Below are 130944 nucleotides of genomic sequence, written 5' to 3'. Positions count from 1 at the left end.
GAGGTGGGATGAGGTTAGTAGGTAGCTGGGGGTGCGGCTTGGGGTGGGAGGAAGGGATGGGTGAGAGGAAGAACCGGTTAGGGAGGCAGAGACAGGTTGGACTGGTTTTGGGATGCAGTGGGTGGGGGGGAAGAGCTGGGCTGGTTGTGTGGTGCAGTGGGGGGAGGGGATGAACTGGGCTGGTTTAGGGATGCAGTAGGGGAAGGGGAGATTTTGAAACTGGTGAAGTCCACATTGATACCATATGGCTGCAGGGAACCCGAAGCGTCAGCTTTTGTGCTCCTGAGATGCTGCTTGGCCTGCTGTGTTCATCCAGCCTCACATTTTATTATCAAAAGAAAGAAGAAATTGGTATAGCTTAACTCGTACAGAATAGTACATTACCAACTACTACTAATTAACTGTTCCAACCTAGTAACATCCCATCCACATCCCGCTTGACAAAATTCAGAAAACAGATTGTCTCACTTTTAACGCCCGTAGAAGACAAGGAACCCCAGGTTTTAGCTGTAACCGAGAGAGAGAAAGATAGCTTCCACTTCTTTGAGACCCCAGCAGCAACTGCTGAAAGCTAAAACTAAAAGTCCTGGTTCAGTAGGAGCTTGACAAAACCCATTCAGGCTGCTGCTATTATTTCAACTTTTGAAAGAATCCCAAGGCCTCACAAGCTATTTACATGACTGGTTTTCAATAGACATCTCTGCACGTCTGCCTTAAAACCTCTCTTCAAAGAAACCAAGGACAAAATGTGCCTCTTAAAGCCACAGGATCTTCACATGTTCAAGTCTCAGGAAGGAACTTACACTCACGAATAAAACCAAAAAATACCGCACAGGCTGGAAACCTGAAACAAAACAGAGTGAATGTTCAGTAGGTCTGGCAGTGTCTGTGGAGAGAGAAATGGAGTTAACACCTCAACAGTCACATGCAACACAGAACATGAAACGTTTCCACAGAACCTGCTGAGATTCTCCAGCATTCTCTTGGAATGTCGCACTCATGGCTGCTTGACGCTGATTGTTGTTGTCACTGAGGCATCTGTCTTAGCCCTAGGCTCCTGTCTACAGTCAGGTAGAAAATTGGCATTATGTAAATGTTACTGACGCAGTAATTCAGTGAGTCAGGCTAATGATCAAATGATGTAGGCTCAAATCCTATTGTGGTAGCTGATGGATTTTTGTGTTCTATCTTTTTATAAAGATATCTAGTTTCAGTAATTGTGACAGTGAAACTATTTTATATAAAAGCCCAGATAACAAAGTGTGGAGCTGGATGAACACGGCAGGCCAAGCAGCATTTCAGGAGCACAAAAGCTGACGTTTCGGGCCTAGACCCTTCATCAGAGAGGGGGATGGGGAGAGGGTTCTGAAATAAATAGGGAGAGAGGGGGAGGCAGGCCGAACCCTGCTCGTACCTCAACCTGCACCTCCATTTCCCACCTACTAACCTCATCCCGCCTCCTTGACCTGTCCATCCTCCCCAGACTGACCTATCCCCTCCACACCTCCCCAACTATACTCTCCTCTCCACCTATCTTCTCCTCTATCCATCTTCGATCTGCCTCCCCCTCTCTCCCTATTTATTTCAGAACCCTCTCCCCATCCCCCTCTCTGATGAAGGGTCTGGGCCCGAAACGTCAGCTTTTGTGCTGCTGAGATGCTGCTTGGCCGGCTGTGTTCATCCAGCTCCACACTTTGTTATCTTGCATCTGCAGTTCCCATTTTCTCTTCTATAAAAGCCCATCTGGTTCACAATGTCCATTAGGGAAGAAAATCTTCCATCCTTATCTGGTCCAGCCGAAATGTGACTCCAGACCCATAGCAACACGGCTGACTCTAAAATAGTTGAGCAAACCATTCAAATCAAGGGCAATTATGGATGGGCAACAAAGTGTAGTCGAGACAGAGAAGTCTCAGGTTGTTAACAGTGAGAGATTCAGCAATGGTAATGAGGTTGACTGTCATGGTTTGATCGTTAGGTTCTTCTCTTACTGGAGATAGTCTTTGCCTGACAGTTGTATGTTATGAATGTTAATGTTGTTCAGGTCTTGCTACATTTGTGCCTCAGTATCTGAGGAGTTGTGAATGGTACTGAACATTGGGCAATTAATTAGCAAACATCCCACTTCTGACCTTGTGATGGATGGAAGGTCTTTGATGAAGCAGAAGAAATGGTTGTGTCACAGACAGTACCCTAAGGAACTCCTGCAGAGATGTCCTGGGAATGTGGTGATTGCACATCAATAATAATGGCTGTCTTCATTTGTGCTAGGTGTAACTTCAGCCAGAAAAGAGTTTTCCTTGTCCCATTGAGTCCAATTTACAAAGCTCCTTGATACAATAGTCAATCCAATTAAGACTCGGTTCACAGCAGTCAGCCTGACTTTCCCTCTAAAATTCAGCTCTTTTGTTCATATTTGGACCAAGCTGTAATGAAATCAGGAGCTGAGTGACCCTGGTGGAACATGGACTGAGCATCAGTGAACAGGTTAGTGTTGAATAAGTGTGGCTTGATAACTGTTGACAACACCTTCGCTTGTCATTGAGAGTAGATTGGTGGAGTAGTAATTGGCAAGGTTGGATTTGTCCCACTTTTTGTGCACAGATCACTACTGGACAATTTTCTCTATGTCTGGGTGGATGCCTCCATAGTAGTTGTACCAGAAGAGATTGGACAGGGCCATTGCAAGTTCAGGATCACAGCTCTTTCAGCTTATTCCTAAAATACTGTCATGGTCCATTAGCTTTACAGTCTCCAATGTCTGCAGGGTGTTGTTTTCTGATACCACATGGAGTGAATTGAACTGACTAAGGACAGACATCTGTGATGCTGGGAGCCTCTAGAGGAGGCTGAAATTCATTGCGCTTCCAGCTGCAGATTGTGGCAAATGCTTCAGACTTATGTTTTGTACTGATGCATTGGGGTCCCCCATCACTGAAGGTGGGGATATTTGTGGAACATGTTCCTCTTCTCAATTGATTAATTGTCCAGCATCATTCATGGCTGGATGTGATAATGCTGCAGAGCTGACTCAAAGGTCATGGGATCACTTAGCTGCTTATGCAATTGGGCTTGCACGTTATCCTGTGTTGTCACTTCATCAGATTGACATCCCATTCTAAGGTGCTACTCCTGGCATGAACTCCTGCACTCTTCATTGGACAAGAACTGATCCTCAATCTTGATGGTATTGGTGCTGTGGGGGTTATGCCAGGTGATGAGGTTACAATAGTGGTTGAATACAATTATGTTGCTGATGGCCCACACAGCATCATGGATACCCAGCATTCATTGTTTTTTCAAAATCTATTCCATTTAGAACATTTGTTTGGTACACAATACAATGGAAAATACCCCCAATATGTAGATGGCACTCTGGATCCACAGAAGAGTGTGCGGTGATCACTCCTGCCTATACTGCTACGGGCAAATGTGAGAAACTTTGCTTCGTAGCTTGACTCTTCACTTCTAAATTTCCTCCAAGCCCTTTCCATTCTACATGAAAATGTTTACAGTGTAACAGTTGAGGTCTGCTTCCCACTTCAGCATATGAATTTCACTAGAATTCCTACAGTGTAGAAGCGGGCCATCCAGCCCCTCAAGTCCACACTGACTCTCCAAACAGTACCCCACCTAGATGCAACCCACCTACCCCAACCCTATCCCTGTAACCCTGCATTTCCCATGGCTAACCCACCTAGCCTGCACATCCCTGGATACTATGGGTAATTCAGCATGCACATCTTTGAACTGTGGGAGGAAACCAGAGCACCCAGAGGAAACCCATGCAGACACACCCAAGGGTGGAATCAAACCTAGGACGCTAGCACTGTGCAGCAACAGTGTTAAGCATTGAGCTATCATGCCACTGTAGGGATGAACCTTGGTGACACTTTTATTGATTGACTGGAGAAGTGGTAAAGTCCTCTGTACTAGTAATCCAAATACCTCAGGGTAATGCTCTCGGTCTGTAGGTTCAAATCCCATCAAGGGAATGAAATTTAAATTCGATGAAAGTGTGAAGCAAAAAGTTACAATGACTTGTGTTAACACTGTTGATTGCTAAAATCCCATCTGGTTCACTCATGTCCTTTAAGGAAGGAAATCTTGCTCTAAATGTGAATCTAGAAGAGTGTAATTGATTCTTTGTTGCCTTTGGCCAATTAGAGATATGCAATAAATGCTGGCCGAGCTGGTGACAATTGCATCCTGCAAACAAATTTTTAATAACCCTCATAATTTTAATCATTATTAGTTTTTCACTGAGGACAACAATCCCAGTTTTACCTTTTTCTCCACACAAATCCTTCATGCCTGGTATTATTTAGCTAAGTTTGTATCTAGAACACAGAACATAGAACATAGAACACTACAGCGTAGTACAGGCCCTTTGGCCCTGGATGTTGCGCCGACCTGTGAAACCATCTCTTCAAAGCAAGTTGATATCCATGACAAGCTTGTCTGACAATCTTTACACAGGCATCTGATCGTAACTTGAATGTTTGTTGTTCAATCTTTATTTAAATGAGTTCCATACTCACTAATCAACCAAGCCATTGATCTTACTCATTCCCGCATTGAGTGTGATCAACAGGCTGATATCTGTCCTTACTCTCCCATTCCCTTGAGATGGATATCTGTGGTTCTGTAGGTCAAAATGTGAGTCCTGCCTAATTCTTCAAACTGCCGTCGAGTGTATTCCCCCGTTCCCTGCAGCCAATTTCTTCAGTTTAAGAAAGGGAGAGAGGTAGAATGGAAGAGAGAAGAAGGGGAGAAGGCATGATAAAACAAAAAGGAATGGAATGCAAACAAAAAGAGTGTTTCAGAAAGCTGACAAGAGATAGAAGAGCTAATAGAAGGGAGGAAACGTGATGAAAATGTGAAGAAAGATGGAGAAAGATGAGAAAGAGAGTAGTGGACAGTGAATGGGGTAGGATAGAAGGCAGACAGGAGCAAAGCAAGTTGAAGAGGCAAAAGAATTGGGTAAGTTGCTGTGTATTAAAATAATATTGGCTCCTACTTTTTTTTAAATGCAATTAATCACTCTTGTATCCTCCCTTTCCCTTCTCTCCTCTTCTCTTTTCACATCCCTCCTTCTCTCCATCCTGTTCAATCTTCTCCTCCACCTCTCTTTTCGTTCCTCTTTTCTTCTTTCTGGTTCATTTCCAGCCCTTTCCCTCTCCCTCTGAGACCCTACCTTCCTTCCTTTGCTTTTCACCAATGATTTCTTGTGAAAAAGCGTTGAGATGTATTTTGTTATTTGAGACTGTGGATTCTAAAGTAGAGATAAATTGGATTTGGTTTTCAGTTCTATGAAGGTGATGTTTTGAGGGAACTAATTAATTTTCAGTAGTGGGTCAAAGCAGCATTTCCAAGAAATCATGCGACTTAAGCTAAAAGATCAGAATATCTAGCCGGAGAGATATTTTGCTGAAATTCAGCTGTTACGACAAAACACCAAGATAGGCCTGAGCTGGAAGCAGGTTCAGTTCAGAAGAAAAGATTCATCCCAACAAGTGTGCTGTTTAGCAGTCAAAACGTAGATAAAGGAGTTTGAACAAACCTTTATTTTGTTTGAGTTCAATGAGAGAAATCAGCCATTCAGCCTGTGTCTGTGTGACGTGGGGATTGCTGTAATGGAGGGTGGTGAATATGCAGAAACTGACTGAAAGGATGAACACAGCAGGCCAAGCAGCATCTCAGGAGCACAAAAGCTGACGTCTCGGGCCCGGACCCTTCATCAGAGAGGGGGATGGGGAGAGGGTTCTGAAATAAATAGGGAGAGAGGGGGAGGCGGACCGAAGATGGACAGAGGAGAAGATAGGTGGAGAGGAGCGTATAGGTGGGGAGGTGGGGAGGGGATAGGTCAGTCCGGGGAGGATGGACAGGTCAAGGAGGCGGGGTGAGGTTAGTAGGTGGGAAACTCGTCCTCACCCTCAACAACTTCTCTTTTGATTCCTCTCACTTCCTACAGACAAAGGGGGTGGCCATGGGTACCTGCAGGGGCCCAAGCTATGCCTGCCTCTTTGTAGGTTATGTGGAACAGTCCCTCTTCCACACCTACACTGGCCCCAAACCCCACCTCTTCCTCCGTTACATTGATGACTATATTGGCGCCGCCTCTTGCTCCCAAGAGGTGCTCGAACAGTTCATCCACTTCACCAACACCTTCCACCCCAACCTCAAGTTCACCTGGGCCATCTCCAACACATCCCTCACCTTCCTGGACCTCTCTGTCTCCATCTCAGGCAATCAGCTAAAAACTGATGTCTATTTCAAGGCCACCGACTCCCACAGCCACCTAGAATACACCTCCTCCAACCCACCCTCCTGCAAAAATTCCATCCCCTATTCCCAATTCCTTCGCCTCTGTCGCATGTGCTCCCAGGATGAGGCATTCCACTCCTGCACATCCCAGACGTCCGCGTTCTTCAAGGACCGCAACTTGCCTCCCGCAGTGGTCAAGAACGCCCTTGACCATGTCTCCCGCATTTCACGCATCCCCCACACCCCACCCACGCAATAACCGCCCTAAGAGAATCCCCCCTATCCTCACATACAACCCCACCAACCTCTGGATACAACGCATCATCCTCCGACACTTCCGCCATCTACAATCCGACCCCACCACCCAAGACATTTTTCCCACCCTACCCTTGTCTGCCTTCCGGAGAGACCACTCTCTCCGTGACTCCCTTGTCCGCTCCACACTCCCCTCCAACCCCACCACACCCGGCACCTTCCCCTGCAACCGCAGGAAGTGCTACACTTGCCCCCACACCTCCGCCCTCACCCCCATCCCAGGCCCCAAGATGACATTCCATATTAAGCAGATGTTCACCTGCACATCTGTCAATGTGGTATACTGTATCCGTTGTACCGGGTGTGGCTTCCTCTACATTGCGGAAACCAAGTAGAGGCTTGGGGACCGCTTTGCAGAACACCTCCGCTCAGTTCGCAATAAACAATTGCACCTCCCAGTTGCGAACCATTTTAATTCCCCCTCCCATTCCTCAGACGACATGTCCATCATGGGCCTCCTGCAGTGCCACAATGATGCCACCCGAAGGTTGCAGGAACAGCAACTCATATTCCGCTTGGGAACCCTGCAGTCCAATGGTATCAATGTGGGCTTCACAAGCTTCAAAATCTCCCCTTCCCCCACTGCATCCCAAAACCAGCCCAGCTCGCCCCGCTCCCTCACCTGTTCTTCCTCTCACCTATCCCCTCTGCCCACCTTAAGCCGCACCTCCATTTCCCACCTACGAACCTCATCCCGCCTCCTTGACCTCCCCGGACTGACCTATCCCCTCCCTACCTCCCCACCTATACTCTCCTCTCCACCTAGCTTCTCCTCTATCCATCTTCGGTCCACCTCCCCCTCTCTCCCTATTTATTCCAGAACCCTCTCCCCATCCCCATCTCTGATGAAGGGTCTAGGCCCGAAACGTCAGCTTTTGTGCTCCTGAGATGCTGCTGGGCCTGCTGTGTTCATCCAGCTTCACACTTTGTTACCTTGGATTCTCCAGCATCTGCAGTTCCCATTATCACTGACTGAAAGGAAATGCTTGCATCCTCATCAGTTAACTATGACATGTTAGGGTGAAGACACTGCTAATCTGTTTTAAATGGGTACACTCACCATAACAGAGTGCAGCATTGGTTCAAAACTACTCATTCTTAAGAAGAGGCTGAGGAGCTAGGACCTATATTCTAGAACATAAGAGCAGAATTAGACCATTTGGCCCAACACACTCTGCTCTGCTATTTGCTCCTGGCTGAAATATTTCTCAACCCCATTCTCTTGCCTCCTCCCCACAATCTTTGATCCGCTTACTAATCATGAACGTATCTAAGTTTGTCTTAAATACAGTCATTGACTTGGCCTCCACAGTCTTCTGTGGCAATGTGCTCCATAGGTTCACCACCTTCTGGCTGAAGAAATTCCTCCACATTTCAGTTCTAAAGAGTCATCCCTTCACTCCAAGGTTGTGCCCTCAAGTTTTAGTCTCTCCAACCACTGAACATATTTTCTCCATGTCCACTGTATCCTGACCTCTCAGTATTCTGTAAGTTTCAATCAGATCCCACCTCATCCTTCAAAACTCCACTGAATAAAGAGATCTCAACTTCTCCTCATATGACAAGCCCTTCATTCCTAGAATCATTCTTGTACACCTCCTTCAAGGCCAACTATCCTTAGATACAGGGCCCAAAACTGCTCACAATATTCCAAATACGATCTGACCAGAGCCTTAAATAGCCTCAGCTGTCCATCATGCTCTTATATTTTAGCCCTCGTGAAATAAATGCTAACACTGAATGTGCCTTCCTAACTGCCAACTGAACATCCATGATAAACTTAAGAGAATCCTGAACGAGGACTCGGAAGTCCCGTTATGCACAGATTTCTGAAACTTTCCCCATTTTAGAAAATAGTCTGCGCCTTTATTCCTCCAACCAAAATGCACAACGTCACACTTTCTCATATTGTATTCCATCTGCCACTGCTTTGCCCACTCTCCTAATTTGGCCAAGTCCTTCTGCAGTCTCCCTGCCTCCTCAACACTACCTGTCTCTCCTGTCTTTGTCTCATTTGTAAGAAAACGCCTCAGTTCCTTTTTCCGGATCATCAATGTTTAACGTGAAGAATTGTGGTTCCGACACTGACCACTGCGGAAATCCACTAGTCTCCAACTGCCATCTCTAAACATATCCTTTTATCCCCACTCTCTGCCTTCTGCCAATCAGCCAATCCTCTATCCATGCCAGTACTTTGTTTCTAATGGGCTCTTATCTTAAATGGCAGCCTCCTTAGTGGTACCTTGTGAAAGGCCTTCTGGAAATCCAAATAGATCACATCCATTGCTCTCTTTTCTTGAGCCTCTTCTGAGTTTAGCAGAATTAGACATGACGTAGAAAGTTTTTTTCCCTGGACTGTTTAGTCCAGGACCAGGGGACACAGATTCAGCATTGAAGGCTGGAGTTTAAGTCCCATTAATCCAGTGGTATGTAATAATATCTCTGAAAATATCCTAAAAAGACACCATTTAAAATGAACATAAGGACGAACCACTTCAAGCAGAGGATGGTATTTTGAATTTTCTAACTCAGACAGCTATGGAAGCTCACTCAATAAGTGGGTTCAAAGCAAAAATTGACAGATTTCTAATTACTGATGACACCAAGGAATGTGAGGATAGAGCATGAATATTGTTTTGAAGGAAATAATCAGCCATGATCTAGAATGGCACAACAGGCTTGAGCAGTTGAATAGCATTTGCCTACTCCCATATTTTTAAATGTCTGGTAAATACCTTAATGGGATTAGCTGCTTACATGCTTGCTGACATCACTGATGCATGCCACTTGGTTTCAGATTAAAGTAAGAAATGGGAAACTCAGAACAGGCACTGTAGGATATTTGTGAGCTGCTTTCTTTTGGCAGAGATAACAAGGTGTAGAGCTGGATGAACACAGCAGGCCAGGCAGCATCAGAGGAGCAGAAAGGCTGACATTTCGGCCCTAGACCCTTCTTCAGAAATGGGTGAGGGGAAGGGGATTCTGAAATAAATCGGGAGACAGGGGTAGGTGGATAGAAGATGCACAGAGGAGAAGATAGCTGGATGGGAGACAGACAGGTCAAAGAGGCGGGGATGGATCAGTAAAGGTGAGTGTAGGTTGGGAGGTAGGGAGGAGATAGATCAGTCCAGGGAGGATGGACAGGTCAAGGGGGCAGGGTGAAGTTAGTAGGTAGGAGATGGGGGTGGGACTTGAGGTGGGAGGATAGGATAGGTAGGAGGAAGGACAGGTCAGGGAGGCGGGGATGAGCTGGGCTGGTTTTGGAATGCGGTTGCAGGAGGGGAGATTTTGAAGCTTGTGAAGTCCACATTGATACCATTGGGCTGCAGGGTTCCCAAGCAGAATATGAGCTGCTGTTCCTGCAACCTTCGGGTAGCATCATTGTGGCCCTGCAGGTGGCCCAGGATGGACATGTCATCTAAGGAATGGGAAGGGGATTTGAAATGGTTCGTGACTGGGAGGTGCAGTTGTTTAGTGCGAACTGGGTGTAGGTGTTCTGCAAAGCAGTTCTCAAGGCTCCACTTGGTTTCCCCAATGAAGAGGAGGCCACAACGGGAACAGCGGATACAGTTTACCATATTAGCAGATGTGCAGGTGAACATCTGCTTGATTTGCAAAGTCTTCTTGGGGCCAGGGATGGGGTTGAGTGGGGAGGTGTAGGGGCAGATGTAGCACTTACTGCATTTACAGGGGAAGGTGCTGGGTGAGATGGGGCTGGAGGGGAGTGTGGAACAGACAAGCGAGTTGCAGAGAGAGTGGCCCCTCTGGAAAGCAGATAAGGGTGGGGAGGGAAAAATGTCCTTGGTGGTGGGGTCAGATTGCAGATGGTGGAAGTGTCAGTGGATGATGCGTTGGATCCAGAGGTTGGTGTGGTGGTATGTGAAGATGAGGGGAATTCTGTTTTGGTTGTTATTGGGGAAAGGGGGTGTGAGGGATAAGTTGTGGGAAATGCGAGAGACCCGGTTGAGGGCGTTCTCGACCACTGAGGTGGGAAGTTGCTGTCCTTGAAAAACAAGGACGTCTGAGATGTATGGGAGTGGAATGTCTCATCCTGGGACAAATGCGACTGAGGCAAAGGAATTGGGAATAGGGGATGGAATTTTTGCAAGAAGGTGGGTGGGAGGAGCTGTATTCTAGGTAGCTGTGGGAGTCGGTGGGCTTGAAATGGATATCAGTTTCTAGGTGGTTGCCAGAGATGGAGATAGAGAGGTCCAGGCAGGAGAGAGAGGTGTTAGAGATGGTCCAGGTGAACTTAAGGTTGAGGTGGAAGGTGTTGGTGAAGTGGATGAACTGTTTGAGCTCCTCGTGCGAGCACGAGGTGTTGCCGATATAGTCATCAATGTAATGGAGGAAGAGGTGGGGTTTAGGGCTAGTGTAGGTCTGGAAAAGGGATTGTTCCATGTAATCTACAAAGGGGCAGGCTTTCTTTGCCACTGAATGCAAAATCCAGCCTGGTGTGTGCGATAATTTTTGACTTCCTGTGATAAGTATTTTTTCTCTTCTATCCATTTTTCCATTATAGATTCCTAAGTTTCCTATCCTCTGTCTTAGGGTCTGTTAATTGTTTTGTCAATCCTTGCTTGAGCCTGAGCTTGATCCTCAATGCGTATTACGCATTGCATATTCATACATTTTCTGCTTCATCCCACTCTTCATCTCATCATCAATCATGGAATGGTGTATGTGTCAGCACTAAAATTCCATCAACCATTCAGTGGAGGGACACTGAAGCAGGTGGATGACCAGAGGGATTTTTCTGGGGAAGAATAAAGAAGTTGAAATACAAAATTCTCTGAAAATTGAAAGCATCCAGCTCATGTAACGATTAAAGTACGAGCATTTTCCAAGGAGGAGCACTGCAGATAGATCCAAATAATTGTATCAGTTAACAATCTTTTGCCAGTGCATCATAAGTCAGTTGTGAAAGTTACCAGGGTTTGGTTAACGGTCCAAAAAAGACAAGGGCCCAATGGGTAAAGGCTCAAATCCCCTCCCCCACGTGAGATCCTCTCGCAACCGTGCATGTTGTGGTGTGACGACACGTGATTGACAGCGTACCAGCCATTCAGGAAGTAGGAACTGACGGTAGTAGCTAATCAGGAGGTGGTGGGCGGGGTTGAAAGCAGTTCATCAGGTTTGGTCGTCTGCCCGCGGCGGTTAGCAGGCGGCAGCGGATTCGGCTGTGGCGGCGGCGGCGACGGCAGCAGCAGGGGGTGGGAGATTAAACAAAAGGACAGGATGACCCGTGAGTAGCGGTGAGAGAGATACGGTGCCCGCCTCTCTCTTTTCCGTCTCCATGAAACGACGGGTTCGGAGCTGAATTGTCGACCGGCGAGGTTTAAGGAGGGAGGGGTTGCGAGCGTTGCCTTTCTGAGGCCTAGGCCCCGATCGACGGGTTCGCCCTTGGAGCGAGAGGCACGGGGTGGTGGGCGGTGAGGGCTGATAGGCCCCTGGTTTGCCACTCCTCACCCTTTTCTGTTTGCTTTTCGTTGTCTGAGAGCGGCCTGCTCCTGAGTACAGGCACCTGGACCTGGCCCCTCCTCTCTCCCTGCCACGTCCGCACTCCGGGAATTTTCGTCGGCTCAAAATAAATCGGCAGGCAGCCGTTAAAGGGTAGGGGGCGGGATGACCCTCCTGCAGCTTGAGGGAAATGGAACCGCAGCTCCCTAGTAACAGACGGAGGATCGGCCTCGGCCCTGACTCTTGAGTGAAAGCACCGAAAGTAGCGAAAGTGAGGAGGTATGGTAGCTCAGTGGCTAGATCTGCTGCCTCACAGCCCTAGAGACCCGGGGTAATGTGAACTGCAGATGCTGGAGAATCCAAGATAATAAAAGTGTGGAACTGGATGAACACAGAGCCCAGCAGCATTTTAGGAGCACAATAGCTGACTTTTCGGCCATAGAGGCCCCTAGGCCCGAAACGTCAGCTTTTGTGCTTCTAAGATGCTGCTTGGCCTGCTGTGTTCATCCAGTTCCACACTTGGTTACCCACGGACCCGGGCTTGTTTGTAGCCTCGGGCGACTGTCTGCACATTATCCCCGTGACACTGTGGGTTTCCTCCCACAATACAAAAATGTGCAGGTTAAGTGGATTTGCCGTGCTAAATTGCCCATAGTGTCCAGTTGGTATGCAGGCTAGGTGGGTTGGCCATGTGAAATACAGGGTTACAGGGATATTGTAGGAGGTGATATGTTGTTTAGAGGGTTGGTGTGGACTTGGGTTGAATGGCCTCCTTCTACATGTAGCAGTTGTGGTGTGAGCAAGAGGAGGCTATTCAGTCCCTTTAAACTGTTCCATCCTTCACTAGAATCTCAGAACACACGTAATTAGAGTGGGCCCTTTGACCCTACTTTGCTGTTCAATTAGGTAGTCAGATTGTTGATGTCGGCTGTGCCTTCCCATTTGTCTCAATGTTTTTTATGTTCAAATATCTGTTAAGATCTTTGTGTACAGGATTTGGTGTTTTAAATTCGCTTGTATGAAAACCTGACTGTCTCAAGCTGCTGTTGATAATTCCTCATTACATGAGGAAAATAGTTGGCTTTTTTTGGGTCGAGTGCTGCATTGACTGTGCTGGCTTGTTATTGGCTTTGCAGTCTGCCTTCTGGGCTCAGTGACTTGAGCCACCCGGTCTGGCTCAGCCACATCCAAACTGTCTGATGATTAGGTCCAAAAATCAAGAGTGGGTTTACTGACGACTGGTTTTGAGATACCTGTTCAGTGACTGAAAGTTCGCAGCCCTTTGGGAAGAGATTCTCCCATTTGAAATTCTTCAGCTCTCTTTGTCTGTTGCCCCATACACTATGCTAACCTTGTCTGATACAAATCTCTTGTGGCTTGTAAAGCCATTGCAACATTGAGCTAATTTCTCTCAAAAAAGCCATTCTTGTCTGGTTGGAGTTGGTAAATGGGTTTGGGGGGATCGGCAGAAGAATACTTTCTGAATTTCTTTTTTGCTTGCCTGGCTGTCAGTTGATGATTTCCCCCATAAGTTGAGGAATTTCTGTCCAAAACAATTATCAGTTAAACTCCTTGATTTAACACATGCACTGTGAAAAGTATTGTTTTGCTTGCTAACAAGACAAATCATACCTTGCATAAGTGCATTATGGTAATAGAAAAAAACATACTAGTGGTATAGCTACAGAGAAAGATCAGCTCAAAAATGTGAAAGGTCTGTTTGTAAGTCAGATAAGTGGGGAAGATTCAGTTCTTAAAGCTGTTGGTAAGTTTGTTCAAACTTTTGTATCTTCTGCCCAATGGAAGAGGATCGATGAGAGTCTAACTGGTGGGAGGGGTCTTTGATTATGTTGGCTACTTTCTCTTCCAGTTTTATGGGGTTCTTGTCATACTTCTGTATCTACTGTTTAACCCATTAAGCCTGTTGTGTTCTTGGTTTGTTATTTTTTTCTTTCATGAAATCTAGGTGCTGCTGGTTATGTGAGCACTTATTGCCCATAACCTTGAAGAGGCTGGTAGGCCAGCCATTGAATTACAATAGTTTGTTTGGTGCACCATAGCATTGTGGGGAAGTCCTTACAAGATTTTGACCTAGTGATATTTAAGAGGTAGTAATGTTCCAAGATTGGATAGTATTGCTTGGAGGGAATTTGTAGTTCATGGTGGTATCCTTTCAGATGTTGAAGGAAAATTCTTAGATAGTTATATTGCATCTTGTAGATGGTACACACTACAGCAACTTGCCTAAATGGTGGTTGGATTGAATGTGGAAAATGGGTGGAATTCCATCAAGAAGATTGCTTTTTGTTTTGGATGGTTTCAAGCTTGGTTTATCAGAGATGTAGAAATTGGAGAATATTCCATCACACTCCTGATGTGGGTCTTGTAGATTGTGGACAGACTTTGAAGAGTTGGGAGGTGTTACTGGAAACCTTCCAGAATCTATCCTGTTTTTGTAGTCAAAATGTATATGGCTGGTTTCACTCCAGTGATAGTATCTGTGGATGTTGATAAGAGCTGATTCAGCAAACGGTAATGCAAGTGACCGTCCAGCTGTAGTTGATCTCATTGAGAACTGTCATTTCTTTGTATTTAAGTGGTACACCTGTAATTTGGCACTTATCAGCTGAAGTCTAATGGTTGCCCACATCATGTTGCTTGTTATATGAACTGCTACAGTTAGAGGCGGGGGTGATGAGTTTTGAGACCGAGGCTTGAACTGGTGTAATTTAGAGTTTAGACAATTGATTTTCAGGATCAATCCGTTAGGCTGTTGGAGGATGCTTGTAAATTGTAGTTAAAATTTAACCAAATTGGGCACCATTGTTCACTCTGTATGAAAGGGCTGCAGCTGAAGCTTTGCCCTACATGAATGTTTTGAGCCTGTGACTTTTGATTGGTAATGTTATACAAATAGTTGCATCTCCCAGTCTGCATCTATACAACTCAAATATCTCCAGTTAGAGATTACAGGAGGCAGAGCCAATTTTTCACTTGAGCCCACATGAATTTCTCATTTCAGATAGTCACGCGGTTCAACTGAGTTTTGGAAAGGGATATTCTAATGTAGCACAAATAACTGTTCTTGGAACTTACCATTCAATGTTAATATTTTGCTTTGCAGTTTCATTTTAGAATGAATTGTTCACTTCTCTTTGACAGAAGCAAAACTGCAATATAGTTTTTTCAGTCTAAAAGCTTTTAGAAATTGTTTAGTACTGGACCATTATTCAATATCTGATCACTGACACGGCATTTTGAAAGCAATAAAATAATACTTCAGTATAAACATTTAAAATGAAAGCAACTGGTTGACGTGGAAGCATTTCTATATCTACTAGTATGTAGTTCTGTTTGTGGCCTCCTTTCAGTTTTTCAACTTATTATTCAGACATGGAATAACAAGCAATATGAACTTCGGGGTGTCTGTACTAGATTCCATTTTCCTCAACCTTTGTAAGCGATTTGCTTTTAAAGAAATAGACTTTGGGGAGGGTACTTGTTAATTTTTTTTTGTACTGACCCAAACTTTCAATCTTCTAAAAATCTGTCATTGGTCACGTCATGCATACTATCACTTCATGTCATCTTAGAATTCTTGGTTTCACCTTGAACATAATTGTAACAATTGGTGTTTTTCCTTTTGGGGTAAGTGAGTGACAATGATATACAATCCACATGCTGTTTAGTGCCCTTTGCCATGATGAACTAAGACCTCCAAAGACCTTCCTTCTGCAGTAGATTGGATTTTTATAGGAGACTAGAATAATTTTAATGCTGCCTACTCTGGTAAACGTCTGACAAAACAGGTGTGCTAAAACTTAATTGGAACTTGTTTTGAAACTTAATCTGATTTTTTTCAATGTTTTTGTAAATTTTATCATCATCCAATGGGACTGGCTGAGCACTTTCTTCTACTGGCTACAAATCTCCAATGTGTTTTAAAATGTGATTTAATTTGCTTTGTTCTGAAACCTTCCATTTTCTTCCGTGTATTCCATGGGTTTAGATTTACTGGTTATCTATCTTACAATGTGAAAAAACACTCCTGTGAATGCACTATCCTTGTAAGTTCACAAGGATCTGAACTCAGTGACCATTGGCATTTTTGTTGCTGTTTCTGATTTGAGTAATAAATACTAAAACTTGTTAAATTGTCCTTAAGAGTGAGTGACTGAAACTGAAGTTCCTTACTCTGTCAATTGCATTACATCCGCTTGTCTCTTGGCAATAAGTATGGGAGCATGTTTCCTAACAGTGCCTAATGCTCCTTTTTGAAGTTGAGTAAGAGCAGTTTTTAAAAAGCCTCAGGTTGAATTAAATTCTTTGATTACACTTGAGGTCCAAGAGTCAGGTCTTTCCTCCCAATCAAAAAGCTGCATGTATTTTGTTAGTGTTGCAAGCCATCCAAGTATCTACCTAACCTGTGAATATGCCCAAACTGTATGGGCATAACTTCCAATTTTTAAGTTTGCTGTTTTCTTTTAATTGGACTTGAAAATCTCTTGCTTATTAGAACACGTTGAAGGATTTGCCTGCAATCTGAGTAGCTTTTCAGTTTCATTCGGACCTGTCTACTGTTAAAAATGCACAGGAGGAAATGCCAAGTGGCCCTTTTTTAGAAGTTATTAAAAAGACTTAAATTGCAATAAAGACAATTGAGTTTGTTGCAATGGCAGAAAATGTCTAGCAAATGATATTGAATGTCTGCAGTTTAAACCAATGAGTAATTTGTGAAAAATCCATGATTTATAAGCAGAAGGAGTGGAATGCAGAGTAGTCTTTCAAAGAACCTTTACGGACATAATGGGTGTAATGACCTAATTCTGTGTTGGAATACTATGAATAGCTACACCTTTGACAGGAGAAAGGTGTCATGATGGTAACCTGGGGAGGCAAAATGAAGTTGGTAACCAAAAGAACTGCGGATGCTGTAAATCAGAAACAAACAGATTGCTGGAAAAGCTTGGCAGGTCTGGCAGCATCTGTGGAGACGAATCAGTTAATGTTTCACATCGAAAGACCCTTGCTCAGAACTCAAGGCACTGAAGAAGGATCAGTTGACCTGAAACATTAACTGATTTCTCTCCACAGATGCTGCCAGATTTGCTGAGCTTTTCCAGCCACTTGCTGTTTTCTAACTGAGGCAAGTACAAGGTGCAGATCAGAGCTCCATTTAACTTGTAAGATCTGATCTGTCTGACAGACCACTTGCAGAATAGAGAACTGCCAATGATTATCTGGTGGCAGTAACTTATTAACATTACAGCACTCTAGCTCTGGGAGTTGTGGGCTAGATTTTGGAGTTAGCAAAAACTGCAGGTGCTGGAGGAACAGGAAAGAGCAGAGAAACAGGAAACTTGACATTTTGGGTCAGGACTCTCCTTCAGAAATTTCTTAAGGGTCCTGACCTGAAACATCAGCTTTCCTGCTCCTCGTGGGCCAGGTTTTCCTGGTTTTTCTTTTTGAAAACTGGAATGCTACATTCAAGACCATTATGCTTAAGTCTGTCTGAGAAATGCAGAGCCATAATTCTGTTCTGACAGTTGTTATATAGTGCAGAACTGTTAAAAAAGCAAACTGCAACACTGTTTTGAAGCACCCAGCTGTCACTTTATGAAATTTATAGCTCCCTACAGCCACTTGTGTAACAGTTGTCAGAGTAAGTATATTTTGAGTGAGTGGGGCAGTGGTAGTATCCTGGCTTCTGAGCCAGGAAGCTCAAAACCCATCTGTTCCAGAGACATACAATAACATCTCATCAAGTTGTTTGGAAATTTCTACAGTAGAAAGATAATCCTCTGAATCAGAAGACCTGCTCCAGATGTACTGTAACACATTTTGAAAGTGTTGATTTTTTAAAAAAATTGTCTAAGTTTAATGTGTGTGTTGTAGGGCGCTTTAAGAGTAGGTGCTAGCTAGGTTGGAGATAGAATTTTGTGGAAACAAGCAAGGTCCAAGGAGGCCAGATGAGTGAATGTTTAGGGGAACTCTGGATGAACAGAAAAGCTCATCTGGTGAGGATGGATCTGTGATTTGATTAGGTCAGGCATGGGGTGGGAGTTTGGATTGGGTCTGCTGGTTGAGCCTAGTGGGACAGGGTCGGGCCCGGCAGCACCAATGCTTGGACCAGAGGCTGCGGCTATGGGATCTATCTAATAGTTACTTGGTTTTAAGACTACCTTTTCCTGAGTGTTTTGCTTAATTTCATTGTAAAAATTTGAATGCAGATTTTGAGAATTTGTCTAACAGAAAATTCCTTGAGTCTGCTACAGTGGGAATTCTGCAGGGTGCTTATTTTGTTTTTAATTCTACATTGAGTGAATTAGTAATTATTTTTCTGTGCAAGATGACAAATTGTCTCAACCATTAATTCCTGTAAATTTAGGAATGCCTTGCTCAAATTAATTGGAGGTAAGCAGCATCTAGACATCTGCATGTTTTCCTGTTTCCAATACAAACCTCAAGTGTAATAATTCCACTAAACAGTGGATGGTGTGGTAGATAACCTGTCTAGGGATTATCTCAATGAATTTATGGTTATGCCTTTCTACTAAGTGACTTAAATCTCCAATGGAAGAGTGAGGAAAAAGGCTGAGATCAATTTTCTTAACCTTTCTCTCTGGAAACTTGTGTATTTTTGACTGGGTCACAACCTTAATTCATGATTTATAGAAGCTTACACTTTTTAAATAGGGTATTGTGATGCAGAAGGCCTGATCAAACTGAGGGAGTCACCGTTGACTTTTTCTCTTCCCAGGTGGTAATCAACGAGAACTTGCTCGTCAGAAAAATGCAAAAAAATCAAATGAGCAAAGTAAACGGAAAAGAAAGGATGATGGTTTATCTGCTGCAGCCAGAAAGCAGAGGTAAACCAAACAGTGTCAACCATAAAACAGCCAACAGATAATCTGGAACCAAAATATTGCAATTTGCTGAGCAAGTCAAGTATATGTATTTTTGTCAAAAACTTTGTTTTAGTGGGGCGTTGGGTAGAGACACAAACAATGGGCATTATTAAAAATATATATAATGGGCTAGTTCGCATCTGGTTAACATTGGAACTCTGTATCCTCTCCAAACTAGATGTAGGTGGGGCTGAATATAATTTGGTGAAATAGGAAAAGCTTGTTGATTACTGTAACAAAAAAATTCATGCATTTGGTAACTTATAAAAACTTACACTTCTGAAAAACTGACAGTCTGTACTACATTGTATTTTTTTAATTCATGGGATGTAGGCATTGCTGGCTGGGCCAGCATTTATTGCCCATCCCTAGCTGCCCTTGAAAAGGTGGTGGTGGGTTGCTGCCTCGAACCATTGCAGTCAATTCATCTGCTGTAGTTAGACCCACAATGTCATTTAAGGAGGGATTTTGATCCAGTGTCAACTGAAGAAATGATATTTCCAAGTCAAGATTGTGTGGGCTGGAGGAGAACTTGGAAAGGGATGCTCTTCCCAAGTTTCTGCTGCCTTCATCCTTCTAAATTGAAGTGATTATGGATTTGGAAAGTGCTATATAAGGAGCTGTGTAAAGAACTATTTATGGCTTATTTCAACTGTGACATCCCTAGACCAGACCCCAAAGGGATCCCACTTTTGCACCAGCATTAATTTCTCTATATGGAGAGTCTAAATTTATGACCATTATCTTTTGTGAGTCATGTATTCTAGGGTGGATATACAAGATAAAACAAAATATTATCCAGGAATACATTCAAATCAAATATTGGAAATGTGATGGTGTACAATTTGTATTCTTGCAGGGATGCTGAAATAATGCAGCAGAAACAAAGAGCAAACACAAATTCTGCAGGAGCTAATGCAGGAACTTCAAATTAACGCCCACACCCATGGTACGCTACCTAACTATGCTGGATGGGTACATCTAATGAGCAACGCGGCTTTGTCTTCAAATATTGAACATATTTAAAACATTGGGTTCTGATACTTCAGAAAATTGCATTGCTGTACCTTTCTGTAGATTATGCCATGTTTAATGCAAAGGAACGTGTCTTGCTTGTAGAATTGGTACTGATGCAGTATTAGACCTTGTGCTGTAAAGGTGCACTTTTTTGCATGAGCATAATACGAGAGGTATTTCCAGTTTAAGCAGAAAGTATGCTTGCATTTGGATTTGTGACCAGCCTTGTATTTTTGTATCAACGCTAACCCTTTAAATTCTGTTTTAATAAAGACAGCATTTAAGTTGACCAAGCTGGATTTAGCTGCTTGTCTTTAAATTGTCACTAAAGCTTCGCCATTCTTAAAACATTTTTATTTTATGTCCATGATCCACAGATGAAAGGAAACCAGTCAGTTCTTGCACACTTAATTAGGCTTGACATGTTTTATGAAAGTAATTTCTACAGAAGTAATTTTATTTAAAAAAAAAACTTAAATACTTCAGTTTTTGTGGGGATTTGCCACTGCCTTTCAGTTAGACAGTAATTCTGTTTTATATGCTTCTCGTACAAATTAAATCTTAACTTTGCCCTGACATAGGGCTGACGTTAAATCTATAGTTAAGGATGTTGCAGTAAATATCTTCCTTGAAGAGTTTAAGACACTTTAATGGCAGTTACCACTTTATGGATCATAGTTCTGCCTATGGTGCTATAAAATCAAAAATAACTAGGTTGTTATTTTGATTGATCAGGCTGACTGGGTTGTTGCCTGGTTGAGATGTGGACCAAACAAGTTAGACAAGCTTGAGGAAATGTCAATTCTTCAGACCAGAAGACCCAATGTCAAATTGATTAACTTAGTCACATTGAGACAGTGGGTCATGGAAACAAGCTAATAATGCCACTATTGGGGAGTCGGTCACACATGAAATCTATGGGGTGAGCTAATTCCAATATATCATTGAAGGGAAAATGTTGAAATAACTTCTGAATATTTCAAGCTCGGAGAAGCAATAGCATTTTTGCTGGATGGATGGACTGGGGACAGAATGGCTATCTCTAGTATGTAATCTTATCAATTTTGCACCAGTCATTGATTTCTTTGCTTTAAAATTAAAGCACTTAAGCAATACATGTGTGTGTATAGTCAAAGAAATCCTTTGCAGGCTAACCTTTTAGTTCTAAGTGTCCAAATGTGAAGTTTGAAGCTGAAGGGCCATTCCCTGTTCAATTTCACTGCTTGATCATTATAAATGAATGGCTGTTATACTATACATATTGTCAGTATCTCCAGTTTAGTACAGTATCATGTGATCCAGTTCTGTATGATTTTGTCCATACAGTTTTCTGAATATTGGCTTGTGGTAATAACATCTAAATTTCTCAATGGCAGGAAATTTGTGATATTTTCTTTATGGGCACATCATCACGTTTTGAGATCCTGCATGGTCAATGTCTCAATTGCTTCGATGCTAATGCTTTTCTTGCTTAACAGTGTAAAGTAAGTACCATAAGTAGGATTGGTTGAATTGTTGGAATACCTCAAATCAGAACTATACAGTGGGTCACCCTGCTCAGCAAAAGGCCTGATAGTGAAGAATGCATCTTTGTCAGAGAACTTTTGGATTTTTTTGGGGATGAGGTGGTGATCAAACAGCACCTGTTAAGTGTCAGCCCAAGAATTTCAGTTGGTGCTCTCTTTCTTGCAGTCCTCATAGTGACCTGACACACTATTGTTCACTTCCAAGGCTGTATTTGAAAATCTATGTTGCTTTATTTTCACAGTACTTCCCTGCCTGTTGCCATTTTACCCTGGTATTAAAAATGTGTTCAACTGAATTATTGATATCATCACTAAATTATGAAAATTAGGATCTTGCAGCAATATTCAGGATCTCAATTTTTGCAGCACAAACATCAGGCATTCTTGTTCTGGGCAGGGATCCGAAGAGCAGATCTGGATATTACTCAGAGCAACCTAGGAAAGTCCTTTTGCACCCAGACTTGCAATATTGGCAATCATCTGCAGGATGCCTGAAACTTGCTGGTGAACAAGTAGTGTGGGTCAGACCTTCTGCAAAACCAATGAATCGCAGTTAATACAAGTGTTCTTTTCTTCTATGGCTCATAAAATGTTTAAACTCTGTGCTTTTCTTAAAAAGAAAAAAAAATATCATTGAAACTGCTAACATTTTGAATGAGCAGCTGTCAAATATTTTGGGTGGATAATTCTTCTAGGATGGTCATTCTGTTAATACACAATTTCCAAAGATGGCAAAGATTTATACTGGAGCCAAAGAGTTAATGCTCTTCTCCATTGTATAACTGCCATCATACCAAAATAGAGTGCCACCACTCCTATTTTCCTGTGTTGTACAACTGTACTCCACCAGTTGATTCAGTTGCACATTTAATAAGTGGGGGCTTGCTCGCAGGAAAGCAACCTGTTTCAAGGTGCAACAATTTGAAATTCGAGCCCAGTAAGTTTGTGCATTTCCCCAGCATCTACCCTGAAATCTATATTTCTCGTGAGCAACTTTTTTACTTTTGCTTTATTCCAAGTTTTTACTAATCCCTCCTAATGTCTGCTCTGTCTGGATGCTGACTGTTTAACCCTTCTGTGAAGTATCTTGTGCCCTTATTTTTAAAATGTGAATAAATGCAAGTTGTTTCTTATGAACCTCCCTTTTGTTAATCTGTCATGCTCTGAATTGCTATCTCACAGCACTAAACTGTAAATTCACAACCGGCAGAGCTATCTAGCTGAGCAATTCTCTCTTAAATTTCAGAATTTGCATTGGTGACACCATAAGACCATTGATCATTGATGTGTTTTTCACCTCCATTTTCCTGCCTTCTCTCTGTATCCCTTGATCCCCTTACTAATCCAAGAACCTACCTGTCTTAAATATATTCAATGACTTGGCCTCTACAACCTTCTGTGGCAACTAGTTCCACGAATTAGCCACTCACTAGCTGAAGAAATTCCTCATCTCAGTTCTTGAGGGTTGTCCATTCATTCTGAGGCTGTGCCATCAGGTCGAAGTCTTTCCTAGTGGAAACAACATCTTCATATCCACTCCATCCAGTTCTCTGTATTCTTCTATAAAGTTCAATGAAATCCCCTTGCTCATCCTTCTATACTTTGAGTACAAACCTAAAGTTCTCAACTGATCTTCATCTGATAAGCCTTTCACCCTGGGATCATTCTTGTAAACCTCTTCCACAACACCTGTTCTTACAGGGCCCAAAACTGTCAATATTCCAAATGTAGTCTGACCTGAGCCTTGTATGGTCTGGGCAGCACATCTGTTGTATTCTAGTCTTGAAATGAATGTCAATATTGCATTTGCTTTTCCAACTGAACCTGATTGTTAACCTTAAGATTGCAAACTGTGACTCCAAATCATTTTTGGCTTCGGATTTCCAAAGCCTTTCACTGCTGGAAAATTAGACTATTCCTGTTCTTTCTCCCAAAGTGCGTAACCTCATGCTTTCCAGTGTTGTACTTCATCTACCACTTTTTTGCCCATTTGCTTAGCATGCCCAAGTCCTTCTACAGCCTCTCAGCTTCCTCAACACCACCTGTCCCTCAACCTGTCTGTCCTCTGCACACTTAGCCACAGTACCCTCCATTGCCTTGTCCAGATAGTCATTGTATAACACAAATAATTTATAGCCCCAACACTGATGCCTGTGGAACTCCACTAATCGCCAATGGCCATCATACCAAAACAGAATGCCACCCCTCCCATTTTCCTGTGTTGTACAACTGTACTTCATTGTGCAGTATTTTCTACTCCATTTTACTTTTAATGTTTCTGCATTAAAGTCGACCTATACTTTTTTACTTGGATGTTAAATTAACTAAAACTCAACAGGTTAATTCCAATCTGATGAATTGTCACTTTGAAACATGTCACCCTTCTGCGATAGGGTTAACCCTATCGCAGGTGTGCCTCATACTGATTCAGAACTTTTGAGGGTTTTGTGGTTAGTAACACTCAAGCACATTCACTGTTCTTGGTGGATTTGGAAGTTGATACCAAATGGTTGTTGAACTGTTGGAGTGCATCTTTTAGGCAGTGATAGCTGTATGCATCAACTACAGTGAATGGGGTGCCCATCCACCAAGGTATTTTGCCTTGGATGGTGTTGAGTTGCTTAATTATTGGAGCTACACTTCTTTCAGACAAAGTATACTACTACACTCATACATTTTGTTGGGCAGATGTTGGTTAGTTCGGTCCCAGTCTCTGACCTGCTGTTGTGCTATTTGTTTATATAGCTGATGTTATCCAATTTTCTGGCTGATGGTAACTCCTAGGATGTTGGTGCCTGGAGATTGTGGTAATGTTGAGCTGCAAGGATAAATATTTGTCATTTTATATTTAAAATTTGGGATATAGCATGTTTGTTGACCATGATCTGCTTGTTGGCATTTATTTCACATCATTGACATTGGAGATTTTTGATAAAAGGAAGAGCTTGAAAAGCTGCATTTAGCTGCTTGGATCATACTTAAGCAGTAGCTGCTTTGGTCCTGACCTTTGTAGGAATTCCTACGTTCATACTGTCTGTTTAACTTGCCGCTGCTTTTGCCTTCAAGTTCTCCAGGAAGTGATATCAATGATTGACAATAAAGGTGATAGTCTATGTAATTTTAAAAAATAGTGTAAGTATCATTAAATTGTTGATAAATTAAAATGGAAAGTGATTGGTACTTGAGTTTTCTTAATTTTAATGCAAGAAATGGAATGGTGCATTCTTTCTTTATATGGACTTGTAACAAAATACACACTAAAAAGTTTAAGCAAAAGTTTTGCACAGCCCACTCTTGAGTGGGGACATTGCTAGCAGTAGCAGGTAGTTGTTGAGCAATTAGCATTATGATCCTGTCTGGGTGGTTTTAGAGTTGAGAAATTTTGAATTACGGCCCTTCTTTTTGCCTTTGAAAGTCAGATGAAAGTGTGATCATGACTGTCTGATTTTCTTTTCCTGTTTTAATATTCTTGATTTTCATGCCCACTACAAAAATACCATTGGTGCAACTTGCAGCAAAGACTATTTGGACTAATCAATTACGGCAGCAGCATGTTTCTCTCACGTGCTTCTACTTTGATTCAAAGGGAAGACAGGCATTAAGTATATAAAGCCTATTGAATATAAATTAATTGAGTTTTCATGTTTATAGAAAATGGAGTGTCAGTTTTTGTATAAAAATAACTTTAGGAAGCTCTTTTGGCATGATTTTGTGCTGGCTTTTCTGCCTGACAGAACTTGAAACCAAGCAGAGGCCAATCAGTTTCAGCAGTGAGGAAAATACTGATCAGTTTCAATGTGAGTTACTTGTGCTACTTCTCCACAGGAAACAATAATCTTTAGAGAACAATGCAAGTTGGTGACTGGAATGCAGCAGTGCTTTAGAGTCTAAAAAGGCTGGTCACAGCAGATAGATGTTACTTCATCATAGAAATAAGAGCCAATGTTTCAAAACATAAGTAAAAGGCAACACTGCAAAAAGACTCAGCAGGTCTGACAGCACTTGTGGAAAGAACAAGTTTTGAGTGCAACAGCATGATTTTAAAATGAAAGAATGGTGGGGAAAGCTGATATGTGGCACAGAACAGCTGGCTAGTAGTAGTTTAGAATGCATTTTTAATCAAGAACTCCCAAATGGCCAGGTTTCTAGGGAAGGACAAAAGAAATGCTTCTGAAACTTGCAAGATGTGGAATTGATATCAATGACTAGGAAGAAATTTCTATCAATTGGTCACAATGACAACGACCCATCAAGCTGCATTGTTTTCAGTTGCGATGTCTTAATATTGAGGTAGCAGAAGAAAATTAGGTAAATTTTGCACTCGAGCACACTGCCTCATGGGACCTGCCCTCATGCCCAAATATCTGAGAATATAGGAACAGGTGTAGGATGTTCAGTTCCCTTGAGCCTGTTGTGCAAAGCTGAGGGGCAAAAATTGGATTATTTAGTAACATGATACCAATGGTGAAAACCTGTGTCTCTGAGCATACAACATCATTGAATTAAGAGATATTGATAGGCCTGTAGATAATTTGTCTTACCAGCCTTTTCCTGTAATCTTTGTTTCCTCATTTTTTTTCTTTTCAGAACTTCCTGTAGCCCTGGTTCATTCTTATTAACCGTATCAGTTATAGACTCATTATACTATCTTATTTTCATACAGCATAGAAACAGACCCTTCGGTCCAACCAGTCCATGTTGAACATAACCACAAACTCAACTAGTTCCACCTGCCTGCTCCTGGCCCATATCCCTCCACACATTTCCAGTGTCTGTTAAACATTGTAATTGTACCTACATCCACCACTTCCATAGGAAGTTCATTCCACATGTGAACCATCCTCTGTACAAAAAAATTCCCTCTTGTTGAATTCTTTTCATCGTGTTCTGATTTTAATTTCCCAATCTTTATCTTGAGTATACTTCCATTGTACTGGACTTATTTGATCCCATTAAACATAGCCCAATCCTCTAGTTTCATCTGGCAGTTATTGTAATTTATTTGGTATTGGCCTGTTCTCAAATCACAGCGTAGCCCTCATTATATATTTTCACTTGAGCTTGCACTTCATCTTCAGCATGTGTAAGCTTTAAACAACAATATCTGATCAGATTTATCTGTAGTTTTCTGCCTCTGCACATCGTTAGGTGCAGGTATACTGATGCAGTACGGCTGAGTGTAAGGAGGGTTAGTTTTGTGAGGGAGGGCCTGTGGTGACTGGAAAAAGATTTGGGAGGAGGTAGGGTTGAAGCTGTGGGTCTAAAAGTAGTTATGTGGTGTATTCACTGGCTGTGAATTTAAGTGATATGATGGGGGTGGAACAAGGAGTGAGTCCGTCATTCATTTTCATTATATCATTATCCACATCTATCAACAAAGAAAATCTTAACATCATTAAAGTTTTTGAAGATTTGTAGCTTGGGTTACGGATGAGTTTGTAGCCTTGCTTGCCAAACTGTTTGATTGCGGTGTATGTAGCAAGACATTCTGACTTTTCTCACTCCACGCAGACAACAAGGGACACTAATTCGACTGGGACAACACAATGATAATTGCACAAGCCAAACAGAAAGGTTAAATATTTGCAACCAAACTCAGTGAGCATGTCTACAACTTCAAAATCTAACATGCTTTAACACTTGTTAAGGTGATATCACCTTAATTAAAAACTGACAGTTTACATAGTTTGGTGAGGTACAATGGTGGGTGGCACGATGGCTCAGTGTTCGGCACTGCAGCCTCACTGCACCAGGGACCTGGGTTTGATTCCCGCCTCAGCCGACTGTGGAGTTTGCCCATTCTCCCTGTGTCTGCGTGGTTTTCCTCCAGGTGCTCCAGTTTCCTCCCACAGTCCAAAGATGTGCGGGTTAGGTGGATTGGCCATGCTAAATTCCCTGTAGTCTTCAGGGGTGTGTGGGTTATAAGGGGATGTGTCTGGGTGGGATGCTTCAAGGGCTGGTGTGGACTTGTTGGGCTGAAGGGCCTGTTTCCACACTAAAGGGAATCGAATCTAATGTAATGCTTTGATTTGTCTTGTTGCAAATTTTAAGTAATTGTGCTTGGGAGCACAATTTGATATTCTTTAACTGACAAATTAATTCAGTTTGCTCTCAAGTAGGCAGATATTTCTCAAGTGTACCTTTTCAAAGCACCAAACTGTAACATGTGACAATTTTCCCAGTGTTAGAGATGCTTGCATGATGTCATCATGAGTCCCAGAAGATATGTATGTGCAGGGGGTCGGGGGGGCGGTGGTGTGGTGACTGCTGAAATGATATAATTGTGAAAAACAATATTGTTTTATGGGGCAGACTAAATAGCAGTGGGATAAGAAGCAATGTGCCAATCTATTGTCAAAACATGGTCTTTTTTTTTGTGGAGTTGACCATGTTAGCAAGTAATGCATAAAATGTATGTGAACTCCCTCCACCACAGTACTGGATCATCCAAATTGTTGTGTTTTTCTTTATAGATTATAGAATCACTACAGCGTGGAAACAGGCCCTTCAGCCCAACAAGTCCACACTGAACCTCCGAGCATCCCACTGGACTTGTCCTATCTCTCTGCTCTGAAAGAACTATCCAGTGACTTTTTCTGATCTTTTTCTTTTGACTCTGCAGATGTTTTTCCTTTACGTCATACATTCCAATCCCCTTTAAAACTTACTGTGAGCCAACTGCCATTCGTTTAAGGAAGGAATCTAACTACAACTATGCAATATCAAAGTTCAAAGCTACTTTATGCCCCTTTTACTGATCAAATTCATCTCTAGTTATTACCGTTCAAGGAACTGGAAACACTCTGCAACAACTCCACCATGTCACATATGAATTTCACCCTCCTCCTCTCTTCGTTTTTCTCCCTCCTCCTCCCCCCCCCCCCCAAAAAAAAATCAATCTTCAGTTCTGACAAAAGTCACTGAACTCCATGTTAAATATGTTTGCTCTCTGCAGGCACTATTGGACCTGCTCTGTTTCCCAGCACACTTTTTAAAAATTTTTCCAGCATCCACAGTTCTATGTTTACTTTAGTCATAGAGTTGTACAGCACAGAAACAGATCCCTCAGTCCAACTTGTCCACGCTGACCAGATATTGTAAACTAATCTTGTCCCATTTGCCAGCATTTGGCTTATATCCCTCTAAATCCTTCCTATTCATATCCCCTTCCAGATGCCTTTTAAATGCTGTAATTGTACCAGCCTCCATCACTTCCTGTGGCAGCTGGTTCCATACACGCACCATCCTCTGCACGAAGCTGTTGAATGAATCTTCCGCTTCTTACCTTAAACCAGTGTAATCTCTCTTTGGACTGCCCCCTCCCAGCCCTGGGAAAATATCTATTTATCCTATCCATACCCCTCATGATTTTATAAGCCTCTATAAGGCCACCCCTCAGCCTCCAATGCTCCAGGGAAAATAGCCCCGATTTATTCAGTCTCTCCATATAGCTCAAACCCTCCAATCCTGACAAGATTCTTAAATCTTTTCTGAACCCTTTCAAGTTCCACTATCTTTCCTAAAGCAGGGAGACCAGAATTGTCTGTGTTAGGTACAGCTGTGACATGTCCCAGCTCCTATACTCAATGCACTGACCAGTAAAGGCAAGCATACTATACGCCACCTTTGTTTTGCTGTCTACAGGTGACTCTCCTTTCAGGGAACTATGAGCTTGCAGTCCAAGGTGTCTCTGTTCAGCAGTTCAGCAACACTCCCAAGGGCCTTACCATTGAGCGTATGAGTCCTGCCCTGATGTGACTTTCCAAAGTGGAGCACCTCATGTTTGTGCATTAAACTGCATCTGCCACCCCTCAACCTCATGATCAGATGGGCCAATGTGCTGTTGTACTGTGAGGTAGCCTTCTTTGCTATTCTCTACAGCTCCAATTTTAGTGTCATCTGCAAACTTACTGTCTCCTATGTTCACATCTAAATCATTTTTATAAAATGATAAAAAGCAGTGGACACAGCACTGATTCTTGTGGCACACTTCTAGGTCGCAGGTCTCCAGTCTGAAAAACTTCCACCACCACCACCCTCTGTCTTCTACCTTTTCAGCTGGTTCTGTACCCAAGTGGCTAGTTCTTCCTGTATTCCGTGTGACCTAACCTTGCTAACAATCTGTCACGTGGAACCTTGTCGAATGCCTTACTAAAGCCCATATAGATCAGATCCTTTATTATTTAATTTGCTGCCACATCTCTTGCAGGTTGTCCCACCTTGAAGCTCTCCCCTGCCCTCTGACAGGATTTCCATTTGAATCTTTATTGTTCATCTTCATTACTTTTGTTTTCTCTCCTTTTTGACAAGATAATTGCCAAGACTCACTCTCATAACCACATTTATTCCTCAGTGACTGCCTGTAGTTCAGACTAGCCCCATGTGGATTCCAACTGAATTTTCATTCTCTTGTTTCAAATCTCACTTTTGGCACTGCACCATGCTCGTGCTATATCAAAGCTGTCTGCCATCCGGCTCCACTCTCTTCAGCTCGTTTGGTGTTTTAACAAGAAATATTTTCTCTTCCTTTTTAAGGTATTAAGTTATATAAGCTAGAATCTTCCTCTTCTTTCCCTGACTCCACCACTTGCTGGATATTTATCATCTTCATCCTAGGTACTTTAGCCTTCAGGACACAGTGGCATGTTAACAATTTCAGAGTGTGAACACCACCTCCCTCCTGTTTATTCCCTTCCCTCATACACACAGGTCCTGCTGTTAGTGCAAGCAATCGATTTTCAACACTTATATACTTTGTGAGTACCCCATTTAGCTGTTACCACTCTTGGCTTAGTGTCAATGATCTTTGTTTACCAATCCCTTTTTTTGTCTTTGTCAGGACACCACACTCTTCCTGTCAACCTCATCTCATCAGCATAAATTCAACCCTTCCCAGCTATCTTCACTTCAAATGAGGGGCTTTAAGATTCAACAATAACTGTTTTGCCTCTATAGGCGCTGCCAGACCTGTTGTTTCTCCAGATCTCTCTTTTCTCTGTGCTTGCTTTGATGTACTTTTTAAATCTAATGTGAACTTAGCATACTGAATAATGTTGCACCCTCAAAATGTAAAAGACAATCAAGTACGCAAACTAATTATCTCAGATGTATTCTTTCTTTTGTTTGAGGTTTGTTGGACATGTTCAAGGATTAATGATGCCTGTGAAAAACCAATTGGAAGCAAATAATTTTTCTCACGTAACTTGCTATGGTGTGAAACAGTTGAATGTCAGTGACTGTTGATTTATTAAAGTATATCAGTGATAAGTACAAAAGGTGTGCAGTATTGTTGTAGACTATCTCTCACTATACTTTAAAATTATGCATTCACATTAGAGCAAAAAGAATTGCTTCCACAACTGCACCACCCAGTTGCGAACCATTTCCACTCCCCCTCCCATTCCTCAGACATGTCCATCATGGGCCTTCCGCAGTGCCACAATGATGCCACCCAAAGATTGCAGGAACAGCAACTCGTTCTGATTGGGAACCCTGCAGCCCAATGGTATCAATGTGGACTTCACCAGCTTCAAAATCTCCCCTCCACCCCCACATCCCAAAACCAACCCAGCCTGTCCCCGCCTCCCTAACCTGTTCTTCCTCTCACGCATCCCTTCCTCCCGCCCCAAGCCGCACCTCCATTTCCTACCTACTAACCTCATCCCACCACCTCGACCTGTCCGTCTTCCCTGGACTGACCTATCCCCTCCCTACCTCCTCACCTATACTCTCCTCTCCACCTATCTTCTTTTCTGTCTTCGGTCCACCTCACCTCTTCTTTCTCCCCCCCCCCCCCCCCCCCCCCTATTTATTCCAAAACCCTCTCCCCATCCCCCTCTCTGAAGAAAGGTCTAGGCCTGAAACGTCAGCTTTTGTGCTCCTGAGATGCTGCTTGGCCTGCTGTGTTCATCCAGCCTCACGCTTTATCTATTCCTAGTGGACCTCAGTCTGACATGAACTCAAAATTTGAAAGGCATACTGTGTCCCCATTCTTGAATAACATTTTCAGCTGTCAAGATGTACAGGTTGTTTTGCAGTTCTCAAAATAATGCTAAAACTAGAGGAGCCAAAAGCTCACTTTTATTTCATTGCAGTTTTTTTCTATTCGCTTATTTGAAACAAATCATCTTTCCACTTCTTAGCAGTCTTTTGAAGACACTCCAAACATCTGAATTCTCCATTTTCTGCCTATTGAGTTTAAACCCTCTGATCTCTTCTTCAGTTATATGCAACATCATGGTCATCATTAGGTACTTAATTTGAGAATTTTTTTTAGTTATGCAAATCCCACCATCTCCTGTGGCATGATTTGATTTGGGGTCTTTAGAGTAATAATCTCAATAGGCCATCACATTACCTCGAAATAACAATATAGAATTTTTTTAAAATCAACCTGTCCAGAGATGTTATGTCTCCAGAGCAGGTAGGACCCAAATCTGGCCTCCTAGCTCAGGTAGGGACACAACCCCTTCACCCCAAAATCTGTTGTATGGCTTACAACAACTGTGAAAACTCAACTATAGACTGACAACTTCTTTTCACAATTTTGTATATGGTAATTTTTTTAAAACGCTTAAGCTAGAAATTCTCCAAAAGGAGAAGTGCAGCTAGCCAGAGACACAGATGTTGGCCAGGGAACAGGGATGGTGTGTTGAAGTGGCAGGCAACAGGTAGTTTAGGGTCTCTTTTTGTGAGCAGAACATAGATGTTTTCTGAAGCAGTCACCCGGTCAATGCTTCATTTTCCCCAATCTAGAGGAGACCACATTGTGAGCAGCAACTGCAGCAGACTAGATTCTGAGAAGTGTTGTTTCACCTGAAAGGTACGTTTGGGCACTTGGATACCGGGGAGGGAGGAGGTAAAGGGGCAGGTGTACTTTCACCGGTTACAGAAAAAGGTGCTGTAGGTCTGTGGGGAATTTTGGGCGTGAGGGAAGTGTGGACCAGGGTGTCCCAGAGGGAACGGTCCCTGCGGAAGGCAGGTGAGGGGAATGTGTGTCTGGTGGTGGCATCTCGCTGGAGGTGGTGGAAATGACATCTGATCCACGCTGCTCACAAGAAAGACCTTGAACTGCCTGTTGCCTGCCACTTTAATGCACCACCCTGTTCCCTGGCCAACATCTGTGTCTCTGGCATGCTGCAATGTTCCGGTGAAAGTCCAGTGCAAGTTGGAGGAACAACACCTCACTTTCTGCTAGGGGACCCTGCAACCCTCCAGATTCAATATTTTTAGGGCCAGAACTCGCCCATGTCCCAGCCCCCTACCTCCCACACCAGGCCTTGTTACCATGTAGCCTGCCATTACACACTGACTGCTATTAGTCACTAATAGTCCCCATTAACAACTATTCACCCTCTCGGCCTGATCGTTAGCAACTCTTTGTCCAACTGCTCTTCTGTCTTTAGGCTCTATCCTATCATTTACTCCCGACCCCATCTTCCCCCACCCTTTTTTTTCTGCATGTAGACTGATGTTCTCCCAGCCGCTATCAATTCTGAGGAAGTCACTGGACCCAAAACGTTAACTCTGTTTTCTCCTTCACAGATGCTGCCAGACCGGCTGAGCCTTTCCTAAACTTTGTTTTTGTTTAAGTGAGAATCTAATATCGATAAACTTATTGCAGAATTCATAACAAACAAACAGGGATAGTGCAAATTGAAATAAATAGATATAAGCTCATAACCATTATGGAAGTATGGTTGCAAAGAGATCAGAATTGGGAAATTCACATTCATGAATTTTTAATCTTTTGGAAAGACACGAGGAATGGAAAAGGTGGTGGAAAGGCACTGTTAATAAGATGCAGTGATGACAGTTGTGGGAGATGATCAAGGCTCAGCTGATGTCAAGTCCGTTTGCGTGGAGGTATATAATATCAGGGAAAGATAACTCTAGTAGAAGTAAGTGTATAGACCTCCAAACAGTAGCCACACTAGGCAAGGGTATAAATCAACAAGTAATAGGACCACATGAATAGAATAGAGAAGGAATGGATGACTTTATACTACATCCTGATTGACCCATCCAATTAGAAAGAGTAGCTCTACGAACAAATTCATAAAGTGCATTAGGGATGCTTTTAGGGCAATATGTCAGGGAACCAACTAGGGAACTAGCTGCCCTGAATCTAATAATAGGTAATTAGAGTAGGTTTAATAAATAATTGAGTAAAAGATCATATATGAAGTAATGCTTATAACATGATACACCACGAATTTTGTGTTCAGTTTGAGAAACAGGTTGGAGATGACTGTTAAATTTAAAAAATAAAGGGAATTACAATAAAATGAGGATAGAGTTAGTCCAAGTAGACTGGGCAGATTAGCAGGAAAGACAGCACAGCACTGGCAGATATTTAAGTAGGTAATTCATGACTCTCCACAAAAAATCATTCCACGAAAGATTCTAACAGAGGGATAAACCAACCGTGGCTAACCAGGGAAGTTAAGGAGAATATAAAATTGAATAAAAAAGCATAGCAGGAGGCAAAAGTCATTGATAGCCTGGAAGTCTGGGATGAATTGAGAACTAAAAAGATGATAAAAAGAGAGAAAATAAAGAGGTTAAAGTAGTGACAAATGCAAGAACTGACATTAGGATCCTTAAATAGGAAGAGGTTAAAGTTCCTTGGAAAATGAACCTAGGGAGACTGTTATGGGAACAAGGAAATGGCAGAGGAGTTAAGTAGATATTTTGCATGTCTTTAGTGATACTTCAAACATCTGATTAATACTAAAGAAAACAGGGGAGGAAATCAGTTCCATCACTAAAGTACTAGTATTAGAAAAGCTAATGGGACTGAAGGCAGATAAGCTCCCTGGCTACAATGATTTGCATCCTGGGATCCTAAAATTAGTCGCTAGAAATTTTGGGTACATCAGCTGTAATCTTCCAACATCCTTGGTTCTAGAGATGTACTTGAGGATTGGAAAACTGCCAATGTGATACTCCTTTTCAAAAAGCGAGGGAAAAAAACAACATAACTATAGATTGGTTGGAAAAATGTTGCAATCTATTATTTTTAAAAGTTATAGCAGCATATTTGGAAAATCAGAATTTAACCAAACAACACGGCTTCATGAAAGGAAAACCATGTCTGGTGAGGCGTCCTTGGAAAAACTGTAATAAATTAGATTGGTTAGAGGGAAATCATGTATTGCATTTGAACTTCCAGAAGACATTCCACATGGCATCTCAAAACTTTAAATCATACTGTCTATTGTATTGGAGGTAGTATATTGGTGTGAATAGAGCTTTGGCTAATGGGAGGGAAACAAGCAGAGACAGCTGTTTTTTTTGGGATTGGCAACCTGTGCCCAGTGAGATTCCACAGAAAAATATATTATGGGGAAAAGACAAGTTACAAGGGTGGATACAAACATTTTGCAGAGGTATTGTTCGGTTGAACGGGCAAGAGTTGGCAAATGGTGTATAATGTGGGGAAGTGTGAAATTGTTCATTTTGGAAGGGAAAGCAGGAGTAATATTTAAATGAGGATAAACTGCAGACATCTGCAACACAGGGACTTGTACACAAAGCCACCTCACAGGTATAGCAGGTAAGCAAGAAAGCTGTATAAGATGCTGGTAAGACCATATTCAGAGTACTGTGAGCAATTTCAGTCCCCTTGTTTAAAGGATAGATGTCATTTCATTGGAGGCAGTTAAGAGAATATTCACTAGGATAATCTGTGGTATGGAGGGATTTTCATGAAACAATTCCTCCTAACTTCTCATATTTATGAACAGACCTGGGTTGGACAAACTGTCTTGTTGCAGTTTCTTTTGGTTGTGATAGCTCTTCAGTTCCAGCAGATGGAACCAATGGCAATTTTAAAATCAGCGAGTTTGCAGTTTGCAAATAGATGAAACAGAAAATAAACACAAAAGCTCTGGAGACAAAATGATTCCTGTCCACAGAAAACACTAGTTTAAAACGTGCAGGTCACTGGAGTAATGCAACTCACTCCAAGTTCCTAGTAATGAAAGTCCTTTCTCAGATATGTGCACTTTACTACTGGAGCAATGAGGTGCACTGCTCAGGCAGGGCTCTTTTAGGTCGACTTGACAGTAAGTGAAAGGGTAGTCCTCACCATAACTAAACAGTTTAATTCCTCATTCTTTAATTCGCTATGTTGGGAACAGTCATGGGATCTAAAGCATTAAGAACAAAGAAAAAATATAGCACAGGATCAGGCCCTTTGGCCCTCCAAGCCTGCACCGATATGCTGCATGTCACAACTAAAACCCCTAACACTTCCTGGGACCTTATTCCTTGATTCCCATCATATTCATCAAGACGTACTTTAAAGTCACTATAGTATCTGTTTTCACTACCTACCCCAGCAGCAAGTTCCAGGCACCCACTACCCTTTGTGTTTAAAAAAAAACTTGCCTTTTACATCACCTTTGAACCTTGGCCCTTGGTAATTGACTCTTGCACCCTGGGAAAAAGCTTTGACTGTCCACGCCCATCATAATCTTGTAGGCCTCTATCAGGTTACTCCTCAATCCCTGTTGTTCCATTAAGAACAACTTAAAGTTTCTCCAACCTCTCCTCATAGCTAATGCTCTCCATACCAGGCATCATCCTGATAAGTCTTTTCTGTACCCTCTCCAAAGCCACCACATCCTTCTGGTAGTGTGGTGACCAGAATTGAACACAATATTCTAAATGCAACCTAACTAAGCTTTGTAAAGCTGCAACATTACCTGCCAATTTTAAACTCAATGCCCCAGCTGATGAAGGCAAGCATGCAGTGTGCCTTGATGACCTTCTCCATCTACATGGCCACTTCCAGTGGCCTGTGTACCCATACACCCAGATCCCTCTGCCTACTGGTACCGTTAAGGGTTCTGCCATTTACTGTATAATTTTCCATGTGAATTAGACCTTCCAAAGGCATTACCTCACATTTTTCCAGATTAAACTTCACCTGTCATCTCCCTGCCCAAGTAGCCAACTATTCTAGATCCAGCTATAATCCTTTGATGGTCCTTATCACCATCTGCAATTCTGCTAACATTTGTCATCAGCAAACTTATTAAGCAGACAAGTTGCATTTTCCTCAATTATTTTACATATTTCAAAACAGCAAAAGTCCCAACACTGATCGTTGAGGAACACCACTAGTCACAGCCCTCCAATTGAGAAAAATCACCCTTCCACTGCTAACCTGTCTTTTAGGACTGAGCCAAGTGTTTTTTCCTTTTTAAAAATCCATCTTGCAACCTCAGCTCTGACCCAGTGCAACTTTACTTTCTATAAGCCTGCCATGAGGGATCTTATCAAAGGCCTTACTGATGTCCATGTAGACAGCATCCACTGCCCTAGCCTTATCGATCATCTTTGACACTTACTCAAAAAAAACACCCAAGTTAGTGAGACAAGACTTCACCTTCACAAAACCATGTTGCCTCTCACTAATTTCCAAGTGGGAGTAAATCCTGTCTTGAAGAATCCTCTCCAATAATTTCTCTATGACTGATGTAAGGCTCACTGGCCTGTAATTAGCTAGATTATCCCTGTCACCCTTCTGAAAAGAACAGCATTGGCTATTCTCCAATCCTCTGGCACCTCCCCTGTAGCCAGTGACGATACAAAGATTTCCAAGGCACCAGCAATTTCCTCCCTTGCCTTTTTCAGTAACAAGGATCTGTGAACTCTGATCTTTTCTTCAGATGCTGCCAGATCTGCTGGGCTTTTCCAGCAACTTCTAGTTTAATTCTTTGTAGTTTTCCCAAGTCTGCAGCAGTGTACACTAACTAGGTTGATCTTGTTTTTTTTTTAACAAAAACAAATCTCTTGGATTTAGTCAAGAATGATAGATACTTGGGATATAGTTAGAGAGAACAGCAACCTGGGATGAAGCCAAGCAGTAATCCCATGCAGGGAGATAGAGAAATGTGAAATCAGTAAATTCAGGAGAAAAAAAATGACTTACTTGTGGGGATTTAAAAAGATGCTTAAGAAGGAAGTTTAAGAAAGAAGTTCAAAACAAAAAAAGCCACCAACTCAGGTTTACTGTAATCCATTTTATTTCAGTTTCTAACCCAAAAGCTTTTACTGAATAGATAGGTCATTTCAGAAAAAAGTAAACTCCTTCATTTTACAAAACTAGTTTATTTTTTTTTACATTGCTTGCACATTTTTGAAGTGTCGTTTTCATATCAAGGTAAAATCTATCAAAATAGAATAGATAACGTTTCTCAGCTCGAATATATACATTTCAACCGATATACCTCAATGTACAGTATTAGCCATTTAGTGGCCATTAAACAGACACTCTCAAATGAGAGTAACATTTCACTAAAGGAAAAGTGGTAGCGTTGTGAGCAGACACAATCCCATGAATTATCAGTGTCTTTAATAGGAGGTCAGCAAAAGATGACAACCAAGGATTTCTAGTTCTATGTTTTGCAGCAGCTATTCAGTGCTTTTTTCCCATCTGCTGCTATTAGCTTTGTCACCGGTTGAACACTGTCCCTGATTTTTGCATTCTTCTTGGCTTCTCTGCATAAAAGACAGACATGAACAAATCATGTTGGTGTGCACTGTACAGACATATCAGGTTTACCCCAATGATTTACATTTCAGTTGTTGAGATTAATTAGTGCTGAACATCATTTTGACACCTGTGCTGGGTATGACTTGTTGTATAACACATGCAGGGGTCCATTGTGGTTTTGTTCTTGCTGGCTGGAGATAGCTGAAGTGTGAAAACCTATCCTTGTTTTGGCAACAAGACCAGGATTCAAATTTGAGTTGCTACAGCCAGGTCGACAGTGTGCAACAATGGCAGAACTTCTTGCTTCTGTCCGAGAGGAAGCACCTAGCCTCACTGTGTGAGAGAACCATCTGCAACTCCTCAGGGAGCCCCGTTAAATCCCTCAGGAAAATGAGGAAGAACCAACAACCTGAAATCAGTTTTAACATCCTTCATTTTCTCCATCCTAATCTATCAACTCACCCACTGATGTCAGCATATCCAATTCCATTTCCAGTTGCTAGCCAGTGAGTGCAGACGTTGCACAAGACTTAGCTATGAATGTCACTGATCAACATACCTCACTCTCAAATAGTAGCTGCAAGAGCAAGGCACCGCAAGACCAAGGAGGATTAGTATAAGTGGATCTGTATCCCAATGACACTTGCTCAATGCATACCTTAATAACCCTTACCAGGGTAAATTTGACAATTCCATTATTTTCTGGACATTTTCCACCCCTCCAGGAAATTGTGAGTACATGTCTCATTGCAGGAATACCATCCCAGAGGGCTTCTCATAGCCCCAAAAGCACTAATTTAAATCAAAACAGTGAACTCTCCCATTATCAACACCTACATTCCTCCTCATCAACCAAGATCAGGTTATCTGCTGTCAATTCCATTGCTAACACACTTCCCACAAACTGTATGCCTAACAGTGAATGCATCTCAGAAGTGATGCAGGAGTAAATTACTGCAAATGCTGGAATCTGTACTGAGTTTTAAAAAAAGCTGGAAAAATCAGTGGGTCAGGCAGTATCGGTGAAGAGTCATCTAGACTCAATGTTAGCTTGCTCTCTGTCCCCACAGATGCTGCTTGACCCACTGATTTCCAGCATTTTTTGTTTGGAAGTAATGCAGATGAGTTGCGAAACACTTCAAGTAGTCCAGAGACAGTGATAAGGAATGATCTGTAAAGAAAATTCTTCCACTTTCAATAAGTTGCTTGTGTTGTTACCCAAATAATTGCAGCAGTTAGAATAAACTCATTCTGCTTATTTTAATGCCTTAGACCTGTACCGTTAGAAGTGAACTTACCTGGCTAAATGCAGAACAGCCTCCACCACATTGGTCCCATCTTTAGCACTGGTTTCACAAAACAATGCATTGTAAGTCTAGGAAAAGACAGGATTGTTACAGCACAGGAAAAACTAAATCAGTTCATTGAGTCCATTTCTAGTCATCACAAAAGCAATTCAGCCAGACCAACTCATCTGCCTTCCTCCTCCCCCCCCCCCCCCCCCCCACCGCCATAACCCAGCCATTAAGCCAATTTTCTTTTGTAAACCATAACTGAATCACCATTAGATAAAACGTTGTTTCACACTGAGTTGTTAGCATCCAGTGGGTTCGCAAGTCACCGTCATTTCTTTTGCCAGTCACTTTAGATCTGTCCCCTCTGGTTTATGATGCTTCTGCCCACCAAGCAAGCACCAATTCCTGTTACTTAGTTAGACTCACTGCTTATTACCTGATGTGTGGTTTCTATCCCGTTGTTTGTCTCCCGTTTATGTGTGTATTAAGATATGCCTTAAACATTGATAATGTGCCTGCTTCCACAGGCAGTGCATTCCAGGCACCCACTGCCCCTTCCCCCTCTTACAGCTGACTTTTCCATCCTGGAAAAGGAAGTGTCTGCCTATCTAGATTCTGAATACCTCTATCAAATTTTCTTCCATTCCTGAGGAGAACAGTCCCAAAATGTTTTGGAGTAAATTTGTAGTTCGGTTGGTTGGTTTGCCGAGCTGGCTTGTTTCACAGTTTCTTGTGCCTGTCCCAGGATTTTGGTGTTGTCCTAGTCGAAGTGGTGGTTCTCCTTGTCCATGTGGATTGAGATGAATGAGTATTGTTAGTGTCTTTTTGTAACACTGTCCCAGCTTCTTCAATTTGTCCTTGTAACTAAAGGACCTCACCTATGTATCCTATTTCAAATAATTTCCTGTGCCCCCTCAGAAGCCTTGCCATGTTTCCTAAAGATGTGGCACCTGGAACTGGCCAGGTTAACAGATTTATTCATACACAGGTTAGTCTACAATCTACATCACAACCACTACGAAAAGGTTCACTCAATGTGAAACCAGACTGCTGGACTAAGTGTTCTCAAAAGCAGCCATATGATCATTCTAATAACAATTAAAAATGAATTACTTGAACATCGTTTACCTGAAAGAGTTCTATATTAGTGTCAGTTCATTTGGAAAAAGTTTTATATAAAATTTCATTTCTAGTTTGTGTTAACGACAATATATATTTATAAACATGATAAATCTCACCATTGCTAGTTTCTCTCCATGGGCAGTCAGCACAGTGCCATGCTGTGAAGGAGACATTTCATTCCTCAAATCTGTTTTATTCCCAATTAAGATAATTGGCGTTGGGAAGTCAGTAGAACTCTGAAAAATATATTATGTATTCATCATAAGGATATTACTGAACTGGTTTTGCATGCCCATATATAATGAAATCTGCACATTTGAGGAACCAACACGAGCTGTCTTTTTTGGTACTTTTTATTTTCAGAGTGTTTTTAGGTCAATATGGAGTTCTTTACAAAAAAAACAGCAGAGACACTATTCTATCTGAGATGGAGTTGTGTCTATTGCACAGATAGAACAATTCGCTCACTGCTATAGATGCAGCAAGGAAAGAAAGCAGCTCCCTATTTCACCAAAACAGAACTCACTGCTCCCTCTTGTTCACCTGCATTGTCATATTGGGGGTCATAAAAACACATTTGAAGGCTCTCTATAATTTGCAGGGTCTAAAGATTTCGGAGTGTCTCTTTCAAATTATTCATTATCAAATCAAGAAGTATCTGCTTATACAGGTTTTACCACATAGAAGATTGGAGTTCCTGATATTGTTAAGTCATAGATTTGTTTAAAGGAACAGATTGTAAATTGTTTTGTTGCACTGGTGACAATAGTATCATGTATCACCATCCTGGTTCAGGCAGGGAGTACGATGCTCAACACAACATGAGGGGGACAATAAGTTTCATCTGGTATCCATTTGATCTTCAGGACATTCTAAAAGTACCTCATCTTACATATTACTTCTGTTACGTAGATAAACTTAGCAACCAAGTTATAGAATGCAAGATGCCACTGACAGAAAATTTGATGAAAGTTAACTTTCTAGCCTTGGTGCAAGATATCTTGCCCAAGTAATAATGTTAAGAATTCAGGATTGATTTCAGATTTGAGCATGCAATCTAATCAGCATTTCAGCCAATACCCCACCTGCCCTCTCAGGCGAGCATAAAAGAACCTGAGAATCATTAGAATGAGCACATTGCATTAGCAGCACCAGCAAATAGCTGTAGTTCGGCAAACATTTTCTCTTCAGTTGTTTAATCAATACCCATTCAAAACCACTCTAATCTGCTTCCACTGCACCATCAGAATTCTAATCACTTGCTGCACAAAAAGGTTTTTTAAGTTGCCTTTAGTTCTCTCTCCAGGTCTCAGGAGCTACGTCTGCTGGTTTTGAACTGCGGGGGACATTGCAGTGTAGGTTGATTCTGCCCTCACTGGACATCTGAGAACACTGTCTAACACTGAAGAGCAAGCAAGTACTGACCTACTTGCACGACTGGCTATCCAGGCAAACTGCACTGTGCTTGATATCATCCAATTCGAACTCAACTAGTTTCAAACAGAACAGTGTGACCCTGGAAGCTTTCTCCATTAGTGGAAGACCTTTAACACAGCAACAGAACACTAGTGTAGCGTAAAAATAGATTCATCCTTTGACCCATCTGTAGCTTTTGCACATCTGTACATCATTGCATTCAATATCTCACTTACTGTGCAGCTGGGTGGGACTTATCCCTAATCCCATTCAGCTAGACAAAAGCAATCCTTGCTCCTCCAATCTATCTAGCCACGTAACTAAAGACCCCTAAGCATGTAAATCTACTCCACACACTCCCCAAAGCCTTCACATCCTTCCTGAAGTGTCAGAGAATTGGATCAATCCTCCAATTATAGCTCAGTTAATGATCACCTTGATGTCCTTGCTCATGTTTGAATATTCTATTTATAGAACCCAGGAATGAAATTCACTTCTTTTAAAAATCTCCTGCTCAACTTGCCCGGCTCTCCAACAACTTATGCACACATTCTCCAGATCTCTGTTCAATCATGTTTATAACATCACCCCCTCTACAAAATACATTACGCTGCATTTCTCTGCACAGTTTCATCAGTCTACATCCCCTTGAAAGTGATCACTATCCTTCTGTCAGTTCACTAGTTACAATTTCAATGTCACCTGCAAATTTTACATTGTGAATGTGCACACAAGGCCAAGTTGCTGTTATATTAAAGGAAACAGTAAGTCATGTACCAACCCCTGCAGAACCCACCTTCCCAAAATGCAAGCTTGGTCACTTCTGTTCTTCAGCCAAGTTCAGTCCCAAGCAGCCAGGTCCTTTTATTCACCAAGGCTTAAAGCCGCTGGCAACCTCATTATGGGATTTCTCAAAACACTTTTTCAGAAGACCATGTAAACATTAGCCATATTACTTCACTAATCCTTTCAAAAACTACTCCAGCAAGGTAACTCCTTTAACAGGCCCAGGCTGGCTTTTTCTTGTTTTATCTGCCATTGTCCAGCTGACTGCTAATTTGTTCTCCAAAAGGTTTCCTCCAAAGTAAATTGATTAGCTTGTAGTTGCTGGGTTATTTCTTATGCCCTTGCTTAAAAAGGATTCTCCACTCCTCTGGCAACAACGTGCCATGTCAGGCAGATTGGCAAGTCATAACCAGCACCTCTACAGTTTCCATCCTTCAGCGTGGGTCTATTCTTGGTAGTTGATCAAGATCTACACACCTCCAGCCTTTCTAAAGGTCCTACTCATCAAATCTTAGCCCATCCAGCATGCCAACTATATCCCATCCCCATCTTCACTGGTGACTTGGGTAATATCTTATTGTTCGTAAAGACAGATACAAAGTATCCATTTAGCACGGCTACAACACCCCTGCTTCCAAGGAACCTTTTTAGTTCCGAGTCAGATTCGTTACTCCTCTTATTGTTACTATTCATACATCTCAAAAATTAAAATTCTGTTTTGCATTGGCATTAATCTCACAGCACAATTTGAAGTATCCTGGACAATATCAATTTCTCAAACCTATTTGACGATTGTGCTGTTTGTCTGATCTTGCAGTGTGAATCATTTAAAAAGAAATTTATTTTCAAAAATTAGTTTACAAAGTACTTTAGGATAGCCTGAAGATCTGAAAAGTACGATAAAAACAAGACTCTCCTTTAAAATGTCCAAATATTGGATTTTTCTTATGTCAATTGCTGTTAAAGTGTCAGGAATTCCAGGTGAAGGAGGATATCATGGAAGAGAAGTCAGTTTTCATTCTTGAGAATAGTTTAGGAAACCCTGGTTACTGTCACTAAACACATCAGTTTGATTCATCATTACCTGTATTGCATTGTTTGGGCAACTCTACCCTGTGGTGCGTGTTTATACTCTGTTTTATATCTTTATATACATCACACAGCTATGCGGTTACCTACACTGTAGTAGAGTTCATAATTATAGTTCTATGGAAACCACACATTTGGCACAATATTAGGCACCCATTCTAATCTGCTGGTCATACCTGCTCTTCTCCTCTGAATAGGAAGATAATCTCAGGAAAGTGAACATTTTAGAAGAATTGGAAATTATAGAGAGTTAGAGGACAAACAAAACTTCAGTCAGACAAGAGCATTAATAATAGTTATGGATGATTGGTCAAAATCAAGGTAAGGGTAACGTGGAAAAATGCACTTGCAGAGTTCGTTGGCGATTGTTTCTAAGAGCTATATGTTGTAGAACCTACCCAGGAACAGGCTGTTTTAGATCAAGTAATGATGTAGGATTAATAAGAGATCAGAGAGAGAAGGATATTATTGGGGCACGGGGTGATTTAGTTTGATGGAGTATAAGACAGGTACCCAGGGTCCTCGACTTAAGGTAAATTACAGAAGTTTGAACAAAGCATTGTTTAAACTGGGCTAGGAAAAACAGACCAAGTTGAAAGTCAGTGAAGGATCAGTGGTGGATATTTAAGCAGATATTAGCTCAGGAAAAGAAGTTCTGGTCAAAAAGGGATGATACAGTGAGAAGGACCATGAATCATCTGAAAAGTTAGTCAAGAAGACCATCCAATCAAAAACTAAGGCATACCAAAAGACAAAAACTCATGGTAGGTCAAAGGCTATTGAAATCTACAAAAGACAAAGAAACAACCATTGGGCAGTACAGACTTGAGCCGAAAAGGCCTCTTCTGCAGCACTGTATGATTCAAACTCCCAAATTCTCTTGAGCTTTTTGGAGGCATACAAGATAGAAGCTAAATTGAATGTGGAATCCTTGGAGATCAGAGGATGAAAATGGGGAAAAAAAGAAACAGTAGATAATTTAAGCCAATATTTTGCTTCATTCTTCAGTGGAAGACACTGTAAAAATCCCAAAGACTTCAGATTGTTAAGAAACTAAAGGGAGGAAATGTAACAGTATCTATCAATTAGGGCAGAGTATTTGACAAATAAAAAGGGGCTGAAGGCAAAGATCACCAGAGCTTGATGTCCTGTATATTAAAAAGGTTTTAAAAGTGATTGCAAAGATAGCAGAGGCACTGGTTGTAACATTCTAGGAGGGTTCCAAAGATTGCAAAATCACTAATATGATGCCTCTGTTCAAGAAGGACACTAAGCAGGAAATTATAAGCTAGTTAGCCTCGCATCTGTCATTGGGAAAATGACAACATCCATTAAGATTGATATAGTAGGACAGTTAGAAAAGCTAATGCAATCATAGTCAATGTAATCTAGTGAAAGGGAGATCAGGTTTAACTAATTTGCTATAGTTGATAAAAGACGACCATTAGATGTAATGCATTTTAATTTCCAAAAGATACTCAATTGAGGTATCACAAAAGACTATTACACAAAACACGAGCTCACAGTATTAGGGGTAATGGATTAGCACAGATTTAGGATTGCTTAACACACAGAAGGCACAGTTTGGAGTAATGGGCTTTCTTGGAAATACATAACTAGTGGAACGTCACAAGGATCAGTTCTTGAGCCTCAAGTATTTACAAACTGACAATAACATGGAGACTGAGGTAGAATATCATGTATCCAAATTTGCTAACATGGAAAAAAACATAGGTATGGGGACATTTTACAATGAGGGACACAAGGAATCTGTAAAGGGGTTATGGACAGGTTGAGTGAATGGCAAAAAAAAACTCACATATGGAGTTTAATGTAGGAAAGTGGGAGGTCACGCAATTTGATAGGGAGAATCAAACCTGGGACAGATCAGCCAAGATCCTGTTGAGCAGCAGGACAGGCTTCAGGATCAAAATGGCCTTCTACTGCTATTTCTGATGGAACTACAAACAGATAATGTAATCCAAGAGGGAGCTTCATCACAACAGTGGCTTAAGTGAAGGATCACAAACTTGAAAACACCTACTGACAATACCAGCTTAAATGGAAAACAAACAGCAAGGCGGAGAAATTTTGTTCAGTCAACGACAGGTGTACCTTAATTTCGTCAATCCATTCTCGGACATTCAGAAAACTATTCTCTGAAGTCACATCGTACAATAATAACACGCCATGTGCTTTTCGGAAATAGGATTTGGCAATACTGCGAAACCTGACAGAAAAGAAAGAAAAATGCAGTGGTCACCACTGAGCATTGGAACTACATGGATATGGATTCATATTGTAGAGAGTCAAAACAGATTCATCCATATTGTCCACCTACAGCAAACAGCATTGTTGCAGATATGCACATTTTAAAAAATTGCTAAATTAAAGAGGTAGTGACAAAAAAGGTAAAATATGGAACAAGGTTATTATGACCTGCTCTCAAGTCTGCCTGACAACAAACTTGGTTGTAAGGGTTAGAAGGCTTCATTTACTGGGAGCAATTTGTGTGCAAATTTCTCACCAAAGCAAAAAAATCTTTGACCAAAAGTTAAGCTTCCCCCATAGAAAGATCACCCTTAAACACGAAAGGGTGAATTTTCATCTTCACCACAGCAGGAACTTGCTATCACCCAATCGTTTCTGATAAATTCACTTATTCATTTTATTGGAACGAAATAGACCAGGCTCTGTTGAAAACTGGGATTGGTACAGTTCTAGCCTGATCTGCAGCCTCCAGTTGGGCATCTTATAATAGTTGAGATTTGTGACACAGTGTACACAAAAGAAAAGCCATTGGATTTCTCACTTTAAAACAGTCACCTTTACCTCTCCTGCCCAGCAGTGTCCCAAATCTGTAACGTGGCACTTTCACCATCAACCAACAACTTCTTCATTTGAAAATCAACTCCTAGAGACAAACAGATTATATTGATAAACAGCTGCCAATGCTAAAAAAAAAAGAAACAAATTGCTGGCAAATCTCAGCACATCTGACACCATCTGTGGATAGGAAACAGAGTTAACAGAGACCAGTGACCCCTATTCAAAACATTTCTTTCAAAAATTCTAATCTGAATGTTGAAAATGAAAAGTTTACTAAAAACAAAGTTAGATGAGACCACTAACATGGTCCATATAATTGGGCAAATTATTTTTGTAAAGAGGGACATAGCAGCGTAGCAGGCATTTCAACCTGAAGAGATTGCTCAGTCATTTACATGATCATGGTTGATCGCACACTTCTACGCCTTTTATCCAGACTACCCCCATAATATATTTGTCAATTTTAATCAAAATCAAAGATTGAGCTTTGATAGCCCTTTGAAACAGAATTCCAAAAATTTACCTCTCAGTTTAATGTATTTTCCTAATCTTGGTCCCAAATGGCACTGCTTTTGTTTAAAAAAAAGGGTAAAGGCAGTTAGCCTAGAACCAGAGGGCACCCTATCTATCTCCAAGTGTTATTTTGTTGCGTTCAACGAGATCATTTCATTCTTTGAAACTCAGAATACAGGCCCAGTTTGCTCAATCTCTTCACAGAACAATCCCAGCATTCCGGGAACTCCTTTGGTTAACATTGGTTGCATTCCATCCAGGTGGAGGAGTATTAATTCTTAAGTGGGAATCATCAGCCAGCCAGGTTACTATCAAAACAGTGGTGAGGATACTTCAGTGACTTTAGTGGCTTTGATACAATGGACTGGTTTGCTACAGCAAAACACGAAGAGTTGTGGGACTGGAATCAGATATAGATCAGGAAAGGACAGAAGGTTTCCTTTCCTAAAGTATTTACGTTTTTCATGACAAGGAGAGACGGTTACTTTTTTCTATTACTTCTGAAAAAATATGAACACATATTCTCAAATCTGTATTGTGATTTGAACACGTGTCCTGCTGCATTCCTAGCGATGCTATTCGACTAAACTGCCCCAAAAGTTTAAAAAAACGTGACTGACAGTTGCCAGTTTTGCAATCATCCTGTGACTGTGCTTAGAGTCAACAGAGAATCAGACCCTTCAGCCCAACTCATCCATGCTGATCTGGTTTCCTAAACTTAACTAGTCTCATTCGTCAAGGTGTAGAGCTGGATGAACATAGCAGGCCAAGCAGCATCTTAGGAACAGGAAAGCTGACATTTCAGGCCTAGACCTTTCATCAGATGGGTCTAGGCCTGAAACGTTAGCTTTCATGCTCAGCCTGCTGTGTTCATCCAGCTCTACACCTTGTTATCTCTGATTCTCCAGCATCTGCAGTTCCTACAATTTCATTTGTCCGTGTTTGGCCCATATCCCTCTCTGCCATTCCTATCCAAATGTCTCTTGAAATATTGTAGCTATACTCCCCTCTACCACATCCTCTAAAATTTCCCCCCCTTAATATTTCCAAATCTCAATCCATTCTGGAATAAAATCTAAAACAACATTAGTTTGGTTTAGGTGAACCCCGCAGACACCAATAACAGTAAACTCCTGGGCTAACAACTTCTGGCTCCTGCCGTTGGGGGAGAAAGGATCCCAAAACGTGGCAATTCCATTTGCTGAACAGCAAAGTAGAACTATTGTAAGGGTCTAGACCAAGTCAAATTACATTTTATATTAAACACATGCTTATTAAAAAAATATACAATTAGCAGAATATAACATATTAGATAGGAAGGATAAATGTCCCAACTTTAATCTCAAATTCCTGATTGCCTAAAACCAGGGTTGGTAAAGATGAAAACCACTGAGATATGGAACAATCTGGGGTAATTTATCTTGTAAATATTTCTATCCCAGCAGAGGGGAACAAATCATTCTCCTTTCTGAGAATGACATTACCAGGTAGAGCTCCTGGAACAGCTGAGGTATATTGGTGCTACAATAATGGGGCCGTGTGTCCCTACATCACTTCCTTCATTTTCCTAGTCTTCACTAGGCCCACAGGAAGTTGGAAAACATGCAGAAGGATCCAAACGCAGATGGCCACCTGAACAAGAGGCTGCACTTGTACTGCAGCTCAGTGGTTAACACTACTGCTTCACAGCGCCAGGGACCCAGGTTCAGTTCCACCTTTGGGCAATTGTGTGTGTGAAGTTTGCACACACTCCGTGTCTGCACGGGTTTCCTCCCACAGTCCAAAAATGTGCTGGTTAAATTGTTTAGCCATGGGAAATGCAGGTTACAGGAATGGGGCAGGGATGTGGATAGGTTATTCTTCGGAGGGTTGGTGCGGACTCGATGGGCCAAAGGACCTGCTTTGGCACCGTAGGGATTTTATGACTTCAGCGAAATAAACCCATTACAAAGGCTCGAGCCTGACGTTACCAATGGGTTCAGACATTTTGGGGCAGATTTTCCTTTAAAGGTGTGCTCTATCACTTGTGCTCTGCTTTGTGAAGAGGTTTGAGAGAGTTAATGAAACTAAGAAAACATTATTTAACCCTTTCCTATGTTCACAATAAAGCTAAAAAAGGATCGAATGGTGCATTAGGCTCATCTGACTTTAAAAAAACCAAGATCAAAAAAAACTGTAGAAAGTTTTTGGAAACCATTAAAACATAACTGGTTAGGAGACAAGTGGAGTTGGGATGAGGTGGGGACGCTCGTGGTGGCAGCAAGTCAAGAATGAATGAAGGGAGAATGGAGAGAACAGAATAAACAGGTAACGGCTAGAATACATCAATTATTCCCTGTCTGAAGATAGATACAGTAATCTGTTAACTCCTATTCTATGGAATTGTACTGGCAAATTTGAAATTCACAGAAGTTACTAAGATGTATAAATGGATGAATTTCTTGTATTCAGGAGAGTTTTTATTCTAGCTAGTCAACAGTGCAATTTTTCCCTGCACATGCTTAAATGATCAAAAATCTGTACTCAAGACCCCTGTGATCGATTATTAGAAGGAGCCATGCCCCCGTAGTTTATGAACATATTGAAGGCAAGTCAACTTCAAAAATTATTATTTTAAAGTCAGGCAGTTGCAAAAGATAAATATCTTACCTAACGTAGTAGGAATATGCCCTTTGAACTCATTCATACACAGACGTAATAAAAAACTGGATTTTCCTGAACCAGCATCCCCAGCAAGGACAAGTCTGTACAGTGGGCCGTCTGGTTTGGCGTTCTCTACTGCATTACCTGTGTTCTGAAAATACAAACAACACATTTATTGCTAAATGCAAATCAAACCTAGATTCTTTAAACTTCAAAAAAGGAAATTTAGAAGTGCTAGATCAGAATAAGTAACAATAATTGGAATTCAGCAAAAATGGAATTCTATCGCCGTTGAATTGCCTTTTTAAAAAAGCAAGTGAAAATTTTAAATGCGATCAGTAGGTCAGAGATTGGGTAGGGCATCCAACACAATGAGCTGCTGGTCTCAGTTAATTTCTACCATTGGTCGTGGTCCCTCGAATCAGTGTAGGAGATGAAATATGGATGTGCTGTGATACAAGTGGACAGTAGCGGGAGGATCTGCTCAGGACATTTTACAGCAAACTCAAAAAACGTTGAGCCATACATCAGAGATAATGGCAACTGCAGATGCTGGAGAATCTAAGATAACAAAGTGTGGAGCGGGATGAACACAGCAGGCCAAGCAGCATCTTCGGAGCACAAAAGCGGACGTTTCGGGCCTAGACCCTTCATCAGAGAGGGTCTAGGCCCAAAGCGTCAGCTTTTGTGCGCCGGAGATGCTGCTTGGCCTGCTGTGTTCATCTAGCTCCACACTTTGTTATCTTGACTCATACATCATGCACCTTATATTTGGATGTTCCAAGGAATTCCCAAAGTTTATCAGTCTGGAAATGAATAATTGATTCTGAATTCTCTCCTCCCCGGAATGGTGAGCGGGGGAGAGGGGTAAACAGGGGTCATAATCAGATCATTTGGCCCAAGAGAGACACTTACCCCTTTCCTGACACCTCATCAAATTATGTCCTGGGTAATAAGGTTCACTTGGGCTCTCAATCCAGCCTCGATTAAGGCATTTTATCAATGGCCACTTAAATCGATTTGCAATTTACAGTCACTTGCATTTATGAAAATAATGAAGTGTGTATAAGTCACCACATTCCATTATTCATTTTTATAATTTCTGTAGACAAAGTCAGTCTTCTGTTTCCTCCACAGCCCCTGGGTTTCTGCAGTGGCTATGGGATGCCACTGCCAAAGAGTGGATTGCTGTAGCCAACAGGAGAGCCACTGCATCACCGCCATAGCAAGGAGAGACACACCTGACCAACCCATGTCACTGATACTGAAGCCGCCCTCTCACCTAAGGGGCTCCACGTGGAACCTCTCTTTTCCCCTCTCAACCGGTCAGTTGTTAAATTTCAATTTTTCTCCTCCCTCCGTCACATGGTTCTGACTGGGTTGGGGGTTGAATTGGAATATATTGTGATGCTCAAGATATCAGCATAGTGTGTAGGGAAGGGCTGGATGAAGGGGCTTATCTCAGTCATCACTAGGGAGTTACCTTGGAGGTGAATGCTGGCAGACGTCTCCTGGAAGAGGCTATAGAACTGGAACGACTGACAGGCCGTGATGGTTTCCAGGTTCCGGGCAATCCATCCACCTCAGATTTAAACTCTGGCATCTAATAGAAATGCAACCAGATAAATATCCAACTGTTCTGGTCCAAAACTATACCAAGCAGAGAGATCATTACAAACATCAAGAGCACAACAGAAGAAATATATTCACTTCTTAACAAGATCACATTTCCTTTGGCCACTAATACATGAATCCCAATGTTTTTTGTAATGGCTTCTTGTCCCAGAGAGTGTTTTCTTAAGCCTAGCTCAAGATGTTCAGTATCTTGTCTAACAATTACACCTCTAATTTGCTAAAAACAGCAAGTGAACGGTAGCAAACAAACTTTGGACAGTGATCTAGATAAGGTGATAAGGATGGTGATCAAATGCTTCGTCAAAGTGATTTATGTTCTAAGGAGCATCTTAAAAGATGAGAGATGGAGAGTCAGAGATGAATGTCTATCCAATGTCTAGATCCAATGTCTAGATCAATTATCTTCATTAGCTGAAGGTACACATTAGATGATGTTGGAACACTGAAAATTGCACATTTAGAAACAGATTGAAATTGAAGCAAAGACATGGCTCTGGAAGAGGTAGAGAGACAGGGATGGGCAAAGCCACGGACAGATTCAAACAAAAACAGGATTTTAGACTCAGTGGTGGACTAGTCACTAGCAAGCACGGGGAGTAAGAAATGATCAGGACTCGGGGAACATGGAGTTACAGGTAGCCGGCTATGGGATAGGTTTAGCTTTACAGCAGGTTGACTGAGACAGGAGTGGCCATGGAATGATTGTGGAAATGAAGAGAATGGAGGCAGTTTAGTGATTGAGGGGTTGAGCAGCTCAGCTTGAGGTCCCAAGTTGTGAGCGATATGGTTCGAGAGCGATAAGGAACACGTATGTGGCACACATCAAAACTAACGGCTTTGATCTTCAAATATTTAATTAGGAACAAAGACCGAAACCCAATTGTAGAGTTAGAGTTACATTTTTTAAAAAAAATCAATACATCTTAAAATTGAATTTGTTAATCCTGGATGCCCCTCACCATTTGCCCAAAAACAATAAAGATCTCATTATAGGAAGAGCCACAAATGCAAAATGATCACAAACTTGCCTAGGCTGTAAGAGCACCCTACTTTGATTGTGTGCAGACCAGTTTGCCTGGATAATATTGCATTATTGAATCAAGGATTTGGGGCTGCTAGATTTTAACCTCAACTGTTACATGTTTTACAGAAATGTTGAAGTTCATACTCAGGAGGAGTTACCTGGAAATGTGGAAGCAGGTAGATGATCGAGTAACATTTAAGTCAAAATCACCCAGATTTGTTGGTTATGAAGTGTTGGTGCTATATGTACCTTCAAAAACAAAAGGGACCACGTGCTGCATGTATTCCATGTTGCAACTCTGCCTGGTAGTCTGCAACTCGCTCACGCAAAAATCAATTGATTTGCTCTCGTGTTTGCCTCAACCTACATGTTCTACTGTTTAGAAATAATTTAAAACGCCAGAATTAATCAGTCTCAGAAATCAACTAAAAACTGGACCATTAGCATTAACACGACTATTTTATGACAAACCTAAATTTACAAAATCAAACAGATTCCAAAAATACAGCTTATCGATATACAGCAACTCGAGTAGAAAAATGCGAAGCTGTTGTATCTACGTTGTGACTAGTGACGGATTTTTTGCAACTGGTTGTCATTGAGAGAAAAGTTTAAACAGCTTTTGTATGAAACCTCTGAGCGAATGCTGAATTGTTCATTTCCTGGAGTGAGGCATTTCACTATCTAGTTAAACATTACCTCCCCTCCCTTCAGCAGAATTTCTTTTGATCCTATAATTGCTGAAGTAAAAGCTCATAATAACGGAGACAGAGCTGATGTGACCTTGGTGAACAATGGGGTGAAGAGCATATTCTTGAGTTAAAGGATTAAAAAATAAAACAGGAAGCACTGAAAAAAATGTCAGCTAAAGGAATGAACACAAGGGCAAACGAGGTGCAGAAAGAAATGAAAGACGACTGATTGGGTTTTAAAAAGCAGCAAGAAACAAATAAGAAAACAAAAGTTAACATTTAAAACGTTCATTCACTATAACATCATGATCTCCCTGTACAGTGAGTCATATGAGAAATGATATTTTCAAAAGATAATGACATATCAAAAAACTGTCAGTTAAACTTATGATAATTCAACAGGCTTCGTTTTTAATCATAAATTGCTGAGCAACTCAGATTTTTGTTAAATTTAGCAGATCCTTGTAATACAACTTAGCCACATGTATTAAAATCTCTTTGTTAATCAGTAACATCCACTGTTACTCCACCAAGGTGACCATGCTAGCTGTGAAAATTAAATCCAAGACCCACAAACCTTTGGACAGGACAGAATAGCACACTTATGGTCAGAAAGCATGGTAAATATGACAGACAGTAGTGGGAAAGAGCAAAGGATTGAAAAGAAAAAAAATTCCCCGTGGAATCCATTGTAGAAAGGGAAGACAATGCAACACTGGAGAATTTTAGCTTAGTTTGAAGGTTCAAATGATAATTGGAAAAAAAAAACTCACTCTTGAAACTAATTGTCTTTTGAAAACTACAGAATTAGCCCTGTTTGGGGGTGAACACTCCAGAATGCCTGTAACTCAAAAACCCTTCTGCATATTTCAGCTTACCTCAGAATCTGATGCCACGTACGAGTAACTGTAGTGCATCGTTTCATGAGAATCATTGCTTCCATCACTGTTGTAATCATCTGAGGAATAATCCACTATGTCCTGAGCTGTGGAGACACCGCTGTCCAGGTATCGGTCTGCCCAGTTTGCCACCTCAGAAATCCTGTGTCTGGAGTCATCACTATTTAAGATCATGGATTCTTCATTGCCGTTCAAAACACTGCACGCAGAATTACATACAATATACAGCACAGAAACAAACCTTTAGAATCAACTAGTCTGTGCTGGTTTTGATAATTGATCCCATTTAAAGTTTACCTCTAACATTTTATCATATTTCTAAATCCCTTTCTCACATCCTCTATTTTCTCTTTAATTGGATCTCTTCAAAATCTACCCCGTCCAAACAATCTGCTAATTTATAGACCTCAAATCAGGTCACCTTGAAGTCTTTTTTTTAAAATAAAGAGGGGAAAACCCCTGTTGAATCTCTCAATGGCTGTAATCTCAGTTTTGGTACCATTGCTGTGCTTTGTGTCTCCTCCTCCCCCATCCCCCGAAGAATCTACATCCATTTTTCATTATGAAGTCAAAACCTGTGCCAGATACTACAAGAGTTCAATACACATCAAATACAGATTCACTAATTTTGAATTCTACCCACCTAGAAACAAACCCAGTGCTGTGTTTGCACTTTTAATTCTATTTGATAGAGTGCAGATTAGTACGGGCCACATCGGTGTCAACAATTTCATTATCACTTGCAACAGGTTAGAAAAGAAACAGTTCTTAGAATTGGGAATTCTGATAAATCAGAAAATGGTCCTTTGACTATGACCAGGACAGAGTTCAACACAGATAAAAGGGGTTGAAACCTTTTTTCATTGACTGGATGTAAATAAGCTTGGGTATTACCAAATCAAAATGTTTGGAAAGAGGGTACAGGAATGCAATAAATGAAAGCCTAATAGTGAGGACCAATCTCACACAGGTGTCCATTTATAGGCCTCACCTCTGGCCCTCTGCTTCACAACAGCTCAACTAGTTCCTATATATACACACACACACACACACACACGGCTTCCTCTCTTTCTCTCCAATAAATTTATTTACACAGTCTAGCTTCTGTTTCTGTCAGCCCCCATACAAATATGTATCATGCCCAAGTGGGAGTTCTGTATCTTAAAACCTGACCCAGGGTGAAAAGGGCAGAACACAGGTCTGACAGCACATTCTGAACCCACGTCTTTTTTGGCAGGGGCAGGGGTGGGGGGGGGCGGGGAGTGCTGACAACCCCACAATGTATATTCACCATTAACCTTATTTCCACTGCAAACTGGCCTGACTTTGTACAGCTTTACACCACATAAGCTATTCGTAAATTTGCTGTTTGTCCACCCGGCTTTTGTTTTCCTCTCTCGCCTTGTTAGGATGGCTTTTTGCATGAGTTAACATGAATCAAGAACCAGAACATGCATTATTCACTGCTTATTTCACGTGACTACCAGCAACTGGAAACGCCAGTTAGAACATTATTTTATCTTGTACTCTTGGTTTGCTTCTCCTTCATTCCTCCAGAACAGCTAGTGCACACATTACGAAAGGTCAACATGCAGGTAACAGCCTGAAGACTAATGGGATACTGATGAGACAAACTGAGACACAACATCTCTAACTTACGTTTATACAGGGATTCTGGTTGGACTGTATGTTGAATACTGCATGCAGTTTTGGTCTTCTTAAAAAGGACGGCAATGCTTTGAGGCGAATCAGAGAATCCCTACAAAGTGCAAGCAGGCCATTCTGCCCATACCCATCCCCTTATCCAGTCACCTGTGACCCTGCATTTCTACATTCATCGATGCAATGGGTGATTTTCACCCTAACCTGCACATCTTTGGAGAAGGTTTTCTACATTGATACCTAGAATGCGTGAATGCTCTGAGGGTAATTTGGACAGACTGACGGTTTGGAATGACATTGCCAGCCAAATATGTCTCCAACATTTTCATTAGTTTCATATTTTCAACAGTTCAGCGTATCTTTACTGAAATAATAGCGACAGTAATTGCCATACCTGTTATAACCAGTGTCAGCTACTCCATTTTGTAGTTCTGATTTCACTCCTCTCTCCAGAACAGATCCATTTACAGAGTACTACAATTTTAAAAAAAAGCCAACCCTTTAGGAATTTTTTTTCCTGAAACACCAAACAATTAGTAAGAGCAGATGCCAATATTTGGCTAACAATAATAACAGTAATCAGTCATTCATCACAGCCTTTAGGGATCTTTTGTTTTACACATGGGAGATGGACATTGTTGGACGACCAGTCCGTTCCCAGTGCCCTCGAGGTGGTGTTGTGGTGCCTTCTTTAACTGTTGTAGTCCATTTGCTATGGGTAGACCCATAAGGCCATAAGGGAAGGAATTCCATGATTTTGACCCAGTGACACAGTAGAAAAAAAAAGTGTGATATGTTTCCAATTCAGATGGGGAATGGTTTGAAAGGGAACTTAAGTGGAGGTGTTCCTATGTATCTGCTGCTCTTGTCCTTTTAGATGGTGGTGGTAGTGGGTTTGAAAATGTGCTGTTTAAAAGGAGCCTTGATGCATTTCTACAGCATATCCTGCAGGTAGTACACACTGCTCAGCATCGGCGAGGGAGGGAGTGGAAGTGGCACCAAACTGGTTGGTTTGTTTTGGATGTTGTCAAACTTCGAGTGTTGTTGGAGCTGCACCCATCCAGGCAAGTGGGGAGTGTTCCATCACACACCTGACTTGTGCCTTGTAGATGGTGGCCAGGCTTTGAGGAATCAGGTGAGTTACTCACTCACTACAGGATTCCTGGCTGAGAGAGAAGATGCTAAATGTGCAAACAAGTCACTGCATCTGCATCACACTGGTTCAAAACAAACTAATGAATGATTTGACAAAAAAAAAGTTTTATTTATTTCTGCTTTGCATCTACAGTAACCTCTTTACCCTGCGACACTGCCAGAATGAACTGTTGCTGATAAGTTATTTTGTTTGAACAAAACTCTGATTCTTCAGTGATTTCAATTATCAGGTATTACTGCTAGGAAACAAATCAATTTTGTAGTCAAGTTTCGTTTTTAAAAACCATACCTTATTTTTATTGGAGCTGTGATTCCTTTCTAAAGCAGTTCTTAGTCCGTTATTACTATCATAAAGAGCTTTGTTGGCCTCTCTAAAAATAGAGAAGGGAAGGTTAACAACAGACCATTGAAAACTCCGATTTCTCTAATCTATTCAAAAAACAAGTTGTTTTAGACATAGACAATAACAACATGCATTTATCTCAGTTATGAATAAAGGGCTTAGTTAATTGATTCTCTCTCCAGACACTACTTGACCACTTGAGTATTTAAAATTTTTATTATGCGTTTCATCAGTATCTTTGGGATTTTTACAACGTCAAAGCATTTCACAGAAGAACAATCAAACAAAACTAGACAGCAACCATAGAGATATATTGGAAAAGATGACTACAATCTTGGACCAAGTGGGTGATTCAATTGAATGCCTTAGCGAGGGGATAAAACAAAATGGTGACAGAAAACAGGAACAGGATTAGGCCATTTGGCCCTTCAAGCATGCTCCGCCTATCCAGGTGATTATGGCTGATCGTCCAGCTCAGTTCCCTGTTCTGGTTTTTTCCCCATAGCCTTTGATCTTTCAGTCTTAAGGCATCCAATGCTTTCGTGAAAACATTCAATGTTCTAGCCTCAACTGTTTTCTGTAACAGAGAATGCCACAGACTGTCCGCTCTTGGGGTGAAGTAATTTGTCCTCATCTCAGTCCTAAGTGGTCCATCCTAAATTCCTAGGCTGCAACCCCTAGTTCAGAACTCCCCTAGTCTGCAGAAATATCTTTCCTTTGTTTACCCTGTCTAGAATTTAGACTAGAAATTTATTGTTCCATGTACTTTTAAGTGAAAAAATATTACAAGTCAGCCCACCACAGCACCAACACTGACATAATAATTTTACTTTTTTTTGAAAAAAAGGCAAGTAAGACAAAACTCACAGCTCCTGGGCTTGGGAAAGCCAATTAAAAGGAACACTAGAATACCCTGAAGATGCAGCCAGGGCGAGACCGTCATGCCAGGCTGCTGGAATAATGAGGAGAACCTTGATGTCTTTCTAATCTAAACCAATCCAATATCTCTGCGTAGTGGAGTTCTGCCAACCCAGAAATTAGTCTGGTAAACCTCCACTGCACTCCTTTCAGAGACGTTTAAGGAGGGAATTCAGGAACATGGATTTGGCAGCTAAATGCAGAGGAACACTGAATACTGGCATTTTGTCAGAATATTCAAAACAACCTGCGATTGTACTTTGGCAGTCTCATTTCTGATTTTTTTTCTTCTTCTTCCTAAAGTAAAATCTAAAGTGGCGAATTACCCAGAGACTTATTTTTTTAAAAAAAAGCAAAGTGAGTTGTATGGCAGGGTATTGACTCCTACACACCATCAGGCAGCCATCTCCACATGGAATAGCTGTGCAGTGTCATTTGTGCCAGCACGGAGTGATTGACATGAATTAGCTGTCACGCAGTCAGATTGTGAGGTTTAAAAAAAAACAGAAAAAGGGCAAAGTACACAATAGCTCAAAGGAGAAACATTCCATTTTATCTGAAAAAAACATTTTAGATAAATATTTAACAGTCTCAGTATACATTTCTAGGCTGAAAACAATTTTAAATCCTTCAAATAAAATAGAACCTACTGAAGCATCTGCATCTGATTTGTGGAAATTTCATTCTCTTCAGTTAGTTTTTTGATTGTTTCCTTTGCCCTGTTGAGACAGAATTGTTAAAACAAAGCTCAAATGGAGTCTTTCCCCTGCAACAATAGAACTCAGTGATATTGTGCATATCCCCCCTTCTGTTTTAGGTTAGGCTGTTGCCTGACATTAAGATGCAGGACACACACACACGCACACCATCCTAGTTAAAATTTCAGGAAGTACTGGACTCCCAAGTTTTAGATTACTGTTCTCAACTAGGCACTAACTAAATGATCTAGTTTAACCTTTGTCAGGAATCACATCTATGGTTTTCAATGCATTTTAACAGCACTGAGCTATTGACATGATTCCTGCATGACAGAAGAACTCATTACACTGGTGCATGACTCAGACAACAACCTTTTTCAAAAACTCAATTATCCAAAACAAGGCTTTGCTAAGGACTGCTACCAGTTACAAGATCTGTGGGAGCATTTTATAATGACATTCAAGACTGATGTTTTCAGAAGATAGATAAATACAACATTAAAAAATCATGTTCTTGCAGTTACATCGAGAGTTCAATGCAGTAAAAATTCCTTGGATTAGGAGTTGAAACAAAGTGATACTGAAGTAAACAAGGCAGCATTGGGACTTGTAACCATTAGTTTGGTCTTAAATGAACATCTTAAGAAGTAGGGGAGAGATAGAGGGAAAGGAAAAATCCAGAATTGCAGACATAGACAGTCAAAGACTGAATCAGTTGCCCAGTGGAATGATGAAAACTGGGGACACATACCATGCTGTTAGGAGACTCACAACAAGATGACTTGGTCACAGTATTGGAAGTGAAGGTAGTCAGGATTTCACAAAAGAGCAGGATTGTGCGTGTTCAGGCTTGGATACGAGCAGTAGTGTTTTCAGTAAATGCATGATTATATAGGACAGTAAAGTGCTAATGATGACACGAGGTCAAGCTCTCTGAATCAGGCAGAACAACACATTGGACCAAACCTCCTGAGTTTGGTTTGTGTCTCGTGCTGCCCAAGAAAGCAGGAAGACAGATGCTCTGCTTTATTCAAAAGGAGGTCAGTTGGATTTTGGCTTTCTTCTCGACAGAGGGTTCCACAGGACGATATCCTGCCCACCTAGATCAAGAGGCACCTGCTCGTGGCAATGGAGGATATTGCTGCTGCTCGCATAGTAACCCCCAGAACTATGGTAGGTGTTATTGGCAAATTGGGAGCAAGCAGGGAGTCTTGTGGGACAGGAAGGCCGTTAGGGTTGCAAACAAGGACATGGGGAATTCAGTCCCACCCCGTGCCCCATATCAGTGTAAAACGATCGTGTACAAATTACTGCAGGTTGAGGGTTGGCCTCCTTTGCCCCACAGACAGCCCACATAGGCTCCTCCTTGTGTTCTCCCTGTTATGTTTCCTACATAGAGCAGAGATTCCCAGGCAGGATGATTAGTGGTCCTCTATGTTTGTTCATTGCCCAAACAGGGGTCCTTAGTAAAGACAGGGTGGTCATACGGGTGTGGAGGCAGGACGATGACACCCCAACATAATCCCCCAGGCCTCCTTCCACGCTTCATACAGGCTTAAAAGACTCCCTCTGTTGCAATGTGAACCTCAATATTTGTTTAGTTGAAGGAAAGATTTCTCATTTACCGTTCCTGATCAAGCAGACGATCAGCAAGCTCATTTTTACATTTGTCCAGTCCAGCTTCAAGGATGGAGATCTCCGTCTGGCTCTGAAGTAGGGAACTTCTCAGATACTCATTCTCCTGCAATAAACAGTTACAAAATGCAACACAATTCTCAAAGCACCAAATAACACAGTAGCCACTCTTGAAAATTACAGATTCCAGTCCCACGTCATCCACCGGAGCACATGGACCCTGAAACGTCAGCCCTGAGTGAGAACTGTATTGTTTAGAATGGCATCTTTCAGCTGCCATGTTAAAACATCACTCCCAGGTGGAGAGAAGAATTACACCAAAGATGGGGAAAGCAATATCTACCCTTCAATAAAATGTCACTAAACAGATCATTCAATCATAGCTACATCACTGCTTGTGGGAGCATGGCAAAGTGATTGATGCATTTCCTACATTACTACATTCACAGTTCAAAACACTGTTGCTGTAATGCATTTTGCAACATATGAAAGGCACTACATACAATGGTGACAGTCTCAGTGTAGAATGGTATTGATGATGTTTAAACGATGGAGGATTTGAACTCAAGAGCAGAAGTGTCTATCACAGTGATTATGTATAATGTTTAAATCTGCCTCACCATTAATTTTAGCAAAGAAATTCTAATACTCTACTGTTTTTGTTTGTCCAGATTTAGGATTTATCCAATGAAATCACAGCATTTACTTCACAGGAATACTCTAAAATTTCAAACAGGGTAAAAGTAGGTAGAGTGCAAGTTGGTGCCCGTTATTGGGGTAGATTGATTAAAAGATTAGAAAATTTCATGGCACTGATTATACACTATTTGGCCAATTGTGCTGCCTCAACTTTTTACCCCCCCAGCTTAATCTTACTTTCCAGTATTTCGTTTGCGAGCACTTAGATCAAATACTTTATAAACAGCTTTAGGAGGCCAGAAGGTGGTGTTGACTACCCTGTATTGGAAGGTTTAATGATGAAGTTCCATTCATAGAGTCAAGTTATGAAGATTTTTTGCAGAGGTTGGATATAAACTAACACACACAAATTGTTATAGCAGGGGGTGGTTTGGGGTTTAAATGGTTTGCATAACAAAAGAAATCTCCAAATGGTAACGAGAAATAACTACATTGCTCCACAGAAATTGTTCTGAGAATCATACAATTTCGAACAGGACTGCCAACCCATTAGGTCTGCAACAACCAAAAAACCAACAAACCAAGCCATCAAATATCTACAATAAACCCACTCTCCAGCACCCTTGACTTCAATGACATTGCAGGTGATCATGCATATATTTTAAAAGGTTGAGACATTTCCTGCCTCAATTAATCTTCCAGGAAATGCATTCCAGATCTTCAACACCATCTCATGGTAGTGGGGACATCAAAGTTGCCATGTTCCCACAAACAGAGATGTACCTATGATTCAATGATCTATTTAATGACAGTTTATTGAGGGATAGACAGACTTAGATATTGGTTTTCCCCTTCTTTGGTGCAACTCTTCTCTCTTCATCTGGGAGAGAAGACAGGACAATTATTTTAACATGGCACCTGGTCCCCTTGTTACTGAACTTTAAGCTAAGGGGAACATCCATTTCCTATCCACCTTGGCTCTACCTCACAATATCATACAGAATGCTCTTGTGGTTCACTAGCAGATCCTGGAGGCCTAGGCACAAGTCCTTCCTACTCCAGAAGTATGTAATAACATCACTGAACAGGCTGATTCAAAAATATCTGCACCTCAATCAGTTCCCCTTAACCTTCCCTGCTCCAAAAAAAAAACAAACCCCCTTATCCAACCTCTCTTCATAGCTATTTTGATCCATCTCATGCCACATCCTGGTGAATCTCCACTGTACTCCTTCCAGTAGAGTCACATCTTTAATACATGTCCATAAATCAATGTGTATGTTAATACATATTTATCTGAATAGTGATGTTCTGTGGTCCAATGAAATTGCCTTGTTACAGCACTTCGGGCTGAAGGAGCATCATTGGATGTACAATTTATGACAGATCGCCACATCTCACTTGGGCAGATTTAGTTGATTCCAGAAGTTCAAAACGTTTTGCCACTGTATTACATCTTTGGCTCTGAAAGCGTCTTAAACAGAGACCTCTTATTTTGGTTAAAATCAGAGAGAATGCTTTTTGGGCGTTGAGGAACATAATTCAAGCTTTGAGCCTAGGAACTGGCTATTTATCTGCATTGTCTTGAAGACTGAAAAGTTGCACTGAAATTATGCTTTTGATCTGGAGACAAAGCTGACATTTAAGTCACTGAATTGTACAGCGCAGTACGAAGCTCATCATGCTCGAGTTGGCATTTTGAAAAAGCTATCCAATTAATTCCACTCAATGATATTGTTCCCTTAACCATGTAAATCTTTCCTTGGAGTCTAAATCCAATTCCCTTTGAATGTTACTAATGAATCTACTTCTCTCAACCTTTCAGGTGGTGTATTCAAGATCATAACTTGAAAGCAAGAAAAAAAATCCCATCTCCCCTCTGATAGTCACCAAATGTAACAAATTTGAAAGTAACTCCTACATTCAGCCTCAGTGCTAGTGCCATGCAGGGATATGCCAATTTTATTTTGGATTATCAGTTTATTCTGGCTCATTGCCAGCTGCAAGCCCTGTGCATTTGTTCCAGTAAATATTGGTTTTAATCTTTTAACAGTGTGAAACAGCTCCTTCAGGGACCATGACAACAGGCTGACCTGAAAACACACTTACACATTCTTGCACCAAGGTCCTTCAGAAGCAAAGAATTTTAGAAATCTAAAAAGGGTCGCCAAGACAACAAAGCTGCAATGCAGGCGCAGCAAGGAGTGAATAGTGTCTGTTTTCCACCTTCTGGGGAGAAGAAAAGCCACATGTACGCAAGAAATCATTGTTTGGATTTTATTAGCTTTAAAAATAAAGTGGTAATGGTCGCAACACGTGCACACACATACCTGGGTTAATTCATCCAACTGCTCTCTCAATGCAGAGATGTCCCCTTTGGAATTGGAATTCCACAGCTCTTCATTAAGCTGGAGAAACATGGAAACAATAGACTTTAGCGCCTAGGTAATGCTGCCGAGCAGAAGTCTTCATGTTTACACAATTAGCTGCAGAACATTTAAAAATGTAAATGTTGATTTGATGTACTGTGTCAAGTATCTCCACTGTGTGCACTCTTCCATTTGGACATTCCAGAGGTCACAAGTCAAAAACCAAATGGCCATTGTGGCCAACATTCCTGTGCTGGCTCCTAGAGGGAAACTAATCAATACAATTTCCCTGCTCTCCTCATTGCCCTGCAATTTTCTCCCCCTTCACATTTATATACAATTCCCTTTTGATAGTCGCTATTGAATCTGCTCCCACCTTTCCAAGCATTACATTCCACATGACAACACAATTGCATTTAAAAGTAATTCTTAGCTCACTCTGGCTTTTTAAGCAAATTATTCCACATTCACATTCTCTGGTTACCAAGTCCTCCAGCAGTCGAATGGGTTCTCATTACTTACCACTCCAAACTTCAACAGTCTTCCTTTGTAGTCTTAAGATGTGCTTTTGAGAGTTTATGCACTGCTGTATTGGCAGTGTGGAGGCAGCTCTAAAATACTCTGACTTCCTGATGTGCATATTTTATAACACAAGTGCAGTATTTGTTGGATGATTTAGTAATTTTGAAACAGACCAGACCAGACTCAGTGCATTCTGAGATATGCAATTTTCAGTCTTGTTTTAGAAGTGTGAATGAAAGTGAGATTTTGTTTTCCATTTTTAAAGCAGTTGCTTTGCAGTAAAATAAACTACCTGTCCTTAGGAATAAATCAGACTAATCTGTAACCTGACAATATTCTTTGGAACAGGACAGATTTAAGTACCTTTTTCATTCGGTCAATGACTGCCTGTAGATCCGTTACTTCACTTTCATGTCGTTTCTGTATTTCTGCCACTTTTGCCTCGAGTTTCGCCTGCTCCTGTAATGGATGAAACTTGAACACTGAGCTTTTGTTTGTCACTGAAAAGCAATCTTTGTTATCAAAATAAAAAAAAGACCTGTTTTCAGCACACTGCACTAGTCCGAGTCAATTCAACAGAACAACTTATTAAGCTTACAGAAGCAACGCAACAGTGTCTGCAAAGTGATGTAGCAGAACCCTCAAAAGATTCTTCTCTCTAGGTCTTCCCATCTCCTAAACAATTATTTTTGTTAGGAAAGAAGCATTTTTCCTCAGATTTAAAATGGAATAATTGGCTTCTTGGAATCTAACTTGGCCCATAAAGGGCTAGTAATCAACTTCTCATTTCATTTAGTTTCACCCATTGCTTTGTAACCAACAGTAATTTATCTTAACTCAGTTTCTCTCTGCACTGGCGGTCTCGAGTGTTCCAACACTTACACGTTAAATGTCAGATTGCCAGCATTCACAAAAATAAATGTCCTACTTTGAAGCTCTGCTCTTCTTCCAGACTATTTTAATTTTTTTTTGCTTCTCACCTGGTTTTTCACTCGCTTAAAAAAGTTTCCTCTCGACTTCAGTCCTGATGCAATAAGTTTGATTTCTGGCTGCCGCAGGGGTTAGAATTGGAAGGGAGGAGTGAAAGAAAGCCTCCCCAGCTCCTGTGACAGCTCACTGGGTCTGTCCCTGATTCTTTTACTCTTGCTCCCTTCCAATGTCCTGTCATTTTTCTTTTGTAGAATCAGGGGCATTGCAAAGTTACCTGCTGCATCTGAAATCTGAGCAGACTTGTTATGAGAATAATTGAAGGCAATTAGTCAATGGACTGGAATTTTCCAGGTCCCCAAGGTTACTGCAGGCACTCTAGTAGTCAGCTGCCCAAGTACAAGAGCAACTACAAGTTACACGATAGACAGTCTTTTCCCATTCACCCGCAACTAGATTTATGTATTAAAATTAAGCGATTGTCAGGGGAAATAATGCTAATTTTTCTTCAAAGTACAGAGTCTGCAATGTACATGCGGCATAAGATTCAGCAAGGATAGTTCACGTTCAGCCCGTCAATCTGTGCTGGACACCACATTGGACCATACAACATTGGACCACCACAGACTCTCACCCCGGTAAAAGCCTTCTCACTTCCTTCCATTTTTAACCTGCGATTGCTACAAGGCAACACGAGGTGGACTTATTGGTAGAACAGTAAATGAATTGCTTTCTCAAGTTTTTCAACCCATCACTGAGAAATGTGCAGGGATAAACAAACTTCAACGCCAAATTATCTAACACATGGTGGGGCGGGGGGGGGAAACGACTCGTCTCCACGGTCCAACTGACAAAAGCCAGAGAAAAGATCTGGATTGACAGTGGGAGGAGAGTGTTGACTTGGTCTTCCATTTCCAATCACTAGCAAAGAACATGGCCAACACCTTGAAAGAGCAGTGGACAGGATTAATGGACCTAATGACCTCTTGTTCAAAAAGAGATATTTCAGACAATAATAATATTCAGAGTGTTCTTGGTCAGGGAGTTAGATAATATATTAAAAGTGTAAAAGACAACTCTAAACCACCTTTGATCATCAGAACTCGAATTGTAAGAGAGGTGAGACAGCCCTGTGGGGATGCGACAAACTCCGTTTATCCTCAGAGGCTGTGTTAGTTGGTGAAGCTTTTAAAGGAAGCTGGTACCTCCATTCTAACAAGATTCCAAATGATTCAACTCAGATTGGCCTGCAAAGCGTAGCCAACAGTTGGAGAGAGGGACGGCAATGAATCCAGGAGGTACTGCCTGTGAACCAGGAGAAGCAGAGGTCTTCCTTCCTGGCCTAGCATGGAACCCAGTAACAAAACCCAACATCCACTCCTCTGCCCAACCACCATAATCCTCAGACTCTTGATCTCTTCCCCCAATGCCCCTCCAAATCCTGCCCGGTGATCTGTCTCGTCCCCCAAAAGTATACTCACCCCATCCACGAGAAATCTCTGCTTCTTTGAGACGTCCTTCATTAGAATCCCTACAGCGTGGAAGCAGGCCATTCGGCCCATCACTGTCCTTCCCAAGAGCTTCCCCACCACTCACCCATCCTATCCCTGTAACCCTGCATTTCCTATGGCTAATCCATCTAGCCTGCCTATCCCTGGACACTATGGCCAACCCACCTAACCTGCACATCTTTGGACTGTGGGGAGGAAATCAGAGCACCCAGAGGAAACCCACACAGTCATGGGGAGAACGTGTAAACTCAGACGGTGGAATTGAACCTGGATCCCTGGCGCTGTGAGGTAACAGTGCTAACCACTGAGCCACTGTGCTGCCACTTCAGCTGAAGGTTTTGCCACTCAAACATATCTTCATTCAACCTGGCACACCCAGATAGAAAACCCAACCAAAAAAAAATGTGCTGGTTAACAAGCACAGGACCTTCTGGAAAAGGTGCGTTTCCATGTTTTATGTTTATGGGATCAGGATCGGGATAGGAACAACCCTCCACAAACCCCACCCAAGACAGGCAGCCCTATAAATATCATGATCTTTGATTCAATTTCAACAGCATCACAAATACAGGAAAACGTCCCAAATTATGACTCTATCAGGGTATAGTACCTTACTTATTAAAAAGCAATTAATGACAATGGTATTGGGGAAAAAAGGCAAGATCAAAAAGGATACAGTCAAAAAAGTAGGGTCATCAGATCAGACATGATCTCGTTGAGTGGCAGGACAGACTTGACGGGCCAGATGGCCTACTTCCGTTCCTAGGGGTATGTTGTATGGTTGTAAGCAGTATCAGAATCTCTCATGGTCAAGCAGCCCAATGGTGCTCATTGTAAAAATTCTGTAGCAGTTACATCACCTACTGTTCAATGATTGTGAAGCCATGGATCATTGGAGACAAAGAATGATCATTCTAAATCATGCCACACTGTTTACTTGGAGCAATTCTCCTCTTGGCCCCAAGGGTTAAAAGGGGATTTCTTCTTTTAAAATTGTAGTTCAGGGAATATTTACGCAACAACATTCTTGCATATTTTCTGCTTGGAGATTTTGAAGAATGCAGAGCAAAGGATTAATAATTACACCACCACAATGGCTCAGAATTCACATTAACGCCAACACACAGATCTCACCTCCCATCGGATTTTCTGCTCAAGTTTCATTGCCTGTTGTTGCACATCATCTTCCATTTCAGCCAATCGTGCGTCAGCCATTGCCTCCGTCCTGCCAGAGATGATCAGGCAGTTTTAAAGTAAAACATTCACTGGCGCGTTAGCATGAATTGTTCTGCCAGAGACATTATAGAAGGGATGGTATTAAGCTAGGGAGGGGTCAAACAATATTTAGCAGGATGCTCCCGGGAATGGAGAGTTTGGGTTCGAATGCTGTGTCTTTTTCTCCGCCTACCAGAGTGTAGGAGGTTGAGGGGTAACCTCATAGCGGTTTATAAAATCATGACGGGTATAGATAACATGAATGAGAACTATTTGGAGGAATACAGGCCAAGTTTAATTTGAGATTGCGGTTGGCATAGAATAGTTGGACTGGACTGAAAGGTCTGCTTCCATGCTGTATGACTCTAAGTAGCATTTTTAAAAAAGAAGAGGGACCAACATGCTTTGGAGAGTTACATCAGGGTAATAATTAGGTCACATATTAAGGTTAACTCTTAACCAGGGAAACTGACCAACTTATTATCCAGTGCACTCTAAGGGATTTTCATCATTCCCTTGTACCGTTGCAGGTTTTTAGGGCGAAGTGACTTTATATTGATTAGCTCTTTTAAGTTTCAACATAAGATTAAATCTGGAATATAGGCGATGGCAGCCAAGGAAGGTCTCTCCACTCACTGCAGGTGCCATAGCATTATGCACAGATCTTCCACACTCTAGAAGCTCAAGTATGAATGTATTTGAGACGTTATGTGCACTCACGTGGAGGATTGGGATGCACCACATGCTGCTCTAGGTAATATCCTTCGAGCTGGGCTGGTTTTGGGATGCAGTGGCGGGACGGCATGAGCTGGGCTGGTTTGGGGATGCTGTGGGGGAAGGGGAGATTTTGAAGCTGGTGAAGTCCACATTGATACCATTGGGCTGCAGGGTTCTCAAGCAGAATATGAGTTGCTGTTCCTGCAACCTTCGGGTGGCATCATTGTGGCACTGCAGGAGGCCCATGATGGACATGACGTCTGAGGAACAGGAGGGGGAGTTGAAATGGTTTGCGACTGGGAGGTGCAGTTGTTTGTTGTGAACCGAGCGGAGGTGTTCTGCAAAGCAGTCCCCAAGCCTCTGCTTGGTTTCCCCAATGTAGGGGAAGCCACACCGGGTGCAACGGATACAATATACCACATTGGCAGATGTGCAGGTGAACATCTGCTTGATATGGAAGGTCATCTTGGGGCCTGGGATGAGGGGGAGGGAGGTGGTGTGGGGGCAAGTGTAGCACTTCCTGTGGTTGCAGGGAAAGGTGCCGGGTGTGGTGGGGTTGAAGGGGAATGTGGAGCGGACAAGGGAGTCACAGAGAGAGTGGTCTCTCTGGAAGGCAGAGAAGGGTGGGGATGGAAAAATAGCTTGGGTGGTGGGGTCGGATTGTAGATGGCGGAAGAGCCGGAGGATGATACGTTGTATCCGGAGGTTGGTGGGGTGGTATGTGAGAATGAGGGGGATCCTTTGGGGGCAGTTGTGGCAGGGGCGGGGGTGAGGGATGTGCAGCCCAGCTCGTCCCCTCCCCACACTGCATCCCAAAACCAGCCCAGCCTGTCTCTGCTTCCCTAACCTGTTCTTCCTCTCACCCATCCCTTCCCCCCACCTCAAGCCGCACCTCCATTTCCTACCTACCACCTCATCCCGCCTCCTTGACCTGTCCGTCTTCCCTGGACTGACCTATCCCCTCCCTACCTCCTCACCTATACTCTCTTCTCCACCTATCTTGTTTTCTCACCATCTTCGGTCCGCCTCCCCCTCTCTCCCTATTTATTCCAGTTTCCTCTCCCTATCCCCCTCTCTAATGAAGGGTCTAGGCCCGAAACATCAGCTTTTGTGCTCCTGAGGTGCTGCTTGGCCTGCTGTGTTCATCCAGCTTCACACTTTGTTATCTTGGATTCTCCAGCATCTGCAGTTTCCATTATCACTGATACAAATCTTCGCAAGAACCTGGTTTCCTCCTTGTTATAATAGAAAAAAGAGAATCATGAACAATGCCGCACTATGCCTGGTTAGCAATCTCTCTAACCAAGCCAGGGAATCTGTTCCCTCAATGGTTTCTCACACATGGCTCATAACAAACTGAGTTTGTCGCCTCATTATCAAGTTAGCAAGCTGACTTTGGCCTACTCCTCATTCACCAGAACTACCAATCAAATTTAGCCAATGCAACCTTAAAATCGGAGAACCCAGAGCCCATCACCCACTTTCACTTCACACAAGTCTACACAAGCATCACAGAATCCATTTTGCTTTTTGGATGAGTGGGAGGGGGTACAGTTACCAAGGGTGGGGACTCTGTGGCACAACAATCCAGATTCCTTTCTTACATATGGTGTTCACCTGCTCGTAGGAGGCCAGGAAAATAATTCAAGCTCTACCTTTGCTGGGCTTTGTCATGTACTGCTCATGGGTCTGTTTGAAGACTGAACTGTGCAAATTCTGATGAAATAATATTCAACCTCCAATTTCCACCACAGAATCTCAATTTCCACATTTCCATTGATCTGGTGGTTGGCCCTTTCTGCAGGGAATATTACTGGGAAAGACTGTGCCATTAAAAGAGCCTTGCCTGTCAAATTTATTTTTGGAACCTTTCCCAATCCCGAGGGAGCAAAGCTTTGGGGGAATAAAGCTGATGGAAGTTATTTTTCCAAGGATGACAAAAGAGACTGCAAAGGGCTAGATAGAGCTGGACATAGTAGTGGCAGATGAAATATATAATGTGGAGAAATCTGAAATTATCCAGATTGGCCGGAAAAACGGGAAAAAGGAAATATCTTGAAAAGATCAGCAAAATGCCAGTCTTCAGCAGGATTTGGTTGCCCCTTGCACAACAGCCAAAGTCAGAATGAATGTACACCAAGCAATTTTGAAGGTAAATGGTATGTTGGCTTTCATTGCAAAGAGGTCAGTCCAGAGTGAGTAGGTGCTCTGTTATTTCATAGGGCTTTAATAAGCACACCAGCTACACTATTTACAGTTTGTCTCCTTAAACCAAGGGAGCTATATTTGGCATAGCTGAGGTACCGAAGGTTCACTGGATTAATTCATGGAATTGAAAAAAAAAGGTCTTGTGAAGAGAAACTGAAAAAAGAAAGGGCTTACATTCTTAGGTGATTAACCAAGGTGGGAGATGGTCTTGTTCAACTGCATTACATTCTAAGAGGGCTTGACTTGGTTGAGGCAGAGAGGATATTTCCCTGGGCTGGCAAGTCTAGAATTAGGGGTCACAGCCTCAAGATAAAGAATCGACAATGGAGGACAACTAAAACAGAGTGTCCAAAAACCTAAGCAAATTAAGGATTGAGAAGATGTGAGGACAGAGCAGGGGTTGGTGGAGAAGAAGCAGGTTAATCTATTAAAATACAACCAGAAGCTCAAGAGGTTGCATGGGCTACTGCTGCTCTTAATTGTTATACTTTCTGAACTCCTTTGAACTCAAAAAATGGTTGGTTACACAACAGAATTGTGAAGAGGTGATTCATACATTATTCTTCTGACAATCATCATCCCAAAAACAGGCTTCTGAAAGTACATCATTTCATATTAAGCTGATTACATACAAAACTTGTATTTCAAATGTAAGCAAACAAAATTACACCTGCACATTTGCAGTCTATTACTAAGAGGGTGCAAAGAACATCACATCAAGTTATCACTTGACGTTTTTAGTCAGTTGGATGTGTGTCGGTTTGAGTTTTTCTTACAAGTTCCACATGGTATCATGAGCTATATAGACTCTAGCTGCTCTCTCAGCTAGAAGGCTTTTCTTATTAAAGAACAATCATAGTCAATTATTTTGACACAGCACTCTTATTTCAAGAAGTTTAGAATATACTATGTCTTGGAGAAAACTAAAACCATACACTAGATTCAATAAGCAGTGGCTTTGAAAAAAGTTGCAATGATTTTGTCCCTGCTAAAAAGACAAAATTTCTTATCTTCCATTCATGGATTAATACAGCAATAAGTTATAATGAAAGTTCAGTTCTGTGCTGTGCTAATCTTCCAGCAGGAAAACTAAGTGGATCCTGCCCTGAACAAATGGAAGGAAAATTACATTTTTGGCTTCCCAATTGTTCTCTTTCCAAAAAGTGTACAAAGACAGTATTGTGATTTAGATTTTACATTAAAGGAACAACTGGGATACTACATAAACTGGGATGTGGTGAAACTATGGTCTATGGTCCAATGTGGTCACACTATACCCGAGCAACAGAATCTAAATTGCTCTTACATTTTTCACTCGTCGTTTTGTCCAATTTTAATTCTGTAGTTCCAAGAGATTTTGAACGAATCATCTTGGCTCACCACCATCTTCAATTGCAATTAGGGATGGACAAATGGTTGGCTTTGCCAATGCCATCCCATCTCATCTCAATGAATTCTTGATGCTGTTAGCTCTTTGGTTGAATTTTAGTTTGTTCTATCAGGATCTAATCATATCAACTGTCAGTGTACACATTAAGCAAATTCATTCAGTTCAATTTTACAAGGCTAAAGGTTTAGCAAAACTGCCACTTTGCTGGCACATAAATCTTAAAAATCAAGACACCAATAGCTGAAATGCTGAGTGCATTAATTTACATTTTACATCTCTACCAAAGGCCCATGAACACACTGACCTGTGTATGCTAGTTCTCCACTATTTAACTTTGCTTAGTCAAATTTAGGATTGTATTCCTATGATTTTTTCAGATGTGAAACATGGGAATAATAATGTAGTTATAAAACCTTCATAAATTTTGTCCAAGTCTAGACTGTACATCCATAAACAGTCCCCTGCAAATCCAGCCTCACATTTAAACTAACAATTGTATTTTTTTTAAAAAAGGGAAGGTGGTGTTTGGGGCTGGGAGTTTGATTAGGTTATGGCTGCTGAGTGAAAATGTGCTTCAATAATCACTGAAGTACCCTGTTGTAAATTAATGAAGGATTAATTAGCAATTGCAGCCTCTGTGCTGAAATGACTCAACGGCACTAGAATGAGTATTATTCACATACAGATACATCAGTGGTTATAGGCAATAGATTAAATATAGCTGTAAGGCCCTTTACCATTGAGAAGAGAAGGCTCTGGTGTAATGGTAAAGTAAGTGGACTAACAATCCAAAAGCTCAGCCCAATTCTCTGGCGGTCATAGGTTCAAATCCCACCCACCCAACACCCTTCAAGAATTAGAAATATGGAATTTAAAAAACCTAGTCTCAATAAATTCTAACTGTAACACTACTATTGTTTGTTAAAAACCCATCTGGTCCCCTTACAGAAGGAAATCTTCCATCCTTAAACAAGCTGGTCTATACGACTCTGGAGTCACACAAAGACATGACTGACTCTCTACTGTTCTCCAAGACAGCCTAACAAGCCATTCAAAGGCAATTAAGGGCAGGCAATAGATTAGGAGCATGCATTAGATACTAGCCTCCTGAGGAGGCCCTCACCTCAATAGAAAAAAGTTAAACTTCCCTGATTCATGTGACACCCTCCAGTATTCTACACTCCTCCATTCTTTCTGCCTGATTCCAAGCCAACTGGAGATCAGTTTAGAAAGCGAGGGCCTTTTTGCACTTTCTGACTCCCTTCAAACAGACCAGATCAGGCTGCTACACACAGAGGATGACGGTGCTCTTGTGGACTGCCCTGCAGTGTTTCCTTACAAAACCACGACAAATGCACAGCATTGTTGAAATTGTCTCAAATTGCATTATAATGATGGATTGGCCAAGCATAAAAACAACTCAAAGGACTCAAAAAGGGTGCTGTTTTGGACTGATAAGACTCTAGGTAGAATAGAGGTTCATATTTATCACTATTGGGTAACGCTGCACTTTCCTAAATAAAAACAATTGTTATGGAAAGAGATACAATCTGGTTGCCAGGTTATCAGCAAGATAGGAGAGGGTTCAGAATTTTTTTTTAAAATCCAGACATCACCATGAATGAAGGGTGAGAGAGATATAAAAATTGACTGGGACCTTTTTCAGTGGAATGTAGGAAGTTGAGGGGGTGACCTTGCTGAGGTTTATAAAACCATGAGCAGCATAGATAAAGTGAAGGGGGGGGGGGGAGGAATTCAAAACTAGGGGGCATATTTTTAAAGAGTGAGAGGAGAAAGATTTTAAAAGAAATAGGAGAAGAAACTTTTTTTAATAAATAAAAACAGAGTGGCTCGTGTGGAATGAACTGCCTGAAGAAGCGGTGGATGCAGGCACAGTTACAACATTTAAAAGGCATTTGGATAAATTCATGAATTAGAAATGTTTGGAGGGGTAATGGGCCAAATGCAGACAGATGGGAGTAATTTAGTTTGGGAACACAGTCAACGTGGTCTAAAGGGTCTATTTCCATGCTGTATGGACGTACGTGTCAAGTGAAACCAAATAGTTGCTCATACCCTTCAATATTCCAAAGCTCCGACACGTTTCAGAAAATGGCACACGGTTTCAGGCAATTATTCCAAGAATTTTTTGACCGGACACGGGCCACAGCAGCGCCCCCTTCCCCCCTTACCTCCTGAGTGTCTGTTCCAGTTTCCCCGTCTCCATGTCCTGGACCTTACCGTCCTTGATAAGCTCCTGGATCAGTTTCTCATACTGCACGTTTAAACCATAGTCCGAGAATGCACGGATTTGCTGGTAGAAGTCGAACAATTTCTCCCGGCTGTTGCGAGGGGGAGAAGAAACGACGTTAATAACTGCCGGAATCAGAATGAAGCCTGGACACCCAACCCCTTTAAGATTGATAATCACTCAGCGTGTATTTAATAGAGCTGAACACCTGTACCATCAATACTAACAAACAGAGTTTCAAGTTCCTGAACTGCCGGACAAAAGGTCCGGATGGCTACAGCCTGCGTTACACGGTTATGGGTCTAAGGCAGGCAGAGACTAGGAGAGGGAACAGCTCAGCACCTTTATTGAAGTGCCAAGTCCCAGTTCACGGCGGGAGCTCCTACTAGACCGAGTGTAATCGGCAGGGGAGAGGATCACTCTGAAACCAGCCCAGCTACTCTCCGCTCAGTCTAAGGTGTGTGTGTGTGCGCGCGTGTACTCCCACACCCTTAACTGACAGCTTATTGCAGAGAGAGAGAGAGAGAGAGAGGTGAGAGCTGCAGCCAGTTTCACCCTCTCCGTAGCTTTACCAGCTGTGCAGAGGAGTGACTGGGTTCACTTTAGGGGCGAATTATTGCCGAAGTTGCACCGCACTAGAAGGTCATCCGAGTACACGTTTCCCTGTCTTTTTCATAAAAGCTTCCAGTCTTATTTTAAACCTAGTTTCTCAGGCTTCTACTCATTAACAAAGGATGACGTGTTTGAAATATCCACAACATCTTTACGTCTACTTTTTGCCCACATTTTTTAATCAACCTATTCGGAGATGGTATCCCACACCTCTGGAACAGGTGGGACTTGAACCTGTGCCTCCTGGGCCGGAGGCAGGGGCAGTACCACTACCCAGGAAGAGCTGTTTGGCCAAAGCTGTTGTAATTGGATCCAACAAAAATGGTCTCTCACTGCCCCCCCTCTCAAGAATCTGAACCACTCCCTAAACAAATGTCCAATGGAGATTAATTAAGTTTAAAACCTGCCCCAACAGAGAAACCAAACAGCTGTAATGATTATGCTTTAATCTTACCGAAATGTCTTATTAACTAGTTAATTCTGAAAAGGAAGAGGCCATTTGGTCCTTCCTAGTTCTGGTATCTGATGAGACTGTTGCTGATCTGTATCTTATCTTGATAAACATACTTTAACTCCAGTATCTTTTTATAATCTTGGCTATTTAAAAAAAAACTACCCATCTCTGATTTAAAAGATTAATTGAGCTAGCTACTTGTTTTTTTAAAGATTAAATTCCCTACAGTGTGGAAACAGGCCCTTTGACCCAACAAGTCCACACTGCCCTTTGAAGCATCCCACACACCCCTGAACACTACAGGCAATTTAGCATGGCCAATCCACCTAGCCTGCACATCTTTGGACTGTGGGAGGAAACCGGAGCACCCGGAGGATACCCACGCAGACACGGGGAGAATGTGCAAACTCTGCACAGACAGCCACCCAAGGCTGGAATCGAACCCAGGCCTCTGGCGCTGTGAGGTTGCAGATTCTGCTGTGTGGTGTTTTCTCACCTCACTCCTGAATTACCTTGTGCTAATTAAAAGTTCTTCCCTTGTCTTACACACCACACTCCAGTAGAAAAAACAGTTCCTATCCATTCCCATTAATTCCTTAAAACATCAATTAACTCACCCCTTACCCTTCTATTTTCTAAGAATTACAACCCTTGTTTGGGTAATCTCTCTTTATAATCTAACTCTTCACTTCTTGATAACGTTTTGGTGAACTGTACTGCACTCTAAAGATGATTATAGTTCTTTTCATTGAGTAATATCCAAAACTCTACACAAGACATTAGGTGTGGTTTAACCAAGAGTTTTATTACAGCTGCAAGAAAATTTCCCCACTTCAGATAATAGCTTCATAGTTTGAAAAGGATGACTATTCCATGAGCTTCCTGATGATTTCCTGCAGTGTCTGGTAGGTGAACATCTTTGCATTCCAACTCCAAAGCCATCCAGACTTGGATTAATGAAACCAAACATAGTAGTGACTCAGAGCAATTTGCCATGCACTGTGACCATCCTGGATTTGCCAATAACCATCTCTGCTCTGTGAGCAAAGATGATCATAGTGTAAAGATCAGACCTAACCTGCATGTCTTTGGACTGTGGGAAGAAACTGGAGCATCACTGGAAACCCACACAGACACAGGGAGAATGTGCAAATTCCACACAGACAGTCACCTAACACTTGAACCTGGAGCTGTGAGACAGCCAAACATGATGCCACCATGCTGCCCAAAACCCCCTCAAAATTTCAGGGTTTTGTTGCTTTATCAAATCTTCTTACAAACTTCTCCACTGTGGGAAGAACATTGCAGCTTCTCCAGTTTCTCGATGTATCATCCCTGGTAACAGTCTCAAACTGTTTTGCCTCCTCCAGATCTCTCAAACCCTTCTGCTATATGATGGCTAGAACTGATCACAATACTCCAGTCATTTTAAGGTTTATCTTAACTTATTGCGTACTTTTTTCCCCCACTACTAATAATGCCAAAGATTCACTGTGCTTTTTTAAACCAACTTCTCTACCTGTGCTGCAACTGATAAAGATGTTTGTATGTAGTTCCCTGGGTCTACATACCTCTCTGTTTTTGCACGACCTTTTAAAATTGTATCATTCAGCTAGTATTGTCTTGACACATACTTGCTGCCAAATGCATATCTTTGCATCAGTTTTTATCAGCCACGAGTCCATCTGCTTGCTCCCGAATTCTCTTATTGTCCTCCCTGCTGTTTACTACAATTCAATGTTCTCTGGATGGGATCGATGTAACCTCCCTCCTGAATCAAATGGTAATTACTTTTAATCCTATAGTCTCCACTAGCCTCATCTGTGTCCAGTACTCAAAATATGTAGAGCACTTGGCCCAGATCCCTTTGCAACTTCCCCCTCAATCCATTCTCTCTGCCCATAAAACAAGCTCTGCCTTGCCTTCTCTGATAGTATTTTTAAAGGTGTTAACTTTCAAATGCAGTTTTCACCTATTGTGGCTGGTATTATTATTGGTAGGGGACACCTTCCATGGGAGGTCAAAGGCTGACTTTTTGCTCAAGCACATAATTTACCCATCCCAGTCTGAATAATTGTTTGGTGGCATATTTTCTCCTTTGCAAAGCTTTTGATATGCAAAATACATCGCAAATGTTTAAGGTTTCACTCTCATGGACATGTTTCTACATCACAGTTTAATGTCACCTTGAATGCCTGATTTAGCAATTGTCTTGCATTTCTACTTGTCACTAAGCCCCATGTGTCATGTTGTTCTGTTGTATTGTTTTTCTCCCCCTAGTCTGTACAGACAAGTAGAGACAAGAGCCTACTTTAGTCATTACTTCTTTCATTAGGTGGGGCTCACAGACTCCTCATAACAAAAGCTTGTGTTAATTGTAAACACTCCTAGGATATTTTCTTAGCCCATAAGGGCCACACGGTAGCTCAGTAGTTAGCGCTGCTGCCTCAACACCAGAAACCTGGGTTTGATCCCACCCTTGGGGGAACAGTCTGTGTGGAGTTTGCACGGTCACCTGGGTTTCCTCCGGGTGCTACGGTTTCCTCCCACAGTCCAAAAGATGTGCTGGTTAGGTGGATTGGCTATGCTAAACTGCTCAGTATCCAGGGATGAGCAGGCTAGGTGGGTTAGCAATGGGAAATGTAGGTTTACAGAGATGGGATGGTTCTGGATGGGATACTCTTTGGACTGGACTCAAATGGCCAAATAGAGTCATAGAGATGTACAGCACAAACACAGACTGTCCAGGCCAACCAGATATCCTAAATTAATCCAGTCCCATTTAGCCCAAAGCCCTCCTATTCATACACCCATCCAAATGCCTTTTAAATGTTGTAATTGTACCAGTCTCCACCATTTCCTCTGGAAGCTCATTCCATACACACACCACCCTCTGCATAAAAAAGTGTCCCCTTAAGTCCTTTTCAAATCTTTTCCCTCGCATCTTCAACCTATGCCCGCTAGTTTTCAACTCCCCCCACCCTGGGAAAAGACCTTAGCCATTCACCCTATCTATGGCCTCTTAATTTTTTAAACCTGTATAAGGTCACGCCTCAGCCTCCAATGCTCCAGGGAAAATAGCCCCAGCATATTCAACCTCTCTGTACAGCTCAAACCCTGCACCCTGGCAACTTCCTTAAATCTATTCTGAACCCTTTCAAGTTTAACAACATTCTTCCCATGGCAGGGAGACAAGAACTGAATGCAGTATCCCAAAACTGGCCTGATCAATGTCCTGTACAGTTGCAATATGACATCCCAACTCCTATACTCAATGCACTGACCAATGAATGCAAGCACACCCAACACCTCCTTAACTTCTGTCTACCTACTCCACTTTCAAGGAACCAGCAACCTGCACTCTAAGGCCTCATTTTGGCCTGCTCCCACCCTATATGAAATGAGTGGGAGACTCATTGAGCATACATCCTAGTTTTAAACTGGCATATGCTGGGAGATAGAAACATCTGTAACAATGATGTTAGTAAAACTAAAGTTGCAGCAAGTGTTACACAAATCATCTTCCCTACTGGTTGCAATTGGTGAACACATTGCAAACAGTATGTATTTAATTTCTTTCTCTAGCCAGTTTAAAAAAAATACATTTAACAGCCAGCTGGCTTTTCAAAAGATTTGGGAAGTAAACCATTTCTCTATTCAGTCCTTTTAAAAAAATCAAAAGCATACCAAACATGCTGTGGGTGAAATCTAAGGTATTTGCTCTACAATCAGTCAGGCACATTCATGCATTCAGAAAATTGTTCTAGTCTTTCACTTTTGTCCCTTTAAAGGCTGTTGTAACTCTCTCACTTCCTGAATAGTGCAAGTTTGTAGCCAGGGAATTCCTAGTATCATATCTGGCATCCAGATAAATTCCTGCAGTTTCATTGAAATTGAAAGAATGGCAGACTCCCGGTTTTGATTACTGCCATTAAGTTAACATGGTCACTGATTTAAATTAGATAAAAGATTAGTGCTTAAACAATTTGAAACAAATGTGAACAATTAAAACACCTCCACATTTTAGATTTTCTAAAGCAAAATGCCACTGGGAGAGAGAATACCTCATTATAAGATAAATGGAACAAACATTAGTCTGCATTTACAGGATTGATACAAATAATGGCAGCCACTCCAGTCATCACAACTAACCTACACTGAATTTCAAAAGAAAACCTTCTGGATGTGAGTTTGCTCGCTGAGCTGGCAGGTTCATTTTCAGACATTTTGTCACCATTCTAGGTAACATCATCAGTGAGCCTCCAACAAAGCACTGGTGTTATGTCCCGCTTTCTATTTATCTGTTTAGGTTTCCTTGGGTTGGTGATGTCATTTCCTGCGTTGGTGATGTCATTTCCTGTTCTTTTTCTCAGGGGATGGTAGATTGGCTCCAAATCAATGTGTTTGTTGATGGAATTCCAGTTAGAATTCCATGCTTCTAGGAATTCTCATGCATGTCTCTGTTTGGTTTGTCCTAGGATGGATGTGTTGTCCCAATCAAAGTGGTGTCCTTCCACATCTGTATGTAAGGATACTAGTGATAGTGGGTCATGTCTTTTTGTGGCTAGTTGATGTTCATGTATCCTGGTGGCTAGCTTTCTGCCAGTTTGTCCAATGTAGTATTTGTCACAGTTCTTGCAAGGTATTTTGTAGATGACGTTCGTTTTATTTGTTGTCTGTATAGGGTCTTTTAAGTTTATTAGCTTCCTACATAGTCTACCTCCTGACTAATTCTAATGGGTTTTCCTCCATCATCTTACTGTAATGTACCAAATGTTAATCACCCAGGTTGCCACCCAGGTTGACAGGGCTGTTAAGAAGGCATACAGTGTTTTAGCTTTTATTAATAGAGGGATCGAGTTCCAGAACCAAGAGGTTATGGTGAAGCTGTACAAAACTCTGGTGCGGCCGCACTTGGAGTATTGTGTACAGTTCTGGTCACCGCATTATAAGAAGGCTGTGGAAGCTTTGGAAAGGGTGCAGAGGAGATTTACTAGGATGTTGCCTGGTATGGAGGGAAGGTCTTACGAGGAAAGGCTGAGGGACTTGAGGCTGTTTTCATTAGAGAGAAGAAGGTTGAGAGGTGACTTAATTGAAATAATCAGAGGGTTAGATAGGGTGGATAGGGAGAGCCTTTTTCCTAGGATGGTAACGGCGAGCACGAGGGGGCATAGCTTTAAATTTGAGGGGTGAAAGATATAGGACAGATGTCAGAGGTAGTTTCTTTACTCAGAGAGTAGTAAGGGAATGGAACGCTTTGCCTGCAACAGTAGTAGATTCGCCAATTTTGGGTACATTTAAGGCGTCATTGGAGAAGCATATGGACGTACATGGAATAGTGTAGGTTAGATGGGCTTGAGATCGGTATGACAGGTCGGCACAACATCGAGGGCCGAAGGGCCTGTACTGTGCTGTAATGTTCTATGTTCTATGTACAATCTGCAATAAAGCTGATAACATCTATCCTACATTGTTCTACATCTATTTTTAACCTCTTTCAATGTTGCCTATTCTGGTTAATTTGACAGTTGCGTGCCAGATTTAACATCACCATTCATTAAAATATCACACGTGATGCCTTCTCTAAATCAATTTGATTCAGTCCATTGATATAAAGACATTGGTGGAGGTGCTTCGTTCTACACTGAGACCCTGACGACAAATCAATAATAGACCTGAGTTCCAGAACTAGCTGTGTCCCTAGCCGAGCTGTTCCACTAGAATAACAGCACAGGCATCTACCTAGGAATGTGGAAATTTAACCAGGTTTGTCCTGAGCACACAATGCAGGTCAAATAAAGCCTGGACAATTTCTGTCCTAAAAGACTATTCTTGATCGTTACCAAAGTGGGATTAGGGATTAGTCTAATTTGGGACAGGCAATAAATGCTGGCCCAGACAATGATAGCCATGAACAAATGAGAAACACCTTTTATTTTGAGAAAACCAAGCCTGGAGCTGGATGAACACAGCAGGCCAAGCAGCATCTTAGGAGCACAAAAGCTGATGTTTCGGGCCGAGACCCTTCATCAGAGAGCATGTTTCTCTATCTTTGCTCATCGCTTGATCTTCATATTCCAGCACAGGTATTTTGTGCTTCTCTCTTTAACGTGCCGGGTTAGAACATAGAACAGTACAGCACAGTACAGGCCGTTCAGCCCACGATGTTGTGCCATGGAATAATCCTAATCCAACAATAAAATAACCTAACCTACATTCTCCTCAATTCACTGCTGTCCATGTGCATGTCCAGCAGTCGCTTAAATGTCACTAATGACTCTGCTTCCATGACTACCACTGGCAAACTATTCCATGTGCTCACAACTCTCTGGGTGAAGAACCTCCCTCTGACATCTCCTCTATACCTTCCTCCTAACACCTTAAAACTATGACCCCTCGTGGCAGTCAATGCTGCCCTGGGGAAAAGTCTCTGGCTATCGACTCTATCCATGCCTCTCATTACTTTGTACACCTCGATCAGGTCAGTTCTCTACCTCCTCTCCAGACAGAAAAGTCCGAGCTCAGTCAACCTCTCCTCGTAAGACAAGCCCTCCAGTCCAGGAAGCATCCTGGTAAACCTCCTTTGCACCCTCTCCAAAGCCTCCACATCTTTCCTATAATAGGGCGACCAGAATGGGACACAATATTCCAAGTGTGGTCTCACCAGGGTTTTGTAGAGCTGCAGCATAACCTCGCGGCTCTTCAACTCGATCCCCCTGTTAATGAAAGCCAAAACACCATATGCTTTCTTAACAACCTTATCCACTTGGGTGGCAACTTTGAGGGAGCCATGCACTTGAATACCAAGATCCCGCTGTTCCTCCACACTGCCAAGAATCCTGCCTTTAATCCTATATTCAGCATTTAAGTTTGACCTTCCAAAATGCATCACCTCGCATTTATCCAGGTTGAACTCCATCTGCCATTTCTCAGCCCAGCTCTGCATACTGTCAATGTCTCGCTGAAGCCTGCAACAGTCCTCGATACTATCAGCGGCACCTCCAACCTTTGTGTCATCAGCAAACATACTAACCAACCCCCAAATATTTTCCAGTGTCCTTCAATTAACTTGTGGGAGACACATCTCAAATTACTTGGTGATGCATTCAAGAGTCATATTGCCTTTACTAATGACACTATTCTACATAGTGCAGTTGGCTTGTCTTTCAGAGAGCAAGCTATGACCAAACAGCCATGGCAATAACCATGATTAGACAATGAGTAGGAAAATTTATGAATTGTCTTTAGAGTGCATAAGACAAAATCTGAAATTCTGTCCAAAAATATTGGAGCTGATAGGGAATGCTTGGCATCCTCTACAATATTGGTTCCTTTCAGTACAAGGAATCCTGTTATTGGGAAATGAGAAGTGTTGTGGACTCACTTCATTTACATGGTATATCAAAATGGGCAATCAGCCATTCATTTGGCTCAATTAGGCCTTAAGAAAATATTAATGAGGTTACGATCCCATGTAATGCTCTTATTAAATAAATAACTGTGCTACAGCTCTGTATCCATTTCCAAAAACCAAAGGATGTACTCTGATGTCAATATACACTGTTATAATTGTGGGTTGTGATAAGGGTTAAATTCTGCCCATTCGGTAAACAGGTTGAAAATCATTGGCCAGGACAGGTACAACTAACAATGTTGGCATCAAGTCTGGCCTTCTGGCTGTTCTGAGCGTAGTCTCCATGATGTGAATAGTTTCCCTGTGATGTGTTGACCAAAACTGATGGTGAAATCAGACACCTTTTTAACGTGACATCTCTGGCATTTACTCAACTGACCCTGACTGAACAGCATAACTTAACTCTGTCTGCTTCGTGTATTGATTTAGCAAATATTAAATATGAGTTTCTAGATGTGATAATCACATCTAACAATGGTTGTATCATTGTCACGAAAATGACAAGAGAGACATTGCTCTGCTCTACACTAGGATTGGAACTAGAATTAAGTTTTATTGTCACGTGTACTCCAGCACAAAAGTACACAAATCCAGTGAGAAATGTACAATGTCATCTTAGGTACAAAGCAGTTATTAACTAATCTTAGGTATGAAATACATTTAGGTGCAAAAGTTGAGAAATAAAGAAAAAAGCTAAAAGGTGTACATTACAGAGTTTGGCTCTTCAGTTATACTTTCATTTTAATCAATTTTGACCTTCCTCAAGTCTTAAATTGCAGTGATTCAGAAAGTGATGTTCAGCAATTAACTCTGCTCTAAAGTTGCAATAAAATAGCCCAAGCTCACTTATCTGTGTACTACTCATTACCTCCCACTCATCCCTGACTCCAAAGACAGATAGAAAGCCCAGGAGTCATTGCTGGGTTGAGTTCACAACTTCAAACAGCTTTTCAAAGTTTGTTTAACTTTTAAAATCTGGTTTCTCAGAGTTATTTGCTTGTTTCAATGTTTACATTTTACACTCGTTTTTCCTGGTCCAGAATCTAAGAAACATTCATTTTGCATTGCAATTCCATTCATTTTATTGGTACATTGCTGGCTAGACAGTACTTATCAACTAACTTTGGGTGCACTGGGAAAGTGGTGGTGGGCTTGACTTCAACAGCAGCAGCCTTTGTACTGTTAGTGTCCACATGTTGGTGTTAGATAAGGAAACTCGGGATCTTGACTCAGTCGCAACAAAGGAGCATCTTTGGTGAAGTCCAACTCTGAAGGGCAGGAAATTTTGATTGACGGATGGTTGTGCTCCTATTACCTGCTGCCTTTCTTGACTGTAAAGGTGATGAGATGGGAATTGCTTTTAGGGATTCCTGCAGTACCTCCTACAAACACAGTGCAACGCTGATGCTGGTGGTGGATACTGAGTCCAGTAGCATGAGCTCTGAACATATAGACTGCAATGTCCTGAATGAAGTCTTGAGCAGCACAGTGGCTCAGTGGTTAGCACTGCTGCCTCACAGCGCCAGGGATCAGGGTTCACTTCCACCCTCGGGTGCCTGTATGTGTAGAGTTTGCATGTTCTCCCTGTGTCTGCATGGGTTTCCACCAGGTGCTCTGGTTTCCTTCCACAGTCCAAAGTCGTGCAGGTTAGGTAGATTGGCCGTGCCAAATTGTCCAGGGATGTGCAGGCTAGGTGGGTTAGCTATGGTTAAAAGCCCCATGCAGGGTTGTGAGGGTGGATCTAGGTGGGATGCCCTCTTGGGGGGGGGGGGTTGGTGCAGACTTGATGGGCCTCTCCCTGCACTATAGGGATTCTATGATTCCAGAATAATCCTGCAGCCATCCAAGCAGGCGAAGAGTTTTCCACCACATTCCTGATGTGCAGCTATTGAGGATGGAGTGCCTTTCAGGTGTTAGTGGGTGAACTATCCAGCCTGGGTGCTGCGTGTTTGTTGTCACAATGCTAGAATGGCTGTTCAGCAAGCAAGACAACCACTTCATACTTTAAATCTAATTCATTAACATAGGGGCGGCACGGTGGCTCAGTGGTTAGCACTGCAGCCTCACAGCGCCAGGGACCCGGGCTCGATTCCAGCCTTGGGTAACTGTCTGTGCGGAGTTTGCACATTCTCCCCATGTCCGCGTGGATCTCCTCCGGGTGCTCCGGTTTTCTCCCACAGTCCAAAAATGTGCAGTCTAGGTGGATTGGCCATGCTAAATTGCCCGTAGTGTTCAGGGGTGCGTGGGTTATAGGGGGATAGGTCTGGGTGGGATGTTCCAAGGGGCAGTGTTGACTTGTTGGGCCGAAGGGCCTGTTTCCACACTGTAGGGAATCTAATCTAATAACTGTTCAGACACACAAACCACTGTTACTAAGTCTGTAAATGGAAAGCAAGAAGCCATTTACCCTCTCAGGACTATTGATTGCAGCAGGATATATCATTGTTTGGTTTAGTGGCAGGATTTTATTTTAAGGAGGCTGGCAAAGTTGGTCAGTATTAGGTCCGATTCATTTGAAAACCAAACTATAACTGTGCAATGGAAAGGCAACCTCCCTACCTCCCTTCCCTCCTCCTGTGCTAAACCATTCCTCCTCTCAACCAAGCTTTCTTGCTTTTAAAATGCTTATTAAAACATCTTTTGCATTCTAATATTTCCTTGCATGGTTTAGTGTAAAATTGTGTTTGTCAATGCCCTTGGCAAACAACTTTGTACATTTTATGACAAATACTATATAAATGCAAATTGTTGCTGCAAAGAGCAAAACTTTGGTACTGACTTTGGAAGTCAGAAGTGGGAGTGTTCACTTGTAATTTCGCAAATTTCAGCAGTGTTTGCAACTTTTCAAGTACTGGAACAGTCCAGGTCTTTGTCTGGATGGGTGTAGCTCCAATAACTCTCAAGAAGCTCGATGTCATTCAGATCAAAGCAGCTCACTTGACTGACATTCTATCCGCCACCTTCAATATTCACTCGTACCGCCACCAATGCACAACGGGAGCAGTGTGCACCATCCTACAAGGTGCATTGCAGAAACTCTCAAATCCTCTTTTGATAGGAGCTTCCAAATCTGTGTCACCCCCTATAAGGCCAAGTGCAGCAGATACATGGGTACACTATCGCTAACCGGTTCTCCTGCATACCGCACACTCCTGACTTTTGTCATTCCTGCACTGTCAAGCCTAGAACTCAATTCCTTCCGACCAGCAATATGGGTGTACTCACACCACAGGGGCTGCAGCAATTCAAGACGGCAGCTCACCGTCACCTCTGCCAGAGCAGTTGGGGTGGGCAACAAATGCTGGTCTACGCAATGTTGCACACATCCCGTGATTTTTTTTTTGAAAAGCAACCTGTGTTTGTCCTGATGAGTGCACAATGGAAAGCTTTGTCAATGCATCTCTCTTTTCAGCAATGTCCAAACTCTGTATCCCCCAGTGACTGTCAATTTAAACAAACTTAGGGTTTATGGAGGGAGACCACAGAGCACTTAAGACTAGATGGAGTGTGGTATATATAAACTATGCTGTGTACATTTGACTATATTAACCTCTTTGCAATCAGTTGCCATAATTAAAGGATATTTTCAACTAAATGCAAATGAAGGGAACAATATCACAGAGGGAATATTGTCGAGTTCCTATTAACAATCCTTGCACTAAATTGTACACAAAAATGCAAAATTTCTGACAGTTAGAAAAGACATAAACCCTGAACTTTGCACCAGTATTTTATTAAAATAGGAGGTGAGTTCATCCAAATAGTGATGTAAAGAGGTGCTAAGATGGACAATAGTGGTGTAATGACTGCATCTGTAAGAATTTAGGCGACTAAGTATGATGTCCAGTGTCACTACCATGTCAATTCTGAGCTACGTGCAGGTGGACTGTTCTTCAACAGTGCCTCTAGTATTAAGACAAAAATCAGACTACACCTCCCTTGCGAATCTTGCGGGTTTCTTCATCAATTTGAAACAACCAGGTTCAGCCAGGGTCAAACGGAAGTAATCGGAATGGAGAGCTGCTCCTTAGCATTGGCACAAACTAAACCCCAAGCAGAAATGCACTTGGTTCATCGTACTTGGTCTATCCAAAAAAAAAAGTCTCCAAGCTTTTGTTCAGCAAGTTCAGGGTTTTCACCAGATCAGCCGTTACTTTGTGTGTAGAATATTCAGACTAAAATGTGCTTTTCATGGTTTAGAAATATACGCAAAACAGGCTATTCAGCCCATTGAGCCTGCTCCACCATTCAACATGATCATGGTGTTGAATGGCTAATCGTTTGATCTCAATGCTATTCCATTGTCCTTTCCCACATCCCTCAATGCCTTTAGCTTTGAGAAATCTATTTATTTCAAATATATTCAGTGACTTTGCTTCGACAGCCTTCTGTTGTAGAGAATTCCACAGACTGACCATCCTTGGAGTAAAGACATTTTACATCATCTCATTTGAGGTTCCTTTACAGATCAACCTTTCCCAGTCTATCGCCATTTAAATAATACTTTGCCATTCTGTTTCTCCTACTGAAGTAGACAACTTCACATAAACCAGCATGATAATGTGTCTGTCATATACTTATTCTCTCAAGTTGCTTAAATAGTATTGAAGTCTCTTTACATCCTCCTCGCCACACACACTCCCACCTAGTTTTGATTTATTTATTCCTACACTCTACTTTCTGTCGGCTAATCCAGATCTGTATTTTACAGTCAGTCCCAATTGCTTCGATTTCGCACAATCGCCTCATATGTGGTACTTTATCAAAGCTTTCTGAAAATTCAAATACCCCACATCCATTGGTTCTCCCTCATCTATTCTATTTGTTATGTCCTCAAAAAACTTCAGCTGGTTTGTCAAACATGATTGCCCTTATCATAAATCCATCTTGACTTTGCACATGTTTGATACTTTTTAGTTATCCTTTTTATCATATCCTTTGGAATGTTCCCAGGCATTTTCCCTCCTACGGCTGTTAGCATAACCCTTCTATAATTCCTGTTTTCTCCCTTCCTTTTCAAACAGTGATGCTACATTTGCCAACTTCTATTGTGCCAGCACTGTTCCAGAATCTACACTTTGGAAATGGCCACCAATGAGTCTACTTTTTCCATCACCACTTTCTTGAGTACCCTGGAATGTAATTATCAGGCCTAAGAGTTTATCAGCTTTGAATTTCACTAATCTCTCCAGTACACTTTCTTTTTACAAGTACTCCTTTCTTTCAATTCCAGAAGACCCTTGCTTCCCTAGCACTTCTAGGTAGTTACTTGTGCCTTCTTCTGTGAGTGCAGAACAAAATTTTGTTTAAGTGCTGAGTAATTTCCTTGTTCTCTATTACTATTGTCTCCTTTCAAACTGTAAAGTGCCTACATTTGTCTTCACTAATCTTTTTCATGTAAGTACTTACAGAAGATCTCATGGTCTGCTTTTATGTTCCCTACAATCTTACTCTCATACTGTATTTATTCCTCTCTCAATCAAACTCTTGGTTCCCTCTTTGCTGAGTTCTACATTGCTCCCAGTCTTCAGGTTTGCTTCAGTTTCTAGTAACTTCATATGACTCCACTTTGGATCAAAAGCCACCCTCAATTTATTTTGTTGACCATGGTTGGGCCATTGATCTGTTGTGTTCTTTGAATACATAACTGCTGTAACATATGCATTCATTCTGTAAATATTAACCATTGCCAATCCACCATCATGCCTTCTAAAGAAACTTACCCAGTCGATCAAAGCCAACTCAACCCTCACTTCTTCTTAGTTTCCTTTCCTTTGTTTAGATCTAGATTTTGAACTTGTTCCTGGCCCTATTCAAATTTTAGGTTGAATTGCTTTCCCTTTATTCATGCATTTATTGTCTTGCAAACCTTTAAGACCATCACTGTCAGCTCCTTCCATAGCCAAGGTTAATGTGTTTTTTTTCTCTGAACTACCTCCTGCATTCTTTCAGTTCTCCTGTGCTTGTCACTATAAATGACTTGTCCACAAAAATAAACAATTTGACTATGAATTTCTCTGAGATGTACCATGACTGATCTATCTATAAAATTGAATATTGAATGCATTTAACTGATTGCAGAACACAAATGTTTGGACAAGTTGAGAATCAAGTTTACGGTGCCTAGATCTCTCAGGCTTACCTATTCATTCATGGGTCAGTATTCAAAGGGTTTGAACTTTGCCCATTCTTTTTGCTTGTTTCAGATGTAGCAACAGTCAACTTTATCTTCTACTCTTCTGCGACATTATCTAGTTTCTCTAAATCCTTCTGCACTACCTCCTCACAACTTCTGCTCCCATTTTGATACAATTTATAATCTAAACAGTAAGCGCTGCATTTCTGATTCCAAGTTCTTGATTTTGATTGGAATGAATAGTGGTTTCAATACTAATTCCACTCCACTCAAAACACCCCAGCCAACACTCTTATATGGCTAAGTTAACAATTACCAGGAGAGATAGTAGGAACTGCCGATGCTGGAGAATCTGAGATAACAAGGTGTGGAGCTGGATGAACACAGCAGGCCAAGCAGCATCAGAGGAGCAGGAAAGCTGACGTTTCGGGTCTGGACCCTTCTTCCCAAAACGTCAGCTCTCCTGCTCCTTTGATGCTGCCTGGCCTGCTGTGTTCTTCCAGCTCTACACCTTGTTTTCTCTGAACAATCAACTCCTTTTTACTCTTCCCATAATGTCTTATCTATTCCCAATGTATTAACTAACGTATTGTACATTGTTCAATTGATTTTGGAATTGCACTGTTTCAAAGAAATGACATCTCAGGTATATCATATCATATTTTCATTGACTTTTGGATTGTCACTTCTAAGATGTCAAGTAATTTAGTCAGGCAGCATCTTCCCCCTTTTCTCAGTACTGTATACTGGGTAACAGTGTCTTGAAAAGTTACATGAAGTATATTATGAACTTTTAGTCAGTACTTTTCAAAGCTGGACATGGCATTGCCTGCCTACCAGGGATTGCACACAATTCTTTGCTTAAAGATGGAACAACACAGGAATATTAAGTTCCAGATTTCCTGTCCCCTAGTTTCACACTCAACAAAAAGGAAGATCAAAACACAATTTGTGGCAGATGGAGGGGAATGACCACCATCACCTTGCCATTTGTATCAAAATAGTTTTCCCCCTTCAAACCGGACTGGTGTTAACCCATAAAACAAGGTGTGAAATTAACATAAACACCAACCTTCTTTGGAAAAGGACTCGAACTTGTGGAATGTCACATGGTGAGGGAGCTGTATTTTTATCTGCTCTTAAAAATCAGCTCAAAGCTGGTTGTGATTAGTTCCCTCAAAGCCATCAGGAAAATGATTTTTGTCAATACGCAAGGTTGCAAGATGTCATGTAACTACAGCATGTAACCTGACTTACTCAAAGTTTATTTGAGAGCTAACCTCCTAGTAATCCGACTGCAAGAATTTACTCAACTTGCTGTCCAGGACTCTCTACATCATTGTTGAGGCATCACATCCGAACATGTGACAACAGGGTTGTTATCTCAGAAGCCTGAGATTGTAAATCAGAAACTAAGGATTGTAATTTGTAAAATTGCTTTGTTGATGTGTCCAGTCTTTCTTTGTGGAGGCTTTGCGAGTGAGATTCAGTGTGCGATGTTGCTTTTAATGTGGGATAAATATGTAAGAACAATAACATTTGTTATATTTAAATTGACAAATGGTTGCTACTGAATTTTTATTGAGATACACACTCTCAAATGGATTGGGAAATGGCACATCTCCATCAGCACGTTCTGATCAGGGGTCGTAAAAAAGCACATGCTGTCTAAGAAAACCAATACTAATCAATTAATTTCCTGATAGTCAAATACATTCTTTTTTACACAGTTTGTTATATATTTGTGCTCAGAGTATGAGTGCTGCTGACAAGGTTACATTTCCTACCTACCCTGAGTTTTTCTGAAAAGTTTGAGGTGGTGTTGCTTGTTGGCATCTTCCATTATTTTACTGATGACTGGGAGGAAACAAGCAGCTGAGTAATTGACAACATTAGATTGGGCAATATTGTTGGATAGGTGCCAGTATCATTACCTGTGCTGAAATGGTGTGGCTACGGTGGTTTTGGTCCAGTGCACAGATCTTTGGCGTTACCTTATGATTAGTGAGTCTGGAATTCCATGTAAAAGCCAAAAGAAATGCGGATGGAATTCCATGTGCCTGCTTCTTTGCTCTTTCTGAAACAAGGCCCCAGAACACCCTTTCTCCTGTCTAATGGTATTTCTGCAGTGCACATTTGCTCCATCATAATGACTATTAATGCTACAAACCTTCTGTTCAGTCCATCTTGGAGCTCTCAGACTTGGTACTCAGACCTGTAACTTTATTTGTTATGATGCAGTCAATACAGCACAAGGCTATTCTGCCCCTTGTATCTATGCCAGCTCTTTGTGGAGCAACCCAGTCAGTCCCATGCCTGTGCTCGAGCCCTGTGGCTTGTAAGTCTAAACTAGAGATTTCCCAACTTTTAGGAATGCATCCATACAGCAGCTTGTCAAATCTTACTTGGTCCATCAGAGGCTGAGGAGTGATCTTATAGAAGTTTACAAAATCATGAGGGGCATGGATAGGTTGAATAGATAAAGTCTTTGCCCCAGGGTATAGGGGTCTAAAACTAGAGAGGGGCAAGGTTTTCTAAAAAACTTAAGAGGCATATTTTTCACACAGTGGGTGGTGCATAAATGGAATGAGCTGCCAGAGGAAGTGGTGGAGGCTGGTACAATTACAACATTTAAAAGGCATTTGGATGGGTATATGAATAGGAAGGGCTTAGAGGGATATAGGATTAGATTGATTTAAGATATCTGGTCAGCATGGACGAATTAGACCAAAGAGTCTGTTTTTGTGCTGTACATCTCTATGGCTCTACAAACCAATTCACTACCACAGACCGATTGGTATACAAACTCACTAAAACTTTGCTTCAGCCTGTTAGTAACAGAAGTAAAGAAATTATTGATTTCACTTCCAACCAGAGGATGACCGGGGATCTTATACAGTGAGGGGAGGAAGATTTCATTGATTTGTAAACAAAGACCTCTGCACATAGAACACACAGGTGAAAATAGACTTGTTAAACTCACAGCACCTAGTGTCACCTCCTTCACTACATTCTGCAGAAGATATAATTCATTGCACTAACACTAAGTCATATTTGAAATCATTGGCATTGCAGCAGTGGGTATTTCAATACTGAGTTTTGTTTCGTCATGGGGGCTCTCAGATTGCACCATCATCATTTAAACTTTCCTTCCAAGTTTACATGAAGCACTGCATTCAAATCATCATCACTCACATCAGGATTTCACATTTGCTATGTCGTCAAACAAAATCTTGGAAGGTACTTATTCGTTCAAAGGGTTCTTTTTCTTTTACAATTCTGTCAACTCAGCAGAATTCTTGCCAATTAAAACCAGAATCTAAGTCATGGGAACAGGAAGCAATCAGAAGCTAAAAACCAAGTAGAATGGCGTAGTTTTGTTGCTTCAGTAAAAATAAATGTCAGACCTCCATCTGAATTAAATAGCTGAGTTAAGATATGAGTAAACGATGAACAAACTAAAATGTTCTCCTCAACGCAGTTCCAACATACCTTGCAATGAGCATGTGGAAGTCTCTTCCCTCGACAGTATTTACCTTAGACTCTGTGGTGCAGTGTTAGTGTCTCTACTGCTGGTCTACAAGGTCTGGGTTCAAGTTCCACATGCCCTGACATGTGTGATAACATATCTAAACAAGTTGATTTTCAAAATGTAGGGTCACAGACTATTTTTTATGGCAGAGGCAGATACATTCCCAACTAACAATGGAGTCAAAAGTCAAAAATGACCTATCCCCCCTTTGTTCATATGACCTATTTCCCCCACGTTGTTCATATGCACAAACTTCCAACTACGAGGTTAAGAATGATGTGAACCAAGGCCACAAACATGATTTCAGTTTGGATTAACAGCAGATTCTATAGTGTGATCCATAAATTCTAATTTGGGAACTGAGTGGAATCTGTCCAATTGCATACTCTGGTATTGAATTTCTCAAGCTGCTGCAATATATTATACGACATGCATTTAAATAGTGATATCTGTACGGGAAATTACTGAATTTACAGTTACACCCATTACAACAGCCAACTAACCACCCAAATTATCGAAGACCTGCGAAACTCAGTGTAAATTAATGGGCCCAAACAATCCTCTGGTTAGTCATAGTTTCTGCTATTATTACAAAGAGAACATTGTTATGTCCAAGTGGGTTGAGGCATTCCTAACAAGTGTACTCACAGTCCAAGAATGCAAGGATACTGATTGGGCAACTGTGTTGACAAGAAGACCCAACAGGAGGCTCTTAGAGTGTTTCTTAAATCTATCACAGTTGCAACATTGACATATGGAACTGTGCTGCCCTCTACCATCTACACAATGGTACAATGCCCAAAATCACCCAGGTCAGATTTGACGAACAATGTGTCTTTGCATGTCATGGACATATAGTTTGGGAGGTGATGCAAGCCCAGAAAATATAATAATCAACAGATTAAGTCTGCGAGAAATGATGTATTTTAAGGATTTAAACATTGGAAGTGTAAAGTCAGCATTGAGCTCATAAGGGAAACAAATACATGAAGAAATGTCTTGTTTATTGAGAACTAAGCGGTAACACAAATCTACATGAGAGGGATGGCTATCTGCAAACAATTCTTTGGCCATTGTTGTAAGGGAAAAGGACCAAAAAGCTATCCAACTCAAAACTTAATTTGTAAAAACAATAATGGTTAGCATTTCAAAAATATAACTAGCAGCCAATGAATGGGCACGTGAAAAAATAAATAAAATTTTTGATATTAAAAGATAGGATTGGGAGGTAAACCTGGTTACTGTTTTATTGGGTCACTACAATTCAGAATGCATCTCAATTCAGTAAGTAATTGGTTGTTTCAATATCACTTTTAAAAAGTCTCATTATAAATTCTTATATATTTGTACATATCACCATACTTATTAAAGCTAACCTACACTATAGTTACACTCAGAACTGAATTTGCAACACTGACCAACCTCCACCATCCTCCACCTTATCCAAGCTTTTATCCATGTCTTAACAAAAGGTCTCCCTCACAGATCAATAATCCTGCTGACCATTTATACAAATCCCTGATTCCTGCAATGCCTTCAAACTAAATTTCTAATTTTTATGTTTAATTCTTATCCTGACCTTTCCTCTCCATATCCTTAACTTACTCCACCTTAACTATCCCAATCCCTGACCTTTGCCTTCCTTTGATATTGGCTGCTAATGCAATCCCCTGTCTGCCTCTATCTTTCTTTCTCCCCTCCAAGGCAAACATCTATATAAGTCCCATTCTCCGGTATTTATCCCTTGTACAAAAAAACACTACAAGTAACAAAATGGGGTTAAACAGTGCCCAAATGGGGCCCTGCAATTAAATAAAAATTGAAAGCTAATGGAATCTACCCCTGATACCCTTCCAATTTTTCGCTTAATGGGCAGCATGGTGGCTCAGTGGTTAGCACCGCTGCCTCACAGTGCCAGGGACCTGGGTTTGACTCCAGCCTTGGGAAACTGTGTGGAGTTTGCATATTCTCTGTGTGTCTGCTTGGGTTTCCCCAGGGTACTTCAGTTTCTTCGAACAGTCCAAAGATGTGCAGGTTAGTTGTAACATAGTGTGGACCTGGAGGAATACAGCAGGCCAACAGTAGTAAAGTTGACATTTCGGGCCGAGACCCTTCTTCAGTCTTAGTTTTTCCTGAAAAAGGGTCCCGACCTGAAACGTCAACTTTCTTGCTTCTCTAATGCTGCCTGGCCTGCTGTGTTCCTCCAGCTCCACACTGTGTTATCTCTGACTGCAGCATCAGCAGTTCTTACTATCTTTGCAGGTTAGTTGGACATGGTAAATTGTTCCCCAGCATCCAGGGATATGTCAACTAGGTGGATTAGCCGTGGGAAATGCAGGGTTATGGAGATACGGTAGGGGCATGGGTCTGGCTGGGAGGTTTGATTTGGACACAATGAGCTGAATGGCCTGCTTCCACATTGTAGTGATCCTGTGATTCTATAACCCCTCCCTCTCTCTTTCTTTAAGAAGTACTTTAAAACCTATCTGATTGGCCAATCTTTTAATCACCTGTCCTAATACCATCTTCTTTGGCTCACCATCAGTTTTATATGATTACACAACCAGAGCACATTTTACAAAGCTTTTTCTATGTTAATGGTGCAACATAAATGTAAGACATTGCTGATGTTATGAGTGTGGATTCCTGGGACAGATCTTCATCTGCAGCAAGTACACAACGAGAAACTACGAGTAAGTTAATTTTTTTTCAGTCAGAAATGAAAGGACAGGAGTTCCATCCATTGACTCCACCTGCCCATCCTGCTGCCTCGGGAAAGCAGCCAACGTAATCAATGAGCCCTTCCACCCTGGTAATACCCTCTTCTACCCTCTTCCGTTGAGCAGAAGATATAAAAATTTGCACATACATACAAATAAATTTGAGAACAGTTACTTCCCTGCTGTTATTAGACTTCGGAATGGACCTCTCAAATTTTAAATGTAATGTTAATCTCACTCGCTGTGCACCTTCCCTGCGGCTGTCACATTGTATTCCTCACTGTTCTATTACCCTGATGCACTTTGTATGGTGTGATCTCCCTGACTGCATGCAAAAAGAAACATTTAACTGTACCTAGGTACATGTGACAATGATAAATCAAATCAAATGAAATCAAATCCTGGGACCTGTCTGTGTTTTTTTTTGACTGTGCCACCTGATGGATAAGATTTTGCACAAGGAAGGCCACGCTTTGAAAATCAGTGAGGCATTGGTGACTGTGTCTTCTGTGTTCTAGGACCTAAGCACTGGATATCCTTCACTAAACCTTCCGTCACTTCCACCTCCCACAAAGATATGCATAAGAGATTATTGCGCAAGATTAAAGTGCATGGGAATGAGGGTTTTGTGTTGAGATGGAGAGAAAACTGGCTGACAAAGAAGAAACAAAGAGTAGGAATTAATGTGTCCTTTTCAAACTGGTAGGCAGTAACTAGTGTGGTGCCACAGGGATTGGTGCTGGGACCCCAGCTATTCACAATATATGTTAATGGTTTGAATGAGGGAACAACATGTAACATCTCAACGTTTGCAGATGATACCAAGTTGAGTGGGATGGTGAACTGTAATGAGGATGCAGAGATCCTTCAGCATGATCTCGAGGGGTTGGGTGAGGGGGCAAATCAATGGCAGATGCAGTATCATTTGGATATTCGTGAGGTTATTCACTTTGGAAGCAAAAGCAAGAAGGCAGAGTGCTTCCTGATTGGCTGTAAATTTGGAGTGTGGAATATGCAGTGGGACCTGGGTATCCTTGTGCACCAGTTGCTGAAGGTAAGCATGCAGGTGCAGCAGGCGGTAAAGAAGGCAAATGGTATGCTGGCCATCATTGCGAGAGGTTTCGAGTACAGGAGCAGGGATGTGTTATTTTGAAAGGACTTGAATATAAAAACAGGGATGTACTGCTGAGGCTCTATAAGGCTCTGGTCAGGCCACATTTGAAGTATTGTGCGCAGCTTTGGGTCCCATATCTCAGGAAAGGTATACTGGCCCTAGACCGGGTTCAGAGGAAGTTCACGAGAATGGCCCCAGGAATAGAAAGCTTAACATACGAGGAATGCTTGAGGACTCTGGGTCTGTACTCAATGGAATTTAGAAGGATGAGGGGGGATCTAATTGAAACTTACAGAAGACTGAATAGCCTGGACAGAGTGGATGATGGGAAGATGTTTCCATGGGTAGAAGATACTAGGACCTGATGGCACAGCCTCAGAGTAAAGGGAAGACCTTTTAGAACGGAGATAAGGAGAAACTTCTTCAGCCAGAGAGTGGTGAATCTATGGAATTCACTGCCACAGAAGGCTGTGGAGGCCAGGCCATTGAGTACATTTAAGACAGAGATAGATAGGTTCTTGATTGTCAAGGGGATCAAAGGTTACTGGGAGAAAGCGAGACAATGGGGTTGAGCAACCTATCAGCCATGATTGAATGGCGGAGCAGACTCAATGGGCTGAATGGTCTAATTTCTGTTCCAATGTCATATGGTCTTTTGGTCTTTCGAGAAGATAAAGAAAAGGTTAAAAGCCAGTTCTGGTCTCTGCTTGCAAATGGAAGATTTTTTTAAAAATTCATTCACAGGATGTTGGTCGCTCTGCCTAGGCCAGCATTTATTGCCCATTCCTAATTGCCCATAGGTCAGTTAACCACATTGTTGTGGGTCTGCAATCAGATGTAGGCCAGACAAGGGTAAAGATGGCACAAAAACAGAAACTGCTTGAATATCTCAGGTGGTCTGGTAAGGATGGCAGTTTCCTTCCCTAAAGGTCATCAATGAACCAGATGAGTTTTCTGACAATGTCACCATTGGACTCTTAATTCCTGAGTTTATTTTTAATTGAATTCAAATTCCACTATCTGCCGTGGCAGGATTCAGGGCCAGGTCCTCAGAACGTTACCTGGGTCTCTGGATTAACAGTGAGACAATAATTCCACTCGGCCATCACCTTCTCTTTTCCAACAATCAATAATGGTTTCATGTCATCATTAGCTTCTTCATTCAAAATTGTCATTGAACTCAAAGTCCACCAACTACCATGGCAGGATTCGGACCTGCGCTCTGAAGAGTGCAGCAACCACCACATGTGAGCTGAGGTGCTCCAGTGTAGCACTGGGCTGTTGCACTAGAGTACACGGTAGTGATTGTAACAAGATCAGCTAGGTGGACCTCACAGCATAGGAGTTCCCTAATTGGACCAGGTTAACAGCCCGAATCAGGGATCCCTGGCTGACAGATATTAACAGGAATGGCAGAGTTTCTGTTTGCTCTGAGAGCCGCTGAGAAGAAGCTGGATCAGTGTTAAGGACTTTGCATGTGTAAATAAAGGGTGACTTGGTGACAGAATACTGGCCTCTGGGGGTATTTCACACACTAGCCTTAGTTTGAGTGCTCAGTGAGCTGTGAAGAGCACTGTAGCAGAACCCACTAGTCACACATACAATGCAGGTAAATGAGTTCCTCGCTCTGAATTGGACAAGCCAGCTAGCTAGCTAGCCAGTCAAATGGAAAGAAGAAAAAAAAAGGACCTAGAGATAGTAAGAACTTCAGATGCTGGAGTCAGAGATAACACAGTGTGGAGCTGGAGGAACACTGTATGCTAGGCAGCATCAGAGGGGCAGGAAAGTTGACATTTCAGGTCCAAAAGGGCCCAAAAGAAGGACTTACTAGCTCTGAGTAACTCCAATCAGCTACTATCAAAAGGAATCAGGATGCAAGAATGTCAAATAACGTGCCAAGCCAAGAATCCAAACATTGACTGCTTCCCTATCAACGTTCCACCATCAACACTTGACGAGCAATTTGGAGATTGACCCATATATCCTGTAATTTTTGTGTCTTTCTGGACTCACTTCACCATAATCAATATGTAAAGTGCATTGTGATTTTCTATCTTCTCACATTTAATAATTAATAATCTCTCTCCTTTTTTAACTCAAGAAAACCTAGTTCATTCGGCTCTTTTTTTAAAACTTATGTTTATTTAGTCTGGTGGAAAGTTACCCACAAGGGGGGCTCTTTTTCAATTTAGACATAACACAGTGTGGAGCTGGAGGAACACAGCAGGTCAGGCAGCATCAAAGAAATAGGAAATTTGAGTTTCGGGTCAGGTCCCTTTCTCAGAAATGGCGATGGGGAAGGGAGCTCAGAAAAGAATAGAGAGAGGAGAGATAGGGATGGAGAAGGTAGTGGGATGGTGATAGGTGAGTGTAGGTAGGGAATGGTGGGGATTGGTCAGTGAGGTGGGAGAGAAGATGGACACCTATCATCATTCCACCTACCTTCCCCAACCCCACCCCTCCTCTCTCTCTTTATTTCGGAGCTTCCTTCCCCCTCCCCATTTCTGAGAAAGGGTGCTAACCCAAAATGTCAACCTTCCCGCTCCTCTGATGCTGCCTGGTCTGCTGTGTTCCTCAAGCTCTACACTGTGTTATTTCTGACTCCAGCATTTGCAGTTCTTCCTGTCTCTTCTTTTTCAATTTAACCTTTTTCCAACCAGCTATAGGGGCAGGTGAAAAAAAAATAAGAGGATACCCCCTCACCCAGAAGCCTGACAACTCAGGGTAACCTATCTAGAGCTGTAATAACTTGAGGAGCCTTAACTGGTGCTTTGCCATCACCGTTGCCTACATCCAAGCTCTAGAAATTCCTCGTTACAACTTTCTGCCTCTCTACATCACAATTCTCATTTTGAGACACAAATTAAAAAGTATCCTTTTGACCAGGTCATCTGACCAAGTATCTGCTCATGGAGTTTGATGTCATTTTTTGTTTTGCATTTTACTGGTGGATATTTTAGATATATTTAAATAAATGTATTAGATATATTGAAATATAAGTTATTGATTGTACTGAACATATTTCTCCCTCTATCTCTTATGAGCCTTTGCCACTGCTTTTCTATTGTAATTTTTTCAATGAATGGTGACATCATTTATCGCTGAACTTCCTAATTCTGTCCCTATTTTCCCAGGGGGCAGTTGAGTGTCAAACACATTGCTATGGGTCTGCAGTCACATGTAGGCCAGACCAGGTGAGGGCAGCAGATTTTCCTCCCTAAAGTGTATTAATGAACCATTTTGTTTTTTTAAAAACAAGATTTGACAGTGGTTACATGGTTGCCAATGGTTCAGATTTTTATTACATTCAAATATCATTATGCCCTATGATAACAAGGTGTAGAGCTGGATGAACATAGCAGGCCAAGCAGCATCAGAGGAGCAGGAAGGCTGATGTTTCGGGCCTAGACCCTTCTTCAGAAATGGGTGAATTTCTGAAGAAGGGACTACGCCTGAAACGTCAGCTTTCCTGCTCCTTTGATGCTGCTTGGCCTGCTGTGTTCATTCAGCTCTACACCTTGTTATATCAGATTCACCAGCATCTGCAGTTCCTACTATCTCTGAAACAACTTCATAATGCCCTATAGTTGTATTCAAACCCATGGGCCCAGAACATGGGGACGATGAAGATCTGAAACAAAAATAGAAATAGCTGGCGACACTCAGCAGGCTGGGCAACATCCGTAAGGGAGAAAGCAAAATCCTTGTCTCGAGCCCAGTAACTCCTCATTAGAACTCTCTGGATTGTTGGTCTGATGTCACTACTATTACACTGTCTGCCACCTGCTTAAGTTTAGTTTCTAACAGGTTAGCTTCTGAAGGAGTTTAGTTTCTGAAGATGTTGCATTCAATGTATAAATTCAACACAAAAGATTTTGACTTAATAAACTTCCAATAAACAGTTGCAGCATCTTCAGCAATGGAAATAAATGTCCTGGAGATTCATTTGGAGATAGCAAGAACCACAGATGCTGGAGTCAAAGTCAACACAGTGTGTAGCTGGAGGAACACAGCAGGCCAGGCAGCATCAGAGGAGCAGGAAAGTCAATGTTTTGGGTTTACACTCTTCAAAGCTGCCTGACCTGCACTGTTCCTCCAGCTCCACACTGCATTGTGCTGGAGGGACATATCTAATTCAAAATGTTAACTCTATTTCTCTCTCCACACATGTTGTCAGAGCTGCTGAGTTTCTCCAGCACCTTGTTTTTATTCCAGATTTCAAGGATGTGCAGTATGTTGCTTTAGTTTGAATGTTTAATTTTGAGGTTTCTCTCTGAGTATTTTATTTCGCGGCGGGTGGAAACTCTTCTGCAACAGTTTCCACCCTGTCACAGACACCACGCTTTGCCTTTGTACATCACTTTGTCGATATAAAACAAAAATCCCAGCCTTAATTGTGCAGGGAGTGGGCTTTACTTTTGGTGAAAGAATGGGATTGTTCTAGGGCGGTCAAGGTAAGTAAAAATCTCAAGCAAGTTGAGAATGTGACTCTATCCTACCAACTTCCAGGTTATCCTGAGGCAGGGCAAGAGGTGGGTTGGCATTTTAGATACACAATGATGATTAGAGCTTTGAATGGGGCCAGTTTGGTAGGTTTTGAAAGCCTCGGGTAATGTGGCAGCTACAGAGAGGTAATGACAGACTTGGGGAGCATTACTTTTGGGTTGGATTGAGGGAGAAAGAATATTTCCTCCCAAGGTCCCCCACTGTCAGGCTCCAACACCCCGATCTGTCCAAGTGAAAGCCAGCACCCCACCTCTGCCAGGACTGCGCCAGAATTCAGAGAATGACGACCACCCAGCCCTCTAGCACTAACACTCTGGAAGACCAGACAGCACTGAGACAATGATTGTGGTTGAGTTTTCTTGTTCATTCTCCTTTACAGTCTCGGCCTTCTTTATAATTTGATTCTTTAAAACAAACATCCCCTGGCGAATGGATCTCACAGGATCGCGACAAATTAAAGGGCTTTGAACTCCTTTACTTGTCATGTCAGCCCAAGGTCAGGGAGTTACTCTATTGTCCCTGAATCAGAATGGGTTCATAAGGTGCTGCAAGTCATTAGGAAGGTGAATGGACTGAGATCGCAATAGATTTTGAGTACAGGAGGAATGAAAACTTGCTTCATTTGCAATGGAGCTAGGTTTGACAGAACCTGGAGTGCAATGTGCAGTTTTGACCCTCCTATCTCCAGAAAGACATAATTGCCATAGAGAGATTACAACAAAGGTTCACCAGACTTGTTCGTAGGATAGCAAAACGATCCTACGAAGAGAAATTTGGCAGACCTGGACCTGGACTCTACAGTTTCGAAGACCAAGAGGTGGTCTTATTGAAGCCTACAATATACTTAAAGTCTGCCATTTACATAAATGATTTGGATGAGAATATCGAAGGAATGTTTAATGGGTTTGCAGACAACACCAAAATTGGTGGCACATTAGACAATCAGGAAGATTTTCTAAAATTACAAAGGGATCTTGATCAATTGGATCAAAGTGCTGAAAAATAGCTGATTAAGTTCAATCTGGATAAAGGTATTGCATTTTGGTACAACAAACAAGGGTAAGACTTATACAATTAATGGTAGGGCCTTGGGTAGCATTGCAGAACAGAGGCACCTGGGGTTTAGGTACATAATTCTTCGAAGTTTGCATCACTTATAGACAGGATGGTTAAAAGGCGTTTAACCCACATGCCTTCATTGCTCAGTCCTTTGAATATAGGGGTTGGGATATCATGTTGAGGTTGTATAGGACATTGGTGAGGCCTCTTCTGGAATACTGTGTACACTTTTGGGTTATAGGAAGGATATTAGTAAACTGGAGAGGAGTCAGAATAGATTTACCAGGATATTTACAGGTATGGAAGATTTGAGTTATAAAGAAAGGCTAGATAGGCTGGGATTTTTTTTCACTGGAGAGTAAGAGGTTGAGACGTGACTTTTTAGAAATTTATAAAATCACAATGGTATAGTTGATAGTGGGTGTCCTTTCCCTAGGATGGTTGATTCCCAGACTAGGGGCCACATTTTTAAGGTGACAGGAGAAAGATTTAAAGTAGATAGGAGGGACAAATGTTTTACACAGAGGGTGGTTCGCATGTGGAATGAACTTCTTAAGGAATTGGTGGATGTGGGCACAATTACAACCTTTAAAAGACATTTGGTTAAGTATATGAATAGAAAATGTTTGGAGGGATGTGGGCCAGGAGAGGGCTGGTGGAACTAGTTTAGTTTTATAATTGTATATAGCATGGACTGGTTGAACCGAAGGGTCTGTTTCCATGCTAAATGACCCTATGGCTATGACTCTATGATAGACAGGGTCAATGCAGGTAAGATGTTTCCCCATGTTGGAGAATCTAGGACTGGGGGTACCAGTTAAAAATAAGGGAGACGCCATATAGGATGGAGACTAAGGGAAATTCTTTGTACTCAAAGGCTGTCAAACTTTGGAATTCAGAGGGTTGTGGAAGCTCAGCCTTTAAGTATAGTCAAAATAGACGTTGATAATTTTCAAAATCAATAGTGTTTAGGGCTCTGGGACGAGTGTTGGTAAAAGGTTGAGGTGTTCAATCAGGCATGTTCATAATAAATGGTGGAGCAGACTCAATGGCCCACTCCTCTACCTATGTTTATGTCCACTCCAAGGATCCAGTACTGAGGGTGTGCTGCTCCATTCAAGCTGGACCCCCAAATGCCTTCTTGATTGGACGGAGAAGATCCCATGGCATTATTTTCAAGAAGAGCAGAGGAGTTCTCCATCTATTCTCGTCAATATATATCCCTCAATCAACATCAAAAACAGCTTTTCTGGTGAGAGATGCTGTGGGAGTTTGCAAATTAGTTCCTACCTATCCTAAACCACAAATGTGGATATGCCAATTAAGTAATTTTGCAAAGTACTATGGGCTATCCTGAGTCCTGAAAGCCACTATATAAACAAAAGTATTTTTTATCCTTTGATTGGCATGTATTCCTTTCTTTTCCCTCACTCAGTTTCCCTGGACTATATTCTGCCTCCTCTCCCCACATAACTTTTTTGTGTCTGTCTCTGGCGTTGGCTCTTTGCTACATTAGTTAGTTCACCAGACTGTATTCTTGCCTGAATGACATCAATTAAAGATTTCTGAATGAACTCAAATGGATTTTCTGCTCATTCTTGTCCTTTAATATTGTTTTGTCCCAGAAACTTAGAGTTTTATCCTCTGAATGTTTACACAGGAGCATTTTACTGACCAAACAATCATATATAATCACAGATTTTGCAATGGGTTTTGATAGCTTCTTGAGCTTTCTGGCCAGCATACTACTGACTGAACTGTGGATATATATCAGGCTCAAGGGTTTCCAAAGTACCCTTTCCAATACATCTTCCTAGTGGGAATCTGTAGTCTTTTATTCTACACTGGTAAATCATCCAAGATTGTGAAATGCTGTCTGTGCATAAAATACGTGTTCTCAGCCAATCACTGGATTTTTAGTCTGACCAAGCTCCAATATAATATTGGGGAATGGTAGCACTGTCTTGGTCACCTTTTGCTTACTGAAAGTTTAGAGGAGTCTCACTTGGTTTCCTGGTTTCTTCTCAGCCATATGAGATATTTTCTTTATGCCAGTGCAGATCACCTTAACAGATTCTGTATGTTTTTGGGTTCTGCTTTGAGTGTGGAAGCCTAATGAAATCTTTTGCTGCTTGCCTCTTTACTGGTTGGACCAATGGTTACCTCAAAAGCCCATCACCATGCTTCCTCTGCAAAATATCTCACAGCCTCTCAATATTTCCACTCCAAGTCCATTCAAGAAACTAAAATGACACCGTCAAGGGTAAAAAGACTGGAGCTTTCTGCAGAGAAAAGTATATATTATTAAAGTTAAACATTATTAAAAGAACTTAAGTTTTATTGCTTGCCTGGTTTTCTCTGAGGGAAAATATACGTGTTTTAAAATCACTTAGACGCTTAGTCTCCGACATGACTTCTTTTTAGACCACTTGTGAAGGTTACACACTAACACAATGCAGCAAATTATGTCTTATATATTTTAACAACTTACAATAACTACATAAGTAGTGAATGTAGACAATTAATTCCAATTGTTGTATTAATATCCTTTAAGAAATTAAACTTATTTTTCTCAGTTGGCCAACAATGTGAACTTAATAAATGTTTGTTTTGTCAGCAACACCCACAATCTAAATTCCCCAGCTTGGGAGATAACCTCTCAATGTTTACCCTGTCAAGTGCTGTCAGGACCTTAAGCCGTCACAACAATTCATGTTTTAATCTGTGTCTTTGAAATGAATGTACGAAAGAAAAGCACTTTTTATTGTAGTGGGGATTTTCTCAGTTTGCACCCAGAACATAGAATGTAGCTAATAGTAGGGAAAGAAAAATACAAGGATTGCAATGCAGGTTTGCAAAGGAGCCTGCCCTTTCTGATATTTACTACACCCTGAATCCTGAGTCAGAGAAATTTACCTTTTGTACTGGGATTGGTACAACTCAGTACAAGTTTTCCAAGTTAAGGCAGCAAATGAAAGGAATAGATTTTCTGCTTTCCTACAGTTTGTTTTCTCAGCTGAATTTATTATTTGCTTGGTACTGCAGAAGTTGGATGTTATCAAAGCTAGGTTGTATCTATGTACAAAGTGTAACATCTTTAAAACTCCAAGTATAGTGGTGATGAGAGGCAGTATAATGTATTTGTGGATCGCATTGTTGATTGTATTCTAAGCATTTGAACTGGACCTTCATCCATTGCACAGTGTGCTAAAACATTTGATGTGACTACAGAAATATTTAGCACACTCTTCTACAAAAGTTGTCACTTTTTTAAAAAAAATCAACCTGTTCAGAGATGTTATAATTCACCTCTGGAGCTGGTGGAACATGAACCTGGTCTCCTGGTCCAAAGGTAGGGACATTGGCACTGCACCAAAAGACCCTCACAACAGTTTATTAACCAACAAAACTAATTAAAAGAATCAGTGTAAGTATTTTCTTCATTAGAGCGCTCTTCAAGTAAAATTTATCATCTGTTTTCACTTGGTTAGATCCCAATTGGCTAAATATGGCAAGGGAACCATTAGTGTGCCCCTTTCTCATTCCTGTCTCTTTTCATCCGTCTCAGGAAATGACATGCTTTGTGGGTTTTAGAAGTGCCTAGATACGTGACTGCAAGAATGATGAGTGTGGAGCAAACCCAATGGACCAGCTTTTATTTCCCAACAGAGATTTGCATGTTTTGTGTAGTCTTGCAGTTGCCAGTGTTTGATGGAGTTTCATGCAATGTGCAGTCTGGGGTAGCATCCAGGATAGTCAAGAGACAAGGAAACTACCTTTTGTGAGGGGAACTCACCATCAGAAGAAATAGGAACAGGAGTAGACTGTACAGCCCTCAAGCCATTTGATACGACAGAGCTGATCTTGAGCTTCAATTCCTGCCCATTCTGCAAATCCCTCGATTCCCAGAGAAACCTAACAGCTGTCTATCCCAGTCTTAAATATATTCAGCAATAGACCATTCAGAACTCTGGCAGGCAGAGGATTCCAAAGATTCAAAACCCCTTCGGTGAAGGGAAGTAGACTGAAAGATGTTTCTGCCAAGTGGCAAATTGCACGCAAACAACATTCCTTCGCAAGAAATGAGGAAATTATCTTGTGAGAAATAAGATTAACTCCCTTTAGCACAATGATTTAAGGTTGAATATTGACTGTTCGTATATTACAAACAGAATTCTGACTGAAAAAAAGTTGGGAAAGATTTTAGCCTTGATCTTTACTCTCACCTTATAAACTACCACCATTTCTATCCACAATGACATTTGTTCCATTTAAGATACTTTCAGAATCAAAAACCAGCATGAATCTTTTACTGAAGAGCTGTATTTAATTCTCAAAATGAATCTTTCTGGGAGATCTCCCATGTGATCAACTGGGAGGATCACAATGAACTATTGAAGATGTTCAATTTGTCTGCTTGCATGCTGCGCCTTTATATATCCTCCTTTCCCCTCCTTCTCACTCCTCCCCAAAGTCTTGGTAAAATCCTTTTACTAACTGAAATTTACTAATTTAAAGCTGTAGGTCTAGCAATTTAATTGTAAAATTTACTCAGAACTTCCCCATGTATTGGACTAATCTGAAATGATCTATCAAATTTTACAAATAATAGATGACATTATCCAGCATTTTGATGACCAAAGTGTCAAGTGTACTTCAGCGTAAATATTCCCATCTCCAAGTCAGCAATTTGTGGGTCTAATCCCCAGACAAGAGACATGAATATATAATCGAGGCTAACACCCCATTCAGGGCAGTGAGGGGGGAGGGAGCATGGGGAAGGGATGAGGGAAGAGGGAGAAGGAGAAGGAGAAGGCGAAGGGATGAGGGTGTAGGGGAGTGAGGAAAACAGGGAAGGGACTTAGGGGCGAGGAAATGAGGGGTCAGTGGAAGTGAGGGGAGGGAAATGCGGGGAGCGGGGGGAGGGAAAGTCGGGGAGAAGGGGGGAGGGAAAGTCGGGGAGAAGGGAGGGAGGGAAAGGCAGAGAGAAGGGGGGAGGGAAAGGTGGGGAGAAGGGGCGAGGGAGGGAAGGAAATGTAGGGAGTGGGGGGAAAGAATTGTGGGGAGTTGGGGGGGGAAGGAATTGCAGGGAGTTGGGGGGGAAGGAATTGCAGGGAGTTGGGGGGGGAAGGAATTGCAGGGAGTTGGGGGGGAAGGAATTGCAGGGAGTTGGGGGGGAAGGAATTGCAGGGAGTTGGGGGGGAAGGAATTGCAGGGAGTTGGGGGGAGAAGGAATTGCAGGGAGTTGGGGCGGCAAGGAAATGTGAGGAGTTGAGGTAGAAGGAAACGCGGGGAGTTGGGGAGGAAGGAAATGCGGGGCGTGGGGGTGGAGGGAAGTGCAGGGGGAGTGTTGGGGGGTGAAATGCAGGAGGAGTGTGGGGGAGAGTGTGGGGGGGGGGAGTGTGGGGGGGGGAGTGTGGGGGGGGGAGTGTGGGGGGGAGGAGTGTGGGGGGGCAGTGTGGGGGGGGAGTGTGGGGGGGGAGTGTGGGGGGGGAGAGTGTGGGGGGGGAGAGTGTGGGGGGGGGAGAGTGTGGGGGGGGGAGAGTGTGGGGGGGGAGAGTGTGGGGGGGGAGAGTGTGGGGGGGGAGGAGTGTGGGGGGGGAGAGTGTGGGGGGGGAGAGTGTGGGGGGGGAGAGTGTGGGGGGGGAGTGTGGGGGGGGAGTGTGGGGGGGGAGTGTGGGGGGGGGAGTGTGGGGGGGAGTGCAGGGGGTAGTAGTGTGGAGGTTAGTGCAGGGGGAGTGGGGGGTGCAGGGGAGTGAGGGGGGATTGCAGGGGGAGGGAGTGTAGGTGAAGTTGGGGGGAGGGAGTGCAGGGGGTGTGGAGGAATGAGGGGGTGTGTGGGGGATGAGAGGGTGTAGTGGGGAGTGGGGGAGTAGTGGGGATGATGAGGGGGTGTAGTGGGGAGTGGGGGAATGAGGGGGTGTGTGGGGGATGAGAGGGTGTATTGGGGAGTGGGGAATGAGGGAGTGTGTGGGGGATGAGGGCGTGTAGTGGGGAGTGGGGGGAGTGGGGGTGATGAAGGGAATGAGGGGGTGTAGTGGGGAGTCGGGGAATGAGGGTGTGTGTAGGGGATGAGGGGGTGTAGTGCGGAGTTGGAGGGGGTGTGGAGGTGATGAGGGGGATGAGGGGGTGATGAGGGGGATGAGGGGGTGTAGAGGGGAGTGGGGGAATGAGGGGGTGTGTGGGGGTGATGAGGGAGTGTGTGGGGTATGAGGGGGTGTAGTGGGGAGTGGGGGGGATGAGGGGATGTAGTGGGGATTGGGGGGATGAGGGGATGTAGTGGGGGTGATGAGGGGGAGTGTGTGGGGGATGAGGGGGTGTAGTGGGGAGTGGGGGTGATGAGGGGGAGTGTGGGGGATGAGGGGGTGTAGTGGGGAGTGGGGGTGAAGAGGGGGATGAGGGGGTGTAGTGGGGGTGATGAGGGAGTGTGTGGGGGATGAGGGGGTGTAGTGGGGAGTGGGGGTGATGAGGGGGATGAGGGAGTGTAGTGGGGGTGATGAGGGAGTGTGTGGGGGATGAGGGGGTGTAGTGGGGGTGATGAGGGAGTGTGTGGGGGATGAGGGGGTGTAGTGGGGAGTGGGGGTGATGAGGGGGTGTGTGGGGGATGAGGGAGTGTGTGGGGGATGAGGGAGTGTGTGGGGGATGAGGGAGTGTAGTGGGGAGTGGGGGGTGATGAGGGGGCGTGTGGGGGATGAGGGGGTGTAGTGGGGGTGATGAGGGGGAGTGGGGGTGATGAGGGGGAGTGTGTGGGGGATGAGGGGGTGTGGTGGGGAGTGGGGGTGATGAGGCGGAGTGTGGGGGATGAGGGGGTGTAGTGGGGAGTGGGGGTGATGAGGGGGAGTGTGGGGGATGAGGAGGTGTAGTGGGGAGTGGGGGGGATGAGGGGGAGTGGGGGGGAGTGGGGGTGATGAGGGGGTGTAGTGGGAGTGGGGGTGATGAGGGGGTGTAGTGGGGAGTGGGGGGGATGAGGGGGAGTGTGGGGGATGAGGGGCTGTAGTGGGGAGTGGGGGGGATGAGGGGGAGTGGGGGGGAGTGGGGGTGATGAGGGGGTGTAGTGGGGAGTGGGGGGGATGAGGGGGAGTGTGGGGGATGAGGGGGTGTAGTGGGGAGTGGGGGTGATGAGGGGGTGTAGTGGGGAGTGGGGGGGATGAGGGGGAGTGTGGGGGATGAGGGGGATGTAGTGGGGAGTGGGGGGGATGAGGGGGAGTGTGGGAGATGAGGGGGTGTAGTGGGGGTGTAGTGGGGAGTGGGGGTGTAGTGGGGAGTGGGGGTGATGAGGGGGATGAGGGGGTGTAGTGGGGAGTGGGGGTGATGAGGGGGTGATGAGGGAGTGTGTGGGGGATGAGGGGGTGTAGTGGGGAGTGGGGGTGATGAGGGGGATGAGGGGGTGTAGTGGGGAGTGGGGGTGATGAGGGGGATGAGGGGGTGTAGCGGGGAGCGGGGGTGATGAGGGGGAGTGGGGGTGATGAGGGGGATGAGGGGGTGTAGTGGGGAGTGGGGGTGCTGAGGGGGTGTAGCGGGGAGCGGGGGTGATGAGGGGGAGCGGGGGTGATGAGGGGGAGTGGGGGTGATGAGGGGGTGTAGTGGGGTGTGATGAGGGGGTGTAGTGGGGGTGTGATGAGGGGGTGTAGTGGGGGTGTGATGAGGGGGAGTGGGGAACTGTAATCGACCCTTTGGGTGATGTACCTGCGGAGGTAGTGCAGCCCGTCCCCGAAGCGCTCCTCAAATTCATCGCGGAGCCTGTGGGTTCCCTCGGAGCCGATGGAGGAGAGGTCGAGCACGGCGGACACCTCCTGGAAGCCGGCGGTGAAGTCGCTGAAGTTGATGGTGCCGTCAGCGTCCACATCCAGCTTCTGGAAAAGGGGGTCAATCTGCGAACGGGACAGACCGAGCTCCCGGCAAACGCCGGAGAAATCCTCGAACTCGATCAGCCCCGAGTGGTTCAGGTCACACGCCGAGAAAAGTCTCCTCAGATCGGGCCGGATCATTGCCCCCGGCTCCATCCGGCAGTAACTCCCGACACTATCTGCTCTGTGCTGCCCGGGCTCAAGATCCAGGTGATCACAGCTCCTCGAGGTCTCTGGCTCTCACTCTCAGGAGACAGTCTATGAGTAATGCTGGTTATACAGGGCGAGCTGCAATCACTCTCCTTTCAATAGGCGTTTTCCACCAGCCCGGGATCATTCCGTGCACCAACCCAGGCTGCACCCTACTGCCTGCATATTGCCAGCCCCCGGCCTCTCCAACTTGCAACTCACTTTATACTGTTCATGTCTTTAAAAAGTCTTTGAAGGTGGCAAACACTTCCTGTGAGCTCCTATTTCCTGCTCCTACCACCACCCCCCTCCCCCCCAGCCCCGACCACATTCCATCCTATTCTGTGAATCAGCTGGAGAAATGCCCCAAGAGGTTGATGTGGCTTTTCACATTTTTAAAAAATTTCTACAACTGCAGAAAGCGGCTGCTTCAAAGAGGCACCTGAGGAATTGTAGCCTGACTCTCGCAATGCAACACTTTCTGAAGAAGGGTTCCGACCTGAAACGCCAGCTTTCCTGCTCCCCTGATGCTGCCTGGCCCGTTGTGTTCCTCCAGCTCCACACTTATCTCTGTTGGCAATGCTGTCTGGATATTCAGAGATACTTTCAAGCACCATTAAACGCTTCCTATTCCACCATCAAGTCATCTGTGTTATTTTGTTCCTTCATACTCCACCAATATTTCACAAGGATGTTTCTGGGGTTGGAGGGTTTGAGCTATAGGGAGAGGCTGAATAGGCTGGAGCTATTTTCCCTGGAGCGTGGGAGGCTGAGGGGTGACCTTATAAGAGGTTTATATATCATGAGGGGTATGGATTGGGTGAATAGCCGAGGTCTTTTTCCCAGGACAAGGAGTCCGAAACTAGAGGGTGTAGATTTAAGGTGAGAGGGAAAAGATATAAAAGGGACCTGAAGGGCAACTTTTTCACACAGAAGGTAGTGTGTGTATGGAATGAACTGCCAGAGAAAGTGGTGGAGGTTGGTACAATTCCAACATTTAAAAAGCATCTGGATGGGTACATGAATAGGAAGGGTTTAGAAGGATATGGACCAAATAATGGCAATGGGATAAATTTAAGATATCTGGTCAGCATGGAAGAGTTGGACTGAAAGCTCTGTTGCTGTGCTGAGCAGCTCTTTGACTGCATCACCTGTGTTTCTGAATCAATCATCCATTTCCATGCAGAGCCAGTCAGACGCAGTGCAATGACCCCAAATGTGAGGGAAAGATAGACATACAGGGTGAAGGAACTAAAACAACGAGGAGTAGGAAGGGGAGATAAGGCACTGCTCCCCTCCCCATGCCCATTTCTCTGTCTAAAGACATCGAGGGTGTTGATGGACCCCACCTGCCTTCTCTCCAAAGACATCCACGTGTAGCCATGGAAGTAGGCGCTGTCTCCTTTATTTCTGAGATGTTAAACTCCTTCTCTGGTAGATACCAGATATCCCTCAGCAGTATTTCAAAGAAGGTGCAAGAAATAGGAGCAGGAGGAGGCCATTCAGCCCATCGTATCTGCTCCATCATTCAATGAGATCATAGCCAACCCGATAATCCTCAACTCCACTTTTCTGCACTCCCTCGATACCTTTACAGATTAAAAACCTCAGCCCTGAATATGCTTATCAACTCAGCTTCTATAGCCCTCTGATTCACTACCCTCTGAGAGAAGAACTTTCTCCTTATCTCTGTCTTAAATAAGCGACTCATTATTTTAAGACTATGCTCTCTCGTCCCAGACGCTTCCACAAGGGGAACCAACCTTTACACATCTTCTCTGTCATGTCCCCTAAAAATTTTGTATGTTTCAATCAGGCTCTCATTTTTCTAAACTCCAATGAGTACAGGCCCAAACTGATCAACCTCTCCTCATAAGACAGTTCCTCTGTATCTGGTGTCAGCCTTCTCTGGGTTGCCTACAATGCCAGTATATCTTTCCCCAGATATGGGGACCAAAGCTGTTCATGGTGTTCTCCTGTGGTGTGATTGGTGTACAGTTTTAATAAGATCTCCCTTTTTTGATGCTCTATTTCCTTTGAAATAAGGGTCAATATTCCATTTGCCTTCCCTATTACCTTCTGAACATGAATACTAGCTTTTTATGACTTATACACAAGGATGCTGAAATCCCTCTGTTCTGCAGTTTTCTGTCTTTCTCCGTACAGTCATAGTCATACAGCACAGAAACAGACCATTCATTCCAACCAATCCAGGCTGAACATAATCCAAACTGGCCCATGTCCCTCCAAACCTGCCCTCTTCATGTACTTATCCAAATGTCTTTTAAACATTGTAACTATGCTTCTTCGGGATGTTAATTCCATATACAAATCACACTCTGTGTAAAAAGTTTGCCTCCTGAGGATAATCTCCCTCTTCCCACCTTAAAAATGTGCTCTCTAGTCTTGAAATTACTCATCCTAGGGAAAAGACCTTAACCCTTACATACCCTTCATTATTTTGTAAATTCCTATAAAGCCATCTCTCAGCCTCCTGTGTTCCAGTGAGAGAAGTTCCAGCCTATCCAGCCTTTCTTTATAACTCAAATCCTCCACACCCAGCAACATCCTGGGAAATATCTTCTGAACCCTCTCCAGCTTAATAATATCCTTCCTATAACAGGGCAACCAGAACTGGGCACAGTACACCAGAAGTGGCCTCGCCAATGTCCTGCACAAGCTCAACATGATTTCCCATCTCCTGTACTGAATGGGCTAAACAACGAAGGCAAGCATGCTAAATGGCTTTTTAACCATCCCGCCAAATGTGATGCAAACTTCAAAGAACTATGTGCCTGAACCCTCTATGTCCCTCTGTTATATAACGCTACCAAAGGCCCTACCATTAACTGTATAAGTCCTACTACTGTTAGTTGTGCCAAAGTGCAATACCTCACATTTATCCAGAATGAACTCCATCTGCCATTTTTCAGCCCATTGAACCATTTGGTCAAGATCCCTCTGTATTAGAAAAGCATCTTCATTGTCCACCATGCCACCAACATTGAACTCCTCTATTCTTCCTGTGAACTGCATAACCTCACATTTTCCCACAGTATACCGCCTCTACCAATTTTTTGAACTCACTTAACCTATCTATATCCTTCTGCAGACACTTCATTTTATCCTCAACACTTCCCTTTCCATCCAAAATCTACCCAACTCCAGAACTGGATGCAATACCCAATCCTCTCTGTGGTTCTAAAGAGATGTAATAATGATCTAGGAACAGAGCAGGTTGTGTCTAAAACACAGCATGGTCATGTAGACAGTAACAACTTAGGATGGAGTTGGCAGATTTCCCACCCCAACAGTGATATGATGATCTTCATGATGTGAAGGACCGACAATAACCTGGTATCTATGAAACTGCCTCAAATTCAAATGCCAAGACCCACTATAATAAGGAAATTGAGGTTCATGATGGAAATAGAGCCACAATGACCATGTCAGGTAAAAATTGGCTTGATCCTGCACTTTGTATGCACCAGCCAGTTTCATGGCCAATGGAATTGAAGAGGCCAACTAAAGATATATCGTAGAATCCTTACAGTATGGAAGCAGGCCCTTCAGTCCATCAAGTCCACACTAACCCTCAGAAGAGTATCCCATGCTATCTCTGTAATCCTGCATTTCCCATAGCAAACCCACCTTACCTGCACATTTTTGGACTTAGGGTGGACACCCACGCAGACACAGGGAGAACGTGCAAACTCCACACAGACAGTCACCTGAGGGTGGAATCAAACACATGGGATCAAAAGAATACAAATACACTTCCTGGGGCCCATTAAAAATAATTTGGGCAAATGCTGCCCGGGAACACCCACCCTCCATAATTAGGAACCCCCTTCTCTCTAAACTGAGAAAACTACTTGGCTAGTAAATGAAAACTGCAAGAATTGAGGATGCTGTAAATCAAAACAAAACAGAGGTTGCTGGAAAAGCTTAGCAGGTCTGGCAGCATTTGTGAAGAAAAATCAGAGTTAATGTTTCAGCTCCAATAACCCTTCAATTTATTGACCTGAGACGCTTTGTCATTACAACAATGTTGTTTTCAAATAGACAGATTTGTCATAGTTTCAGGGCTGGGCAAGCACACTGAAACTCTTAAAACTCTTGAAGCTATTTATAAGAAACTTTTAGAAATTATTTTGTTTCTAATTGCCATCTAAGCTTTGTCATTCATCTAAACTGCCAACTTGGATAAAACAAAAATCAGATTTAGCATTAGAAGGAAGTGCTATAATATTTTTCTTGCATCTTCAGCACATCCTGAAATGTTTCACAGTCCATAAACTATCTTTTAAAGGGCAGCCCCTATTGCTATGTAGAGAAGTACAGGAACTAGTTTTGCACATGGGAATGTCACACAAACAGTGACTGAGATAAATGAACTGGAGCTGTTTGCTGGGAAGATGTAAAGTGAGATGTAGTTCACTATGATTGACATGGTCTTTTATGATCGTGTGCCCCAGGACCTGGACAATATTTAGGCTTGTATTGATAGGTAAGTAACATTCCTGCCTCACAAGTGCTAGGCAATGACCATCCCCAACTGCATTACCGTCACTGCATATCCTATCAACAATATTGAATCTGTAATAAATCCTTGAACAAGTGCTTCCTATTTCCAAATCAAGGGAATTCTCTCCATCAATCAATAATGCTAAAAACTAACTCATCGTATTGCAGTTGGGGTAGCTTGATGTGCGTAAATGGGCAGCTACATTTGCCAGTTACAAGTGGCTACTCTTTGAGAGAACATAATTGTCTGTGAATCATTTTGTTATGTCCTACATTTTGGAAAGAAGCATATGGTGATATTTTAGTTAGTGAATTGAAATATATAAAGGAAGTGAGACCTTAGGGATCAGATCTGCAAAGACTTTTCCACTTGATCCATTTGTCTATATGCACCATTTCTGTAAATGACAGTTCAGAATTTAATTTGGTAAATATTTACTTATGCTTTCATCCCTGTGCTCTGAGATACATTCAATCTCAACAAAACAGTTCCTTAATTTTAAAATTTTCATCCTTATTTTAAAATCCACCCAAGGCTTCACCCCTCCTCGTCTGTATATTCTCCTCCAACCAGACATCTCTCTGAGATATCTCCTCTCCTCTAGTTATGACCTTTGTGTATTTCTGATGTTAGTTGCTCCATCATTAGTGACTGTGCATTCAGTTGCCTAGATCCTATGCTTTGGAATCCCCTCCTTCCACCTCTCTATCTCACCTATCTCCTTTAAGCCACTTCTTAACGCCTACTTCTTTACACAAGCCTTCAGTTATCTGACCTAATATCTCCTTCAATACCCCAATACCAAATTTTAATTCAAGAAACTCTTGACCCTAGATTTCTAACGACCGCCAGGACCACATTTACAGCAGCACCCTGCTTCACACATCGCTTGAGCAGCATCTAAAATGTATGACAAGATAGTCATCAAATCTCTGATGTACAACAAGAACCCAAAAGGTGCTAATACATTGAGTGAACCCTTTGCCAAAGCCACAAATTGAAATGGCAAGTATTAACCTAACTGCATGAGGTATAGTGAGACATCATTGAGTTGCAAGAAACAATGATGTAACAGCTCTATACAGGTAGAAACTCTTTATCTTGTATTCACAGCTAATTCAACATACTTAGAATATTTGTAGTACATTCATTCTACTAAAAGGTTTATAAATTTTGTTAACTCCTGCTGATCTTTTAATCTCTTTTATCCATCTTTGTGACAGTACAACATCTTGCTGACTCACTAACATTTAGTAACTTATTTTCTGTGCTGTGTAGTTTGAAGATGAGGTTGTCATCACTTGCTTGTCAACAAGATTAAACGAATGTGTCCCGTATAGTCTACCCTAATTGCATGAGTGCCATTACTGTCAATATGGGACATTTACACTTCAGTAACTGATCATATGTGATACTGAAATGTTGATGGGCTTCTACAACCAGATAGTGGACTCTCATGCAAGCAACCATTGATCCACGAGCAGACTAACATACTCTATCTTTACTTTGCTCACTTAAATTAATATCTATGACCCACAATGGAATTCTTCCTAAAAACAAACTGTGATGGATACTGTGATAATGGGAACTGCAGCTGCTGGAGAATCCAAGATAACAAAGTGTGAAGCTGGATGAACACAGCAGGTCAAGCAGCATCTCAGGAGCTCCTGAGATGCTGCTTGACCTGCTGTGTTCATCCAGCTTCACACTTTGCTATCTGTGATGGATACTGATAGATTATAAAGTATTGAAAATGAGGTACCTCATTCAAACATTGAGTTTCCATTAAAACAAACAAAATACTTGAAGTTGCCACAAATCTGGATTTTATAACCACTTTTCCACTGTACAGATTTTTTAAAAGCTCATATTTAACCCTGGTGGTTTTAAAGGAAATGTCTAGTTTCATGATTTACTTTTTAAACAAAGGGGTACTACTGTAGGTTAATTTACAATGTACAGGAAGAAATAAAACGCATTTTTATTGCACCTTCCACAACCTCAGGACTCTTAAAATGCTTCAGTCAATGAAGTCCTTTAAGTTGTACTGTACAATTGTATAAGTATGAATGATCAAATCTTAGCTTCCATCATGTGATTAAAAATGGGTGGTATTGTGTCTCAGTGCAAGGACCCAGGATTAATTCCAGCCTCAGGCAACTGTCTGTGTGGAGATTTCATGTTCTCCCCAAGTCTGCGTGGGTCCCCTCTGGGAGCCCTGGTTTCCTCCCACAGTCCAAAGATGTGCAGGTTAGGTGGATTGGCCACGCTAAATTGTCCATAGTATCCGGAGCTGTGTAGGTTAGGTGAGGTAGCCATGGGAAAGGCAGGGTTACAGGGATAGAGTGTGTCTGGGTAGAATGCTCTTCAGAGTGTTGGTGTGGATTCAATGGGCTGAATGGCCTGCTTCCACACTATAGGAATTCTAAATTCTAATCTCATCAAAATACCTGAAAGTTCTTGTGGATTAACATGGCTTTTAAAAAGGACAAATATTGATGTAAAATGGTTGCTGTGATCAAACTAACCACAGATTGTAGTTCTGGTCTGGACTCAATTTTGAATAAACAAAAATATGTGCACTGAAATGATTGTTTTATTTAAAGACTTTGAAAACAGGCAACTGAGTCATCATCAAAAATTTGTTTTAATGCCTCACGTTTTAAAATCACAATTGTATGATAATTTCATTTATGGAGGAGGAATGGTTCTCCTGCCAGTCAGACACTTGGAAATACAATAGACCCAGTCTTGGGAATACACAAATGCATCATATTTCAGTGGCTGGTTTTCAGCAGCGTAGTAGAGAGAAGGAATGATTGATTCTTCAGTTCAGCTGTTTTGTCTATGATTGGACCAAAACTGTAGTGAGGTCAGGAGCATCAGCCAAACTGAGCATCAGTGAGCAGCTTATTTCTTTGTAAGTATTGCTCACTAACACTCAATGACACCTCTGATCACTTTGATAGTGATTGGAAATTGACTAGTGGCTGGGTTGGATTTTTCCCAATTTTGCAGACAGAACTGTCATGACCACAGATCAGAACCTTAAAACCCCTGCAGAAATTTTGAACTATAATTACAATGTTTTTTTAAAAGACATCCAGCCACAAAATTCCTTGACTGTCTGGAGAAGGAGCTTGGAAAGTCACACTTGTTGAGCACCAATGAAGCTTCAAAAAGATGAATTAAAATGGAGAAAATGAAGTACAAACTGAACAATAATCTCCAGTTGGACTGCGAACATAGTGGGAGAAAAGACAGAAGTGTAGGTGAGAGGCATGTTTTATATCTTTCCTGTTAAATAATACACAAGAACAATATTTAAAAGTTGGTTCAACTGTGGTCTGTGTGTGCTAGTGGAAGAAAATGTGCTAGTGAGCTGAAATGCTCATGTCTATCAGTGGTACAGTATGAGGTAGTTTTGGGTAATAGCCTGCGTTCATACATTAATGTGCTGTAAAAGTCACAGTTTAGGAGTCACCCACTAATTACCTTTCCATTGCAGGTAAGTAGCTCTTATTCTGAATGCTCGAGCCAGCTAGCCAGCTGCTAATGTCGAAAGGAAACAGAATGAAAGCATTTCAAATTAACCTGCAAAACCACAGATCCTAAAATTGACGATCAAACTATCAATATCCCACCATGTACTCTTCACAAACAATTTTCTTTATTAAGAATGTTTCTTGTATCTTTCAATATTTATCTGTTTTTTGACTCGTTGCTGCCTCACAGCACCAGGGATCGGGGTTTGTTTCCATCCTCGGGTGACTGTCTGTGTGGAGTTTGTATATTCTCCCCATGTCGGTGTGGTTTCGTCTGGGTGTTCCGTTTCACCTCCCCATCCAACGATATGTAGGTTAGGTGGATTGGCTATGCTAAATTGCCCAGCAATGTGTAGGCTAGGTGGATTACCATGGGAAATACGGGGTTTCAGGGATAGGTTGGGTACTGGTGGGATGCTGTTCAAAGGGCCTGTGTGGACTTCATGGGCCGAATGGCCTGCTTCCACACAGTAGGGATTGCATGATTCTATGAACTGAGAAGTATGTGTCTTGTGTTATTGTTCCTTTCTGCATTTAGTAACTAATAAACACTTCTTTTGTTAATTTGAAAAAGTCTGGTGAAATTGGTTTCTTTTATAACTGAAAACCATTTGCTCTGGGAAAAAAATTAGCTAGAGGGGAGGGGTCCTTTGTAAACTAATCTTGATGTGACCATCCAAAGAGGCAACGTGAATAAGGAAGGGGAGCTGCCAGTTTTTGAAGCTCATGTTATCTATTATTGCTAGAATATTTTCAGTCCCCACAGACTTTGCAGCATCTGATGTCTAGTTTCTTCTCAATCTCACGTGGAATGAATTGAATTAGATGAAAACTGGCTTCTGTGATGCTGAGGACCTCAAGAGAAGGCTGAGATGGATAATCCACTCAGTATTTCTGGCTGAAGGTGGATACAAAAGCTTCAGATGCTTCCTATGCAACGCTGATTGGGCCTCCCATATCATTGTCAATGAGGATATTTGTGGACCTTCTCTCCTTTTAGTTGTTTAATTGTCTGCCACCATTCGCAGCTGGATGTGGCAGGACTGACAAGCTTAGATCTGATCCATAGGTTGTGAGATTGCTTGGTCCTGCCTGTCACACATTACATGTTGTTTCGCATTCTGTTAAAGCTTCAATAGGTTGACACCTCCATTTTTAAGTATTCCTGGCGCTGTTCTGTCTCCCTTCTTCGGTGAACTACAGTTGATCTGGCTTGATGGCTAGTATCTTCAGATTTTTTTCATCAATGTGTCATTACTTCTTATTCAAAGATCATGTATTGCAGAATTCCCTCAGTACCGTGGTGAGGCACTGGTGGAGTGGACAGGCATGTTTGTCATAGGAAAAGCTTTTTTCTTCTTCCATTCCAAACAATTACTGTCCTCACCCTTGCTCTGATCATGCTGATGAGCTTTGTATTATAATTTAAGGTTGGTTGCCGACATAAGTGAAAACTACTCCCTTTGCCACAGTGAAATCAGCTGAGAAGAACTTCAGGGAAAATGTTGTGCCTGTTTGTAGTTTGTAGCTATCAGACTTTGCACTGATCCATGGGACTAGAACTTCAAAGATAGCTCACTTCAGTGTAATTACTGAGCAATGACAACTTGCATTTATCATGCCTTTCGCATACCAAAGCAAGGCAAAGCCATCAAATAAAAAATTATCAAACAACATTTGACATGAGCCACATAAGATATCGACATAAGTGACCAACCCAGTATATTTTCAGGGGTAACAAAGTGTGGGGCTGGATGAACACAGCAGGCCAAGCAGCATCTCAGGAGCACAAAAGCTGACGTTTCAGGTCTAGACCCTTCATCAGAAAAGGGGGATGGGGAGAGGGTTCTGAAATAAATAGGGAGAGAGGGGGAGGCAGACCGAAGATGGATAGAGGAGAAGACAGGTGGAGAGGAGAGTATAGGTGGCGAGGTAGGAAGGGGATAGGTCAGTCCGGGGAGGACGGACAGGTCGAGGAGGCGGGATGAGGTTAGTAGGTAGGAAATGGAGGTGCGGCTTGGGGTGGGAGGGGGGGATAGGTGAGAGGAAGAACAGGTTAGGGAGGTGGGGATGAGCTGGACTGGTTTTGGGATGCAGTGGCGGGAGGGGACGAGCTGGGCTGGTTTTGGGATGCAGTGGTGGGAGGGGACGAGCTGGGCTGGTTTTGGGATGCGGTGGGGGAAGGGGAGATTTTGAAGCTGGTGAAGTCCACATTGATACTATTGGACTGCAGGGTTCCCAAGCGGAATATAAGTTGCTGTTCCTGCAACCTTCGGGTGGCATCATTATGGCACTGCAGGAGGCCCAGGATGGACATGTTGTCTACGGAATGGGAGGGGGAGTTAAAATGGTTTGCGACTGGGAGGTGCAGTTGTTTATTGCGAACTGAGTGGAGGTTTTTCTGCAAAGCGAACACCAAGCCTCCGCTTGGTTTCCCCAATGTACAGGAAGCCACACCGGGTACAGTGGATACAGTATACCACATTTGCAGATCTGCAGGTGAACATCTGCTGAATATGGAAAGTCATCTTGGGGCCTGGGATGGGGGTGAGGGAGGAGATGTGGGGGCAAGTGTAGCACTTCCTGCGGTTGCAGGGGAAGGTGCCGGGTGTGGTGGGGTTGGATGGGAGTGTGGAGCGGACAAGTGAGTCCCAGACAGAGTGGTCCCTCTGGAAGGCAGACAAGGTTGGGGATGGAAAAATGTCTTGGGTGGTGGGGTCGGATTGTAGATGGCGGAAGTGTCGGAGGATGATGCGTTGTATCTGGAGGTTGGTGGGGTGGTGTGTGAGAACGAGGGGGATCCTCTTTGGGCGGTTGTGGCGAGGGCGGGGTGTGAGGGATGTGTTGCGGGAAATGTGGGAGATACAGTCGAGGGTGTTCTTGACCACTGCGGGGGGGATGTTGTGGTCCTTGAAGAACACGGACATCTGGGATGTGCGGGAGTGGAATGCCTCATCCTGGGAGCGGATGTGGCGGAGGCGAAGGAATTGGGAATAGGGGATGGAATTTTTGCAGGAGGATGGGTGGGAGGAGGTGTATTCTTGGGTAGCTGTGGGAGTCAGTGGGCTTGAAATGGACATCAGTTTCCAGCTGGTTACCTGAGATGGAGACAGAGAGGCCCAGGAAGGTGAGGGATGTGTTGGAGATGGCCCAGGTGAAGTTGGGGTTGGGGTGGAAGGTTTGGTGAAGTGGATGAACTGTCCGAGCTCCTCTTGGGAGCAAGAGGCAGCGCTGATACTGTCATCAATGTAACGGAGGAAGAGGTGGTGTTTGGGGCCAGTGTAGGTGTGGAAGAGGGACTGATCCATGTAACCTACAAAGAGGCAGGCATAGCTTGGGCCCATGCGGGTACCCATGGCCACCCCCTTTGTCTGTAGGAAGTGGGAGGAATTGAAAGAAAAGTTGTTGAGGATGACGGCGAGTTCAGCTAGGCAGATGAGAGCGTCGGTGGAGGGGGACTGGTCAGGCCTGCGGGACAGGAAGAAGTGGAGGGCCTTGAGGCCATCTGCATGAGGAATGCAGGTGTATAGGGTCTGGACATCCATGTTGAAAATGAGGTGTCGTGGACCGGGCAATTGGAAGTTCTGGAGGAGGTGGAGGGCGTGGGTGGTGTCATGGACGTAGGTGGAGAGTCCCTGAACCAAGGGGGAGAAAATGGAGTCCAGATAGGTGGAGATGAGTTCGGTGGGGCAGGAACAGGTGGAGACAATAGGTCGACCAGGGCAGGCAGGTTTGTGGATTTTGGAAAGTGGGCTGTGCAGTGTTGGGGAACAATAACGTTGGAGGCTGTGGGTGAGAGGTCACCTGAGGTGATGAGGTTGTGAATGGTTTGGGAGATGATGGTTTGGTGCTCAGGGGTGGGGTCATGGTCAAGGTGGTGGTAGGAGGAGGTATCGGAGAGTTGGCGTTTGGCCTCTGCGATTTAGAGATCAGTGCACCATACTACAACTGCACCTCCCTTGTCTGCGGATTATATTTTCAGACATGTCTTTGAAGCAGACAGGTGGAGAAGATGAGAGAATGAATTCTAGTGTTTAGAACCTAAGCAACTGAAAGCATTATACCACCAAAGGCGGAGTGATTAAAATTGGGGATGTGCAAGAGGTCAGCATTGGAGGAATTTTGAGATCTTGTTGAACTGAAGAACTGGAAGAGATAAGAATGAGCAAACAAAAGACAGGCAAAAAATTGGCTGAGATGTAGCAGCTTACATAGTGTAGCTAACTCATGACTTAGGAATTCACTTCAGATTTGTCCAACATTGACAATGAACAATATGTTCTGTGTATGTGTAGGGAGGAGAAGGGTAAGGGAGGGAGTCCCATTTTTGTTTCTTGTTAATGTAGCAGAACCCATGTGTGGAGCCAGTTTTGCAGAACAACACACAAGTTAAATTGCCTAGGATTGATCATACAGTGATTGTAACAAATCAAGCAGCATTGATCAGGTTAGATGAAGCCAAGCCTGGGTTTTGAGCCAGCATGCTTATGGATGTTTAACTGTACACAAATCTTTAAAACTCAATAAAATCCAGTTCACAGTGAAATTATAACAAACAAAAATATGAATGGAACTTGCCATATGACTTTCAGAGTTCAGATTGCATTTATTACACAAAGCCAATGAATAGAAATGAAAAGAGAAAGATTTGAATGTCTATAGCACCTTTTACAGCCCCAAGATGCTCCACATGCTTTATAACCACAAAGTTTTTTTTTGAAATGTCACTCTTACATTGCAGGGTATGTGGCTCTGCCACTCCTTGTTCTAGGCAGTAACACAGAAAGAAATTATAGGGTGTCTGGTTATTATCATATTGTTGTGCATATGTCCTGCATTACAAGAGATGGCAGAGGAAGAAAATAATGTCACAGGATCCTATATTTAAATTGAAGAGAATAACATCATAGTGAAATCAGTTCTTTGCTGTGGTGTCAATTCCCTGCAAAGGGGTTTCGGTTAGCTCAGTTGGATAGATGGCTGGTTTGTGATGCAGAGTGAAGCCAACAGTATGGGATTGCCTCAAGCTCGCCTGAGTCGTGGTGACCATCAGGTTAAATTTACCACCATTCTTCTCTCTCTAAAGAGAGAGCAGCCCCGTGGTCCTCAGGACATTGGTAAACAATACTTCCTGGAACTCTGTCCCTGAATGGTTAGGTCCAACTAACAAACATTATCTTCGAAAATGTATTGAGGAACTATCCACAATCTTCACAATTAGCTGGAATGTGTTGTCATTTGGTAGCTTGGTCATTTGAAAGGACACATGGTTGGAATAAAGATGTCATAAATAGATGAAAATCCCAGTTAAGGTTTAGAAGATCAATAGATTTAACTCTTTATGGCCTCTCTAGTGGAATATTTATTGAACATTTAAGCAAAATAATTTGTCTTTGGGCAAATATGCCTAGACGAGTTTATGTACTCTTGATACACCAGAGAAAGTGCAAAAGAAAGACTGACACGTATGGTACAAAACTGGGAGGTCATAACTATCAGGAACGGTGGTAGCCTGAGATGTTTTGTTTCTCCAGGGGAAGACTGAAGTCTTTAAAATTAACAAAAGCATCAACTCAGAGATGTTTCCACTGGCTGGGGAAATCATAAATATCAGAATTCAGAGTAAATCCCTTTACCAAATGAGGGTGGGTATGTAGAATGCGCTACCTGTGCTAGTGATCAGGTAAATAACTTGGATAAAAGCATAAGAACAGGAGTCAGCCATTCATCCCATCAATCTGGGGTATTACTGCCATTCACTGTGAATAAATCTGATAGCTGACCTCTGTATATCCATAAATCTACCTTTATCCCATATCCTTTAACATTTAGCCTACTACAAACTTATTAATATTAGTTTTAAAATTAGCAATATGAAGGGAAGCTGAAGAAATGCATGAGGAAGAGACCAATAGGTGGTTATGCTGATACGGTTAGATGAAGAATGGTGAGAGAAAACTCATGGGGCTCATGAAAATCGGCAGAATCAATTGGGCCGAATGGCCTATTTCCATAGTGTAAATATCTGTGTAATCCAATGTATGATTGTTTAGAATTAGGCACTGAATCATCTGTAATTAATGAAGATGCTTTGAACAAGACTTTTAGAATAGTTCAGTTGCAAGTCAAAATGCTAGGTTTACAGTGCAGAATACAAACAGCTTTGATGCAGGTTTACTCCTTTGGGTAGCCCAGTGTTGAATCAGTGACATCAAATGGGTGTAGTGAAGAAAGTGTGTTTAGTAAGTAACCACTCCCAAGTGGTAGCCATGGATAAATGGATAAATATAAAAATATAACGAGGTGTGTCATTGCCAGATAGCTATCTGGTGAAACTGGTTAGTGCTGCCAGACCAAATGAAAACAGACACCATGAAACACAAACAAATCACAGAATAAAAAAAAGTGCAGATCTTTTGTTTAGAAAAAGAATACGTTGGCTTGCATCCACCTGTCCTCACAGTTATCTAGGGTATGCAGATGTGACGTGTGATCCCAGTCACCTTAACATCATTAGCATGAAAAAACATATAGCCCTTGGATGGTTTTTGGGATATCCAAACTTGGGCTACATTTTGCCATTGTGAAGGCCACATAAATGATGATTGAGGGGGTTCTGTCTCTGTCCAGTTTGAAAGGGGCTGAGAAGTGTCCAACAGTGATTCAGCCAGATTGAATCTGGTTCAAGAGGATTAGTGCTGAACCTAACTCAGCTTGCACAAGTCAGCCATGTCCTTCAGAGAATGTTATTTTTTTCAACAGTTAGCTTTGTAATTTACAGAAAAATTAGTTTAAATGTTCTTTATGATCTTTTTCTGGATGTCAAGTCATAACTGGTACACCTAGTGAAATGCGCCTCTCAGCCGAAGTGCTTTATGTTGTGCTCATGTTCAACCTTGATAACCAATAAAGGTTTTTTACATTACACTTAATAGCTATTTATTTTACATTGGGGGTACATGATTGATAATCTCTCGTGAATCTATCAGGCCTGATTTAAGAGTTAGTATGCATTATTGATAGCTGTTCAGACTTGCAACTCATCCTGCAATATTAGCACACATTAGTTAGATTTAAATATATCAATAATATAGGTCTTTTGAAATATGTGTTCAGTGCGGCAAGTAATTAGCGAGTTAATATACAGATCCTAAAGGGACTTCTTAATATTTAGGAATTTTCATTGAACGGAATTGGATACATTAAGTTTCATACGTAACACCCAGACATCAGTAGACTAAATAACCACAGCAAAGTCTTGAATAGTAACAGTTTGACAAAGCATTTACATTTTGAGGAAGATAAGACCCTACCTCCCTTTCCCCTAACATAGCTTCTTCTGATTAGTTTTCAGTTGATTTAAATTAAAAAATCAAACACAGCATGCAGATTATTTTCTGGTGTCCTGGTAACCAAAGTACTAAGTAATTACTGAGCCAAAAAAAAATCTGGGTCTTTTATTTCTTGATTTGCTGATGAAATCATTAGAGACATTTTCGTATTTCAACCTGAGTTAGTAGTATATACCTTGTGCAGATTTTGCTTTATTGATAGAAAGCCAGACTTTCAGTTATACAGTCTCAGAACATAACCCAAAGTACTTTGTGGCTAATGTACCATTTTCTAGGTGTTGTGAAGCTACCAATTTGCAGATGGAGTAGTCCCATAAGCAGCATGAGATACGTGACCAGATAAATCTGTTTTAACGGCATTGTTTGAGGGGAGGATCTTGGCCAAGATGCCAGACAGAATAGGATTACTGTTCTTTGATCAGTGCCATGGGATCTGCCTGAGAGAGTAGACGACTTGTTCATTTTACGCCAATGTTTTAGACTGCAGCTCCCTCCCAGCAGGGACTAAGCCACAGCACTCAGCAGGGAGAAACTCAAGGAGCTGATGCGTAAGGTGTTTTTGAGAAATGTATTTCATTATTATGATGGAGTTGGTGATAACAAGTGAGTGCAGTCCCCAAAAGCTGTAAAACTGGTCTTTATAGCATCAGCTAGAGCTATATATGGTGAGTATTTCTAAGTACTAGGAATAAATGACACCAAATTCTGCCCTGCAGTGCTTGATCTGAAGTGACAAGATGGAACATTCTTTCTCTAAAGTGCAAAATACCTTTCTTGACCTACATAAGCTTTAAAAGTTATGTGTTTCTAGTGTTCCTCAGATTATTGCTGATGTTACTAACTTGATGGTCTTTTTGAAATGAGTAAGCAGAACAACTCAGTCACTTAAAATTCATATGCATGTAGTTGCAAACCTTCCTAATGAAATAAAAATCAATCAGCAATTCCTTCAAAGTTTCTTCGAAGCTGCTGTCCTCCAACATTATAATATTTTGGCTGGGAGTGAGGCTAAAATCCCAACTTTCATAGAAAGCTATGGTGCCATGAAAATCCCAGACCAAATCAATTTGCATTTAACAAGGGCAATGCCAATAGCTTGAGATATTTGTTGAACCAGTTCTCAAGATTAGGTGAAACTGATATTTCTGGGCCAGTTAGTTGCTGCATTCATTGGAGAACATGAAACCTATTGTGGTTTCATGACACAGAAAAATAATAGAAAAGGAGCCCTTTGAGCTTGGTCCACAATTAAATGTGATCGTGGCAGATCATCGAACTCAATACCCTGTCCCTGCTTTCTCCCTATATCTTTGCAAGTACCTTCTTTGCAAATAATTAAGTATTTCTTTAAATGTAATCACTGTGGCTGGTGATGATTTGAGAGAAGAGTGTTGGCTGTGGTGCTTCAAAGATGCCAGGAAATGTTTAAAGTCTAATAGAGAAAGGAGATTGGGGTTCAATGCAATGTCTCGCCCAAAATTTCTCATCTCTGAAAAGGCGGCACTTCCCTTGTTACTGGACTGAACTATCACAGAATGTTTACAGCATGGGAGGTGGCCAATCAGCCCATCTTGCACGCACTGGGTCTTTGAAGATCTAGTTTCAACCTTCAGTTTGAACTCATCCATCTTCTTGACAGACAGCTTTGAGCACCACCAACTTAACTACATTTTGTAAATTCTGAGTTACTTTTTAAAAGCATAATCAGGGTATGTTTGCTAATTGCCTTAAACCTTGGCCTTATGAATTGTCAGTCAACACATTTCACACATATATGCTTCATTAAAACTAAATAAAAATACAACGCATGACCTAACTATGCTGCAACACATATTTCATGTGTATGCTAATAGTAGGAGCTACAGGGGTTTAGCGGTAGCCCATTCAGCCCCTCATGACTATCATGTCATTCAGTTAGGTTCTGACTGACATGCATCTTTACTCCATCTTCCTATTCTGTTCCATTTTCCTTTAACAATCTAGCTCAATTTAAGAGAGGACTAGAATATCCACACTTTCCTGATAGACTGCTGAACACCAATATGCAGTCAAAAATGTAGCACCCTCTGACCAAACAAAAGCCGAGAATTTCAGCTATGAAGAGTGATTAGAATTGTTGGGTTGTTCTCATTAGAGCGGAGAAATATGATTGAGGTGACAATGTTCCGAGGAGCGTGGACAAGACAAATAGGAAGAAACATTGTTGCATTGTAGAGGGTCCAATACCTGCAGACACAGTTTTAATTAAGGTTCAGAGGGGATTTAAGGATTTTTTTTTCACACAGAAGGATGTGGAAAATGGGACTCACTGCTTGAAAGAGTGATAGAGGTGGGAACCCTCAAATCACTTTAGAACTATTTAGATGAACACTTGAAATACCTTTGCACACAATGCTATGGTCCGAGTGCTGGACAATGGAATTAGGATAGATGGATGTTTGATGACTAGTGATGGGCTGGAAGGCCTCTTTCTATGCTGTAAAAACTCTGACTCTAACTTAATCAATTATCTTTTACTAACTGCTGTGGGCAGTGTCAGCAGAAGTAAAGCGGTTGCAGGTCATATACGTCGTTATTTACAAAGCAATTCATAGTCTAATAAACCTATATGATCTTTTTAAGTGAACCAAATCCATGCTACTCCATTTATATTACTTACAAGTAGGAAAACAAATAGAAAGGAAGACTATAAGCATAGGAAGCCTTGTTGTGCATTGAGTGGTGCCCCTGCCTCTGAGCTAGAAGCTCTGGGTTCCCATCCCACCCATGGACCCTGATGGTCAAGGTGGGTACATTTGAAATGTGGGCCAAACAGGTTATAAACTCTGTTCAATGTACAACAATGGTTGAAGATAAAGTGGGAGAGATTTCAGATCAGCCACATTATGGAAAGATACTAAAGCACCTACTACCACTCCAGGTAACAACATACAGATAAAAGTACATGTTGTCACAGCAAGTAAGATGATGCTTGGGAAGACAGCTGCTGGGTAGCTGTTGTGGATCAGATTGGTGCCAACAGCATAGAGTTTGATCCCTATTCTGCTTGGTGTGAATTTTGATTCTACCACCTGGACCTACTCAATTTATCTTTTCTGGGATGTGGATGTCATTAACCAGCATTTGTTGCCCTTAAGTAAAATGCCAGGTCATTTCAGAATTATCAGCATTACCTGGTGCCACATGTAGGTCACATTTGCAGAACTCCCTTCCTAAAGAGATCACAAGGTGTAGAGCTGGATGAACACAGCTGGCCAATCAGCATCAGAGGAGCAGGAAAGCTGATGTTTCGGGTCTAGACCTAAAGAACTTTCTTGAATCTGTTTTAGTTTGCATGACAATTGATGATAGCTTCATGGATAGGACTAGCCTTTAGTCTCTTCAGTTCCAAATTTAGGTAAACTGAATTAAGTTCTATCAGTTTTCATGGTGGGTTTGAAACAACATCCCAAAGCATTACCTGCTGTCTGGATTATGAGTTCAGTGTCATTTCCACTGTACCATCATCTCACCCACTGTGGGGCTGCCAATTGGATCTCCCTTCAGGGAGAGCCATGACCTCGACTTTAAAGTCATAGAGTATTACAGCCCAGAAGGAGGCCCTTCAGCCCATCTGTCTGTGTCAATCATTGAACACCTATCTACGAAGTCCCATTTTCCAGCAGTTGGCCCGTAACCTTGTATGTTATAGCATGCCAAACAATCATTTAGATACATCTTACACATGATAGTTCCCACCTTTCAGGCAGTGAGTTCCAAATACTAATCAATAACATTCCAGAAGTTTATTTGTAAAGTGAAAACAGGAAAGATTGGAGCTAATGTTCCAACCTGAATGAAACTAGGAGAGAAGGAGAAACTAATGTTGTAGAGTATGGAAGAAACTGATCATTGAGTTGATGAAGGCAAGATTTAGATTTGGCTGAAGAGAAAGAATTTGAGGCAATGTTCCGGAGGTGCAGATGTCTTTATCCGACTGTATGCAAGATAAGGAAGGCAGCTCAAAAATACAGTACTTCTGAGGCTTTGGAAGTTGGGTAGATGCAAAAACATTCAGGTGTTGATATAATAGACCAAAGTAGATTTGGAACAAAAACAGAATTTGCTGGAAAGGCCCAGCAGGTCTAGCAGCATCTGTGGAGAGAAAACATTTTGGGTTCAGTGACCCTTCCTCAGCACTCAAAATGTTCACTCTGATTTCTCTCCACTGATGTCACAAGAGCCTTTCCAGCAATTTCTGCTTTTGTTTCTGATTTCCAGCATTCGCAGCTCTTTCGGTTTTTATTAAGTTAGATTTGGCTTTGCATTGCTAACAATCAGATAAAAGAAAATGGATCAGTGTCTTTATCACTTTCCCTTTTATTATGTCTCCCACATCTATTTTATCCTCCAGAACATCTGTATTCCTCCAGCTTCTTTCTTTCCCTATTGCACCCATGTTCTCTGTTGCATTTAGGTCTCCCTGTGCGCTGTGCCACCATCTCCACCAATCACAGTCTCCATATTAGAAAGTTCAATTTTACTGCATTGCAGTCAATGGTGACAGGAATGATCATCATTCAGTCCTAACACCTAATAGTCAGTGTGTCATTGGAACTCAGTGTTTGTTGTTTGTGGTGAAGTTAGACCTGCAGAGTGGACCCTAACAAAGGATTTGAAGGCCAGTTGGTCAACAAACTAATGAAGTTCCTCATTAGTAGCAAGGCAGGACATGCATGCATTTGGTGTAAAGTTCAGTAACATTGGGGACCACAAGCAGCAGGGCTCCTTACCCAGGCCTGAAGCATGTGTGTGCATCTGCAAATAGGAGAGAAATACTGCTTGAAAGTGTGCCTTGTAAGATTGTTTTGACCTGGTCAGCCTGAACAGGTTTATACTTACGATGAGCAAGCTGGCTGCCACAACATTCCTCTCATTCTCATTATGAAGGATATGAACACTGTTCCTGAAACACAGCAACCCTCCGTAAACTCCTGGCACTGTCTCAGGTTCGGATTGAGACCTGATTCCAGCAACTGGAACCTGAGAGTTGTTGCACTGCTTCAGAAAATGCAAACATGGGCTCTTCTTTACCTCCTGGTTGTCAAGCAATCCATACTTCCCCATGCAGCCCGATTTCTTATTGTTCGTTAAATCTCCTGACTATTAAAATTTCAAAATCAAATAGGACAGTGACACACAAAAGTGCATTTCCATACAGGAGTCTTGGCAAGGAAAGCAAGATTTAAAAGGGACACATTTGACACCATTGTTCATGGAAGGGTAAGAGAACAACCATACTCTGTGTAGGTCACTCAGTTTAATATCAGGAAGAGTCAGGTTTGAAAAAAAAATTAGGAAAAATTTTAACATGCTTTTTGAGTTAATTAAACAGGGCCACCACTGATTTGTAGAAGGCAGTTTGAGTTAGCTGTATCTAATTTAATCGTACGGTGGCTCAGTGGTTAGCACTGCTGCCTCACAGCAACAGGAACCCGGGTTTGATTCCAGCCTCAGGCGAGTGTCTACGTGGAGTTTGCACATTCTCCCTGTGTCCACGTTGGGTTTCATCTGAGTGGTCTGGTTTCCTCCCACAGCCCAAAGATGTGCAGGGTAGGTGGATTGGCCATGCTAAATTGCCTGGGATGTTTTGGTTGGGTGGGTTAGACACGGGAAAATGCAGGGGTAGGGGAATGGGTCTGGGAGGGGCAGTGTGTATGTGTTGGGTCTAATGGCCTGTTTCCACACTGTAGGGATTCAATGATTCTAAATGGATCTTAACAAGGTTTTTGAAGAAATTCTACATAAAAGGTCATTTAACATAAGCAGGCTCAGTGTCAACTTGGATAAAACT

General features: G+C 42.3%; 2 protein-coding genes across 9 annotated transcripts; one reads left to right on the top strand and one right to left on the bottom strand.

Moving 5' to 3' along the window:
• The first annotated feature begins 11691 nt into the window (after nucleotides 1-11691).
• On the top strand, nucleotides 11692-64414 carry serf2a (small EDRK-rich factor 2a). 5 transcript variants are annotated; one of them, XM_048562696.2, is made up of 4 exons: nucleotides 11692-11827; nucleotides 18803-18911; nucleotides 19810-19899; nucleotides 63047-64414. In XM_048562696.2, exons 1-3 carry the CDS (start codon nucleotides 11821-11823, stop codon nucleotides 19883-19885), a joined length of 192 nt encoding a protein of 63 aa, XP_048418653.1. In that variant the 5' UTR covers nucleotides 11692-11820; the 3' UTR covers nucleotides 19886-19899; nucleotides 63047-64414. The 5 variants fall into 5 exon arrangements, with proteins under 5 accessions (XP_048418653.1, XP_048418652.1, XP_048418651.1 ...); XM_048562695.2 differs by lacking the exon at nucleotides 63047-64414 and adding an exon at nucleotides 30333-30768; XM_048562694.2 differs by lacking the exon at nucleotides 63047-64414 and adding an exon at nucleotides 27967-30768.
• Nucleotides 37596-109961, bottom strand: rasef2 (RAS and EF-hand domain containing 2). 4 transcript variants are annotated; one of them, XM_048562688.2, is made up of 17 exons: nucleotides 109337-109958; nucleotides 74045-74194; nucleotides 67457-67547; nucleotides 64248-64343; nucleotides 63324-63401; nucleotides 60345-60460; nucleotides 58672-58740; nucleotides 57050-57131; nucleotides 56000-56079; nucleotides 53923-54142; nucleotides 51177-51296; nucleotides 49700-49844; nucleotides 46541-46622; nucleotides 45824-45938; nucleotides 40534-40653; nucleotides 39299-39375; nucleotides 37596-38005 (listed from the first exon to the last, which is right to left on the bottom strand). In XM_048562688.2, the coding sequence occupies exons 1-17, from the start codon at nucleotides 109651-109653 to the stop codon at nucleotides 37903-37905; spliced, it is 2061 nt and encodes a 686-aa protein (XP_048418645.1). In that variant the 5' UTR covers nucleotides 109654-109958; the 3' UTR covers nucleotides 37596-37902. The 4 variants fall into 4 exon arrangements, with proteins under 4 accessions (XP_048418645.1, XP_048418646.1, XP_048418647.1 ...); XM_048562689.2 differs by having other exon boundaries at nucleotides 53923-54103; XM_048562690.2 differs by having other exon boundaries at nucleotides 53923-54091.
• Between the last annotated feature and the right edge of the window lie 20983 nt (nucleotides 109962-130944).

Source organism: Stegostoma tigrinum, chromosome 33 (assembly GCF_030684315.1).
Source record: "Stegostoma tigrinum isolate sSteTig4 chromosome 33, sSteTig4.hap1, whole genome shotgun sequence".
NCBI lineage: Eukaryota > Metazoa > Chordata > Chondrichthyes > Orectolobiformes > Stegostomatidae > Stegostoma > Stegostoma tigrinum.
The sequence above is the reverse complement of the archived record's forward strand: the minus strand, read 5'-3'. Positions and strand labels throughout refer to the sequence as shown.

Excerpts from the sequence above, each read along its gene's own strand:
- rasef2 (XM_048562688.2), bottom strand. The coding sequence starts at position 109,653 with ATGGAGCCGGGGGCAATGATCCGGCCCGATCTGAGGAGACTTTTCTCG. Across the intron at positions 63,402-64,247 it reads TCATTGACCGAATGAAAAAG|CTTAATGAAGAGCTGTGGAA; the intron begins GTACTTAAATCT and ends ATGTTTCTCCAG. Across the intron at positions 54,143-55,999 it reads GCTGACACTGGTTATAACAG|TGTTTTGAACGGCAATGAAG; the intron begins GTATGGCAATTA and ends TTCTGCGTGCAG.
- serf2a (XM_048562696.2), top strand. Across the intron at positions 18,912-19,809 it reads GCTGCAGCCAGAAAGCAGAG|GGATGCTGAAATAATGCAGC; the intron begins GTAAACCAAACA and ends GTATTCTTGCAG.